Source organism: Ictidomys tridecemlineatus, chromosome 5, assembly GCF_052094955.1.
Source record: "Ictidomys tridecemlineatus isolate mIctTri1 chromosome 5, mIctTri1.hap1, whole genome shotgun sequence".
Classification (NCBI taxonomy): Eukaryota; Metazoa; Chordata; class Mammalia; order Rodentia; family Sciuridae; genus Ictidomys; species Ictidomys tridecemlineatus.
The window spans coordinates 141,457,181-141,601,359 of record NC_135481.1 but is presented as its reverse complement, the minus strand read 5'-3'; the positions used below and the strand labels follow the sequence as shown (position 1 = coordinate 141,601,359).

The following is a 144,179-nucleotide window of genomic DNA, read 5'->3' as shown; positions in this document are numbered from 1 at the left end:
GGTGTACCTCTTTATAGTCTTCCAAGGGTGGATGTGGCTTTCCAAGGCTTGTCATGTGGCCTCTGCTGGCATGGGTGGGTGAGGCCACAGTGCTTTTTGTAACATATGACTGGGAGTGGGTGAGTTATTGTCTAAGTTTCCTGTATTTCTATGATGCTCTTTTCCTGAAGTTTTGGCTAAAGAGAGCAAACTTTTGTTCAGATTTTTTCGGTTTGTGCCTGTTGAGATTATAAATATAAATATATATTTATATATATTATATTATAAATATAAATATTTATATTATAAATATACATATATTATATATTAAAATTTAAATATAAATTTATAAATATATATGTATATATACTTATATAGATTTATTTATTTATTTTAATTAGCAGAATGCATTTTGATTCATTGTGCACAATTGCAGCACAACTTTTCATTTCTCTGATTGTATACGTGTAGTGTCGCACCGTATGTGGCTTCATACATGTACCAAGCATTTTTTGTTTGTTCTTTTTAGATAAACATGACAGTAGAGTGTATATGAATATATATACCTATTGGTTCTTCTTTTTGTTGTACATGAAAGTAGAATACATTTCAATATAATTATATAAGCACAGATCTTAAGTAAGATATATACAAGCATATATCTTACTCTAATTAGGACTCCCTTCGATGGGTGTACATGATGGTGGAATTCACTGTGGTGTATTCATATATGTACATAGGAAAAATATGTCAGATTCATTTCACTGTCTTTCCTTTTCCTACCCCCACCTTCCCTTCATTCCCCTTTGTCTAATCTACTGAATTTCTACCCCTCCCCCCCTTATTGTGGGTTAGCTTCAGAAACATTCAATTTTTGGCTTTTGAGGACTGGCCTATTTTACTTAACAAGATAGACTCCATATCCATCATATATATTTGAGCTGCAGCTGGGGTAGCTGCCTCCTTCAGCCAAAGCTCCAACTCTTTCTAGGTTTTGTTAATCATCTGTTCCATGCCCCTTCATACCTACAGTTGTAACAGTTCTTCACTATTCCTGGCCTTGGTGTGTGCCCAAATCCTTTGTTTATTTCCTCACAATACCCATCTTCAGAACACGGCCCCTTTACTAAATACTCTTCAGTTGTCCAGTTGAAGTGTTCCCTCAGTATCTTGCAGTAAACTGATCAATCATCACATGACCATATTCTGGCCAAGGTGATGTTGCCCAATGTTACAGAATATTCTATGAACTCTCTTCTTAAGTGTGAGTCTATCTTTGCTCCTTTCTTCTTCCCACCTAGAATGTGGTGTTGCCATTGGTTTTGGAGGATGAGGACAGGACCACCTCTTAAGATGGTGATGTTGCGAGCCTGCTGCCTTGAGGATGATGTGAACAGGCGCTGTATCAGTCCAGAACCGAAGCTAGAACTTGCTGGCTGTGAGACATCGGGCAAGTTGCTTAATCTTATATCTGTGAAGTAGCTTACTATGAAAATAAAATGAGATGATTTATGCCCAAGTGCTTAGCAAATGCATGCAAACAAGGGAGGTTCAATAAATACTGGTAAATTTGCCTTTAATGAAAACTCCAAACTTTTACACTCTTGCAGAGAAGATGTATAGCCTACATTTACGTCCACCAAGGGAAAAATAACACCTTAGATTTGCAGTTTGGAAAGCACTTTGACGTTCATTATCCTATTTAATCTGTGCAACGTCTCTGTGAGGAAGGAGGTAGCTCTGTAGGACCATTCCTTTTTGGGGGGTGGATAAAAAAGCCAAGAGTGGAATACAACTGGTTGAAGCATATTTAACTAACTGACTAACAAATGAGTGATAGAATCAGGACTAGAATTCCTCTACCTAACCTCCACAGGAGATAAGCCATCAACTATCTTTATTGGGAAATCTTGTTATCTTTTCTCTTTAAATGATTGAAAAAGATGTCTTGTGGTTAAAATATGATATCTGCCGCAGATAGGAGATCCTATGGGGGACAGGTTGCAAACTGTTCTGCAAAGGAACTTGTTGCACGGTCAGTATCAGGAAGCTGGAGGACTTCTTTGGGAAGGTAAAAACAATGAAGTTCACGGACAATTAGTCTGCCGTGTTTGGCGTGGAGATGTCCATGAGGCTGTAGTCAGTTTTCTTTCTAGTGGGTAACTCAGGAGAAAGGAAGTAGACAAATTAGAGTCTTGTGATTTGTAGCTATGTAGGGAAGTGCAAGTCTCTTGAAGTATGGCCAAGTGATAGCTATTTTTTCAGACCACAGAGAGAAGCTGGCACCTAAAGGAGACAGCCTAGAAGCTCTCTGTGTACCAAATTGACGAGCACACCCAAGGCCAAGACCTCAAAGTTGTCTCTCTTAGAGGGATGTTTACCCATTAATTTTAGATGGAAGATTGCAACTAAATATGATCAATTGGCATTGGGTTTTAGGTAGCACTTAGCTCACTATCCCTAGTAACCTTTCAGTATTCAAGTGCTATGGTGGAAACTTAGTGCTTTGAGGAGGCTAACACATAATCAACCTACCGACTGAATGAAAGAGGGCTTGTTACTAATAATAGGCTGGTGGGATTAGCTGGGGGAAATAGTCTCCAGCCTCCTGCACCCAAGCATGGCTAGAGGCAGTCATACCATGGGACAGATGGAGCCTCCAATATAGGAGCATTCATTTGGCTGGGACTTAGCAAGTTCTGACCACCAGTTATGTTCCTGTGCTCCATTCTGTTATTCCTGTACTCAGTGATGGCACCACACCATCTACACATCCTCAGATTCTGCACTCAGCCCCTCCCCCTACCTTCTCCATGCCCACGGTGCATTTATCCTACTTTCACTCCAAGTATGAACTTGCCTCCTATGTCATAAAGGAAAAACAAGCCATGGAATGGTACCCTTATTCTATGTGTCAAACCTACACACCCATGCTTCCTCCACTCCTGCCTACTGGGAAGGGGTACTGAATCTCCTATCTACGGCAAAAAGAGAACTTCAAGAGAACTCACCCCCACCCTTTTTTTCCTTTTAAGATGTGCACATAATCAATCTTTTTCGCTGTAGAGTGTTTTCTACTTTCTTAAAAAAATCCCTCTTGTCAAATTTCTTCTAAATTATCCTCCTTTTTTCATTTCTTTTTTAAAAAAACTAGTGCATTATAATTGTACATAATAGTAGGATTTGTTATACACATTCGTACATGAGCATAACATAATTTGGTCAGTGCCGTTTCTCACAACCTACCCTTCTGCTCCCCTCCTCCCTCCCTCAGTCCCCTTCTTCTCCCCTACTGATCTCCCTTCTGTTTTTAAGAGAACTTACCCCTGCTTTTCCCTCTTTTTTCTTTCTAGTTTCCACATATGAGAGAAAACATATGATCCTTGACTATCTGAGTCTGGTTTATTTTGCTTAACATGGTGCTCTCTAGTTCCATTCATTTTCCTGAAAATGACACAATTTTGTTCTTTACAGCTGAATAAAACTCCATCATGTGTATATACCACATTTTCTCCAAAATTATTTTGTAATAGTCCTAAAATTTATCTTCTGATATTTAAGTCCTTGATGCATTTTAGGCTAATTTTGCATGTGCTGTGAGGTAGATTCCAATGTCGTATTTTGCTCTATGAAGGCTAATTGTTTTCTAGTTCTCTTTATTGAATGGCCTCTGTGTCATCCATCACTGGTCTGCTGTGCCACCTCTGTCATGTAGCAAAGTTGCTCTTGAGAATGGTAGGATCCTGGGTGGTCTCTTATTTATCCCTGAACCCAATCCATATGATAGTTACTACCATAGCTTTTTAATAAGTCCTTGCTCTCTGTTTTTCTTTAGAATGGCAATTTTTTTCCCCATTTGCCTTTCAATATAATATGATCAATACAAGCTGTTTTCATGAAAAGAAAAATCGGTTGGGATTTTTGATTAAAATAAACCTATAGATAAATTTTGGATCATTTACACCTTTATAATATTGAGTTTTATTATTCATGAACAGTATATTTTTCCATTAATTCAGATCTTTTAAAATATCTCAGTGAATTTGTATAATTTTCCCTGTAGAAGAAACTGTTCAGGAGAATTGTTGATTTTCCCAAGGAAGAGGCATGTAAGTTATCTTTGCTGACTGGGATACTAAAGAAAGCTGAGTACAAATCTATTATAGTAAACAATTTGGCTTCAAGAGGGCACAAGGAGGGTGTGGTATCAGACTAGGCATTACTGAGAAACAGTCCATTGTAATTGCTCGTAGATCTTGGACAAATCTGTGTCCTCACCCACTAGCCCTTTAAACAGTGAAGTGGGTACTGCAGGCCCTAGTACAAAGGAGAGTTAATAATCTTTCTTCTATTGACAGTTTATGGTAATTGGCTTAAGGCCTTCCTTGGCTTCAGTTTCGGTGGTGTATTGAGGATGTTTAGGTGAAGGGTTAGAATAATCCCTTTGAACCCTTGGGGCTCTGTTCCAATTAGTTTATGTTCATAGTTTTGGGCCTTTAGGTATTCTGAGACCATGGATTATTCTTCAGTTGCTTTTTAAAAATGTTTTTCTTACTACATTTAGTTATACATAATAGCGGGTCCATGTTGGCGTATTCATAAGTGCATATAACCTGATCTGCTCCATTTCAATACTTGGTACTTCACCTTTCTCTCACCTCCTCCCTCCCCCTGACCCCCTTCCTCTACTCCCTGGTATTCCTTCTATTTACTTATTTATTTTTAATGGGTATATTATAGTTATACATAAAAGTGGAATTTATTGTGATATATTCATATGTGCATAATTTGGTCAATATCATTCCACAGTTCTATCCTTTCCCATCCCTTCAGTTGTTTCTCAAATTATATATCATGGAGGAATTTAATATACACCAGTATAACTTCTGGGACTTCTAAAAATAATCCGGCAGTACATTTTAGTCAGTAATTCCACTTGCAGATGCATTCTTTCCTGTTAAATATGCAGGAGCTGTCACAGACAAGAAAGGGATTATTTTCCTGCCCGTGGTCTTAAGGTAGATAGAAGTCACAGGCTGAGACATGGAAATGGGCTTAGAATTGTTAGGAGTTGCTTTCATTTGTGTGTTTTTGGTTTTCTGAGGAAATCCTTTTGCTTTAAAAAAAACCAACCCTATTCTTTTTAGTTATATATAACACCAGAATATGCCCTGACATTATCACAAAGGTGTGGAACTCAACCCACTCCATTCCAGTCCCCAGCATTAACCCGCTGCCCCCCACTCCCCTCCATCTACTCCACTGATCTCTCTTCAGTCCATTTACAATTTACTTTTTTTTTTCTAAATTAACATCCTGTGGATACATCCAATGCTGGCACCACTGTGCCACATCCATGCATGCACATAGAAAAGTTCAGTCACATTCATTCCACTGTTCTTCCCTTTTCATGTCCTTCTTCTGCCTCTTCAATCACCTTCATCTACTCTACTGATCTTCCCTCTATTTTGATGATATTCCCTCTCTCTTTTTTCCTTTCTTTTTTTATCCTCCTCCCACTTATTTTGGATTAGCTTCTGCATATCAGAAAAGTTATTTGACTTTTGACCTTTGAGTACTGGCTTATTTCATTTAATATGATAGTCTCCAGTTCCATCCATTTTCTGGCAAATTATTGCTCTTTATGGCTGAATAATACTCAATTTGTGTATATATACCACATTTTCTTTATCCATTCATCTGTTGAAGGGCACCTAGGTTGGTTCCATGGCTTGGCTATTGTAAATTGAGCTGCTATAAACATTGGTGTGGGTGCACCACTGCAGTATGCAGATTTTAAATCTTTTGAATACATGCTGAGAAGTAGAATAGCTGGGTTATATGTGGTTTCATCCCTAGTTTATTGAGGAATCTCCATACTGCCTTCCAGAGAGGTTGCACTAATTTGCAATTCCAGCAACAATGTATGAATGTACCTTTCCCCCCACATCCTTGCCAACATTCTTATTTGTATTCTTGATAATTGCCATTCCGACTGCACTGAGATGAACTCTCAGTATAGTTTTGATTTGCATTTCCCTAATTGTTAGAGATGTCAAACATTTTTTTGTATATTTGTTGCTTATGAATTTCTCCTTTTGAGAAGGGTCTTTTTAATTATTTTGCCTATTTATTGATTGGCTGTTTTTTTTGGTGTTAGTTTTTTTTTTTTTAGTTATTTGTATATCCTATATATTAACATCCTATTTGAGGAGCAGGGGGCAAAGATCTCCCATTCTGTAGGCTCTGTCTGAGGTAACATGATGTTCTATGGTAGTGGAATCTGTGGGAGGTAGAGTGTGGCACCCATACCAGGGAGAAAGCTGAGTTGTTGCCCATATAAATCATTCCCCTTGGGAATGTAGGTGAAGAACAGGAAATGGTTGGGTTTCAATGTTTCTCTTGACTGCACCATCCTTGGACAGGCTTTGGACGGTTGTTTTCTCTTTCTTAATCAACTCGTGACACTGGTTCTTCTCTTAAAGGCAAGGCTTTAATATGTTTTTCCCCAACCAGACTTCAAATGGAACTGACTTCTAAAAGGGAACTCACATCCCCCATGTCGTACCCCATATGTCGAGCTCCCTCACGTTCAGCGCCCCCTTTCAGCTCTGATGCAGCCAGAACGAGCCATCACCCCTTCTCCTTACAGCAAAAAGGAGTTCCTAAAATTAGAGGGCAATGAAGCCAGAAATAGACAGTGTAGATAGGTAAATCGAGGCAGGTTGGGTCTATTGGCCAATTTTGAGTGAGTCTGGGAAGTTGAAGACTGTCCCCTGAGGGTTACTGTTTACTCTACCAAGATGTAGAGCCTGCCCAAATAGACCCCCAATTGAGGGAACCATGATTGGTTCCCAAGTTTCCAGACAAAGGGGGGAATGAAAAGCCAGGCTCTACCTCAGAGCAAAGCCTGTCCAAGGAAGGGGGTGTGATCCTTGTCCTTGGAAAGACCCACAGAGCACTCCTAGGCACATACCCACCCTGCTGAGTTGTTTATCTACAAATAACAGGAGAGATCTGTTGCGCCAGGTGTCCCTGACTCAGTCAGACTAGGTGGGTCCCATAGCAACCCCCTAGCAACCAACAATCAGCATGAGACAGGGAAATACCTGGGATGCCAGATGACCCTCCCAGTAGTTTATGGTGGTTGATAACGTGTTGGGAAACCATGTAGTTCAGCACATAATCCCCTCATGGTTTAAGCCAATCAGTTCAAATGAATCCCCCTCTTGAACTAACCACTCACCCCTACCCAACTTGTTCCTGCCAGTGAATGTGCTAATCATGTTTTAGAGTTGTTTTCTGATTTTCCCGCAGTGTGTAATGATTTGCTAAGAGATGCTATGATGTATTTGAAGTCTCTGCTTTCCCCAAAGAGTGTATAAAACTGCTGCAAACCCTGGGCTCGGGGCTTCTCAGTGTCACCAGTTGCTGTGTGTGCGTGGAGAACCGAGCTAGCTCACAATAAGCACCTCTTTGCTGCTTAAAAAAAAATGGTCATAAATAATGGCCATATGTAGTTAATTTCTTATTTTCTTGTTCTCTCAAGAGCAATATCTGAATTGTGTGGAGTTGAATAATTTAAATTCTCCCCTGGCCTTTCCCATTTTGATGCTTTTAGCCATTTCCCCAACCTGAGGGGCTTACAATCAATGGAACTAGTTACTATGGATCTGGTACAACAAAAAATCCTTCATTTGCAAAATGTGTCTGTTTATCTTGAGGTTTTGGATATTGAAAAGGAGGGAACCCTTCTAAATTCATTCTTAACTTAAATTTGACACTTAAATTTGACACCTAGGGCTGGGGATGTGGCTCAAGCGGTAGCGCGCTCGCCTGGCATGCGTGCGGCCCGGGTTCGATCCTCAGCACCACATACCAACAAAGATGTTGTGTCCGCCAAGAACTAAAACATAAATATTAAAAAATTCTCTCTCTCTCTCTCTCTCTCTCTCTCTCTCTCTCTCTCTTTCTCTCTCTCCTCTCTCACTCTCTCTTGAAAAAAAAATTTGACACCTAGATTAGCCTTTTAGCCATCAATTTTGCGGACATATTGTGAAACATGACATATTTAGGAGAAGGAGCCAAAGGAGTAGCAGAGGTATAATTGGAACTATCCGTGAGAATAATTTGGGATAGACAGAGAAAGAGCTGCAAGGAAGGCAGGACTCAGAAAGATTAAGTGAAGTAGAATTTCTGTTATTGTTTTTTCCTCCCAGAGTGCCCTCTATGCTACCTTAAAGCCACTGTTTTATTGGGGGTCTTATCGAACTCTTGAATGTCTGTCTTCTTTTCTAGAGCTCCTCTTAAATGTATTATTAACTTAACTCTTTGACAGACTTTATCATTTAAAGCAGTTTCAGGTTCAGAGAAAACTTGAGAGGGAGACATCAAGCTGTCTCCTGTACCCCTTGCCCCCATGCAGGCTAGCACACTCTGTTGTCACTCTCTTTACCAGAGCAGGATGCCGGTTAAAGTGAATGAACCCACAATGACACAGCATCGTCTTTGGAAGCCCATACTTGCCGTGGTTTTATACATTTTGTGGTTTTGGAAAGTGCACAATGACATGTATTCACCATTAGAGTATCATGTGGCATAGTTTCACTGCATCCCAAAGTTCTCTGTGCTTCATTTATTCATTCTTTCCCTCCTCAATTTCTAGAAACCATTGATATTTCTAATGTATTATTTTTTTAAAATTTTTAATCAGAACATGGTATTGCTACATATTTATGGGGTGCACTGACATTTTACTACATGTATAGAATGCATACTGATCAGGTCAAGATAATTGGCATTATCTATCCCTCAGACATCTTTTTGCTCTTATTGAGAACACTCAAAATCTTCTCTACTATTTTGAGATATTCATGTAATTATTGTCAACTGTAGTTATTCTTGAAATGCTTTCCATACACTTTATTTTACTATTTGCACTGTTTTTGGCCTTACATTTATTCTGATCCATTTTGAGTGGATTTTTGATTATGGTAAAAGATAAGAGGTCAAGTTTCTTTCTTCCTCTAATAGATAACCAAAATTCCCAGCATCATTTGTTGAAGAGATTTTCTCCAATGTATGTTCTTGTTGGCTTTCTTGAAAATCAAACCAGTGTAAGTACAAGGACTTATTTCTGAGTTTTCTATTCTTTCCCATTGGTCTTTTTATCTAGTTTTATTCCAGTGCCATGCTGTTTTGTTTCTCATAGATTTGTAGTATGTTTTGAAGTCAGGTTTCTAGCGTTGTTCTTTTGTTCAAGGTTAATTTCACTATTCTGGTATTTTTGTGTTTCCACACAATTTATAGCAGTTCCCCCTCCCCCCATTTCTATGGAGAATGTCATAAGCATTTTGATAGGCATTGCATTTAATTTGTATATTGCTTTGGGTAGTATTGGCATTTAATTCTTCTAATTCAAGAACATGAAATGTCTTTACATTTTTTTTAAAGAGAGAGAGAGAGAGAAGAGGGAGAGAGAATTTTTTAATACTTATTTTTTCAGTTTTTGGTGGACACAACATCTTTATTTTTTATTTTTATGTGGTGCCGAGGATCGAACCCAGTGCCCCGTGCATGCCAGGCAAACATGTTACCACTTGAGCCACATCTCCAGCCCATCTTTACATTTTTTTTAATATCCTCTTCATTTTTTTCATCATTGTTTTGTAATTTTCATTGTGGAGAAAACCTACCTCCTTGGTTAAGTTTATTTCTAGGTATATTTTTTTGCTTTTAGTAGTTATTGTAACTAAAATTGTTTCCTTGATTAATTTATCAGCAATTTTGTTATGGTGTATAAGAAAGCTACCATTTTTTTAAAGTTAATTTTGTTACCTACAACTTCATTGAATTCATATATCAGTGTTTTTTTTTTGGTGTGAGTGTGTGTGTGTGTGTGTGTGTGTGTGTATGTGTGTGTTATGTTTGGTTTTCCAACATATAAAATGATGTCTGCAAAGATTTTGACCTCTTCCTATTCTATGTGAATGTCCTTCACTTCTTTCTTCTTACTCTGGCTAAGATTTCAATACTATGTTGGATAACAGTGGTCAAAGTGGACATACTTGTCTTTTTCATGCTCTTAGAGGAAATTATTTCAGTCTCCTCACATTTGGTATGAAGTAAGCTATAAATTTGTCATATATAGTTTTTACTGTGTTGAGGTTCACTCCTTTTAAACCATTTTTTTGGAGAGTTTTTTTTTTTTTTTGTACAAGGGATTGAACTCAGAAGCACTCAGCCACTGAGCCACATCCCTAGCCCTATTTTGTATTTTATTTAGAGACAGGATCTCACTGAGTTGCTTAGTGTCTTGCTTTTTGCTGTGGCTGGCTTTGAACTTGTGATCCTTCTGTCTCAGACTCCCAAGCCGCTGGGATTAGAGGCGTGCACCACCATGCTTGGCTGAAGTGTTTTTAAACAATGAAGTGACGCTGAATTTTATCATTTGCTTTTCTGTATCTATTGAGATAATCATATAGTTTTTATCCTTTACTCTGTTGATGTGGTGTATTACATTTATCAGTTTGTGTATATATCTAACCATTCCAGCGTTGTTGGTGGAGGATATTTTTTATATGTCATAAGATTTTATTTGCTAGTATTTTGTTGAGATCTTGTACATCTATGTTCATCAGGGATATTGGTGTGTAATTTCTTGTTGTTGTGTATTTGTCTGGCTTTATAGAATGAATTTAGAAGGGTTCCCTCCTTTTCAATACTTGGAATAGTTAAGAGAAAAATAGCATTAATCTTTCTTAAATTTTGGTAAAATTAATCAAGGAAGCCAGCTGTTCTGGGCTTTTCTTTGTTTGGAGACTATTGCTGACTCAATCTTGTTACTTGTTAACAAGGTTTTATATATCATCATAGAAATTTTGGTAGGTCAAATATGTTCATGAATCATTTTTTAACATGTGAGAAATTCCCCGTAGTTGAGCTGGGTAGTCGACTTGATACTGTCCTTCCCCTGCTTCTTCTGGAGATAGTGGGAAGCCAGGGAATCTGCATCACAGGAGGGAATAGTGGCGGGTGTGTGGATGTTAGAGGAGGGGAAGGAGCAGGGAGAAGGTTCTAGCTGCCCTGGACAGTGTGTTCACCAAGGATCTGAAGAAATATAAATAGCTTGGTGAGTAAAGTGCAAAAAGGCTTGAGGAAATTTTAGCAGAAATTCAAATACGTGAGAGTTTCAATATGTGAGAGTTTCAATGTCCAATTTTCATCTGGAGATATGTCTTGTCTGGTCAATTCCATCATGTTACGGAACTCTTTAGAGTTGGTGGAAAACTGTCAATTACAAACTGCCTATTATGGGATTTGCTTTGGACTGAGGAAGAAAGCTCAGGAAAGTGCTGTTGGCTTCTTTCCCTTCCTTGCATATTCTCTTCTAGTACATTCACCTGGGACAGAGTTGCCAGGAGTTAGGTGATTCTGAGAGCCAAATTTTGACAAAACAGTGGTATATTAAAGGAATTAATTCACATTCACTAAAACAGGGAGGTAACAAATTTCCACTCTGTCCATCAAGTCTGGCCCTTCATGAAATGAAAGACCATCCCTTCTCTCTTGACCCATTGTGTGGTTAGAAACATTATCTGGGAGATCGAAGGGTGGGGTGGGATTTTTTTTTTCTAGAATAAAATCCTTCTCTACTCCCCAGATGCTTTAAAAAGCTTTCATACAGAAAAATCTGGGGCTCCTTCCGAATCTGAATGTCTCTCTTTGGCACTTGAGAAGCACAGGCAGGTGAGAAGGTTTCCACGAGGAACCTCCCACCTGTGGCTCCTCAGCTTGTCTGCACCGAAGAATCACCTGAGGTGGGCTGCATGTTCCCATGGCCAGCCCCAATCCAGAGCTACCAAACTGGAGTCTCTGGGATGGATTCTGGACATCAGTTTTTCTTGTTCAATTTTTTAAATGATTCTTTTTAGTTATACTTGACAATAGAGTTTTTTGACATAATTGTAAAAGGATGAAGAGTTTTTTTCTAATTGGGACCCCAGTACTTCCACTTCTTCTCCCTTCCTCCCAACCCATGTTCCCTTCCTTCTCTCTACTGATCTTTCTGCTATTATTTTTTTAAAAATTAGTGTCTTGTAGATGTACACGATGGTGAGATTAATTGTGGTATATCCATACACATACATAATAATGTTACGTCAGAGTAGATGAGGAGACTGCTCAGATTTTTTACAATCAAAATAAGGTCTTCAAACTAGCAGCATTGGGATCACTTGCAAGTATACCATGTTGGGCAATCATCACCGTTGTCTATGTCCCAAACTTTTTCATCTCCCCCGGCAAAGAATCTATTAATGATCACTCACCCAACCCCTCTTCACCCAGACTCTAGCAACCTCTACTCTACTTTCTGTCTCTACATATTTGCCAATTCTAGGTATCTCATGTAAGTGGAAAAATATGGTATTTGTCCTTTGTCTGGATTGTTCCACCATGCATATTTCCAAGGTCTATTTCTGTAGTAGGGCAGCATATATCAACATTCCATTCTCTCTTGAGACTGAATAAGAAGCAGCCTGTGTTTTTTTAAAATATTTTTTTTAGTTGTAGATGGACACAATATCTTTATTTTATTTATTTCTTTTTATGTGGTGCTGAGGATCAAGCAAGGCAAATGCTCTACCACTGAGCTATAACTCCAACCCCCTGTGTTTTAAAAAAATATCTATTTTTTAGTTACAGGTGGTTATTATCTTTATTTTATTTTTATAAGCTGCTGAGGATTGAACCCAGGGCCTCACGCAAGCGAGGTGAGTGCGAGTGCTCTACCTCTGAGCCACGACCCCAGCCTGCAGTCTGTTTTAACAAGCACTTCAGGTGATTCTTGACGCCTGCCTAAGTCAAAAGCACTGACTTAAGAGTAATGCTTCTCAAATATTGCTGTACACAGAAACCCCTTGAGGAGCCTGTGAAAGTGCAGGCTCTGTCTGCTTCACCAGGTAACTTATTAGCCAGTTTATTAATGGAGACCAAGATTCTGCATTTCTAACAAGCTCTGTGTGGATAGGGTTGAGAACCCCCATCTGAAGGCACCCCGTTGTGCCCCGCTCACCCTGAAATGACACAAGTGAGGATCAGTCTCACCATGGGGAGGGGAGAGGTGGAGGCTGGGGTTTATTTCTGCCACAGAATGAGAAGACAAGGACCTTGAGTACTCATATTGTCTGATTTGGCCTCCTTGGCCTGGAAGATGGTCATATGCCTCACTGGGCATCGGGGCTGGGAAAGGCTGGAATCTGGGAAGTCCTTAGGGGAGCTCAGTGTTCATTACTACCATATAAACCACATGATAGATTTTAATCACTGCTAAAGGATGGCAGCTTCTGAGATGTGTGGCCGAGAAAGAGCCCTGCAGTGCTGAGAGGAACTGGGGAGAGAAGGTTGGCTGAGCCCTGGGAAGCCAGATGTCAGATTTGGGGATGGGCACCTGTAGGCCTTGGGGACAGCCTGTGACAGGCCTGTGACATCACATTAGGGGTTCCTAAAGAGGGCAGGAGGGCTGGCTCCTCTGTCTTCTTTACTGATGGACTAAATCTGACATGGCGCAGGGGACAGAGAGTTTGGGGGTGTGGCTGTGGAGGAAGATAAAGCTCAAGGACCACCATTTCATTGAAATGAAGCCAGGTTTATGTTTTCAAAGCCATGGTATCATCTCTGAGTGTATCCAACCCAGAATATCCTCAGCCCATGACTGTTGAACCTCAGAATATTCTGCAGAAGAAATCGCCACAGACTGCCACAATTGCTTCTATTCCACCTGGCCCCACAGAGGACGCAAGCTGTTAATTGTGTGTGGTCTCTGAGTTAGAGATAAAATAGAAACAATCCTTTAGAGCCTTATCTATTTTGTGAATAAAACTGTGGTTTTATGGGAAAGAAAAGGAGTGAAGTGAATGATTAAAAAAAATTATGTTTCATTCATGTGGCAAAGTGCTTTGAAGCCATTGAAAAGGTGATTTAAAAATTTTATGCCATTGCAAATATGTTCATGATTAAGAAGGGGGAAAAGCTCATGTAACATATATTTGCGGATAAACACATATAGGTCTGACTGTGCATGTATGTTCTTAAATTATTTTTTAATGTGTATAAAAAGACAGGAAATATGCTAAAATATCGAGGGTAATTATTGGATGGTAGGAGAATATTTGGTTTTAATTTTCTTAACCATATTTGTATTTTGTATATCTTTAAAATAGTCATATTACATTTACCAACAAAAATAATTTAGCATATTGTAGGGAGTAGTATATTATAGGAAAATGACCAAACATAGACACACATTTTCACCTATTTGTTTTAAAGTTGTAGTTGGACACAATACCTTTATTGATTTATCTTTATGTGGTGCTGAGGATCGAACCCAGGGCCTCACACGTGCTAGGCGAGCACTCTACTGCTGAGCCACACTCAACCCCAGCCCCTTGCCTACTTTTAATCCTAGAGAACATTAGTCTCTGATTCAGCATGTGGTATTTTAAATATTCAGCTTCCATTCAAACCCTTCTGTGTTTTTTTCCTCTCAGAGAGAAAAACTATAATTGTTTATTGGTGGAGCCTTTATAGCCCTTCTGATCGGTTCTCCCTTCCTCCTCTTTCCCTTGCCCCAGCCAGACTGGTCTCTGGGGTCTGCATCAAGCACATCAAGTACTCTCCTGTCCCAGGGCATTGGCACCGGTTGTGCCCCTGGCCAGTGGTGGCCCCACCAGAAGTCTGCGAAGCTGGCATCTCTGCTTTCTTCAGACCCTTGTTCTATACTGCTTTCTCAATGAAGTCTTTCCTGAAGACACTACTTAAAATCCACCACCTCCTGGAACGATTCCATGTCTGCCCTCCTTTTGCTTTTCTCATTACCATGCATTGCTATTTAGTGGTCTATAGACTTTATTTCTGTATTTCTTCACTGTCTCTCCTGTTCATTATAGGGTGAGTCTCACTGGGTCAGAGGTTTTGTCTGTTTTCAGTCCTATAGCTTCAGCGCATTCCAGAACAATGCCTGGCACTGACTTTTGAAAATTAGATGTTGACGGAACGAACAACAAAAGAGTCTATTTTAGGCCTTTGAAATCATAAGGGGTGGAAAGCTTGCAAATAATCTCCCAATTCTACTAAGAAATCAAATAGAAACCATTCTCAGCCAAGGCACTAACACCACTTAATGATGGTGTCCCAGAGCTGCTTCTGTTCTTTCGATGGTTTATAGATTTAATTTTCAAGAAATCTGAATGTACACGGTGGAGCCAGGAATATCATATCATTTAGTGATTTTGCTCAAAAGGAAAGGCAGCTAAGGTTTGGAATGGCATTATGGCTTGATGGTAGGGAGTGGATAATGGCTTGCTGGAAACCCGTCCAGAGAAGCTATAAATATCAGTAAAGAATGGATTCACGTTTTAGTCAGCTTTTCATCACTGTGGCCAAAAGACCTGACCAAAAAAAATTTAGAGGAGAAAAAGTTTATTTTGGCTCACAGCTTCAGAGGTTCGGTATGTGGTTGGCTGATTCCATAGCTCTGGGCTCCAGGTGAGGCAAAGCATCATGGCAGAAGGGTGAGGTGGAGGAAAGCAGCTCAGGATATGGCAGCCAGGAAGCAGAAAAAGCTCCTGTCACCAGGCACAAAATGTAAACCCCAAAGCACACCCCTCGTGACTTCCTCCAGTCATACCCTCCTCGTTAATAGTTACCACCCAATTAATCCATATGGGTGGATTAATCCACCAATTAGGTTACACTTCTCATGATCTAACCATTTCATCTCTGAAAATTCATGCACTGGCTCACACATGAGCTTTAAAAGGACACCTCATATGTAAACCATAACAATTCATATGAAATTTATTCATTGAGCATCTATTATGTGATGGGACCTTCTGCACACAGTGAAGTGGACATGACTCCTTTCTTGAGGCAGTTAGTCTAGTGGGGGTGCAGGTTAGTTAATAAGAATAAAGCTGCTGTGGTTTGAATATAAGTGTCTCCCAAAGACCAATGTGTTAAAGGCACGGTCCCCGGCTTGACTCTATAGGGAGATGGTGGAATCTTTAGCAGGTGGGGCCTGGTGGGAGGTCTTCAGGCCACTGGAAGCATGCCCCTTCTTTTGTTTCCTGGACATGAGGGGAGCTATTGTGCTCTGCCACATGTTTCTGCCATGATGTGCTGCCACAGACCTGGCACTCACAGTTAGACCTTTGGTGCCCTTCTGCCCAACATGAACGCATCAGGCAGGGCCACTCTGTGGCCGTGATAGATCAAGATAAAAGCACAGCTACTCTGCAATCATGTCTGGACAGAGACAAACCACCATAGTGAGCAAACAGCCTTCTATCCTGGCTGATGGGAGCTATTTCGACTTCTTTACCAGTTACCACTTTAGCCTCGCTCTCTTCTTCCCACCTTCAAAATAAGATTTATTAAGTGGTCCAACCTCAGAATCACCCCTGCTTCCTGACAGCAGAATCTAGAGCAAACTCAACTTCTTTGAAACTTCTCTGGAATCACCTACGTTAAGCCCAAACCCTGGTATTTCTCACTGCATCCTGTGGAGGTATCCACGGCTTCCCACAGTGTGCAGGTTCTCCCTCCCTGCAATGGGTTGGCAGACTTGGCTTGTTTGACCAGTGGTGTGTTCCTCGTGGTCTTGGGCTGAAGGAGACAACACACACATCAAATCAAGACACATTCTTACTTGAAAGCTCTTGATGATTTCCCATGACTCAGAGTCAAAATCAGACTCCTTTCATTTCATCAACCGACGTCATCTGGCTCTGGCTCGGAGACCTCATTCCTTCATTCCAGGAAACACTACATGGGGGGCGGTCTACTGTGTGCTAGACACCTCTCCTGATGCAGGAACACTGCAGGCTGCTGTGTGAAGAGTGGGTTGGGAAAGAAGCCAGGGCAGGAGGCTGGGGGACTGGTACACGGCTTCTTTAGTCCTCGGAAACAACTCAATTGAATTTGGGGAGGGAGAAGAGTAGAACATCATGCTCAGATTTCTGGTTTGGGCCAGCGGTGAACCTGGTGTCATTTGCTGGGAGAGGGAAGTCAGTGAATACGCTAAAGATTGCAGAAAGTCAGTGACTCTACTGTGCTAGAGAACATCTTATTTGCAAAAGAGGGATCTTTCTAAAACATCTCTGGAAGAGGTCCTTGTCAGAGCCTAGGAGCTACTGCAGGGTATCTCTGCTGCGTCCTGAGGGCTGGGACCTGTTGCTGTAAGAAATCATGTGAAAGATGTACCTATGCCAGGTTCTAGTTTATATGTTGAAGGGAGGCATATTTCAGTGGAGTCAGTAACTTATTTCTTATAGCCTTCTGGGCTTAAATAAAATGATGATTAGAGTAATTTCAGGTCCACGAAGTAGTGCAAAAACAGCTGCCATCTGCCATCGCTCTCATTGGTAACTCATTTACTTTTTATAATGGGCTTCCACATACATGAATTAAGTGAGAATGTGCTGCTCCTGTTCGGAGGATCCGATAAATGACTTGCTTTTGTGTTACAACTCTCAGAAGTAAATTATTCAGTATTCATTGCTTGTAGGGCTTAAAGAGAAACTAAATTTATTTTGATTCCTCCACCCTTCTCTCTAGGACATGCTTTAATGTTCCCATCACAGAGACTTTGTGGAATTGACTAATTGTGTGTTTTGCATATTTATAAACACTTTGTTATTTATTAATGGGCCATCTCAGAGATAAAAATTAGCACTTTATTCACATCACAGCCATTTCTCAAAGGCGCTGTGGCTCACGGCAGTGGATTTGAGATTTGAACACACATAATGGAAGCGCAGGCCGTGGTCTCCTTGGTAAATCCCAGCGAGGGGAAGAGCTGCCCCCATGCCATTTATCAGACTGGTTCTTCAGAGCCGCACCATCCAATATGGTTGGTGAAATTTAAATTAATTAAAGTTGAATACAATTGAAAATTTCAGTTCCTCAATCATAGCAGCTGTGTGTCAAGTGCTCAGTAGCTAGATGCAGTCGGTGGCTTCCATGCAGGAGAGTGCCAAGCTTTGCCATCCTCACAGGACATTTGACAGGACAGGGCTGCTAAGGACTTATGGATACTGGTCTTTTCGTGGCTCCCTGGATTGATAGAACTGGGTCCTTATAAACTGATTGGCTACAGAGGCTGAAGACTAAGGTGTGCCTGATGGGATTTCAAACTCTGGGTATTCCCAGAATTTGCTCACTTCCTACCACCTACTCCTTGGTGCCTCACCATCAACTGTCAACTCTCACTTGGATTTACTATAAGCCTTCTACCTGGTCTCCCAGCCTCTGCCCTTGACTCCCACAATCTCTCTGCACATGGCAGCCCCAATGATCCTGTGCAGGGCCCTCTAGTGGCTCTGTGTCTTTATAGGACCTATAAGTCTCTGCTTTCTCCACCCTCAGAGTCGTCCACTGCAGCCACACGGGCTCTCAGGCAGGGTTCCCCCACCCTGAATGTTTCTGTCTCAAATGCTCTTCTTCCAGATATCTCTGTATGCCTTGTCATCACATCCTTCAGGTCATTGCTTAAAAGCCTTGTCTGAATACCCTATTTCAAACTTTGACCCTCCCTTGGCAACACTACATATTTCCTGTCCCTGCTTGGAAGACACTTGTCACTATCTGGGTACCATGGGATTTTCTTATTTGTGTTGTTTATTTTCTGATTCCTCCACTAGAATATAAGCCCCAGCAGACAGAGGTGTTTGCTTTTTTTTAAATGATTTAGACAAAAGCCAATTCATTCTTTAATTTTGCTACCTATTTCCTTGATTGATCACTTTCCTTCGTTTATAATGCATCCTTCTTTATTCTTGAGACATAAACTTGGGGTCAAGTGCTCCATTCTTACACCTTTTTGTTTCCCTAGCCAATGAATGTTTAAATGCTGAGGAGAGGTGATTCTCATTGGGTACAAGGGTCACTTGTGTTTTTCTAGATGCTATCTTGTGCTAATATTTTACACGGTTACTCTATTCAACAGTGCACATTGCATGTCTTTCCATTAAGTACTCCAGCAAAGCAAGAAGACTCTGAACAGACAGGGTTAATCTCCACCTAAGTAGTAACTACAGTAGCACTAAGACTCTGACTGCTTCAGTGCAGGTCCAGTGGGAGGACTGTCACTTCCAGAGCAGCCTGACTATGCGCACACACTGTTTGGCAGCCCTCATACGCCGAACAGAGTTTTATCTATTTTTCTCCCTACTATGCACTGCCTCCGTGCTTAGATCAGTGTCTGGCACATAGTAGATATTCAGTAAACACTTACCAAATGAATGAACAAATTCTGCAATTCAAGTGCCCATAGTAAAGAAGTGAGGGAATGAAAACAGGGGCAGAGGCTTGGGTTGGAGGGTGTGAGAGGCTCTGTCTCATTCTACCTATTCTACATATGATGTGAAACTTCAGGCAAATCACTTAATTTCTTTGATCTAGTTTCCTCATCTGTAAAATGAGAATCATAACACCTGCCTTGAAGGGTTGTCATTAGGATTAATTAGGGCAGCCCCAGCACACAGTCTGAACATAATAATGGTAATTCAGGAGCTGTGAAATTTGGCCAAGGGCTCTTCATCTACGAATGTCTATGTGAAAATGCTAGGGTATCTCTCACTGTGCATTTTAAAATATTATGCTTTTGTCTTAATAGTAAAAAATTGTATATGCAAAATTTAAACATTCTATTGTGACCTCATAATCAAGTTTGGTTGTGTGATTTCAGAGCTCGTCTGTACAATGGTTTTTGGATGTGGAAGTCAGGAATCAATGCTGATATTGTAGGAATGGAAGTTTCATAGAAGTTTAGAGAAAAGTCGTGGGTGAATAGAACCAGGTTGGGTGACGTGTGGTGGCGTAAACCCGCTGAGCTTGGAAAGCCTGGTGCATAGTGGGGGACCCGTATGACACTTCTGGGGGAATTTAATGTCAGTGCAATAGTGAAGTCTTTAGAGTCTACCATGTTGAGTTAATGTTATTTTGAGAATCATTACTCTTTGTACAAGAGCCCTGTGCCTACACAGTCAATACCTGGTTTTATGTTTCCATATATTGGGGAGTACAGCAGACTTCCATCAGGAAAATGGAAACCACTCTAAATATTTGAAACAAGAACAACACAACACAGGGAAGTGGTTACAAGGTGGTGGAGCTGCTGATGGGGGTGGGCAGTCAGGATTCCTGGCAGCAGCAGGCAGCCAGCCCAGCCCTAGGGTGGAGGGAGAAGCAGGAGGTGATGTTCTAGAGCCCAAGACTGGGGCCACGGGGCAGAAGAGGTCTAGGAGGGCAAAGGCCTTGCCAGTAAAGCAGCTGTTTCTGAGGAAGACACCCAAGCTCCCTGGGACTGGGAGACATACTATACTTCTTCAATAATGCTCCTCACTGGGTGAGGAAAACCAGGAACCAGCTGTCCTGGGAGTTTGGGAACTAGAGCCTGCAGGGATCAGCCCCTCTTCACTGCCTATGCGTGTTTGTACACACACACACACACACACACACACACACACACACACACACACACACCATCAATACAGAGCAGACCAGGATAGGCTGAAGAATGCATCTGAAAGCAAGCTCAACTAAAAAGCAGCAGCAGTGTATCATATGGTCATGGGTTTGGTTTCCCAGCATCCATATTTCTCCCATCTAACTTTGTGTAGCTATTAGGTGGATTGCATGGGCTAGATGTACCTCTAGCTCCAGGGGTGAGCTCTAGTTGGTTTAGATGTCTAAATAGGGTAAGGCCTCTCACCCCTTGTCATAGTGATTGATTGGCTGTGTAAGTGACGACCAAGGACAAACTTCCCCAGACAGCCCCCAGGCTTCAGTGACAGGTTTAGGGGTAGCCAATGGGGTTCTGTCTCTTGAATATGAACAAAAAAGACATAGACCCCCCAACTCCCCAACCCACATTTGTTCCTCAAGGCCACCTATATCAGGGTGAGGACAAGGTGACCTGCAGAAATCACCCAGGGTCCTAGAGTCATTATATCCCAAGGGTCTCACATATTTGAACCCTTGTCTGTTCAGGCCAGTTAGAATCTGTTTTTCAGTTGTAACTAACACAACAATGAAGACAATTCAGATCGACTGTGCTGAGATGCACCCCTAGTTTCCAACCAGGAGCAGGATCTGGTGTGTACTGGGCAAAGGGAAGACTGTTCAGGGAGCTGCAGGTAGACTAGGCAAAAGGCACCCAGAGTCAGGACTGTACCTTCAGCCATGTGGGCCCAACCTGGGGTCAACACAATTGGAAAACGGTTCACTGCCACCATGTGGCCATTCTCTTTTTAGGTGGAAAAATCAATTGCTCCAGACTTTGATAGCCAGAAGGAACTGTTTCCCTTAAACTGGAATGCTGAGATGTTAAATCGATTGGCTCGAATATCTGTCCTGAAATTCATAAAAAGAAAGTCCTATTGAAATGACTCCTTCCTGCCCAAAGGAGACAGGTGCTGACTTCCTGGTGGAAACTGCTGGGTTCTGCTCCAGGGAAAGGGAGTTGTGTGGCTTTGAGTTTTGCTGCATTTTCTTCTCTCTGCTGGATTTTGGTGGCAAAGGATTCTGAGCTCCTCTGAAGATTCTGAAGAGGTTCCTTTGGATTTTTGCAGATTGATCTTCAAATAAGAGAATTGATCAGCCTCAGTCCTTTTTCTCCTCTGCAGTTAACTTGTGACCAGAAGTCAACATGGGGCAGGAGAATTTAGAGTGCACCTCTCTGCTTCCTGCAGTTCCCTAAGGCTTGCCTGCTAGTGAGCACAGAGGATGCATATTTGAATTCTCTGTGACATGCCAGCCTGGCAGAACTATGGCAGAATTGCTGTGTCTATGTCCTTTTATGGAAGTTTGCTGTAGGTCATTTGGATTTTGTTTCTGTTCCTTTTTTTTTTTTGGTAATATTTATTTTTTTTTACTTGTAGTTGGACACAATACATTTATTTTATTTGTTTATTTTTGTGTGGTGCTGAGGATCGAACCCAGGGCCTCACATGTGCTAGGTGAGCGCTCTACCGCTGAGCCACAACCCCAGCCCTGCTTCTGTTCCTTTAAGAGAGTGGGCACAAGTGCTGTCCACTCTCACTGACCTGGGTGGTGGAAGTTTTCTCTGGAGCAACAGAACAGAGAGGCTATGCTGAGGTTTCCAGAGGGAGCAGCAGACATTGTGAGGTGGGGGAGTTCATGGAATACCTTTAACCTTGGCCTTGGAGATTTGGGTTCTCCTGGACTTCCAGGTGGCAGTTTTGCCTTGGCTTTTCCCAGAGCACCCTTTACTGGGGAAGGATTGTATTTGGAGCTGTCTCTCCATCTCCATCACCCTCAGCATTTGATTTTCAAGGGCTAAGGAGCACTTTTCAGACAACCTGGATCTAACCACTGATGGTCCGGCATCATTAGTGGTATCTGCTAATATTAGTTTTCTTTTTTTCTGCAGGTGGCCAGGGACAACCAATGGACAGGAAATGTGACCTGGGCAAAGTTTACAGGACTTTCAACTTACATGTGTCTCAGTCTCTGAGGTAAAAAAAACACATGGTTGGGCTGGAAAGGAGGAAGGCAGGATGAAAGGAAATACAGCCTCTTTGAGGTCCTACCCCTGTATCTTTCCTCCTCTTGGGGAGGCAGCAAGGCCAGAAACAATGATGGCTGCATGGAGTCCATGAAGATGTGCGGCTTCAGGGAGAGGTCCACACTCCACTTGGTCAGGGAAGACCATTGTAGTTCCCCTTCACATGGCCAGGAAGAACAGCAAGTTGCAGGATGTGAGGGAGGGAGGCACCAGCAGGGGGGCATCCCTATAAGCATTCACAGGGACAGATGCCCGAAGACAGGCAGAATGAGGTATGAGTCAGGGAGAACTGACTTAAGACCACAGGGGTCTTCCCTTCTCTCCCCTTCCCACCACTCACAAGAGAATTGTCAGGAGCCCCTTAGAATGGGGACTCTATTCTGGTCAAAGCTCGGGATACCTTCAAGTGGCTTGAAATGTGTACTAGCTCAGCTGCTAACCCATTATCTGTGCTTGTGTGAATTACCTAAAAATGCCTCTTCTGAGTGGTCAAAGGCCAAAGTGGTGAATTTCCCAAGGCTTGATTCAGCCTTAGGCTGGTGTGTAGCTTAGTGCCTAGGGCACAGGCTGAATGGTAGTACTTGTGGAAGCCCTCAGTTATGCAGTGCTTAAACTGCACAGCTGAATATGGAGGCCCTGGTCATACTGAGGTTCATGCCTTCCCTGTGTGGCTTTAGATCACCTATAGCTATGAAGAAATTAGCATTTCTTATCCCCAATAATGAAGCAATTCAGTGATGTTGCAGGAATACCTGGGCTAGAAATCAGAAGATTGATTCCTGGAGATGCTATTTGTTCTCACTGTAATTAGCAGCTATTGGACCTCCGTGTCCTCATCTGTTAAATGGGGAGAAGTGATCCCACTCTGCTTGAGTGGGTCAAATGCAGAGACAACTACAAACCTGCTTTGGAATGGTAAACCAGGACGGAGCCACTGAAGTTCAAGGAGCTACAAAATTAGCTGAGATTAGGGTATGATCCTTTTTGAGCAAGATGTGAAGGTTGGGAAAGGTCAGGAGTCAGGGAAGTTTTCTTTTCTTTGTCTATTTTTGACAAATGGTGAGATTGGAGCTGGCAAGCAAAAGCAGAACAAGAGGTCTGGCGCAGCAGGGTGATCCAGGGACTGGGAGGGAAGGGCATCCTTAGAGTGCTGTGAGCAGGAGGTAGTCTCTGTTGAGGTAGCTGAAGTCTGGGGCCATTACCAATTGGGTATTGAAATAAATGGTGGCCTGGAATTAGTGACTGCAGCATTACAGAGCCTGGTCAGAAGTCCACCTGTATCAGCATGGGTCCAATCACACAGGTTAACCAGAGAAAGTCTAATTTACAGAACAGTTATGACTAAAGAGTAATTGAAAGACACAAGGAAGCTCAACAGGCTTCCCTGGGGCTGAGGGAACCTAACCAAGGAAGGGCAAATCCAGAGGAGGTTAGGACCTCACTGGACAATGGGTGGTTGGGCCAATAGGTAGCAGAAGCTGCTGGACAAGCAATGGCCACCCTCTGGAGCAAAGGTAGGGGAGCATCAACCAATGAGTGGGGGTGCTGGAGGTGGCAGGAGGCCTTCAGATTCACACATAAGTTCTAGTTTCCATTTGAGGCAGGCCAAAGTTGAAAGGTTGGGAGTGTTCAGGGAGGTGACCTGCGCCAGAAAAAACAGAGATCACTTCCTCTTATAGCATACTTCCAGTGCCCTCTGTCGAGAAAGGCAACATCATGGATGCTATAAAAGAGACCGTGAACTTGGTCTCCCTCCTAGGCTAAGGCCCCACAGCCTCTTATTTTTCATTAGTTCACTGCCTGGCCCTTTTCCTTTTTCTGGCAAACTCTGAATGAAAGAATCTTTAAAAAAAATCACAAGCTCTCTCTTTCAGGTTAGATTTATTTTATAAAATTTGGAGAGTAATTTTAGAAAAAAAATCACAAGGTCATATATATGCATGTAAATACACACATAAAAATCAACCAGGAATGGGCTGGGATTGATAGAGCACTTGCCTAGCACATGTGAGGCACTGGGTTCGATTGTCAGTACCACATAAAAATAAATAAAATTATTATGTCCATCTACAGCTAAAAATATTTTTTAAAACATAAACCAACCAGGAAAAGCATCTACAATGTAGGTTAAGGGAGAAAACCAGATCACAGAACATTATGATTCCAGTTTCACTGAAGTAAGTCTGTATAGAAAGATTACACAAAGAAATGTTGGAAAGGGTTTTCTCCAGTAGTATTATGCAGGATAAGTTTTGTTTTTTCTTTTAGCTCGTCTATGTTTCCAAATTTTCTACAATGAATTTGGATTTCTTATGTAAAGGAAGGAAGGAAAAAAAGAAAAAAAGGGAAGAAAAAATGGTGGGAAGAAAGAAGGGCAGGAAGAAAGGGGAAGAGGTTGATTAATAAGGGTGCAAAATTGCAGGAAGGAGGAATAAATTGCGGTGTCCCACTGCACAACAACAGGGCTATAGTTAATGATAACGCACTGTCCATTCCAAAAGAGCAAGAAGTGAAGATTTTGAATGTCATTATCACAAAGAAACAACGAACGTTTAAGGTGATGGCTCTGTTGATTACCCTGGCTTAAACATCACACGGTGCATGCAGCTATCAGAACCTCACACTCTGTCCTATAAATACATACCAGGTATGTGTCAATCAAACTAAAATAAAGCTAAAAAGGAGGAGGAAGGAAGTAGGGGGAGGAAGGAAGAGAGGGAGGGAAGGAAAGAAGAAAGAAAGGGAACGGAAGGAAAGAAGGAGGATGGAAGGGAAATAGTGAAGGGAAGGAGGGGGCCTGAGCCAACCCTGAAAGGGATGACAAAATCCCGTTTTATAAAATTTGGAGAGTGATTTCAGAAAACCACGAGGATGCGGGGAAGTGTGCAGCATATCTGATCATCATGAGACTCATCTGGCCAATCTTTGCTTTGCTCTGGCCTTGCTGGGCACAGCGGAAGCTGCCCCGTTCTCCTGGTTGGGACCCATCACCTGTGCCCTCAGGTGCACGTTTCAGCCATTAGGTTGCTTTCCAGGGAAAGCTGTGGCCTAGGACATTCCTAAGGCTGCGAGCCCAGGGGGTGGTATCCCCAGTTCCCAGCTGAGCAACCGGTGGAGAGGAAGGAGGTCAGAGCTGGGTCTGTTTGTCTTGTTTAAGCAGGTTACACTTTTATTAGACATAAACCTAGAAAAAAGAGCATCAACCTGGGGAACGATTTCTATTTGGAGCTGGGAAACTAGGCCACGTCTAAGATCAGTGACCTACATTTCCTGTTATAGAAATTCAAGATGAAATGGCAGTTGTTGTCACGCATGCAGGCGCTGAGACTCCATCAAAGGGCAGGAGGCGGAGAAGGGAAGGAAGAAAGGGAGGGAGGCAGGGGATTTAGAAGGAGATGCTCTATTTGAAATCTTTAAAATCAAACCAACAATATTTAATAATGGAAGAAAAATGAGTATCCCAACTGCGTATTTGTTTTCCTGGAAGAGCAGTGTCTACTAACTTTAGGAGGTAAAATAAATCCATTTCCATTTGGAGGCCTGTTAGAACAAATGACAGCTCCCCTTGGCCTCTCTACCAGCCGCTCACAAAGACGAATCTCATGTCACACGCTGGCCGCCAGCCGTCTGCTTTTTGTTGGAGACTTCTGAGAAACTGTTTGCTTGATCTCATTGATCTGGGCTCTTTAGACCAGACCCTGTGCAGCGTCTGAGGTTAATAGGCTCTTGGGGCCTAAATTCCCATGAATCTTCGTTTGGAGGCGGGGAGTGTTCATCCAGAAGAAGAAAGAGAAAATGACAGTAATATGCAGTTTTTTCTTAAAATCCATAGCCGCTGCACTGTGGAATCTGGAGCATCAGGCCAACATTTAGTGGTGATAAGTACTTAGAAACTCCCAGGCATAGGGTCATTTTATTCATCTTCAGTTCACACTTTTAAAAGGTGGTAGCAAAAGATTGTCATATCCATGTCTGAGGTAGATATTTCTAATATTTGCCAATATCTAGTTCTTCACTCATTCCAGTTCACTGAGCATGGCAATTTCCCATATCAATGGTTTGACTCACTGTAACGTAGCAGAAGTTAGTTGACATGCACCAGTATTTAAATGCTGAGGCTGGATCCTCTGGGTGCCTCACTTCCCTGCTGCAGCGCATCCTAAAGCATCATATAGGAGGCTGGTATCATAAGAGGGTACCATCCCCGCCACCCTGGGTCCAGAGTGTGGATAACATAGAACAGAACTTTCCCAGCCCCAAATACTCTTGGACAATGGTGTTAATAATAACTAGTCCTTTGTTTTTTTAAGTCACTGAGATTTGAGAGTGATTTGTAGGAAGTGGAGACTCATGCTATATCAACCTATTCTTGGGATAAATTATAGCTTTTTCAGTCAACTAAAAAAAAAAAAAAACAACAACCATCAAAGCAAAAGAAACCTGAATATCTAAAAAGATATGTGCTCATTGTAGGAGATGTAGTGGGAACACAGCCCTGTCTGCTTCTGCGGTCCGAGGGCCATCTCTGTGCATCTCAAATCTCCCTCTGCTTTTCATTTGGAAGAACAACTGTCATTGAATTTAGACCTGCCTGGAAAATCTAAGATGATGTCATCTTGAGATCCTTAATTATTTTATTTGCAAAGAACCTGTTTCAAAATAATATCACATCCACAGTTTCCAGCTAGGGAGACATATCTTTTGGGGACTTCCATGAAACCCATCATATGAGCACTTTCTTAGTGCCAGCACTAGGCCAGGCAGTTTATATCTAAGTTTTACCTGATTTATTCTCCCTGGAAATCTCTGAAGTAGGAATTATAATGTCCATTTTGAAGGCAGTGAAATCAGGTTTCAGGGAAGTGAAATAACTTGTCATAGGTGGGAGTTAGGAGTGATGCCCAGGTCTTGCTCCTAAACCCATGGGATTGCATAGATGCAGATGAGTCATTTTCTTTAAAGGCTTCTGGAACTCCTCTGCTTCTAAACCACTTTGCAAGCCATGATAGAAACGTCTGCCTGCTTGCATTATGATCACAATTTGAATGTATGTGGTTTTAGGCAGTTTTATTTTCACATGATGTAGCTCCCAGATTAAATTCTGCTTCCAATGAACAGGCTGCAGCAGCCAATGAATCATAGCCTATGGCTTCCTCAACTAATTACTCAAGATTAAATTAACCTGGCTAAACTCAGCCATGGACTTTGATGTCCACAAGAGAGGCCTAGATAGAGACAAGACAATGTTTGCACTGTGGAGTCTGGAATGTCAATACCCCAGTACAAGGACATGTCATACTGGTTCAGCCCATGATGTTTAAAGGCATGCAGGTAAGGCCCATTAACCAAATGTACTCGACTGGAGTCTCTGGGTGTATGTGTGCAAAATATGACTTTCCTTTCTGCATTCGATTCAGACGGAGTCATTGTATGCTATTGGTTCCATCCCCAAAAGCTCCTTTTAATTTTTTAAAATTTAGTTTTAACTAGAGGTCATGTGACATCTAAAAATGCATGGTCAGCTTGTATTGGTGGGGAAATGATTGCTGGCCTGGAGGTTCAGAACAGAATAATGAAAAGCAGCTGTGACTTAACCAGCTGTGCTGGAACTCCCTACTTTTTGGACTCACTGCAAGAAAATTAATGCTTTTATTTGAATATTGTGTTATCTACTGCAATAGTATCCTAATAGGAATTTTACAAAGATAAAGTCATATTCATTGAGTACATATTATATGCTAAAAATCTATGCACTTAATTCCCACAACAATGCATGAGTCAGGTATTATTATTATTTCTATTTTACAGATGAGGAAACAGGATACAGAGAAGGAAAGTAATTCACTCAAGGGTGCCTTGTAAGTAAACAGGAGGCAAGGCTTAGGCTCAGAGGCATGTGCTTTATTCCTACACTCGGCTGATGCTCAAATGGTCATCTGGGAATCCCTCTTCTCTCTTTGGTCACTTATCATTTTCCTCCCCTCATCCTATTTCTTAGGTCCTTGCTCTCACCTACTGACATGCCAAGTGGCTAAGGAGATCTTCCTTCCTTATTTTGAATGTTCAACCTGTCAAACAAACCACACTCCTGCCAACATTGCCCACTTTCTATGATAAAGGGGATAGAAAGCTCCATTCTACCACCCTGTTTGCATGTTCTTCCATTGGTTGGGGTGATCTCACACAGTGAAATCATAGATCTTTGAGTCCAGAAGAGATGTTTTCTCATTGGAAGCTGGAGGTCAACTTTTCTATTTGAGAGGAAAAAGCACATAGAGTCCCTTCCTTCTTTTGGTGCACTGCATTGAGAAGGATCTTCGAGCTCTGATTGGCTAGTCTTGCTTGCAGAGGGTTTGGTCATGATAAGAGGTAGTATGTGTGTGTGCTGTGTAGTTGCCATTCCTGCTACAGTGAATAACGAGGCGTTAAACCCAACAGACACAGGGACTCTGTTGCTAGGCTGTGTGGCAGTGGAGGGTTCTACCTTCACACTAACTTTGCCTTGGATGTCACCTCCTCCTGGAATAAAAAGGGGAAAGTATGATATAAATGGCAAGGTAGATACTCCTGTGTGAGGCATCTGTGTGAGTTTTGCTGTGCCTGTTGCCATCCGAAATTAGTGTTCAACTGCTGGAGAAGCTCTGCCACCCTGATGAAGGCTAAGCTTTAACTTAGCCTAAGTGAAAGGGCTGTGGACTTATTTAGTTGATTTTGACTTAACGGGATTTTTCCTCTGCCCATCTCTGGTATTTCCTAATGCAGGCATTCTGCAAATAGAGGCTTAGGAGAACAATTGATCAGTAGCTTAGCCTCGTTGCTGGGTCTCTGTTTTCCCAGTCTGCAGCCAGCGCCTTTCTTAAGACCATGTTTGTTTCACTTGTCATGGTCATTGGGAGTTACTGGATCTTTAGTTCACCAGGAAACTGAGATTCTGGCCATAGTCATTCCTGTGGGAACAGCTTCTTGAGCAACTCAAGAGTCTTCAGGAATGGGGTAGATTTTAGAGCTTTGGAAGTGTTTCCTGATGGAGGTGGGAGGGCTGGATTGCTCTGTGTGTTTGGTGGCTCTTCCAAGCCTCACAAAATCACTCTGCATGATGTAAAGCTGTCTCCATTGCTACAGCAGGTTTAACATATGAATCAAAGACACACACACACACACACACACACACACACACACACACACACACACTCACACTGCTTCCCCAAGCCTGGTCCAGGCTTCTTTATTTAGCTCCAATCTTCTTTATTTTTATTGTTTGCTACCTTTCTGCTACAAGGATCTTGGAAAAATTGTGAAACAAGGGATAACTTTCTTTCCAGCCTGTCTTTGCTATATCCCTTTTTTCTCATGGGAAACTTTCTAAAATATTCTGTGTTGTCTTCCATTTCTGAGCACCTCCTATGCATCAGACTGGTGAGGAGACCCATGTTTGAGTTCAGACTCATTTTAATTCTCAGCGAACCTCTTGCTATTTTAAAGATGCAGGGGAAAAAGAGGCCAGGCTAGTTTCTTCCACGGTGAGAACCTGGATTTGACACAGGTCTAAAGTCTCTTCTGTACAGTGTCCCCTCGACCTGCCCTGTCTTCACCTCCTTCCATTATAAGAACCACCTTCTGCGGGCTATATTTGCCTAGCCATGATCATTATTGTTCTTGTTGATTTCCTATTCTGTGATTTTTCCCGATGGCAGACTGCTGCCTCTTTAAATCACAAATCCAATCACATCTCCCCGTGGTACAAAATTATTTCTGGTTTCCTCTTGCTTTCCTGACAGAACCTCAACCTGACCTCTCGGGCTGGTGCGGGCTTTGCCACCCTCACCCCTCCATTGCAGTCTTCACCCTGCTCCCGGGAATTCCAACTTGCCCTGCGCCCTGCGTGGAATCACTGGCCTTACCCAGCATTCTTTCCATTCATTCTCTTTTACCATCATTTCTTTGCACTTAATATTCTCACCTGCTTAAAGTGAGCATCTTTCTGCCCATCCTTAAATATTTGTCTGAAGAGGAACTCCTCTGTGAAGTCCTGGGTCACACTGCACAGGACCCTTTTATAGCAGGACAACGGGCCTCTGCCCTGGGTTCAGCAAGGGGAGACCCCTTCTCCAGGGGGCTCCTGCCCACCCCAGCATCTGCACCCCCTCGTCCAGACCTCAGCTTGGGTATCAGGACCCAGTAATTTCTTGCCCAGAGGGCCCCAGCCTATTTTCAGGGCTTGAGGGGTTGGGCTGTGCCCCCTGAGGCCAGAAGGACAGCCAACAGGAGGGCATTTTAGGTACAGAAGGGTGGAGTGTGAATAGAGCTAGGACTTACAGACAAGGCTGGACACACACATGGGGGTGGTCTTTTATTATGCCTTATAAAGTCAGGAATGGGATGGGGGATGAGGGAGGACAGAAAGGAGCCATGCTGGGGCCAAGAGCACCCCTTTCCTAGGCCCTATAGATCCACCTGGCCTGTGCTGACCACTGTGCTTCCTTTTATTTTTCTTAAGACAAAAATGCTGAGGCTTGAAGTGGAGCCCCTTATTGCAAGCCACATGGAGGGGTTCTGGAAGTCAGATGAGAGGCGAGAGCTAAGGCCAGGGAGTTCAACTTTGCTCAAGAAAGAGTTAAGTCTGGGGTGGAAGGTCAGTCCTGGGTCAGCTCAAATGCAAGGTCAGAGGACAGTGCCTTCAAATTATTGTTAACACCTTGAAAAGAGGACTGCAAGTTGGGTTTCAGGAGGCCGTGGCAAGGGCCACATCCTTTCCAGGGCCCTGTTGGCGAGTGCTATGCCATGGGAAGTCACATCCTTACCTGCCTTTGCTTGTTCCCTTGCCTGAGCTGTGCATCCCCCCATCAACACACTCCGGCAGGGACAGAGGCAAGCTGGAATTTTTAAGAGCGAAGAAAACAAGGGCCTGAGTATGTGCCAAAGGAGCTGGAGATGTTTCCTTGGAAGAGAGGACTCAAGGGGCAAGGTAATTATCTTCAAATCAATGTTATTTATAATTCATATAGTGTAATACTCTGTAAATAACTGGTCAAAGGCCCTGCCATGTGCTGTGAATTCAAAGAAGCAAGTTGCAGAATAGTGTGCTTAATGTGTTCTTGTGTTTTGTTTAAAAATGTTAACAAAGATATGTGTACGTGTTCATCTAACTGCCTGTCTGTCCATCTATTTGTCTGTCTATCTATCATCTACCTATTCTATATTCATATATTTATGTGAAGATTGGCTATAATGTGTCAGAGGTAGGACAATGTAAAAAACCTCAGTTTTTCAGTTTATGAAAATGAATTTGCATTAATCTCTCTGTCCAAACTCAACTTAGAATAAGAGTTCCCATTTTCTATGAAGAAAATCTGAATCTTAACTGCCACAGGGCATGCACTTATTTCCTTTCTGGCCTGAACTTTGATCCTTGGGGAAATGTTTATTGAAGGCTCGTACTTGACATTTTCTCCTCGGGAGGGGGCAGCTGACTGCAGGGGAAGGGGTAATATCCTGGTGGAGGGGGGGCAGCTTGTCTGATTAAGGAACATCTCTGCTAGTACAGTCCTACTAGATCTCCTCTTGCTGGTCTGGGGAGGGAGGCACCTACCCTCTTGTCCAGATGGGTCTGGTAATGGGGTCTGTTGCTGCACAGTGGTCTCCAATAGGCAGAACTCATGTTTCCCTTGGGTCATGTTGGCTTTTGCTAGTTTCCTGGTGCAGATTCCTCTCAGAGGTTCAGACTTGGCTCCTTTTGGCCTCTGGCAGTATTGAATGAAGTACTACTAACCCTCTCTCATGTCCTGGCTGAGCATGGACCCCATTAGGGTGATGGGAAAGTGCTGGGTCCCTTTCCATGGGCCCTTGAACTTCAGGGAATTAATGATTATGATAACGTAGGGTAGAGCAGCCAGCCCTCTCAGACCTACTGTGGAGGGCCATTTTGGTGAGACTTCTGCCTTCAGGCACAAATTTCCTGTATTCAGAGTCACCCGTAGTTTCAAGGGAGGCAAGGGCGAGAGACACATGGCTCTTACTTCCATTTCAAATCAATGACTCCTTGTCCCTGTCACAATTGTTATTGCTAAATATACAGTGTTGCACTGTATGAATTTATCACAATACACACAGGACATGTAGCTTGTTTCCTTTTCTTTCTTTCTTCACACACACACACACACACACACACACACACACACACACTACAAACAGTGCTTCTTGAACATTCTTGTGTCTCCTGGGGTATATTATGCAAGAGTTTCTCTAGGGTTGTTGTATAATAAAAAGAATTTGTCAGGTTTTTGTTCCCAGTTTCTGGCACAGAATGTCAAAAAATTATTGGAACTTCCCCCTTGAAAGGGTCTTTGTTATGCTATTGAGGTGACTCAAGGTGGCTTAGGATGGGAACTAGCCAACAGAAAGATTAATGTGCTGTGACTTTCAGTAGCTTGAACTTTTGGGAGAAGGGAGGGGGCTGAAAACTGAATGCAATCACCTTGCCAGTGACTTAGTTAATCACAATTATGTAATAGAACCCCAATAAAAAATGAGCACTGGCCAGGTGCGGTTGGCGCGCCTGTAATCCCCACAGCTCTGGAGACTGAGGCAAGGGAATCGCGAGTTCAAAACCAGCCTCAGCAACTTAGTGAGGCCATGAGCAATTTAGTGAGACTCTGGCTCAAAATAAAAAATAAGAAAGGGCTAGGGATGTGGTTCAGTGGTTAAGAAGTGCCCCTGGTTCAATTTCCAGTACCCTCCCCAAAAAAAATGAAAAGAAAGAAAAAACAAAAAGCAAAACCGGACACTGAGCGCAACTGAACTTCCTGGTTGGTGAATACCAAGATTTGCTGGGGGAATGACATGCTCTGACCCACAGGGAGAGGGCATAGGTGCTTTGAACCTGGGACTCTCCTAACCTCTCTCTTTGAATATCATTTGTTAATATCATTTGTTAAGTATAGTACTTGCAGTGTATTCCGTAAGTCATTCTAGCAAATTACCACAACTGGGTATTGAGAATCCCCAAATTTATAGTTTGGAATCATGAATGAAGTTCCATAGTGGACTTTGCCCTTAGCCTACGGGGTCTGCATTAACTCTGGGTGGGTAGCATCAGAACTGTATTGCAATATACTCAGCTGGGAGCAAAACAGTACCAGGGCATACTCTTAGGAGTGGAATTGCTGCCAAGATGTTTTCCAGCTTGTGGGTCCAATTCATATCTTATAAGTGCATTGGGGGGTTTAGTTATTCCTCACTCTTGACAAATGGTGGACTCTCTAATTTGTGGCAATCTGCTGGGTTCCATTGTTCTTGTTTTTCTCCTTCCCTCACTGCATTTTAATTTGAATTTCCATTTTCCCCTAAAGAGCTTAAACGCCTTTTCATGTTTCTAGACTATTTTATTTCTTCTTCTGTAAAATGCTTCTCTATTTGTTTTGCTCATTTTTCCTATTAGATTGTATTTTTCTTATTGATTACATATATATGATATTACTCTCTGTCTTGACTTGTCATTTTTATTTTGAAGAATTTTAATATAGTTATGTTTATTAATCCTTTTCTTTGTGATTTAGGCTTTCTAGGTTTTGCATTAGAAATAAATCATTACCTTCAAGGCATTAAAAACTATTTTTGTTGTGTGTGTTTGTTTTGTTCTTAAAATCTTGCTTAAACTTTTAAACATATTTAAATGTTTCAGCTACCTGCAATTTTTTTTCATATATGATGTGAGGTAAGAGCTCAGTTTCACTTTTTTCTATGTAAATAACCAATCAGCCTAGTATAATTTATTTAATCCTATTTTGCTATAGAAATGCTAGCTCTATTATAAATACATTTTCTAGACATGAGAAGTTTTATTTCCAGCTCTCTCTTCTATTTTACTGGTCTATTTGTCCATTTTGTGCCAATACCATATTGCCTTCATTGTTCTTTTTGATATCTGCTTAGACAAATTACTCTAATTCATTCTAATATCTTGATTATTCTGGGCCCTTTGTTCGTCTGAATATACATATTAGAAGCAGCCATGCAAATTCTATTAAAATACAACCTCTTGGAATTTTGATTAGAATTTTATTACAGCTGAAGGTCAATTTAGGGATAATTGCCATTATAAGACATTAATTGATATTAATATCAATCTATTAATATGGTATGCCTCTCTATCTGCTGATGAATTTTTTATTGCATTCATTCTTAGATACTTTATATTGATCTCCATTGTACATAGTGTATTGTTCTAAATTGTACCATTCTGTCTTCAGTAGATACCCCCAAAGTCTCTTTGCCTCACAAATAGAACAACAGTGTACATCTCTGTGTATGTTTCTTGTAGACTTATATATGAGCATATCTGGAGTCCATATCTGGGACTGTGTGCTCACGGGGAATGCACATTCCCAATTTGATGAAGTCACCCATTGGCACTTCAGAACAGGTGTCTCCAGCAGGATGGAATTTCTGTGTCTCCACTTTTCCTCCAGCACTTGGGGTTAGCCACCTCCCTAATTTTTGCCAGTCTGAGAGGCGTAAAGGAATGTCTTTTGTTACTTCAGTTTGCTTTTAACAGGTCTGAGTATTTTTTCATATACATATTAGTTTCTGTTTTATTTTATTTTCTTTTGTAAAGTGTTTATTAATATTTTTTGTTTATTTTTGTTCTGTTTCTTCTTTCTGAGGTGCAGAAATTCATTATGTATTCTAAATATTATTCCCTTGTCAATTTTAGTCTTTGCAAATATCTTTTTCCAATATTCCAGTTTTATGTTAAGTTTATTCATGTTGTCCTACATTGAACAGACATACTTTATTTTAAGGAAATCAGTTTTATCCTTTTGTTCTTTGGCCATATGATTTATGTTTTTGAGAATTAGTCTTGCAAAAATCTTTCCTTGCCCCATTTAAATCACACAAATATTCACTTGCAGTGGCGGGGGGTTGACATTATATCCATAATATCTTTCATATTCAGGTCTTTGATCCATCAGGAGCCCACTTTTGACAAAAGTAAACAGGATCGTAACTGCCATCATGATAAAGATGTATAGAGCATTTCCACCCCCCTCAAGAAGTTTCTCGTGACTGTTTGCAACCAATTCCCTCTAGCTCCCCCACCGGTCCCTGGCAACCTTTGATCTGTTTTCTGTTTTTATAGTTTTGCCTTTCCAGGATGTCACATAAATAGACTCATATAATGTGTAGCTTTTTGTGTCTGGCTTCTTTTATTTAGCATAATGCTTTTGAGATTCATCCACACGGTTGCATTTATTTGTTACGGTTTTGATATGTGGTATCCCCCGACAAGCTCATTTGCTAGACAATGCAGGGATGTTGGGAATTGTAACCTAATCAGTGGACTAATCCATTTGATGGATTAATAATCTGAATGAATTACTGGTTGGTAAGTGTAGGCAGAGGAGGCATGGCTGGAGGAAGTAGTTCACTGGGATTGTGCCATTAGAGATTAGATGTTTTAATTTGCTTCTCTCTCTCTCTCTTTCCTGGCTACCATGAGCTGAGCAGCTCTCCTCCAACATGTTCTTCCACCATGATGTTTTGCCTTATCTTGAGCCCAGAGCCATGAAGTCAACAGACTGTGGACTCTGGAACCATGAGCCCCAAATAAACTTTGCCTCTTCTAAGCTGTTCTTGTTGGATATTTTGGTCACAGCATCACAAAGCAGATTGACACAGCATTGGTAGTCCATTTCTTTTTATTGCTGAAAAGCAAACCATTTTATGGTTGAGTCAGAATTGTTGATCCCCTTAGCACTTGACTAACATTTGTCTTTTTCTCTAGTTTTTAGTTATTATGACCAAAGCTACTATGAATATTTGCATACATAGTGAATGTATTTTTTTATTTCTTTCAAATAAATATCTAGAAATGGGATTTCTAGGTTTCTGTATACTTACCTGTAACACAGTACCAGAATGTTCTCCACAGTTGTCATACCAAGTTGCACTGGTAATGTATGAGAGCTTAATGGCACTTGAGATTGTCAGTCTTTTTAGATTATCCATTGAAGTAAGCATGTAGTATTTCTTTTTTGGGCACCGGGGATTGAATTCAGGGGCACTTGACCATTGAAGCACATCCCCAGCCCTATTTTATATTTTACTTAGAGACAGGGCCTCACTGTGTTGCTTAGTGCCTCACTTTTGCTGATGACTTTGAACTTCTGCCTCAACCTCCACCCCTGGGGGCATTTTCAATTTCAATTACTGTATTTTTTCATTTCTGGAAGTTCTGTTCATTTTTTTTCAAAGCTACTTAGTCATTTTTAGATATGCATTCTCTTTATTCATTTTTTCCTTTACTTTCCCCCGCTTTGGAGTTTACCTATTTATTTTTAATAGACATCATTTCTTTTTTAAAGCAGCTTTAGATTCACAGCAAAAGTAAGCAGAAGGTATGGAGCTGTCCCATATGCCCTCTGCTTTCACATGCAGAGTCTCATACTATCGGTATTCTGTACCACAGTGGTACATGTGTTACAATCCATCTACCTTGACGTGTCATTATCACTTGAAGTCCATAGTTCATGTTAGGGTTCATCTTGGCATTGTACATTCTATGGGTTTTAATAAATGTATAATGACATGTATGTGCCATTAGAGTGTCATAAAGAATACTATTTATCCTTCCCTTTCCCCCAATCCCTGGAAATCACTAATCTTTTTACTGTCTCCATAGTTTCGTTTTTTTCCCAGAATATCATAGAGTTAGAATCTCACTATATCACCTTTCATATTGGCTTCTTTCACTTAGCAGTCTGTATTTAATCTCCTTCACTTTAAAACACATATAATAAACTTCCCTTATATTTTGTGTCTGAGAACCCAGGAGCTATGGTATTTGCAGATCTCATTCCACTATCTGTTTTTTCAGCTGCTCTGGTTCGAAATTTCTTGTTGATTTTGAGCTCATGTAACTTGGCACTTTATCTGAAGGAATGCTTTGAGGGCTGGGTTGAGGATGACTTCCTTCAGATAGGAAAGGTGTTGTTTGCTGACAGCTGTCCAGAGAATTACCAACCCACGACTATTTGAACTGCATTTCCACCTTGCCGTTTTTCAGATCAACCAGTTAGTTTGAATTGGCTGTGAACTTGAATGAATCTGACTTAAGATTACAAACTCTCAAGGGAGATTTTTTTCCTCTTCTATTCATCACAATTTAGTGAGTAGTTTTTAAGACAATATTTCTTGCAGTCCTGGAGAAGTGGGTTTGCTTCTAGATCAATCTCAGACGACAGGTTTAGTATTCAGAGTTTCAGCTTTCTGTTGTGGGGGGGGTCTCCTGTTATACTCTCCAATTTGACAGGGACCTGAGCTTTGCTTTGCCAACAGGAAAAACAAAGGAAGGAAGAGGAATTGGGCAGGCAACTAACATTCTCTACTCTAAACACTATCTTAAATAAAAATCTCATTGAAGTTATGAATGGAAACACATCCCCAAAGTGAGGAAAAACAAGGGCAAAGAAACAGGTATAAAATCCTTGCAGGTTTACCTGAAGACACAGACTCTAAGGCACACACCTCTTCCTATATTAAGATTCACCCATCATTTTCTGAATACAGGAATGTTCCTTCTGTTTGTGGCAGCAAGCCTGCAGAGGTTAACTAGCATAGCATTTAATTTATACAGATAACAGATATTACTAGTGTATAGTAGAAATATGGCAGAAATGAACACACTCCAACTCAGATGTAAGCAAACATATGGAAGTGTCAATTATTGCCAATGCAGAGACTGAGGGGGCTCTTTCACAGTAACAATGCTCCATAAGCATTCTTGTGTTTATTTCTTTCTTGTCTATTTCAGTTCATTAATATTGTTATAACAAATACCTGAGGATGGGTGCTTTATAAATAAAATAAGTTTATTCATCTCACAGTTGTGGAGGCAGGAAAATTTAAGACCAGTTGGTCTCGTTTGTGATAGCTTAATATTATCTCATGATGATGGCACTATTAGGCAGAATTGGATGAGACAGGGAGAGAGGCGAGAGGAGAGAGAAGGGGCGGGGAGAGAAAGAGGGAGGAAGAGATATTACAGGGCAAGAGAGTGAGCTGAAGAAGCCAAACTTGCTAAGAACCCACTCTTAGGATAATCAATCTAATCCTATGAGACCTAACCCATTCATGCAAGGCAAGAATTAATTTTTTTCCAAGGGTGACCCCTGAAATGACCTAATTAGTTCCTTCTAGGCCTTACTTCTTAAAGGTTCCAGAACCTTTAAGTATCATTACATTGGGTAGCAAGCCTCCAACACATAAACATTTAGGGGACAAACTATATCTAAATCAGAGCACTGTTTGATGAACTCATTAGGATAAATTACTGAAAACAGAATCACAGGGGGAAAATATATTGTGATTTTAAATTTGGGGAGGTCTTGCCTAATTTTTCTTCAGTTGCTTTCTTATCACCAGAGCGTGAGAGTTCTGTTTCTTCCATACCCAAGCCAATACTGGATATAATTAAAAAAATTTTTTTTCAGTCTTTAAGTAATCTTACAAAAGTTCTCCTATATTAGTTTTAACTCTCATCTATAAATTTCCAATCAAATTCAATACTCAAACATCTACCAATTTCTCTTCTTTCAACTATTTTCTCTGTTCTCCCATGGGGAAGATGGTGTTTGGGGATGAGGGAGAACGAGCATGATTTCATGGCAGAGAGAATAGTGACTAGACTATGGATGGAGCCCTTTGCCTCTGGATTGTTGGTGACTCCCCTGCAGAGGCTCTTTGTCCTGCCTGCTCGGTGAGCAGCCTATTTAATTAAACCTGCTACTTTCTATTGTTGAAGTGAGATCCAGTTATACCCCTGCCAGGGGTCCTGGCTAGGTCCCATCCAGGCTTTCTTTGTAGATCTTGAGTCTCAGTCATAGTTTCCATCTGGCTTCTGGCTCAGGCCATCCTCTTGCAACCTCAGCCTCTTGTGGCTCATCTGGACCCTCATAGCTGATCTCTCACTGCAGGCCTGCGGACTCCTAGCATTTTACTACTTCCTGTAGTCCCCACTAGTAAGTGAGTGTGAGGATTCTGGCTGCCTTCTCGTTGGGAAACATCCTGGAAGTGTCCCAAACTGTATACACTTGGGCAAGGTAGATAAACCGCTCATCACAGATATCCATCTCCAGACTTTCTTCTGTGAATACCTGTTCATGTTAGGATTGGGGTAGGGGGAATCTTCTTTCTCCTCTCTTCATGATTCCAAGAAGTGGGACCACCATTACAGTAACACCCCATCCTTTCTCTATACTCACTTAATTCTCTGAGGATGAAAGGGGTCTTGGAGAAAGAGAAGGAGCTGAATCTGTGAAGTTCAGAAGCTCCTCTTTACTGGGATACCAGAGAGTTGCCCTGGTGCTCCCTCCTGTGAACTTTATAGGGACAGAATCTGGTAGTGGTGAGGGAGTCTGTGTTTGTCCAATGATGCCTATGAATCCAGTAGGTGAGGCAGTCCATAGTGGAATTCTGTATCGAAGCCAGTAGTATTCTCTCTCTCTCTCTCTCTCTCTCTCTCTCTCTCTCTCTCTCTCTCTCCTCCATCTACTGTTTAATCCCCTAAGAATGGTCATGAAGATATCTCAATGTTTCAGTGTTAAATCACTCTGCTTTGTAAACCTTCTTGTGTATATATGTCTTTTCTGCTTGTCTTCCAAACTCATTAGGATGAATTACTAGAAGCAGAATTGAAGGGTCAAATGTATGCTGATTTTAAATTTGGAGAAATATTACCTAATTTTTTTTCCAGTTACTCTCATTAGCACAGTGTGGGAGTTCCTTTTTTTCCTTACTCAGATAATTAATTATAATTAATTTTAAAAATCTCGCTCATCTGCTAGCTGAAATATTGTTTTAATTTCCATTCATTTTATTACTAGTGAGGTTGAACATCCTCTTCAGTTTGTTTCTCTTTTTTAATTTCTTTGTGCATGTTCTTTGCAAATTTTTCCATTAGCGTAGTTTCCCCCCCGCCCCAACTCCCCACCATTCCTTTATTTGTGAGAGCTATTTTTGTGTTAGGGAGCTCAATCCTTGGTTGAGATGATGGCAGATTGGTGTCATGATTGAGAGCTTGGGTTTTTTTCCACATGTGAATCTGGACTAAGTTAGTGAAATTCTTCACCTCTAAATTAGTTCATGTTTCACAGGTATGAAATGCCACTGCTTTCCTCTTCTACCCCCACCTCAACTCTACCCCTACAGGCACAGCTAGGAGAGGTAACATAGGTAGCAGCGCAGAGGACTGGATGGCAGTGTTAGTCAGCTTCTCCTTGCTGTGACCAAAATACCTGGCAAAAACAACTTAGAGGGGAAAAAGCTTATTTTGGTTCATGGTTCCAGAGGTTGAGTCCATGGTTGGCCAAGTCTATTGTTCTGGGCCCAAGGTGAGGCAGAACAGCATGGTGGAAGGGCATGGTAGAAGAGCACTGCTCCACTTATGACAGCCAGGAAACAGAGAGAGGGAAGAGGGAAGGGGATACAGGGAAGAGGCACCCTTTCAGGATATGCCACCAGTGATCCACCTACTCCAGCCACACCCCACCTACCACCCAGTCAGTCCATTCAAGGTAGGATGGTTAGGATACAGCTCTTATAATCTAATCATCTAAATATTCTTGTGTTAATGAGGGAGCTTTGGGGGGATACTTCATGACCAAACCATAACAATGACTTCACATAGTATCAACATATCCAAAGAAGGAAGGAATCATAAGGGAAGAAACAGTCAATGTTTTGGAGGACAGATGTATAGCGAGAGGATTAGGAGCCTCTGCTCTACTCTGTGTGTTCAGGGAGATAGATGAACTAAACAAAAATTTCTGTAAGGATTTTTTTTTTTCCTGGCGGTTATATCTTCCCTTTGCTAACGCTGACTTATTTCCCTCATCCTCTTCCAGAGCAATTTCTAAATATGGTTATTTTTCTGAAGCTTGACTCACAGCTGTATTTCTTTCGTGTCTACCTCTGAGTGGCACTGGATTTAAAGAAGACTCAGTTGACCTGGCTGTTTGCTGAGATGGGGCATGTGAAGAAGGTGCACATGGCAAATGGTTTCCCTAATCTATTTTTAGTCTTTTACTGAGTGTATGAAATATTGTCTTACAGAAAAAAATGGCTTTAACTTTAATATTTACTATATTTATATTAGTTAGGATGCATTTATCTGTGGTGAAAACATAACACAGAGGGGCTTGAACTATTAGCAAATGTCTTGGCCGTATCACATAAAGGAAGCCCGAGCAACTGGGGGAGCCTCAGACCAAGGGCTTGGATCTTGCCATGTTTCTAATCAGTGATATTTTAAGTCTGATTTCTCTCATAGTTAGTGAATACCTTCCAGTAGTGGCCAGAACCTCATTTCCTATTGTTCATGTTCAGGGAAGATGGAGAGAAAGTCTTTCTTTTAAAAGGACAAAATTTCCTTCCAAAATTTTTCCATCAAATTATTTTACCATATCCCAGATAGGAAAGGTGTCCCATCTCTGAAGCTGTCTTAGCAAATAGGAGGGATTTTCTGCACTTGGCTTATACTAGGGGTCCTCCAAGTGTGGTCTCTAGACCAACAGCATCAGCCCTTTGAAGAGAAAACTCTCAGGGACCTATCTCAGACTTGAATCGGAAACACTGGGATTTAGTACACCCTCCAGGTGCTTCTGATGAAACCCTCTAATTTGAGACCTACTGGATCAGGGTCCACCACTAGAGCTGGGTCGATTTATGCCCCTAGAGACACACGGGCTGCTGAAGGGAAGGATAGGCCCCTGAATAAAGCTGTTTCTGTTGAGAGGAAGAAAAGTTACCAAGGATGTCCACTATGTGGGCCAAATAATTCAAAGTCCTGATGATCTTTAACCCTTATTCTTTAAGTTGAATAATTAATGCAAAAGTTTCTCATTATAGAAAGGTATAGATAGACATACAATGCTCATGATTCTTTACTTGCTCTTTTCATTTAATATATCAGGAAGATGTTTTATGTCCACACCTATAAATCTCTTTTATTCTTTGGAATAGCTATTTTTCCATTTCATGAATGTTTCATAATTTATTCAATCAGTCTCCTGCTGATGGACATTTAGGCTGTTTCTAATCTTTTGCTAACATAAATAATACTGCAATGACAATTTGTGTCTGTCTGTCTCTGTGTGGGGCCAGATATATAGAAATGGAATTTCCAGCTCAAAGGGAGGTCCATTTTAAATTTTAATCAATATTTGCAGCTTGTCTCCCAATGTAGTGGTACCAGTTTACTGTCCTACCAAGAATGTATGAAAATTCTTGTTTCCTTATGCCGCGCACCTCTCCAACTGGGAGTACTACCATGCTTTTAGACCTTTGCTTATTTGATAAGGCAAAATATAATTATTTTAATATGCATTTATTCACCTGCCATTAAAATTGACATATTCTTTCCTTGAAGGATTCTAGTCTTCAGCATCAAGCAAACCAAAGCACTCTCATCTCTAAGATGTTAAAGCAACATTCTAATACAACAGAAATTACACACAGCATCCCTGGAGAGACAAAGAATGCCAAGGCTATTCCATTTGCAAAAAGGCGGCTTGTTCAGCACTGCGCCTGCACTTCTTGGGCACAGAGTGGCACACACATATTTTCTTCCCATCAGATGCCTGGTTAAAATGGTTGTTAACCCTTCCATGGAACAACTATGAATCGCTTCCACATGTTTGCAGCTCCAGAGGGCCCAGGGCTCTGGGGCAACCATCCACAGGACACTCCCTCCCTCTCTGCTGTCACCTCTCATTCTTCCATAGGTACCTTCCAAATACCAGCTCCTCAGGGTCTTGTTAAGGTACTTTATCAATGGCCGTCTTTCTCAGCAGCATGACCTTTAACTCAGCTTTGCTGTCACTACCTGACTTGGATAACCTCCAAAGGAAGGTTGCCATGGCGATCCTGCATTCAGCTCAACCAAATCTGGCATCTGTATCTTATTAAATGTTCCCTAAAAAGGAAATCACACCGTGACATGGAAGATGAGGGTCACTCGTGTGGAGCAACAATGTTCTCTGGTCCTCTCCCCCTCCAGCCTGTCACCAGTGGAGTCACTGTCCTGCTGGCTGCCCCCTTTCCTAATCTCAGTTGTCTTGGTAAGTGCTTACATTTTAGGAGGTCAGTGGGTGGGGGATGGCCATGACAAATGTCAATTTGCCTTTCAAAAGACGTTTTTGTAGCTCAAATCTAACACTGCTGGCAAATGTCAGGAGTGGGTACATAATGAGGCCAAGTTAGAGACACTAATTGGAAGGTTATTCTTTTCTTCTCCTTTTTCTTTTTATTGTGATATTTCCCCCCTATCCTGGAGACACTGTTTTCACAGCGACTCTCATTAAATCCGAGCAGATAATCTCCTTTAAACTACAAGTTCCTTGCTCTGGGAGAAGAGCTGGAATTCACCATAGCTGCTGGTGACATTCAAGAGGGTGTTTTGTAATAGGGGAGGGGAGGGGAGGGGGGATAGGAAGGGGATAGGAAAGGCAGCAGAATACAGCAGACACTAGTATGGCAGTGTGTATAAACGTGGACGTGTAACCAATGTGATCCTGCGATCTGTACACGTGGTAAAAATGGGAGCTCATAACCCAAATGTATGAAATATGATATGTCAAGAGCATTGTCATGTTTTGAACAACCAATTAAAAAAAAAAAGAGGGTGTTTTGTCTTTGCCCCTGGGTGGAAGAAGAGAGGAGAAAGTGAGAAATATGTGGCACTCACAGAGCCCGCAGGAGGGTGGATCAGGGTTCAAGTCCTCTGGCAATTGTCTAGGGAAAGGGAAGATTGGACACCCGAAGATGAAGATGCTCATGGACAAGACAAGTGCTGCCATTTATCCCATGGGACTGTCAGTGGCCTTGGCCTCCAGAGGCAGAGGCCCCAGATCTGCCCTGAGTGGAGGGAAGACCTGGTCCTCTGGCCAGCTATGGGAAAAGGGGATGTGGGTGGGGCAGGGGAGAGGGCTGAGCTGGGTGGGGAAGGGCGCCTCCCCTTCTTCTGGAAGGTCTTCCCCACTGTATTGGTCGCCTGGGTCTGGGGCTCCCATACACTGGGCTTTAAACAACAGGTATTCATTTCTTCATAGTTCTGGAGGCTGAAGTCTGAGGTCAAGGAGTCAAGAGGCGGAATTTCTCCAGGGCCTCTCTCCTCATCTCACAGATGTCATCTTCTCTCTGCCGCCTCCAGAGGTCTTCCTTGGGCCTGTCTGTGTTCCTTTTCTTATGATAAGGACATGGTCAGATTGGGTTACGGCCCACCCTGAACACCGTATCTTACCTTCATCCCCTTTTTAAAGACTCAGCTTCCAAATATGGTGCCTGTTCTGAGGTTTTGAGAGCTAGGACTTCAACGTATGAGCGTTGGGGAAGCATGGTTCAACCTAGAATGCCTACCTGCTCCTGACCAGCCCTTTCTGCTGGGCCACTCTGGGTCTCTGTGCTGTGCCTGTGGAGGGAACAGCCCAAGTCCTGTTCTAGAAGGATGTCTTAGTGGTATGCAAACCCCAACAGTGTCTGGACCCTTGTTTTTTTTTGAGAAGTTTTTAAATACATTTTATTTTTATTTTTTATTTTTTAAATTTTTTTTATTGTTGGTTGTTCAAAGCATTACATAGTTCTTGACATATCATATTTCACACTTTGATTCAAGTGGGTTATGAACTCCCATTTTTACCCCGTATACAGATTGCAGCATCACATCAGTTACACATCCACTGTTTTACATATTGCCATACTAGTGTCTGTTGTATGGTGCTGCCTTTCCTATCCTCTACTATCCCCCATCTCCTCCCCTCCACTCCCATCTTCTCTCTCTACCCCATCTACTATAATTCATTTCTCCCCCTTGTTTTTTTTCCCTTTCCCCTCACTTCCTCTTGTATGTAATTTTGTATAACCCTGAGGGTCTCCTTCCATTACCATGCAATTTCCTTTCTCTCTCCTTTTTCCTCCCACCTCTCGTCCCTGTTTAATGTTAATCTTCTTCTCATGCTCTTCCTCCCAACTCTGTTCTTAGTTACTCTCCTTATATCAAAGAAAACATTTGGCATTTGTTTTTTAGGGATTGGCTAGTTTCACTTAGCATAATCTGCTCTAATGCCATCCATTTCCCTGTAAATTCTATGATTTTTGTCATTTTTTAATGCAGAGTAATACTCCATTGTGTATAAATGCCACATTTTTTTTTATCCATTCGTCTATTGAAGGGCATCTAGGTTGGTTCCACAGTCTTGCTATTGTGAATTGTGCTGCTATGAACATCGATGTAGCAGTGTCCCTGTAGCATGGACCCTTGTTTTTCCTGGATGTCTATTGCTGCCATGACAAGATGGTGGCAAAATTTGATGTTCAAGTAATACAAGAATCTGCTATTCAGAAATATAATGTTCTAATAAAACAATAAAAGCCTTTGGTTAGTTGGTTCATTATGTTCAATCTTAGCCTCTTGATTTTTTTCTTTTAGTCACTTAGCAGAGCCATAATTAATAATTGTCAATAGAATGATTAGTTTATGGAACATTCCACCAAATAAGCTCCATTGGAGCAAGACGCAGGACTGTTTTCTTTATCCTGCAACCTGACCAACTCACACAAACACATTGTGAATAAATGAATTGATGTGCACTCTTATTTCTTCTTGTTAGAAAAGGAATGACCACTACATCCATTACTCCTGACAGGTCAGTGTCTAGGTTCCACATATACCCGGAATGTCCACCCATAAGCAGTATTTATTTATTTATTTATTTATTTATTTCCTTTTTTTTTTATTGGTTGTTCAAAACATTACAAAGCTCTTGACATATCATGTTTCATACATTAGATTCAAGTTGGTTATGAACTCCCATTTTTACCCCAAATACAGATTGCAGAATCACATCTGTTACATATCCACATTTTTACATAATGCCCTATTAGTAACTGTTGTATTCTGCTCCCTTTCCTATCCTCTACTATCCCCCCTCCCCTCCCCTCCCATCATGTCTCTCTACCCCATCTACTGTATTTCATTTCTCTCCTTGTTTATTTACCCATTCCCCTCGCAACCTCTTATGTGTGATTTAGTATAACAATGAGTGTCTCCCTCCATTACCATGCAATTTCCCTTTTCTCTCCCTTTCCCTCCCACCTAGTGTATCTGTTTAATGTTGATCTTTCCTTCCTGCTCTTCCTCCCTGCTCTGATCCTGGTTATTCTCATTATATCAAAGAAGACATTTGGTATTTGTTTTTTAGGGATTGGCTAGCTTCACTAAGCATAATCTGCTCAAGTGCCATCCATTTCCCTGCAAAATCCATGATTTGGTCATTTTTTAGTGCTGCGTAATATTCCATGGTGTATAAATGCCACATTTTTTTTTTATCCATTCATCTACTGAAGGGCATCTGGGCTGGTTCCACAGTCTAGCAATTGTGAATTGTGCCGCTATGAACATCGATGTGGCAGTATCCCTGTAGTAAGCTCTTTTAAGGTCTTCAGGGAATAGTCCGAGAAGGGCAATAGCTGGGTCAAATGGTGGTTCCATTCCCAGCTTTCCCAGGAATCTCCATACTGCTTTCCAAATTGGCCGCACCAATTTGCAGTACCACCAGCAATGTACAAGTGTACCCTTTTCCCCACATCCTCGTCAGCACTTGTTGTTGTTTGACTTCATAATGGCTGCCAATCTTACTGGAGTGAGATGGTATCTTAGGGTGGTTTTGATTTGCATTTCTCTGACCGTTAGAGAAGGTGAGCATTTTTTCATGTATTTGTTGATTGATTGTATGTCCTCCTCTGAGAAGTATCTTTTTAGGTCCTTGGCCCATTTGTTGATTGGGTTATTTGTTATCTTATTGTCTAATTTTCTGAGTTCTTTATATACTCTGGATATTAGGGCTCTATCTGAAGTGTGAGGAGTAAAAATTTGTTCCCATGATGTAGGCTCCCTATTCACCTCTCTTATTGTTTCTCTTGCTGAGAAAAAACTTTTCAGTTTAAGTAAGTCCCATTTATTGATTCTTGTTATTAACTCTTGTCCATAAGCAGTATTTAGAGCTCCACTACAGAGGGTCGTTCTCACCCAGTGGTCTGCCTTGACCCCAGAGTTAACACCAGTCCTTCCCTTTACTTCCTAAGAGACCGACACAAACATTGATCCATTTTTAAAAAATTACCAAGGCTTGAAGGAATTATATTAAATAAAATAAGACGTTAAAACTGACGATGGGATTATATTTCCTTCAGAGCTCATCAGACCTGTGGTCTAACAGCGCTGCCCCCTCCCATCTCATAGCAGTCTTTTTGCTGAGCCCTAGGCCTGCATCCATGTAACAAAACCCCGCCCTCCACAGACGGTCAGTGTCATCCTCACCCTAACCAACTCCTCCACCCTCAATCCCCACCACCCGTGTCTGGGCCAGGTTGAAGCTAGCAAAAGTTAGCTAACATCAACATCATCTATGGAGAGAGGTTCCCTGACTCCTGACATGATCTCCATTGACACGATTAACTCTGAAGGTCTACACCCCAAACGTAGCGTTTGCATCTGGATTATTCCTCAGGTGCAGCACTCTCCCAGCTTCAGGACACCTGCATGGGGACTTACTTTTGCAACTGTAAAAGAGTCACCAGGGCAGTCTGTCCAGGCACAAGGGAGACAGCCTGGCTCCAAGAAAAACCCCAGTTCCTATCACAAAGAATTTGGAAATAATGTTCCAGGCTTTGGCTTGTAGACCTTGGGTACCTTAGAAATAGTGGGGTTGATGTTTTGTAAATGTACTTTGACTAGACCAAGGTGACACTCTAAGATATAAGGGACAGTGGACCAATTCCCAAAGCCTCAGCTTATACCAGAAGGCAGTACAGTTGTCCAGGGAGATGTGCCTTTGATGTTTACTTGGATGACTGAGAACACATCCCCCACCCTGAATGAAGACCACTAGCAGGCTAAAGTGGAGTAGAAGGGAAAAGAGTGTCCCAACCCCAACTCCAGGTGGTCATTACTTTTCCCATTTCCCTTCCTGGAACTCACAAACCCACCACAAAGTCAAGGCCCTCTGAGTTGGGTAGTAAAGACAAGGATTCCCTGGGGCCTGGGTCATGGGCCCTATGCCTCTGTGCTCAGGGGAGGGAGGGAGTCCTGAGATCCCTTCCTCTGGATGTGCCTGCCCAGGAAGAGGGCTGAGGAAGGCGGGGGCTGGGGTGGGTGGTGCAGTTGTCCTGATGGCACAAGTAGAGGAGTGCTCCGTGTCCTTGGCTCTCCCCCTGTGCCAGGCTCTGCATGGGGGATTTCATATAAATGCTCTCATCCAATTCTTACAGGCTGCCTGTGGGTTTGCACAGATCAGTGGGAGCTTCTGAAAGGCCCAGATCACACTGCTAGGTTGAGTCGCAGCCACCATTTGAACCTAGATGGCCCGACTCCCAAACTTGCCTTCTCCATGACACTGGCCCATTCATCCCCACTCTCTACCCTAGGAGGCAGGGCCCTGGGAGAGAGCGCTTCTGTTTTGAAAAACTCACACCTAAGAAGACTGAAAAATAAGAAATCCCTCACAGTAACAGCAGCCACAACTCTAGTTCAGAGTTGATGGAGGAACCACAGGAGTCTGGGTACACTGTCCTGAGCACAGGGTGGAGGAAGGTACCAGCCTCAGATTTTCCAGGATGTTCAGCCAATTGGCACAGAAATGCCTGGAGCTCTGGGGAAGGCCAGTCCTGCTGCATGAAGCTCAGTCTTTCAAAAAATACCCTTCTGCCCATTCCAGCTCACACCCTGTCTTCTGGGGAGGAACCTGGGTTGTCTCCACCCTGATCTGACCACAGGCTTCCCTGTCTACAGCGCACTCAAGCTTGGATCACCTTTCAAACAGGGTGAAAACTAGTTTGGACTGAGGCTGTGGGGCCACCAGGAGGGTGATGTCCAGTTTTTAGAAGGTGTTGACCATTTCCAATCCTTGATAATCCCTGCCTTCACCTCTCCTAAACCACCACGATTATCCTGCACTCTGCAGCAATAACCAAGGGCATCAGGATAAGAACCAATGAGCAGTGATGACCATCTTGGGGGGTCCCATGGTGACTGCACTTTTGTAAAGAGCAAGAATCACAGACAGCATATTATGAAGACATTAAGAATAGAAACTGGAAGCTGGTACGATTACCCCCAGTCCCACCTCAAAGCTCCAGAGGAGCAGAATCAATAACTATCCAGTGCAGACCAGCAGGGGAGATCCAGGAAGGCCCTGGGGAAATGTTTGAGTTGACAGTTGACATCAAGGACCAGATGGCTTTCTAACCCCCGTGCACTGGCAGCATGTAAGTCCCCAGGATTCAGCACAGCCACAGGGAGTTTTGGGGATTCTGAATTGACCAAGTTAGACTTTCCTTCAGTCCATGATGGATGAGTGATGGCCCCAAACTGAGATAAACTTAGTTACAGAAATAAGAGGCAAGTTTTATTATTTGCACATGGAACGGGGGACTACGATTCGTGTCTGCTACACATGTTAAATGATTTAAAGGCCCTATTTTTCAGGCAGCAGGACTCTGGTTTGTTTGAAGATTGGATGTTGAAAAAAGGGCAGAAATTGGCTTTGGCTTAGGAGTGGAGGGAGAGAGGAATTTATGGGACAGAGTGGGGACCCAGAGGGAACATGTCAGAGGGTGTTGTTTGGCTTTCTTGTCCTAGGAAGGAGGTAAGCAGACAGGGGTCAATGTCTCAGCATAAAATAAATTACCATGGACATTGGTTCCATAGCAAATTTTCTTTTAGAAGCAAGAGATGACTCTGAGCACGGGTAGCTGGGACTAACTCAGCACCATGTCTCCTACTTCACGTTGCTTCTTACTCTACATCGATGCCCCTGAAAGTCACTTCCACTGGCACTTGCTGGGTCAGCTGCTGACAAATTGTTCCACAATGAAGAACTCTGATGTGTGTGTTCTGAGACTGGGAACCTGAAATAAATTGTGCTAAGTCTCATACTGGGTGTTGAAATGAAGAAAGAGAAGGAACACTACACACACACACACACACACACACACACACACACACATTCTTTATGATGTTCCAGCAAAGAAAGTACCTGATCCACCTTTTCAAGGAATCCACATTTAATTCTTTTACTGAGAATAGATACTGGAAAGCTAACCGTCATCTTTTAAGATTTTCTTTGTATTTTTACCCGTCTTAAAAGCAGCAGAAGTCATATAACAAACAGATGCAATGGCTTCCATGACCTTCAAATTCTTCAATAAATGAGGTCCAATTGCCTTGCACAACCATGTGATCTGCTACAAAAGAAAGGCCACTCCTGACCCAAAGTTTCCAATAATACTTTCTCTTGTGAATGATTCAGGCTTGGGCTCCCTTGAACTCCACCTTCTATGATCATCTGAGATGTAGTTTGCTTAATGTTTACACTTATGAAAATGGCCCTTGTTAACAATATGCCTGTCAGCTTCCCACGACAGTTTTGCCTCCTAAGAAGAAGCTGAGGAGCTTGTGGCCTTGACTCAGTCATCCAGGACCCTCATAGGAGGAAGTAAAAAGTGGGTCTAATGCAGCGGATTTCAAATGAGGATCTTTAGAGCTCTTACATTTCTTCGGCTCCTCAGGTTTTGTTCATAGAAGGAGAAAGAAACCATGAACCCCCATTCACTCTTTAAATGGAGGGGATTCTGTTTGCCAGTTTCATCTTTTTAGATGTTGCCAGTACAGTTTTGAAAATCATGTGACCAACTAACCAAGATTAGAACTAACAGTACTAAGAGTACTGAGCCTTCATTCCACAGGGAATATGAGGTGTTTGTGAAGTTTGGTCTTCATCACCCGTGTCTTGGCCTGGCATTTAATAAGGTGTAAAGGAAGCCGACGTGGAGATCATCTTTTTAGGGCCAGTCCCAGTCCAGTTGGCAGCAACCCTACTGAGATTTCATGCAGACTCCTGTCCTCTGCTTTGAATAAGGTTGGGACTGGAGAATAGCTGCTTTTCCTGTCAACTCTAGTTTAGGTTCACTAGTACTTCTAACCACAGGGTGGCCTGTCCCATCGGGAGATGCAGCAGCTCAGATGGGCATTCATCATGGCAATGGAGCTACATTTTCCTCTGTAGTCTCAGCACATGCTTTGGGGCAAGAACACTAGTTTGCATCCTGGTCTGCTGCTTCTTAGCTGTGGCAACTACTCTTTGTACTTCAGCTTCTTCATTGTAAAATGCAGAGGACAGTACCTACCTCCTAAAGAGATCATAAGAATGGAACTGGATGATTCACACTTAATGTGTAGCATGATGCCTGGTGTAGGGCAGGGTTGGGCTGTGTCAAATTACCACCACCATCACCATTATCGTTAACTAGGGAGAGTAGGAGGTAGTTCAGTGATCAAGCACTAGGGGGCGCTGCAATGACCCTCTGTGATATTCCAGGGAAACATGGGACACTGAGGCATAGTGCAATTGTTCAAGGATGAACTCTAAGTTCTCTTTCACTGCACTCAGGAAGGGCCAGGTCTCCTGCCAACACAGCGTTCTTGGAGATTTACTATTTACTGAAAGGGCATGAAATTCTCTCCCACTCATAAGAAGACTGCCTGGAGTCAGTTTTATCCAACCACGTCTTCTTGGGTTCTCTCTCCCATCCTGGACTTGGACTGTTGAAGCAGGACCAGCTGTGGCTAGTGTTGTGAACTTCTTGAAGTCTGGTCCATTACAGAAGCAAAAAATATTTAGTGGAGTTCCTGGAAGGAATGGCTCCAAATAACTTAACAGAGAGTGGCTTGAAAGAAGGAAGAAAGGCATTTTGTTCCTTCAAAGAGACTATCAAATACTCAGTCCAAACACCCCCATAACTAATTCATTACTTTACACCAAGCAGACATCTTTTAAATTAGGCAGAATACAAATGAGTCTTGTTTTGTGCCATTAATTTCAATGGTTTTACACAAAATTGGAATCACTGGCTTTTCTTTTTCTTTGGAGGCAGACCAAATCAGGCTGAATCTACTTGCATTAAAAGCCATTCATGAGACCCAGCCAGCCCCATCTTGCAGATGGAACACCATATGTTTTGACTCACCCCTCATATGGAGCAGTAATATGAAATCCAGGAATAGAAAGCGCCATTTCTTTACCCCCGCCTTCCTGGTCACCTCTAACCCACAAGCACTTTCCATTAGGGATAGAAGTAGACAAGTTCATCAGAAAAAGATCCAGAAATGTGCTGAGAGTCTGAAGGGACGGGCATTGTTTTCTCTGCCCCCTTTCTAGACTCAAAGAACTTAAATGCAATCAGTTTGAAGACTTCAGTGCATCCACAATATGGCACTCAGAAGTATTCCATTTTCACTTTTCCAGGAATATGTTAGGCCTTTCAACTCTAAAGCATGACATTTGACAGGGCTGGGAATGTAGCTCAGTGGAAGAGCACTTGCCTATCATGTGTGAGGCACTGGGTTTGATTCTCAGTACCATATATAAATAAATAAATAAAATAAAGGTCTATCAACAACTAAAAAAAAAAAGGCATAACATTTGACTTTTTATAATGGTTGGGAGTTTCTAGAAGGAGTGAGCTAAGTGGTTTGGTTCATATAAAAATATTTGTACTTTGTTTATTGGGAAGACCTCAAGATGGAAAGCTAGAATTATTGTGGTTTTGGAAAGACTCTGATGAATGTGGAATCTGAGTCACATCAACAACTAGAATAAGGCTTCAGCGTTTGGAGAAACTTCATGAGAGGAATGGACCAAAAGTGATAGGTAAGAGCTCCTTTTTCCCCCTTTATTTAGTGTTTAGGGTGAAAGAACACTGAATGGGGAGTCTGGTCTTTTCTCTGCTGTTGACTAGCTGTGTGAGCTTGAACAACAAAGTTCCCCACCTGTAAAATATGGAAATTAGATGGAACTGGTGACGGCCAGTAGAGCTCATCTCTCGTGCCATCTCACATTGCTGAGTACTGCTGAGGCTGGGCTCGGTGAGCAAGGTGGAGAGATGAAATAGAATGTTTGCCATGAAGTTGGAATCAGAGAACAGGTATGCTTACTATTTATCTGGACTAGACTATCTCCCAGGTACTTTCCAGCAATAACATTCTGTGACAATGATTTAGTGTGTTCATAATGATTTAGTGTGCTTATAAGAAACCTGGGCACTGTTTGGAAACCTCTTGCTGACTGAAGGATACCTTGGCTTCCAAACCATTCCTCAGAAAGCCCCTGTATAAACTCCCATATCCTCCTGCCCATTGCTGTGAAGTTCCCTGACTTGGGAATAGTTCTAGCAACAGACCACTGGGTGTCATGGAAACATGCTAATGTGGATTTCTGATTTTAATGGGATTGTAAACCAGAGGCAAGGGGGCAGATGATAGAATATAATCTTGATTTGCATTGCTGAGACCGGGCTCACCTCTTCTTCCACTTATTTATGTTTTAATCAGCCATAATTATGGCCCTTGAGTTATAAAATGTCTATTTTCTTGGAGATTGAGCTCTAAGGAATCTTGGCCTCTGAGAATTTCTGACCCCTGTAGGAAGGCTTTCAAGCAAACTCCCTGAATTCTTACCTAAAACAGCATATTAAAATGGGACCTTCTGCCTGTTTTAGCTGAAATGCCCAAAGCCAAGAACGAAACAAGGATATCCAAGAATACTCTCATGGAAATCAGACAGGGTTTAAAATGATTAAAATTGGAGACAAAAAGAATTTCGGAGGGACAGTTGTTGGTGTGTGATACGGTCCATCTCCTCCCCCTACCCACACACTATAGGGAAGGCAAGGCAAAAGGGACAGAAGCCATATGCCAGAAAAACTATTATCACCAGAAAAACTAGTCTTCCTTGAAATCAGGGGACACAATGTCCTGGGGCCTGACACATAACTGAGTTAGAGACAGGTTCTCAGGCAGAAGCACTAGATGGGGAGAACTGGGGCTGCTGGGTGGTGATGCTGTGGGTTTCCTATGAATCAAATGGACCTGAGAAAAGATCTGGCCTGGCGATGCCTTGAAAGGGACTTTGCTCAAGAAGCACAACAGGAAAGGTGGTGAGGATCTATCAGAGAGAGTCTCTAGAGGGTGACTTCTGGGTTCCCAGGGACTAACAATAGAAACTGTAAAGGACCAGTCAGAGGAGCCATGGCTAGGAAAGCAGGGGCAAAGAAGACGGAGACAGGAGAGGGCCAAGTTGAGTTTTCCAGTTTCCCCTTTTTTTCTCCACTCCCTCACACACAGGCTTGAAAACAGTCAAGATAATTCTTTTCTTTTTAGCACTGCATAACATTTCATTGCATTGCTATCTCACAATTTGCTTATTCATTCTCCTATAGATCAAGATGTGGATTGTTTCCAGTCTGGGGTTATTAGAGATTAAGCAGCTCAGTCTGAGCACTGGTGACAAGTCATTATGGGAACATATGTCTTCATTTCTCTTGATTAAATATCTAGGAGGAGAACTGAGGCCTCATAAAATAACTGTAGGTTTAATGTATTCATACAAAGACGATGCTGTTTTTTTCCTTCCTGGTTTTGTTCCATTTTAGTACATACACTCATAAAGTAAACTCTGCTTGGGTATTTTTGATTGTATGCTGTTCATTTTCTGGGAAACCTTATTTGTGGGGAATATTTTTTGGACTAGGATGAAACTGTCTTCCTTTGGAGAATATTTACTTTGGCTTTGCTGGGGCTCTTGGGGCACCACCAGCCTAGGATCACTTTTAACTGCATTCATGGCTTGAGGTTGACTTTAGACCATCCATGTGAGGCACATCTGGGTTAAACATCTACATTTTTTACAAGGCCAGCTTGTGGTCATGATTACTCAAAGAGGGCTTTGAGATTTTTATCCCTTATGCTTTGCTGAGTGCCAAAGCACCTCTCCTTGCAGGCCCCTGGGCATGAGGGTAGGTGAAATGAGCTTCCCTCCTCCTGCCTACCCCATTCTGGTGAAGCTCAGTTTTACTTAGTTTGGCAAATAGCTTCAGGGTAAAAGTGACCTCAATTTACCTCCCTCTAGTTCTGCTTTTATTTAGGTTTTTAATTTATCTCCCTGGATTTCTGCTTTCATTTAGTATTTGGATGGAACATTCATTACTTTTTTTTTTTTTTCAGTATCAGGGTTTGAACCTAGGGGCATTTAACTACTGAGCAACATCCCCAGCCCTTTTTACTTTTTATTTTGAAACAGGGTCTCGCTAAGTTGCTTAGGGCCTTGCTAAGTTCCTGAGGCTGGCTTTGAACTTACAATCCTCCTGCCTCAGCCTCCTGAGCCTCTGGGATTATAGGCATGTGCCACCACACCTGGCTTTGTTACTTCTTATTAGTGTTTTTGTGAAGATGTTTTTAAATTTTAATCAGGCATTTTTAGTTGGAAGAGGAAGGTTGACCCAAATCATTTCTGCCATATTTCCAGACAGAGAGGATGTGGGTCTATTTGCAGGGCCATTGGTGAACTTTTATTTATTTTTTTTTAATTTAAAACTTATTTTCTTCTATTCTGGAGAATTTTATTGAATTATCTATTTCATATTCTTTTCTATCTTCAGTTTTCAATGTTGAGTTCGGAGCTACAATTATCTGGATGATGGGCCTATTGAGGCTTGAATTTTCTTATTTTGTGTCCTTTGCCCTGTTTGCTGAATTCTCAATGTTCTTTTCAAATGCTTCTATTGAACTTTTGTTTTTTGCTAACATATTTTTAATTCCAAGAGCTATTTTTCTCCATGGTTCTCTGAATGCAATTTTCTTCCTTCCAGCATTTTTGGTCTGAGTGATACATCTTCTCCCACTTCATTGAGATTGTTAGTAATATTTTTCCTTCTCTGGCTTAATCACTATTCCTCCAAGCTATCATCTTCTATTTGCTGTAGCTTATTTTTCATATTAGAAGTTTCTTCAGATGTCGGGTGACTCTTGAGTGCCCATATTTTAGCATTCTGCACCAAAATGGCAATGAAAAAGTCCATGTTTGTGTGTGTGTGTGTCTTTGTGCTGGTCCACAGAAACCAGATTTATGCTTTGAAATAGTTCTTCAGTGGCTTAACATGATAAAAGTTAATTTCTTAAAAAATTTTTTTTGTAATACATGGCAGAATGTATTTTGACATATCATACATACATGGAATATAACTTCCCATTCTGTGGTTGTACATGATGTGGAGTTACACTGGTGATGTACTAACATATGAACATAAGAAAGTTACATCTGATTCATTCTACTACCTTTCCTATTCCCATCCCTGCCCTTCCCTTTGTCTAACCCAGTGAAATTCTACTCCTATGCGACATATCCAGTGAGGATTGCTTTAGAACTCTGCTCCACACTCTGCGACCCATATTCATGCAGGGGTTCCATCATTTCATAGTTGTTTCCTGGGGATCATGCAGTCTCTTTGGGCACCTTCACTGGGGCGCAGAGTGGCAACAGTTGTGTGCTGGTTCCTGTGTTTGGGTCCAGTACTATGTCACTTCTGCCTGCAGCCAGTTGTCCAGATCTAGTTACAGTTAAGCTCTGCCTAACTGCAAGTGGATTGGAAAACACGGGATAGCAGGTGGAATGCTTATTATGGCTGTGTTGCCTTTGCTGCAAGGTGTTTGACTGTTGACTTCAATATGTATTCATCTGGCAGCCCTGGAGTTAGTATCTTTATGTTGTTTTTTTTTTTTCCTCTTTAACAGGTTCAGATTCCCAAAAGAAGTATCTTCCAATCTCTTACCTAGAGGATGAGTCCTGGCAGCCAATATTCTGGAAGCAAGACTGGAGTTGGGGTTAGTGGTGGGGCTGTCTCAGCAGGCAGTACACATATAGTCCCTCGGTACTGCTATTACTAGTCAGTACCCTGTCCTATACCTGCTCCTGGGGTCCACAATTCTTGTATCCTCTCCAGGGTTAGGTATATGAAGAGTCACCATCCAGTTTCCCAGAGGGAAGAGGCAATCTAAGGGACTAATTATTTCTTTGAAGTCTTTTAACCAACTTTTTTTCCTGTTTTTAATCCCATTTACCGTCCTCACATTCATAGGCACCTGGTGCCACCTTCCCACTGCCAGTTACAGTGCAGCCAAGTCAGTTCCCATCCGTCTACCCACCTTTTTCTTTCAAATATCTCTGCTTCTTCTCTCTTCCATTCTTTATGTGCCAGTGGATTTGTATCCTTTTTCATCTTTTTAGTGTGATCTCTGGAGAAAGAAGAGGTAAATAAAATGCTTTCTATTCCCTTATTTATTCAGAAGACCTTTCCCCACACTTTCAAGAAAACTCTTATTGGATGGTTGTGCCTAGAATCTTACATACATATTATCATTCCAACTTGTTTTCCCTGGAACTTGGGATGGTTCTGTCCTGCTGCCACTAATATAAAGCATATATATATATTTTTTCTTACTCATTCTACATTTCTTCCCTTTGGTAAGGGTGATAAATAGAATTTTTGCAGACGGCAGATTGTAGTTTAAAGAAGCTTGATAGAATAGAACCATTGAGTACATGGAGAGAATTTTCTTTCTTACCATCCAAGAACAAAAATTTATCCACCAAATATGCTCTTAAGGCCTGGCACTTTTGTTCTGTAACTCTGGTATCATAAACCTTCAGAGTGTGGTAGTGATAGAGTCCCTTATTGTGAATTATCATGGACTTTCTCAACTAGAAGAGGCATAGTGTTTCCCAGGAAGAGCTCATAACAATTCCAGAGTGGAAATCACGTTGTTCTCAAACTCCTCAGGATTGGCAAGGACAATGGCAAGGACAATGGCTAAGTTCAAAGCAAGCAGGGCTCTTTTTTGTGACCCAGCTCTTGAAGGTTAGGGCCTTGCATGGTACATGCAATTTATTTTTTTTCCTTTTATTGGTGCATTTTAACATACACAATGGTAGAATTTGTTGTTACAAATTAATACATGCGTGTTGTTTTTAAATGATTTAGGTTCAAAGTCACCATCTGGAGTAGAGAGAAATGCAGAGAAAATCTCTCCCATGGGGGAGAGAATGTGGGACAAGCTCTGTTAGCATCTATGTTTTTGGTGTGAAGTTATATAAGCATTGATATAGCACCAGTATTTAACTAGGTGTCTCTATGTTTTGATTTCTCCTTGCTTCCTCTAACAACTTTTAAAAAAATCAGTCTTAATTATTGTGATCTCAGTGTATTACTTTCTCCCTGTCCTCTATTCCCCCCCCCCATCTCCAGATATAATCCTGGATAGACCCTTCTTAGTCTGTTCTCTAAGAAAGCAAATTGTGAGGCACCCCACTATTTACCATACTGTATTTTTTCACCTGTCATTCATCTCTTACTCTTGTAGGAGAGGTTCTCATGTGTCATGCATTCTTCATGTCCAAGGACAAGGTAAGAATCCTGCCCTTATTCAGAATGGTAAACCAAAATTCTTGAAGATCATAGTAACTTTGGAGGGATACTGTTTTGTGACATCATGAGCTGCTGAGACCCTGCTCCTCATGACAAAGAAAGGTCTTTTTTCTCTCTATGCCAGAAAACAAAAAATGCAGTGCCCTGCTAATCCAGCTTAGTGTCTGCAGACCTCCCAGTGATTTTCTGCTCAGCAACTCTTCTCTGTCCATTTTGATTCCCACTAGACAGTGGCAAAATATTTCCATTGTCACTGACAAAAATCAGGAGAAACCTGCTCTATAACTCAATGACCTATGCAGTTGACATGAATCCTGGGAGAGTCCATAGTGGTTCCTGGAAGACGGGACTGGTGACTAGCGTATCTTTCTCTTAGGTGCAGAGGTACCTGGAAAGTCAGTACGCAGGGCCACTAGGACTCTTCCTCTGTGCTCTTGCTCAAAAATGAACATGTTAATTTGAAAATGGGAAAAAATAGGCTTTTGGAGAACTCCAGATAACTAGAGATAATTGAAGCTGGTGGAAAAGACATTGACAGCCAGCACTAGGACCATCAGGGGAAGAATTACCGATGGGGGGTGGACAGAGGTACATGAACATGCTATAAGGACAACTGAACTGACTACCCTTGGGTTGGGAGAAACGTATTCCTGGAAAGTTTCTGAAGGTGGACTGCAAAAAAGGACATGCTAGGTCATGAAAGTTTATGTCCTAAACATCATATGAACTAGGAGAGTGTTGTGGAAAAAGCATGGACTTGGAAGGAAGTCAGACTAGTGGTCAGCGGTTGCATGCCCTTGGACAAATGACCTAATAAGTCTGAGCTCCCTTTCCTTATGTGAAGAATGTGGATGATATGCATGGTTGCTAACAGTGTTTGGAGAATTGTGGACCCCTGAGTGTTGAACTTAGGAAACTTAACAGTTATCCCAACTCTCATCAAAGCTGACTGCTATATTTGTGGGCTGGAATTGTAAAAGATGCATTTCCTACCATCACTTACCAGCAGGATTCTGATTTAGATTCCACCAATGGGAGGGACTTGGGCACAATTGAGAAGGTAAGAGAAAAACAGAAGCCACTGCTGCTCCTACAACATGGTGGGCAATCACATGGGGCTTCAGGAGGCAGTAGACATGAGGCTTTACCCACGGCTAAGGGTTCTCCTGCTACCTACACTTGTCCTCCTTGGGGCAGTGGGGGACACAAATAAGTGGCAATTTCCTGAGGTCTTCGTACTTTCTAATTTTCTAGAAGTTGATGGTGTCTTACTTTTATTCTCTTAGCTCATTCAACATGCTATATGTCTCTCATTCCCTGTTCTGCCTCTTTTCTTACTGAAATGTTTCTGTTTTCCAGTTTGAAAACTTACTAACATATCTGAGTTTTAAAAATACAAAAAAATCAGAATTAATAGTCTTAAGTCTTCTTAGTAATAATTAACAGGAACATTTGGAAATCTGAAAGATGGACTCTGGGGGCTTCCATAGTAACACCTAGGTCAATTTGAGAATTGGGAGAACTTGACCCAGGGTTAGCCAGGAGAGCTTGAGGAGGAGAGGATGAGAAATGATAGGCATCTGGTGAAGAAATGAGATTTCAAAGTGACCTATCTTTCCCCACCTCTGGGCGAGAGATTCCTGACAACAGAATGATCTTGAGCAGAATAAGTTGAACAAATAAAAATGTAACTCAAATGGAAAAATAATCTTCCTAATACTGATGCGCATTAGACTGTAGGTGGAAAGGAGGTGATTGAAATAAACAGATTCACTCCATAATAACAGAAATGTACACATATAATCTATGGGTAGAGAAAGAAACCTGTAATCTCAGTGAAATGATAGCTTTTTAATATTTTACTGGACATACATCCTGACCCCTTTTAAATAATGTTATGTACACCACATTCAACTAACCTTTTTGGAGTTTGTTACATTGTATGATTTGTCTTCCCTTGATTTTCAGAGAAGCAAAAAGTCCTCCTCCTGTGCAGACCACAAGGCACTTCTCAGAGAAGGTGTTAGGGTGGATCCAGAAAGCCTATATTTTAATATGTTCAGCAGTGAGATTGTCAATAGAGTGTTGCTTGTGCTGTGAGTGTTCCCTTGTCGCCGCCTTTCATGCAGGTTTTAGATAAAGCACAAAATGCAAAACCTTATTTTAAACTCTGAGTCTGTTACCATTCTTCCCATAATCAATCCAAATAAGGGAGCAAGTATAAAGAGAATTTATGGAGCCATAGGGATGTATCTCTTTATTTTCTATGGATGGCTGCTCAGATTGGGGTGAAGAGAAGCAATGTCAGCATAAGGTATGTTGAGATGGTTCCTCCTGCTTGAGTTCTCACCTTCTTTTGAGGTTTACTTGCAATTCCTTCCTGCAGAAACTCCAGCTGGGGTGGAGTGAGTAGATGGTGGTACCTAGGAAGTTCATGTCTTCACCCACCTGGGTTGCCTAAGGAGAGATTCCTTTGGTGACACCTGAGATGAGCCAAGGATCAGTCACTCTGGGGTCCACTCAGTGGACTGAGGCAAGAAGGCTGGGGATGTCGTGGCAGAAAACTTGCCTAGCATGCATGAGGCCCTGAGTTTGATTCCCTACCACTGCCACACCAATAAAGAAAGAAAGAAAGAAAGAAAGAAAGAAGGAAGGAAGGAAGGAAGGAAGGAAGGAAGGAAGGAAGGAGGAGGAGGAGGAGGAAGAGGAGGAGGAGGAGGAGGAGGAGAAGGAGGAGGAGGAGAAGGAGGAGGAGGAGAGAACACATGAATGAAGACGAGCAGAATGAAATGTGTAGTCTGTAGCTGAGAAAGAAGCACACTCAGGGCCCAAAGAAACAGGAGGCCCCCTTGAACATACTCTGGGGACCTATGGTTGGGCCTGGCCTTTGTGTGTCTTTTATTTGTGACTTTGACTTCCCATCTCAGACTGCAGGTGATAACATAAGGTTTCCCTCTAACTCCAATTCTTTTTTACTGTTGGATGGATTTGATGAGAGAATTTGTTATTTTGAAGGCAGCACTCTGTATTTGTTTAGAAACTATTTAAAGGGTTTGTAGAGGTATAATGTTGTCCTTCTATATGTGAGGCCATAATTTTATCTGTTATGTTAGTAGAATTAAGAGTGTTTGCACCTAACAGAGGAAAAGGTAGGCTCAAATCTTCATCATGTCAGATTAGGCCCTGACTTCCTTAACAGGATTCCTATAGCGCAAGAAATAAAATCAAGAATCAATAAATGGGATGGATTCAAACTGAAAAGCTTTTTTTCTCAGCAAAAGAAACAATCAACGAGGTGAAGAGAGAGCTTACATTTTGGGAACAAATTTTTGCCACATGCGCTAATCTCCAGGATATATAAAGAATTCAAAAAACTTAACACCAAAACAACAACAACAAACAAACTACCCAATCAATAAATGGGCTAAGTAGCTGAACAAACACTTCTCAGAAGAAGATATACAATTGAGCAACAAATACATGAAAAATGTTCAACATCTCTAGTAATTATAGAAATGGAAATCAAAACTACTTTAAGATTTTATCTCACACCAGTCAGAATGGCAGTTATCAAGAATACAAATGACAATAGTGTTGGTGAGGATGTGAGGGAAAAGGTACACTCAAACATTGCTGGTGGGACTGAAATTAGTGCAGCCAATATGGAGAGCAGTATGGAGATTCCTTGGAAAACTTGGAATGGAACCACCATTTGACCTAGCTATCCCTCTCCTTGGTCTATACCCAAAGGACTTAAAAACAGTATACTATAATGACACAGCTACATCAATGTTTATATCAGCTCAATTCACGATAACTAAACTGTGAAACCAACCTAGATGCCTTTCAGTAGATGAATGGATAAAAAAACTGTGGTATATATACACAGTGGAATATTATGCAGCATAGAAGAGATTAAAATTATGGCATTTTCAGGTAAATGGATGAAGTTGGAGAATATCATGTTAAGTGAAGTAAACAAATCCCCCAAAACCAAAGGCCAAATGTTCTCTCTGATAAGTGGATGCTGATCCATAAAGTGGGGTGGGGGTGGGGGTGAGGGTGGGCGGAGAATGGGGAAAATGGAGGAAGTGTGATTGGGCAAAGGGTAGGGAGGGGAAAGGAGGGGGTATGGGGGCAGAAAAGGTGATGGAATGACATGGTCATCATTACCCTAGGTACATGTATGACTGCACATATGGTGTGACTCCACGTCGTGTACAAGCAGAGAAATGAAAAGTTGTGCTGCAATTGTGTAACGTGAGTCAAAATGTATTTGGCTGTCATATATACCTAATTAGAATAAATAAATAAGAATTAAGAGTGTTAAAGCTGGATGCAGTGGCACATGCCCCTTCCCGCAACCCCCCCCCACCCAATAAAGTGATGAGATTAGGAGGAGGGAGTCACAGAGCACAGCTACTGGTGAGGGGAGCCGAGAGCACAGGTGGACACTGACCCAGCAGAACAGAGGGTGTAGCTCAGAACACACTGGGCAGCTCCCAACCCATGTTACTCCGTTGCCCTGGTTGGAGAAAGTGCAGGCTTCTGATCAATGGCAGAATGCGATAGGGAAAAGTCAAACCAAGTAACTGGGGGATTCAGAGCAGGATCCACAGAGCAGCCACTGCTTTCACCCAGCTCCCCCTTTCTTTCCAGTCGACTCTCATTAGAGCACTTAGTAACTTGCCCTTCCCTGAGGCAGACCAGGAGAAGGCTGACATGCCCCTTGGTGGCCTACACAGTTGACAACGATCCTGAGAAACTGCAGCAATTCCTCAAAGACAGGTCTGGTGACTGGTATTACAGTGAGGAGAGATGAAAACAAGTCAAGGACACTTAATGTGGAGACCTCAAGTCTTGCCAGCCATACCTTGGAGGGGGGTGCATTGGAAAGAGGGCATGGGGGACCGTCTTGGACTGGAAGAAAACAAGCTGAGAATGGGAACCTCAGTGCACGCTGGGTGGCCACTTGTTTATCTCTCCTTCACCCTGATCCTGTTGGTAGCATGGTTGAGACCATTCTCAAAAAAATAAGGATCTTGTGAATCCAGGTGGCCTCATCTGGGGCAGCATCATGACATAGAGGGGAGATGGTGGCAAGATGGTGGCAAGCCTTGTTCCCTCGGCAGCTTTTATGTAGTGGTGGGAGTTGGCAACAGTGTGGTAACCAGCAGCTTGAACACTTCCCCTGCCCCTTGCTGCCACCAAGGAAGGTGGATCCTTCCCAGGGAGTTTAGGTTTGAGAGTCAATGCCCAACTATCAAAATTCCACTTGTTCTTCAAGGCTGAGCTCATCTGTCACCTCTGTGAATCCTGCTCTGAATCCCCCCAGTTACTTGGGTTGACATTTCCCTATGGCATTCTGCCATTGATTGTCCATAATGTCCCTCCCATTAGACATAAACTTCTCAAGGCTGAGACTATGTCCCACAATGTCCCGAGAAGCCCCCAGTTCCTTGCTGGCTCTCAGAGGTATCCACAAAGTAGGACAAATAAATGGAATCTGATGTTGTTGGATAAACCCATGGAGTCTTCTCCTTGCCCTGGGTGGCTTGCAGGTGGTGCACTTGCGTGTGGAGTACAGCCCAGAGCTCCTGAGCTGGAAGTCGCCAGATCTCAGGGATGGCGGGTGAAGGTCGGAGTGTACCAGCTTTCGCTCTTTCTTTGCGGTCAGTCCCTGTGTCCACATAGGAAAGGAGCGCTGTCTGCACAGGCACATGGATTCAGTCCTAAGGCTTGTTTCAAAGTTCTACTTCCCATCCCAGGAGTAAAGATCATCACAGAGGGAATGGACAGGAGGAAGATTTCGTCCCCCCTCAAGAAACTCTGCTGTGAGTGAGTGGGAGAACTAGCAGCAAGGGAATACTTACTTACTAGAAATTCAAATGCTTCCTCTCCTCTGTGAAGGTTCCCTTGAAGGGTTCTTTCTGGTGTGCCCTCCTACAAGTGTACTTCCTCGTTCCTCTCTCCCTCCCCCCCCACCTGTGTGTGTGTGTGTGTGTGTGTGTGTGTGTGTCTTTGCTAATTTCTCTACAACAGCCCAATAGTGCTGTACCATGTGTCTGCCCTCTCTCCTATTCTCATGGGCAATAAGCCATGTGGAGGAAGGACAGGGTGTCTACATGTTATGACATCTAGTGGACACTCTTTGATAGTGAGTGGTTGAAGAGGTTCCATGGATGGAGAGTTTCTGTCCTCTTAAAATTTATATGTTGAAATCCTAACCCCCAACATAGTTATATGAGGAGGTGGGGCCTATGGAAGATAATTAGGTCATGAGGGTGGAGTCTTCACCATGGGATTAATGCCTTTATAAGAAGAGACCCAAGAGCTTGCCTCTCTCTCTGCTCTCTGCCATATAAGGGCACATGGCAAACCATCTGCAAACCAAGAAGTGGGTCCAGACCAGACACTGGGTCTTCTGGCACTTTGATTTTGGACTTCTTGTCTCTAAAACTATAGGAATTGAATGGTTGTTGCTTCAACCAAGTCTATGGTGTATATACATGTGTCTATATGTACACACACACACACACACACACATTTGGAGGTGGAATACTGAGGACTGAATTCAGGGGCACTCAGCCACTAAGCCACCATCCCCAGCTCTGTTTTGTATATTATTTGGAGACAGGGTATCACGGAGTTGCTTAATGCCTCACTTTTCCTGTAGCTGGATTTGAACTCACAATCCTCCTGCCTTAGCCTCCTGAGCTGCTGGGATTACAGGCATGTGCTACCACACTTGGCTATAGTATATTTTTAATAGCAACCTGAACTAAGACCAAGGTGAATGAATGAATGGGTGAATGAATTTCAATTGCTGTGTAGATTAGGGAGACAATAAATTCATAGAAGGAATTTTTGTCCTGAGTTTGACCCTTGCTCTGCTACTTATTAGCCATGTGACAAACCATGGGCCTTGTCCCTCATCCATACAATGGGAATAAATAATACCAACCTCAGAAGCTGGGTGAAGGAAGGAAACAATCTAGTAAGTGGCCACTGCAGTGGCTGGCACATAACAGCCAATAAATAGGAGGTACTGTGGCTACTTAGGGTGTTGTAAGACACAAAGCCATTTGGGAAAAAGTACCTCTTCTGATAGGCAATGGGGGTGGATTTGGGGGTGCTGACATTAAATTAGGAATGCCTCTGTAGATTTCTATGATCCAACTACAGCTCTCAGAGAGAGGCAGAGAAACATCTATTTTGTTCAGGCATGGAAACCAAGGCCTGGCAAATCCCTAGTTGAGTAGATGGAGAGAAATGACTTCAGAAAACTGGGAAGCATTCATTCATTTCATTCATTATGAGGCACCTATTGCATGCCAAGCCCTGCCTAATTGCTTCCATGATAGTGAAGAAGGGCACAGGCTGACCCAGGTGGATACTTAACAAAACTCACTTCCTTAATCTGAGAGAGACCCAGAGGAGACATGAGTGAGTTGCTGTCATCTAATGCCTTCAGTTGATGCAATGATTTAAATGTGTCTCCAGAGTTCCTGTATTGGAATTCCCAGAGCAACAGTGTTGGGAGGAGAAAACTACTAAATAGCAATTAGGTTATGAGGATGCTGCCCTTATGAGTGGATTAATGTTAATATTGTGTGATGGATTAGTTATTCCAAGAGTGTATTTGTGAAAAAAGCAAGTCCTCCTGCCTTGCTCTCATCCACTCTTGACCTTCTACCTTCTGCCATGGGATGATGCAGCCACAGAGGCCCTTGCTTGATGGGAGGGCCCCTTGATCTTGAACTTCCCAGATTCCATAACTGTAAGAAAGACATTTATAAATTACCTGGTCTCAGACATTCTATTACAGCAGCACCAAATGGACTAAGACAGTGGGTAAAGAAATAAGATACTATATCTGCTTTAAGCCCTGGGGTGTCTGAGCTAGACAGGCTTTCTTATTCCCAGTTTACCAATGAAGAAAGAGATAGGAGGTGAGTGGTTAGATCCATTCTGCTCAGACAGCAAGGGAAGGGCTTAGGGCTTTTGAGTTCCCCCACTTTCCCTGATGTGTCAAAAGAGGCTGGAGATCACTTCCTTGCTGTGACCCATTCTGGTACAAATACCTAAATTTGAGATAGGCTCTTGGAACAAGGGCCCTGAGTAGGACAGCTGCCTGCTCTTCATTCATTTGTTCTGTCCTCTGTTTCATTGATTCTACTTCTTGTTTCCAGTATGGCTTTCCCAGGGAGCCATTCCACATTTTCCAGCAGCCTACTGTTTGGCTTCCTCCCCCATCTTATCCCCAGACAATGGGCCAAGTGATCCCATGTGTGTGGAGGAGGATGTTCAGCTTCTGTTTGGGGTCAAGGATGTGCCCATGGAAAACAAGAAAGAAAAAACCAGTCATTTCTTTAGACATGGCTACCACAAAACACCCATGATATGAGGTTTTGGTGTTCTGCCTTGTGGTCCAAACACCAAGACAGCCCTTGGTCTCTCTTGCTTTACGCCTAGAGGGCCTGGGAGCAGTAGCTGTAGCCAGAAAGCCTGAGACTGTGCAGCCCAAACCTACCACGGGTGCTGCTCTAATGAGCATTTCTTGTGGACCTGGGGGGACAGTGGGAGGTGGGAGGGCTAGAAGCTGAGACTGGTGTGGGAACAGCAATGTGGGAACCAGTTGCATCACTCACTGGCCAAGGCTAATGCAGCCCCTGGCGGTGTGCTGGTCAAGGCTTAGGGGATCCTTATACCACCCTGGGACCCCAAGGGCTTGGGTTTAAATCCCAGCTCAATCTCTTCCTGTTTTTTTGTTTTTTTTTTTGGAATTGGGCAAGTTAATTAACCTCACTGTCTCAGTTTCCTCATCTATGGAGTGGGAATAATAACAGCATCTAAATCCTGAGGGTGGCTCAAGAGTAAGTGAGTGAGTTCCTGAGAGGCATTTAATCAGTGCTCAGTAAACAGGACCTGCTCCCTTCTGGTCCTCTAGCATCTCTTTGGCTCCTGGTCACCCTCCGGCCCTTCAGTGTGTGCTTCAACTATGATCCAAGGCCAACATTTACCTGTTGTCTGTCTTGACACACTGTCAGAAGATGCCTTTCCTTTTCATGCCTCCCACATTTTCACAATTGAATTTGCAATCTGAACTCTCATGAGCTACTCAGAACATCTGTTTTGAGTCAAGGATGTGTCCATGGAAAACAAGAAAGAAAAACCAGTCATTTCTTCAGACATGGCTACCACAAAACACCCATGACATGAGGTTTTGGTGTTCTGCCTTGTGGTCCAAACACCATGACAGCCCTTGGTCTCCCTTGCTTTATGCCTAGAGGGCCTGGGAGCAGGGGTTAAGCCTTGAAAAGAATTTAACAACCCAGAGGGGTCCTGGTCATCAGAATGGACTGTGACTATAGGGCTGGAACAAGGGCCCTCAGGGGGCTCAGAGATGTAGCTCTTGACAAACTGACAAGGGAACATCTTATCCATGGACATTGTTCCTCAGGTATGTTCTGGGTCTACATCGGTTCTGCCAATGGGAAGAGCCAAAGCAGAGCTTAGCCTGTGAGAAGTCTGGCCAGTAGGCAGGTGAGTCTCGTCCTCTTTCCTCCCCTGTGTGGGCTCACACAATGACCAGATGGCTGAGGGTTGATAAGTGGCCTTTAGAGGCTTGCAGGGTTAATAGTGTTAGTTTTGGCGTTAAACCATCCACTCATGAGCTTTGGCATCTTGAACAAGTTTTTAATATCTGAGAACCTTTATCTAATTTGTGTAAAGGGGGCAAGACAACATGCAGGGCTGTGGTGAAGGATAAGCGTTATTTAGAGCGTCTCATGCAGGGTCCAGAACACGTGGCTTAGCTGAGAAAATGGGAGCAATTCCTGGTCCTCTTGACGAGGTCCTGGTGTTCTTCCCACAAGGTGGGCTCCTCCCCACTCTGCAGGTCCATGGGGTGCAAGTCTTCCTTCAAGGTACTCATACGTCCATAGAGTTCACCCTCATCCCTTTGTTCACGCCACAGGAGTCCATTAATTGCCCACCGTGTGCCAGGTACAGTTCTAGTGGCTGAAGAAGTTTTAGTGGACATGCTCCTCATGGCCCCTCACAAAGTTTGGAAGGAGAAGTAGCCAAGCTTTGGACAGGTCTTTCCTGCTTAGCCAGCACACAGCCGTCCAGAAGAGCAGCAGCAACAAAACCCATCAGATAAAACAGGCCAAGTTTCAAATCAAGGAAGGAAAACTTCAGAAGCCAGAAACAAAAGACCTCACACCAGAGGCCCTGGAGGGGCTGCCTGTGGAAGACCTTGCTGGGTTTCAGGAAGTGGGTGTGGGTCGTGTTTTCCAGCAAGGGCTGCCCCTGAGTGCCTTGTGGGAACTGCGGGAGGTGCCCACGCTGCACAGCAGACCAATCATATCTGAATTCCTAGGCCCAGGTTTCAGTGGGTTTTAAAATTCTCGTGAGGCTTCCTGTTATGGTTTGGATGTGAGTTGTGCCCCTAAAGTTCACATACGAAACAGTGGGAGAAGGTATAGAGGAGAAATGATTGGATTGTAAGAGTTTTAACCAATCGGTGAATTAATCCTCTGATATGGATTGAATGAGTAGTAACTGAAGTGGAGGGGTGTGGCTGGAGGAGGTGGGGATTAGGCATGGCTTTGGTATACATATTTGTATCTGGAGAATGGACTCTCTCTCTGCTTCCTGGTCACCATGATGTGAGCTGCCTCCCTTCGCCACCCTCTCCCGCCATGAAGCTCAGCCTCACCTCAAGCTCTGAGGAATGGAGCCGGCTTTCTATGGACTACACCTCTGAAACTGTGAGCCCTCAAATAAACTGTTCCTCCTCTATAATTTTGCTGGTTGGGTCCTTTAGTTACAGTAGCAAAAAAGCTGACTAAAACACTTCCAATGTACAATGATCTGGTAAAGGTCTTTGTGGTGGGGTAGGTGGGGTTCTAATGTCTGCTCAGGTGGGAATGGAAAGGCAAGAGCCATCAACTTCTTTGAAGGGGGAAACTGGGAACTGGAAAAACTCTACCCATCAGCTTGGCTCCAAGGGCTGAAAGCACCATCCATCTACCTGGGGCTTCAGAGGAAAATATGTCACCTGTGAGAAGTTTAGTGCCACCGGAGAGTGCCAGGAAGTGGTCATGTTGCCAGCACCCAGGTAGAGACATCAGCAGTTATGCTGCAGGCTGGCAACTTCCACCACCCAGGGCACAGAGACCCTTCCAGAAAACAACCTCCTCTGGAGCATTCTAGAAGGGCAGAGGAAAATAAACAAGGAAACAATTAAAGTCTATTTTTGCAATTGTTCTATTTTATTTTTAATTGTTGTTAATCTCCTACTACACTTCATTTACACATTGAATTTTATCATAGGTATGTAGGTATAAGAAAAAATAGTGTATATGAGGCCGGTACTATTTGTGAATTCAGACATTCATTGAGGGTCTTGGTGTGTGTTCTTATACACAAGCTATGTGTGTGTGTGTGTGTGTGTGTGTGTGTGTGAGTTGGGGGATACAGTAGTTTATGAAGACCACTTACCAGGATAAGGTGACATGCATTAGAAAGTGACTAGCTGAGGGAGACCAGAAGACTCTCCAGGAGGTGACATTCAATTTGAGGCTTCTAAGAAGGAGGAAGCAGCATGCAAGCAACAGAGGGGAAAACAAGTTCAAGGGCGCTGACACCAGAATAATTCTGGAAAGTTCTTAATAAAACAGAAAGGTCTATGTGCTTGGAATACAGTGAGTCAGAGGTGAGGAGAGCCCAAGACCTTTTAAGCAACATTACGGTACTTGCAATTTTCTTCCTAGGGTGAAGGAAAGCTATTAACAGGTTTAACCAGGGCAATGACATGATCGATGTTGGATAAGCACAAGTCTGAAAACTCATAGCTGCACACATTTCATTTGTTCCATAGCCCTGAGCCTCTCCACACCTCCCCACCCCAATTCTCCAACCCATTCTTGATTTGCATTTTCACTCGATCCCTGAAGGAGGTAGGTGGGTGTCTTCCCCATTTTACAGATGAGAAAATACTAGAATCAAGGGGCCTTATCCATGTCCCCTGGGCGCTAGAATGACGGGTTCTGGGTTATCTGGTACTTATCCCGGAGCTCTTGTGCAGAATGTGGTGCTTATGAACACAATAGTCAGCCAAGCAACCCATCCTGTTACAGCAAGTTGTTCCTGCAGACCTTGGCCACTGGAACAAGAAAGCACAATCCTGTCTTTCCTAGAGCCAATGAGCTTGCCTCAGAGCAGCCGCCCTGCAATATCCAACCTCCATCAATAAGGGTTAATGATTCAGATGGTCCCTTCACGAACTCTGTCCAAAGGCCCTATCTTTACCATCTCGTTTTAGTGAATGGAGGCACATTAAACTTCACTGAAGGGTGTTCCTGCATCTGTCCCAACTTGACTCACCTGAATATGATGCAAACGAGTCTGCACCCTTCCTCATGGTAGGGGGCCCAATGTGCTAAGGTTCGTGGCACAATTTTGTCACTTCTGGGCTGTCAAATTTTCTTTTAATTCCCCAAGGATTGGCTGTTCCTATGTGGTTCTAGGACAGTTTTGAAGAACCTTCTTCAAATTTCATACTTGAAAATGTTCTCCTGGCTGGGGCAGTGGGGTCTTTCATGACACAGTTCTTGGAACCTCTATGGAGCCCTATTTCCCATGCCAGTTTCTAGGGGAAGTTGGGGTGGCTGAGAAAGTGGTAAGGAAGACGTAGAAAGGCCACCAGAGCCCTTTAGTGTCCTGGTTGGGTGACTCTATTGGGCTTTGGCTAATGACAACTGGGGTGATTCTAGGCAAACTCTGATTGAGGACTGGATGGCTCAATGCACGACACATGGAAACTGCCCCACCACCTGGACTGCTAAGAATGGAAATTAAACTACCCTCATCACAAAGCCCAAAAGGCAACTATAACATTGCTTCTAGACAGTAACCATGGAAACCTCCCATTGTTGTGGATAGGCCACCACCAGAACAGAAGCCCGTTTGTTTTTTGCTTCCCTGAGGGATGGCATCAAGTGCCCGCTTTCCCCAACCCCCTCTTGTTTCCTTGTTGGCATTTCACAGCATTGTTCCAGGTCAGGGCTCAGGTGGCAGGAAGAAAGCCTGCAACTTGGCTGTCTGGGTTCCCCCTGCCAAGGAGAGCGCTTTGGGGAAGGGAGGGGACAGAATGGGAGTGAAGGTGGGAAGAGATGACATCAGCATTGCCGGGAGAGACAGCGGGCGGTGCAGGCTGCTGGTGTCATTGGGAATGCTATTAAGGGCATTCATGAAGCAGCAGGCACGTCTGGAGTCCCATCTGACCGGCATCAATAAACTACCCTGTTCCATTCATTCTGGAAGGGGCGCCTTAATTAGGCATGGAGAGATTTATCAAACAGCAGCCCCTCGGAGCTCTTGGTCTCGCTGCCATCTGGACAAATGGTTTCCTACTCTGTGACCGTGGCAGGAGGAATGATTGATGAGGTCCTACAGCTTCACCCCCCAGGCCTGAGAAAACCCAAATAACTTTCGTCCTTCTCAGAAAGGAGTAGATTCTGTTGTACTGATGGGCACAGGGGTTGGGGTTCACGCTGAGGTTTGCCCTCAACCTGAGAAGGAGACACCTATGGGCAGCCTGGCCTATATTGAAGGTCAGTTTTCAGTTTGCAATGACTCAACCACAAGGTTTAACAGAAAAATCCCTGGAGTGAGGGTAAGGAAACCTGGATGAGAATTCTGCCGGTGAGGCAGGAGTCCTTAGCAGGTTTTTACTTTAATTTGATGATCTACATAATTGGGATAATTATCTCTGCTTTGGTCTGAATTGTATCATTCTTTTGGAGTTCTTATGGCAGTAAAATAACTTCATTAATTATAAAGGCCTCTACAGACATTCAGGATTTAATCCAACAAACATTTATTGAGCAACTGCTGTGTGCTAGGCACCACACCTGGTGCTGTGATGGAGTACTGATGAATAAAACAGTCCCTGCCCTTGGCGAGCTTACAGTCTAAGAACAGTCATAGGACAAGTGCACAAATAACTATAATACAAGGCAGAATATGGTAAGTGCCATGAGAAAGGTACAAATAAAGTGCTACGGTGGTTCAGCGGAGGGAGAGATCCCAGCGGTTGGTGGATCAGGGGCTTCATGAAAGATGTGGTCTCTGCGTGGGCCTCGGTAGGAACTCAAGAGCGGTCCAGGGGATGAGAGCTGCAAGACCAAAGGCACAGAGACAGGAAAGGCAGGTGTCCCTTCGAGGAACAACATCTTTTCTGGATTGGCTGATGCAGGGTGTAAAGGAAGAATGGAACCTTATCGAGTGGTCGGTAATATCAGGACAAAGACTTGCACGTTTGATTGTGGGCCAGGAGAACTTAGGTTTCTTGAAGAGCTGTGGAGGTGCAGATCACTGGGCATGCTCAGGAGGGACTGGAGAACATGGAAGCATGCACAGGGAAATGTGGGAGAGGAGGGGCTGGAAGATCCAAAGGACAGTTAAAGAGGTGAAGTTGATGCTAGTGAGAAGGAGTAAGAAGGGTATACGTGGAGGAGGAGTCAAAGATGATTTAGGGTCTCAGGCTGCATGGTTGAAGGAGACGTGGGTCTTCCAACAGAAAAAGGAGGGATCATGGAGGAAGGGGAGACAGGGATGACTCCCTTACTTCAGAACATGCTGAGTCAATCGCGCTGCTTCCAGAGCAGACAGGAGGTGTCAACAAGCTTCGCATATGGTAAGCCTGGAGCTGGGAGAGGGGCTGGGCTGTGGAGGGGAGTGGAGGGCAAGGCGCCTGGAGAGGGGTGATGGCTGGATCTAAAGGAAGGTGTGAGGCTGCTGATGGAGGGTTTAGGGGACCTGAGGGGAGGCTATCAGTACAAGGAATGTCTACACTGTGGCGCAAGGAGAAGAATGGTCAGATCCTCCTTGATTGCTTTTTTTTTTAGATCAACGTAGGAGTATCAATAAATAACTCATAAATATATAAATAAATACATAAATAAATGGTCAGGAGGGGTTGGGAAGTGAGGGGAAAAGCTACCAGAACATGGCATCTGCATCCTCGTCATTTTGATGCCAGGCACTATCCTGGAGGGGTCACTCTAGATTTTTTTTTTTTTTTTTTTGGTGAAAAGTGACCTTGCAAGTTGGCAACATGGAGGGTGCTGAGACATTGGCCTCAGAGTGGGCTAGATGTGGAAGGTGAGGCACACTGTCAGGAGGAAGGGCAGCAGTGGGTGCTGGAGGCCCTGCCCAGGTCAGGTGGTGGAGGGAGGTGAGTGAACAGGCTACAGGAGCCAGGATGTGTGCAATGATCCCATGCTGGTACATACAGGGGACAGAGATGGCAGAGAGGGCCGGAGCGGGTGAGAGAAAACACATCTGGCCAGAGGAGGAACCTTCCTCAGAAATGGGAGGAAGAAGGTGAAGGATGAGGGAAGAGCCCAAGAGATTTTGAGGACAGATCTCATTTCAGAGGGCTCCATCTCTCCAGTAAAGGAGGAGGTTGAGTGTGGGGCTTGAGGCCAATGGAAAAGGTTTGAAGGGCCTCAGGTGGGTGATGGTGGGCGACTAGAGGTGTGACTGAGCCAGCTGAGGATGATGGAAAGCCTGGCTGTAGCGACGAGGCAGCAGATCATGGTAAGGGGTACAGACTGTGACTCCCTGGGTCCACACAAGGTGAGCCAGTCTATGCCAGAGACTGCAGAGGAACCTTGGCTCCAAGTGAGCTTTAAATAGGCAGGAAGGACAGCCAGCCTCCTGGCTGTGCTTGCCCAGGTGGAAAAAGATGAGGAGAGAGGGAAAGCGATATCCCCTGGAGTTCCTGCCACCACACAGCCAAAGCATTTTGGCAGCACAAGACTAGCTCTATTAGGGAGCGGTACATGTGTGGATGGTCCTGGGGCCTCTAGTCTTTTTTTGGAAAGAACCTGTCTATGAGGTTCTCCAAACTGCTCTGGCCCTCTAACTCTCCCGCAGACAGAGGGCACTGGCCTGGTGGACAGATCTCATGGCCAACTCTAGGACTTGACATCTGGGATCACCTTGAGACTTACCATGGAACATTCTGGAATCTAAGGCCTTGGCTAACCCAAGGCCTTGGCTGGTTATTCTACCTGCTCCCCGGGGCACTGTAAACTTTAGAAATTAAGTGTTCTTCTAGGGCATTTGAGAACCTCAAGACGAAAGGCTCTGGAGACGTGTAAATTATGATACTAATTATTTCCACTGCTCATGAGGAGGTTGAACCACTCAGTTCCCACCGAGGCCATTAGAGAGCTTGCCTTCTTAAATATTCATTTTATAATGCAAATCCCAAACTTCAGGCTTCAAGCAACAACAAGAACAAAGGGGACAAAAGCAGAGATGTATGGGGGCTGTCCTGGTTTCGGGCTGGAGTGTCTGTGTGTGGGTTAATGGTTTGGGTATCCTCCCCCACTTCCATGTGTTTCCCATCAGCCATTCTTTGCCATTGATTAATTATGTCCAGTCTCATATGCTTGGGAGCAGATCTTGATTACTTTCCTTAACTCTCTTCACCTTCAAGATAATGGTTTTTTACTTATCTTTCAAATATGTTTTAAAACACTGTTATTTATCAGGCGAGGGAATACATCTAACAAATCAAGCTGACTAATGCTTCTCTACGTGTGACCTGTGATTCCAGCCCCTCAATTATTGGCATGGAGCCCAGATTTCTCCAGGAGATTATGTCCAGCATTTGACTTTGGGTTTTCATAAAAGCAAAAGTCTTAAATGAGAATCTTAGCAAGAGGAAAAAAAAGAAAAGGATTTTGCAAAATTCCACCATCACTGCCTCTGTGGGGAGAGGAAGGTGGTGGGTGTGGGGTGGACATTGGAACCCTTCCCTGCAGAGTTGAAAACTTCCTCCAAAAACCTCATGAGGAGCTCCGTGAGGGTGAGTATGACCATCAGGATTCGATAGTGGCAAGAAAGTGACATTGATACAGCCAGTCTGGCTGCAGGGGCCCTGCAGAGCGCAGGATGCAGACAGTAAATAAAGAGAGTGGCTGCAGAGACACGGGGCTGGAGGCTTCACATTCTTTCAGGTCTTACATTCTGAGGCTCTGTGAGGCCCCCAGAAAGGCAATTATATATATTTTAAAAAGGATGACATTTATCTTGACAGTGCCCTTTCAAATTTTTTGTTGTGTCTCCCCTGGTGGCACAAGGGACATACAGTCTCTCGTGTGACATTCTAAGAGGGTGAGATGGAGGCTAACCTAGAAGGTAAAAATCCCATGATGTCCTTCTTGGCAGACCTCAGTTGCTTCAAAAAACACCCAACACAATGACCACATTTTGGACACTCTTCCTCCTTTTTCTGAGGTGGAGCACGCCCTTGGAAGAAGTTCTCAATTTTTCAAAACATGATTTAGAGCACTCTACCTCTTTAGGGTCATCTGCCTGCTCCACCCAAGGTTCTTGGTGGTTCTTGCTTAGCCAGAATATGGACTGTCCATCGTGTCTCCTTTAGCCTTCTCTCCATAGCTGTGGAGGCCTGTCGGGGACATGTATGTCACCCACGGCTTGTCCCATGGGCAATCAAACTCTAAGTTCATGAAGTAAGGCCCTCAGCTCTGCTGTGGCCTCTGCTTGGCTTCTTTGTGCTCCTTTGCCCAGCTAAATTCTCTAACCGCTCCTCCGTGAACAGCACGGCTTTAGACTGGGTCACACTGTCCTCTCTGGGTCTCGGCTACCCAGAATCCACATATCCCAGAGGTCCAGGCAGCTGACAATAGGTGGCTCTCCATTCATCCACGAGCCCAAAGATCCTCCCAACTGAGGAGGCAGGTTGTCATTCAAAGTCATGGGACCGGCTTCTTTGCATGTCAAGTCTTTCCGCCCCCAAAGATGGACTGAGTTTCAATCTGGTTCAGGTGGGTTCTCCACACCTTCTTCCTGTGGCTTATCTGCCTAATGCTAGATGAACACCACACAGTTATAAATACTCAGGTCAATATATATATGCAGGTACAGATATATATATTCTGGTCACTGTTTTACACTTTAACAAAGGAAACCACTAGCCTGCTTGTTCTATTGTTTGTGCCACCCGACTCCCATCTGCCTGTGGTGTAGCTGGCAGGAAATGTGAGCCACTGAGTCTCACGGGGTGCCCACCTTACGTGGCCCCGTCACACCGGCCGACAGTCAGTTTCAATGCCCCCTGCTCGTGCAGGTTCTTGAGGGCCTTGAATTCCAAGGGCATGGTGTGGGGGCTGGCCTGGGAAGTGTAGCCATATTTGAGGCTATCATAGTAGTGGTACTTGACGGGGTTCTGGTTCTGATCCAGTGGAAAGGGCCAGAAGCCGTAGAGGTAGATCTGATTGCAGAAACGTGTGGCCAGGGTATACATCAAGAGGCCAGTGGTGGGTCTTTTGATGTGGACTTTGTTGGTCAGCCAGTATCTGAGAAAAACAAAAGTAAAAAAAAAAAAAAAAGTGAAAAAAAAAAGGAGTGTTAAAGAAATGTGAGTTTGCCCAAAGGTCAAATATTTTCTCTGATGTGTGGAAGCTACCCACAATAAAGAGAGGGGGAGAAAAGAAATTCAGTGGAGTCAACAAAGGAGAAGGAAGGGAAGGGAGGGGTGGGGTGGGAAAAGGAAAGACAGTGGAATGAATCCGACAGAACTTTCCTGTGTATATATATGAATACACCACAGTGAACCTCACCATCATGTACATCCACAAGAAATTAATTAAAAAAATAGGTAGATTGCAGAACCATCAATAGAGGGAAAGGAGTGGTGGTGGGGAATAGAGGGGTACTAGGGTCATTATACAAGATATAGTCCGTGCTTGTATAATTATGTCAAAATAGATTCTATTGTCGCATATCTAAAAAGAACCAATTTAACAAAAAAAGAAAGAAAGAAATGTGAGCTTGTGAATCATCTATTCCAGGAAGAGGGAAAATTTTATCCTGCCCAGAAGCCTGCCTCCTGTCACTCCAGGGACCAATCAAGTGATGGATCCCCAGTGGCCTTCTCAGGGGGCTGACACTCACCATTGATCAAGCAACTGAACTGGGTGCTTCACACCTATGATTTTATGGTATCGTAAAACAACTGTGTCCTTAGTGCAGATGCAAAAAATGGGTCTCAGAGATTAAAGGTGGCTTGCCCAAGGTCACACAGGTAAGCCACCCACTTTGGCTTGAACTCAGGCCTGCCCACAGCTGAAAAGAAGATTGGCAACCTTTTTCTATAAAGGATCAGATGATAAATACCCAACAGGCTGGGAGGAGGGAGGTCCGAAACTCGACAGTTCTGTCACCCACTGTCTGGGTGCCTCTGGGCCAGTCATTTCTCCTTACTGGTCCTCGTGTTTCCCACTGATGTAATGACATGGTGCAGTCCCCATAACTCCAAGGCAACCTCTAGGTTCCAACATTCCAGGACAATCTAGAAGTTTTTCAAGAAGTGGGAAAACACCCATTCTGTCCGTCACCATCCTCTGTTTCTCGTTAAAGCTTCCATCCACCCTGGGCTGAATCTCTGCAAAAGCCATGCTCACACCCTGGCAGGAAGACTTTTTTTGACCACAGATTCCTGAACACCGTGTCCCTGGACCAGATGTGGTCCACGTTTTTCTGTCCTCAAACAACCTCCATGGGACTCCATCCCACAGTCTCCCATCTGCCTCTGTAAGGAACATCTGTTCCTCAACCAAAGCAAAGGCCAATGCAGCTTCTGATGACAGTGCAGCCCAGAGATGTGCGCAGTTTATAATCAAATGCTCCCATGAAATTCTTGCCGGAAGTGAAGGTGTGCTTTTCAAGAAACACTTACGTATTCTAAAAGATGAAACCATTTTGTATTATTCAGAGTATTTTTAGTTAAAGTGTTGGGGTGAATGGGGCGGGACACTTTTCTCAGAAGTCCAAATTACCCCCCATCCTTTTTTTTCAAAATGTTTTTTTCTCTGCAGTTCAGAAAAGGGAGATCCCAAAACATTCCACTGTTAATCTTAAATCCTTTTTTTTTTTTTTTGCTTAATTTTTTAGAGGAAGCTAGCCATCTTTGAATCAGATGAGGTTTAGGATTCCTAATAATCCACATAATACTAGGTTAAATAAAATGCACTTTGAGGATCCCCACATTCACACTCACCCCTTCAACTCAACAGTGGGAGCCTCCTAGGTGACTACTTAGACAACTACGGTTGTTACACAATCTTGTCACTTGGAGACCACTTTCTTGTACTTCCTTTTATTTTCTCTTAAGCCAAGAACTCCCTAGAGTCTGAATTTTCCAACAGGGAATCAGATGGAAGGAGTCTTTGACTTGTTCTCTGCCTTTGTCCTTCCATCTAATTCCCTGCTGGAATCTAGTAACTGTAAACACAATGCAATTGAAAAAGAACAGGAATGAGTGGTTGTGGGCCGATTGCAGACCTCGTCATTTCTTCCTTGCACCAATGAGAAGTTACTATGGAGGCAGCCCACCACTGCCATGTACCCTCTGCTAGTAGTCCTCTGAGTATTTCTCTCTGAAACTTCTACCTGATCCAGGAGTAATGCAAGTATCATAGCATAAACACAATCTCTGTAATAACTAGCCCCCCTTCTACTCCAGTGTCACCTTGCCCCACACTGTACCCACCTTCCCAGCACGCATGGCACAGCTCCCCAAGACACTATGCTATAGCAACTCCTCCTCTCAAGAATCACATTGAGACTCCTTTGTTCTTTTTCCCTGGTTTCTGGGCTGTACTAAGTGTGTCCCTCTGGGCACCTGCTGTCACCTGTGTACTAGTCTCTTCCTGGGGCAGTGGTCTCAAGGGGCTGCAGTATTGTATGTGTGCTTTTGTGCTTTTCTTGTTGTGCTATGAGCTCCTGGCAGGTTCACTGACTTACTGTCTCTGTGTTAAGGGGCCCATAGTGGCTGAAGAAGTGAACGGTCATTTGGAGATTTCTCCTGGGCCTCCCCTGTCCAGGAGGATGGACAAGCCAAGCTCCCAGGTCATGCTTGGTGTTGGGTTGATGGGGATCTGGTATCATCTGGCCCAATGTCAGATAAGAGAACTTTCCCAGGACCCTGAAGTTGGGGAACTTCTGGCCAGGTGGAGAATGGTGCATTCCCAAAAATTTCCCATAATGGTAGAAGAACTGATTGTAGAAGGTGGATGTTTTCAGATGTCTGCATTGTGAGCAGATTTTTATATAACTGCCCCACAGAGCAACTCAAGCTCTGAGCTCTACAGAAGTTTTTAAATTCCTGGTTTGAAAGGTCCACTTCATGCCCACTTCTCCCTCTCCAAACCTTCTTAACTGTACTTCATGGTGACTCCCCTCCTTCCCTGCCACTCTCCTGAGGTCTGCTCCTACTTCAGTGCCATCTCTCAGCATCTTACCCAGCACTTCACAGGGTGTGTACACCACAGACAGAGGCTCCAGGTGGTACATAAGAATTGATTCCCAATTCATATTCCTTCTCCTTTGTGATTCAGTCCCCACAGATATATGGGTAGCCAGGAACATAGCTGGTCTAATGTGATGGTGCTGGGAGAGCCCCATGTGGTCATCTGCTTAGTCACCAGCTAACAATCAGGAGCTGCCATGCTAGCTCCGGGATGCTGGATGCTGAGGCTGGGGCATACTGAATAAGGAGCCTTTCCTTAAGCCACCTCAGCACTCTATGCTCAGTGGGCTAAGTTGAGCTTGGGAGAACCCTGGGGAACAAAGGCGGGGGAATATAATGAAGAGAATTCCAGAAGAGCAGCAGCTGACTTTTGGATCCTCCCATACATCCTGGCAAAGAGCTCTTCCACCTTGCCTTACACACATCCAGTGATGGGGAGCTCACCCCTCCTAAGCTAGTCTGTTGGATTTTCAGATCAAATGCCAAGGATCTCAACTTGGGCTGCACTGGATCACCTGAAGCTTTGTTGGATGCCTGGATCCCACTCCCAGGTGCAGTCTGGACACTGGGATTTTTGCAATCTTCCATAGAAATTCGAACGTGCAGCGGTAGCTAAGAATCCCTGCTCTGATTGGCTTCTTTCAGTTCACATAGGAAAAGGCAGGCATTCCGGGTGAGTCAGCCAGATAAGATATAGGCTTCCTAACCTCTGCTTCTTGGGTATTTTTCTTGTCATGTCATATCCCCATGGAATAGGGGGAGTGGTCAGGGTTGGGGTGAGGTGGCTGCAGATGCAACTCATGCCATCCAGTGACAGGTGAGCCACCCGTGGTGTCCCCACATGAACACTCACAGAGGTTTGCTCTCTGAGCACATTTGAAAGCTAACACCAGACAAATGCCATACACTAGGGATTTGTGGTTTGTTTACTTTCTGATAGTGGGGTCTTAGCAGGGAAAGGCTTTCAGAAATGAATTTCTTTTTTGGGTCATCAACACTATATTCAGGAAGGGGAAGAGAAAAATTTAATCAGTGATGAAACATCCAAGTGGCTCACAGGTGAATTTGAGGTGAGACAGATGTGTGCTGGCTCTCCCCTGGATTCCTTCCCTGACATGTCCCTTTGGTGAACTCTCTCCTATCCCCCCTCCAAACTAAGCACATGCCTCCCATCTTCCTGGAAATATCCCCTTTGTTCCACCCTCTCTTCCTTGGCTCATACTGTTTGTTAATTACCCCCACCTGATTACCAGGACCTTTATTTCTGCTTCTCTTACTGTGCTTAATAACCTGGGCTGATAGTTTATTACCACATGGGTTGTGGTCTCCTATATGAAAATACTGTGATCTTCCCCAGAGTAGGGACCATAGGATTCAAATACATCCCACCCAGTGCATGCTCCTTCCAAAACCCTGTGGCAGAGACAGAAGCGCCTGACAAATCCTGCCTCATCTCCTCTCTGCGTGGTCTCTCAGCTGAGCTGGGAGCATGGTCAATACAGCAATAACTGAGCTGGGGTCACGCGGTCTGTTCTGGCTTGAGGCTGTGACAAGAGCAGGTTCTCCCACTTTGTCTTCCCCTGACCTGGAGAACTTTAAAGCCTTCTGCTAAGATGAGATGGCTTAAGAAGGATGAATCCTAGATCCTTGAATCGCTGATCAAAACAGAGCCCCTGACAATTCACATCACACTTGGCCAGGGTGAGAGATAGACGGCTGTTGGGCTGAAACACTGGGGTTTCAGGGTTTGCTATTGTAGCCTAGCCTAGAATTGATTATCCTGAGTTCTGCTGGACTCAGCAAACATTTGAATCAAATGGAATTGGAAAGACACAGAAAAGAAAAAGGAAGCTAGTAGTGCATGCAGTTTTCAACTGTGACCAGCGGGGAGAGGAATAGAATGTCCAACCCCTCAGATCTGGTTCCACCCAGAATCACTAACTGGGAAAGGTTTTTAGAGCAAATGAGGTTCCAGAATGAATCAAGAGCTCAGTGGCTGTCAGGAGAGGGACCCACTTATTTCTTATTCTGCCTCCACGGGTAAATAAGAACTCCTGAGCGATGTCTGACAGGGACACAGGGGTGCCATTTAATGAGCAACTTGTAATAGAAGCTGACTGAGTTATACAGGAACAAATCACTCTCGATTTCTTTTCTCTCTCCTCAGTCACTCTGGCCAATTTAGAGACTGTTTGTGTGGCTGACTTGTAGACTATTTCTTTCCTTAGGATAACAGCTGGGTGTTAAAACACAAACTAATTAATTTTGCCTTCCCAAATGAGGTTAGCTGGGTGCATCCGGAATGCTGTATTGACAATGCACCTTTAATATCCCAGTCTTGAGATTTTAATTAGAAGGCAAAGTAATCTCAAAGAAGGCAGTAATTATTTTTCAAATTGGCCACCCCAATTGCTGTGACGATTAAGCGTTGTATTTTATGAGCATGGACAGCAATCAATGAGGATTGCCAAAACTATCTCCAGAGCACATTCATCCATCTCCCTGGATTCCTGGGCTCAGTATGTGGTGAGAACAGAGGCTACCATTGTTGGAGAAAGGGACCAAGAGGACTTTCTCCAAAAAGTTGAGAACACTGTGAGACAGAGCTTAGATATCCTTAAGGAACAGGAATGTCTCACAGGAGGTCACTCAGAGATGCTTTGTGTACAGGAAGTCACTCAGAGATACTTTGTGTCAGCTCAGCAGCTTTCTCTCCTGTCTTCTGCCTCAGCAGCCTCAGGTTAGGGGCTCCATAATCTATTGCAATCCTATTCTTGGGAGCATTATTGAGGGCTCTGATGTGCTGTGGGATATCTCAGGGTGAATCTACCCAATTTTATAGTGATGGAGAGCTGCAGCTTTATGTCTTAGAATTTGGGGTCCTTGTGGAGAGGTAGTGAAGCCATGGGGAGAATGGAGATTGATTTCTGGTCCCCAGGTGTCCAGGCTCACCTATGCCAATGCTCTCGCTCAAGTACACCAGTTAATCTCAGATATGACCATGCCACCCAAAGCTCCACGATGACTCCAGGAGTTTACAAGATAAAATTCAATGACATAAGCCAGGCTGGGGATGCCCTCAAGATCTGGGTCTGCCCTCAAGATCTGGGTCTGCAAATCTCTCCCACCACCTGGTATGCACTGTCCCCAGTGCCCACAGAACTCGTTGGGTTATTCCAGGATACTTCCTCTGTGCTCTGGCTAGCAGTTCTTTACATGGTCACAGTGGTGGGAAGCTAGAACCTATAGGAAGCTCTGGGACATCCCCGAAGGGTTTTTGTCCTGTATTCCCCATTCAAAGCATTCATCATACTACACTCTAATTCATTGCTTGCCTGTCTTTCCTTTCCTACACTTTAAAATTCTGTAAGAAGGTGAACTGACGACCTGTTTTTGTATAACCTTAGATCGTGCATAGGGCATGCATGAAGTGGGTGCTTTGCAGATCTTTAATGAAGCAATGAATGAAAACTGGCAAGCAGAGGCTGGAGGTTCACTCTGGAGGCAGAGCTAGAAATGGTGAGCAGGCCCAGCTTCATTCTCAACCCTTCTAGGCAGCCACCGGAGCTGCACATGTGAAGGACAGGCAGACACCATCCAGACAGCAAGTTTGCTAAAAAAGAGGAAGAATACATGGTGCTGGTTATTCTAGGGGTTTCCTGCTGCTACTGGGTGGGTGCCTCAGTTGCTCATGCCCATGTATCACCGCTGGTCCTTGAGGCCCAGCAGATGACCTCGGGACCATTTGTTGGGAGCTTAAATTTCTTGGCTGAATTCTGGAGTTTAAATTGATGCCACTACAAACATACAAATTATAGTTGGCCTTATTCATAATCTAAGGGATCCAATTTCAACGACCATCAGAGTCTGTTCACTAGATTGGCAACGTTAACAAATGCTGATATTGCATTTTGGAGAGGTGACAGAAAAACAGGTATTTTCAATGATCGTAGATGAAAGTGCAAATTGGTACCTATCTCTATAGAGGGCAATTTGGCAATGTCTATAATAATCAACAATTCCTGTATCCATCTCTACTTTTAAAAAAGGCACTTCTGAAGAGTGAGCCTAGAGAGGTATGTATGTCTGAGGTACCATCAAAAGAGTGAGTGATGTAACCTTGATTACAAGAGCAAAAGACTGGAGGCATCTTTAGCATCTTCCATGGCTTCTACTTATGCAAACCTCAATCCAGACACACGCTGGACTGCTAGGCTGTCAGGAAGCACAGTGAGGTGGTGTATGTTGACATGGAGTAATTTGCAGAATTTAGCAAAGTCCAGTGTAAAACATATTCCCTTATGTGCAAAACGGAATATTTCTGGAAGGGTACACACAGAGAAAACTGGCTTTACAGTTTGCATCTGTGAAGGGAGACCACCTAACCAGACTATTAGGAGTTGAATCGTATCTCTGCCACTGGTAGAAATCCTAACTCTGAGAGGTATGGGGGGAAACTGGCTTTTTGACTTTAAATCCTTTTAAACAATTTGGGTTTTTCTGTGCATTGCTATTCAAATACACAATACACATTCATTAAAAATAAACAAATGCCAGTAGTTATCTGTGCCTTTACACTCTTGACATTGAGCCAGTTCTTCTCCATGGAACATGTTTCCAGAAAGGCGAAACTGGTTCCCCTTACTCCCTGTCCAACAAAGCAGACTGGGTCCAGCAAGAAGGCACCAGCTTTAGGATACCCTCTCTGCACAGTGAGGGGCATTCCTGGAGGGAGCCCTGCCAGCCCATGATGGTCTCTTCCTTTACTCTTTGCCCCTTGCTTATTCTCTCCCTGGGCCTGCTCTCTGGCCCTCAGGTTTCTGCTTCCACTGACAGGCAGCAGGGCCTGCTCTACAGCTCTGTCCTCTCCAGGCCTAGCAGGAGGCAAGCTGAAATTGTGCCATCCTAAGGCAGAGGCTCAGCACTCCTGGTGCTCAATTAGGCACCAATTCACAGGCCTTGTGTGCCCCAGGCCAGCAGGCTGCTGTCCTGCCAGAGGGGCGGCCCTTTCTGTGGGTTGCATCCTCCCTCCTTGTTGTAATTGAATTACAGCCATTCACTACCAGCTGCTGACCGGTTTTCCACTTCCTGTGCCATTCTCAATTACCTTGCTGTCCTTCCCCTCTGTTGCTCTCCTGCCTTGCCAACAGCCAGCCAGAGCACTGGGCCACTCTGCAGGCCAGGGGCCCCCTGGGAGAGCTGCTCAGGGTAGGGCCCACCAAGGCACCGAGGCTGAGCACGGCCAGCTGCCAGGCTTTGCTCCATGATCTCCATCTTGTAAGTGTCCTGGGAGGCAGAGACCTTCCTGGCACAGATGTGTTGAATCAAAGCAGCCTGGAATAAGAAGGGAGACCACCTAACCAGACTGTTAAGGGTTGAATCATATCTCTGCCACTGGTAGAAATCCTAACTCCCAGCATCTCAGAATGTGAGCTTAGACATGGCGTCTTCTCAGAGGTAGTCAAGTTAAAATTAGATGGACCTGAGGGTGTGCCTTAACCCAAACTGACTGATACCTCTATTAATGGGGAAGTTTGGTGATAGTTGGGTACATAGGGAGAATGCCATGCGAACAGGAAGATGGCCATCTACAGGCTATGGGACAAATCTGGGACAGATCCTTCCCTTAGGGCACTTTAAAGGGACGAACGCTGTGGATCCCTTAATTTTGAGTTTCCAGTTTGCAGAACTGTGAGACAAAATATGCCTGCACTTTAAGCACCCCGTCTGGTACTTTGCTAGGCAGCCCTAGCTCTCTCCATATGACTTGTGTTTCCCTCTCCACAGCCCGGTAAGGAGGATTCACTCCTGCCTGAGCATCTCTAAGGATGCTAAATTCATCACCTCTAAGAGCGACCAAGCTTGTCTCAGAAGATCTTATGTGTTGGAATATTCTCTTCAATGTGCAGGCAGAATCTGGCTTCCTCTCCCAAGTCTATTTCTACACCTGGAGATTCACAAGCCAAATCTATGAATCCTTCAAGAACAGAAATTGTGGGTTTTTTTTTTTTTTGATTTTTGTATTTCCCCAGCACAGAACACCTTGGAGTCCTTAGATACCTAAGGAGTGTTTGCTAAATGAAGGAAAATGGCTCTGGTGTTCCTTAGAGACTTCATCTCTCCCCAAATCTTTCAACTTTTCAATTTCTCTCTTACTGTGGTTCCTTTCCAGCCTGATACCCAAAAGTAAATGTGATTCTCCAAGTGGGATCTGACCAGGCAGAATAACACACAAGAGCTCCTAATCTCCCTGACTCTCAAAGATGTTACAGGTCCACTGTTGCAACCTAAGGTCACATTTTCCTTCAGAGCCACCACTCATCCACTGATGGTTGGTACTTTACATCCCTCTGTATTTGTATCATTGCTTTGAACCTAAGTAAAGAATTTTTAATTTGTCCATATTAAATTTCCTCCTCTTATGTTGATAAGGACTTAGCTCTGAGACCCTGGATATTGAGAATTCCCCCAAAGTGTTGCCATTGGTGAATTTGCTAAGCAGATCATTGATACTCTCACTTAAGTCAATCAACATTAGCCTAATAATTAGCATACTTTGGGCACCAGTGGTCAATAGGTAGTGGTCAATCTACCTGTCTAGTACACAAGAAGGAGGCATTGGTGGGAAGAATAGAGACCTCTGAAGCATATAGATGTGGGCTTGAATACCAGCTCCTTCCTCCTTATCATCTGCATGAACCTGGGCAAGGAACTTGACATTCCCAAGTCTTAGTTTCCTTATGAGTGCAAAGGGGATGCAGCAGGAATATGTCTTATAAGGCTATTTTGAGAAGAAATCCATTCCCTGAATTGTCAATCAGGTCACAGTTCTCAAATTGCCCAAGAAATGCTTTACCAAAGTAATTGACTTTTATCCAGATGTAACAAGGCCACCCATGCTGTGTGTATCTGTCTGCTACCCTCCTCACAGAGAGCACATCCTGCTTGTGAGATTACTTCTCTGTCTTTGTGTTCATGAGCTACTGAATTGATAACCTTTTAAAACATCAAGCTCACTGGTGTCCACGTTACCCCATGTTTAGAAAATTGGAGCAAAGATTGCCCTTTTCCAGTGCTATATGATCCAGGAGAAGATCGTGACCAGTGGTTCAGTGGTCTGACTGAAGTTTTCTCTGGCATGTTAATTGGTCTTGATTTTACTGATAGCAGTTATGCTGTAACTTATGCTAGGCATCAGAAATCATTTGGAAAGTCTGTTAAAACACAGATTGCTGTGCTCCAGCCCAGAGTTTCTGGCTCAGCAGGTCTGTGGTGGGCCTGAGAATCTGTATTTCTACCCAGGTCATGCTGATTCTGTTGGTCTGGGGATCATATTGAGAACCACTTGTTTAGAGCAGCAAATTGAGACTGTAGGTGAAGATATCAAAGACCTCATTTCCCTTTCCAGGTAAAGGACCCACGCTTTATGATGAGATAGCAAATACGGAAAGGAATTGAGGCATTTACGTCTGTTCTTTGTAACCTCACCACTATTTGCACCTACGCTTTTGGTTCTTCTTACTTGAAACATGCATCCTTTTGTTTTTTTCTTAATATTTTCATAAGTTCAAACCTACTCTGGCTTTGGCTTCCCTGACACTGTTCTTCCAGTGGGGAGGGATGGAGGAAAAAGAGAGAAAGGGGCTGGGGGAATGCCTCACTGACCTGTTTCCTCCATAAGTTCCACTGCCTCATTTGCACCACCCCCCAGCAGTTCACTCAGCTACAATGGACTAATCCACTGATGAGGTCAGAGACCTCATGATTCAATCACTTTTCAAAAGTTTTGCCTCTGGACATGCTGCCCCAGGGATCAAGCCTTTAACACATGAGACTTTTAAGTACACTTCTGATTCTGATATTATGTCTTCCTGCAGGCTGGGGACATACCCTCAGTGACCTTACACTCAGCTGCCAGGCTCATATCCTGAGCCAATGACTTAAATGAGGGTATATGCATACAGGCAAACGGGTGGTGATCAGGAGCAAGAGAAGAGCCTGGGTCTGTCCCTTTCCAGATCTGGGAACTTGTATAAGTTACTCCCTGAGGCTCAGTTTTTCTATCTTTAAAATGGGGATAAATGGTAGTAGTTCTTTCATTCCATGAGAAAACAGTTAGACAGGGTTTGGCTCATTAGTATTTGCTATGGTAGCATGTGTCCCCTTATATCTTTCCCTGTGTGTCCTATTTCAAACCCTCCATGGTGGCATCAGAATGTGTAATTGCATGTCTGTTTTTTTTTTTTTTTCTTAAAAGATATCTTGGATGCAAAGAAAACCAAGCAATCTGAGAGCAAAGCCAAAGGCCTGCTTGGTCAAGGGGCAAATGAGTTTTAACAAAATAGAGTAAAAACCCCAGTACTGGTGTCTGGTGAGACCTTTCAGTTCGCCCTGCTGGGTGGCAAAGCTGTCCCATGTTCTGAACAACTGCCGAGTCTCCGTAGACCATTAATGTGCTACTAACAAGTGTGGCAACTCCCCGTCCACTAAGCTTCTCCACTCCCCACCATTCCAGAATGGTTATGTACAAATTTGTGCTGCACCTGGTACTTTGAATGAGAGTCAACACCACTCCATTCCTGGTCATTCTACTTACTGGTTGACTGACATCATATAAAACATCTAACTTGTCTAAGCACTAAGTTCTTCAATTGCAAGATGGAGATTCTAGGGTGCCTGAGAAGTCAATTTCATATGAGATTCCCATCAGCAAAACCAAGGGTTTAAGTTTCTCCATATTCTCACTAATATTTTTCATTGTCATCTTTCTCCTCCTCCTCCTCCTCCTCCTCCTTCTCCTCCTTTTCCTTCTCCTCCTTCTCCTCCTCCATATTAGCCATGCTAGTGGGCTTGAAGTGGCAGTATCCCATTGTGGTTTTACTTGTGTTTCCCTAAGGAGCAGTGATGCTGAGCATCTTGTCATATGCTCGTTAGCCACTTGTATATTTACTCTGGTAGAATCCTTTGCCATTTTTGAATCGGGTTATTTTTTCACTGTTGAACTATTTGGAAATTCTTTACATATCCTGGATGTTAATCCTTTACCAAATATGTTATTTGTAAATATTTTTTCCCACTCTATAGATTTTCTTTTTACACTCTTGCTAAATTGTCTTTTATGCAAATGTTAGCAAATGCTTTACATTTTGATTTTGAATAATTTATCTATATTTTTATTATTGCCTGTGCTTTTGGTGTCAAACTTAGACTACTGCCAAACCCAAGGTGATGAAGATTTTCCTCTATTTTCTTCTAAGAGTGAATTTTATCTAAGTGAAATGTACCCTTAAAATTATTAATAGTAAATTTTATGTTTGGCATATTTTGTCATGATAAAAATATTTATCTTCCCACAGATACCCAATAAACAAAGGGTTTGATGGGCAGTAGATTTTATTTATTTATTTATTTCCTTTATTAAATTATTTATTTATTCTAATTTGTTATACATGATGGCAGAATGAAATTCATTTGGGCAGTAGATTTTAAATTAAAAAAAGAAGATTATTCTGCAAACTAGAGCTCATTCATGAAACTTCAGGCTGAAGAACTTGTGACTGACAAGTTTGACTTAGTGGATTGCTCAGACTCCTTTAAGGTATGGTATCAATGTAGGCCTAACTGCACTTTGCTCCTTGTGGCTCCACTGCCTGCCTAGTTCTGTCTTGTGAATCCCCAGGACAAATCCAATCCTTTTTCTAAGTGGTAGCTCTCCAAGTGGTTGGTGGCAGCTGCCATGATCACAGAAGTCATGCTGTTTGATCACATGCTTCCCTGTGTAGAATGGGACATGCATTTTGAGGAAGGGGAGTTTCCCAGCAAAGAGACAAAGAAAGCAGGGCTTGGGGCTGGGAAGACAGGTGATACAACCAAGCAACAAATGGAGCTGGGATTTGAACCCTTTGGAGGTGTTCCTAGAGCAAAGGCTGTATTTTAGATGCCAGGCAATGCTGCCTCTTGGCCAGGTCCCAGGTTCCCCCTTAGCCTTCTTCTCCACAATCCCTTGGACTTTTCTTATATGGTTTCCTTCTACATCCCTCTCCAGTCTATTCCCTCATTTGCAGTGACTATCAGGCCAGGCCCCACTAAGGCAGAGCCAAGCCCTTTTTTTTATTACACATATGCCCACTTTTCATGGATGCCCTATTGGACTCAGCATTCTACAAGGTCCAGTGGCCCCACAGAGGGGGAGGATCATTAGAGGAAATCCATTCCAAGGCCCTAGCAGACTCCTTTTCCCTACCCCCATCATTTGCTAAAAGCAGGGGCTGGCCCCACCTGTCTCTCTTGTAGTATCCTCCCAGGAGTTCCCGCAGAGGAAGATATTGCAATCTCAGGATTAACAGCCTGTTTGTTTAAAAGGCTTATTACTGGTTCTTAATGCTATTTTGACAGATGAAAGTGAGTCAATTAGAGCTGGAAATAGCTCTGGCTGCTTAGGTTTCTTCCAGGTGGCTGCCCATTCCCCATCCATGGAACTTTTTCTCTCTTCACCAAAGAGAGGTTCTTTTGCTTCTGTTATCCCTTTGACCCCCTCAAACCACTCAAGAGTTTCCTTCTTCTGCAAAGAAATGCTGTTGAAATCATGGATGAGGGTTGCTGTGACAGTCCCTCTCTGTGACAGGGACAAAGTGAAAAAATGCTGATGGGAGCCCTGACAGGTCAACCTCCAGGATAAGGAATATGAATGGCTTCAGTGAGCCCTGTGTTTTTATAGGTATCACTCTGGTTCCATCAGCCACAAATGCAGTTGCCCTGTATTGAATATCTCTTTAGGGTCTTTGGAACAATGGGTTCCCTGTGTCAACTCCCACCAAAATGCGTCCAATGTTGGTCACAGGCTTGGGTACCTCAGAGTCAGTCATCTTTATGAGGGCAAGAGTCTTTTGTGGGTGGCTCACAGGGTTTCCCAGAGTTATGCTAAGGCCCCAGTGAAGGGCATTCCAATGCCTCCTGGTTGGTAAGGAGTCTGTACAATAGACTTTGCCATGTCCCTGGAGCAAAGGTGTGCTCTCCCATGTGGTTTGTTGGACAATTGGGTACAGGATAAGTGGTCAGGGTATTTGTAAGAGGCACCTCAAATTTATGCCCAAGAAAGAACTCTTCCTTAATGCTCCCAAACATACATTGACTTCTCTGGGTTCTCTTATGGAATATAATGTCACTATCCAACTGTTTGCTCACACTCAAATCCTAAATCATCCTGGATTCTTCTCTTTAGTTCATGCATAAAGGTCCTTAAATAGAAGGCATCAGCAGATCCTGTTTTCCGTCCCTCCACATTACAGAGCAAATTGGACCAAACTGATATACAGCCCATGCTACCATTCTCGTCTAAGGCATACTTATTTTCTGTCTGAGCTATCACAACAGCTCTCCAACACCTATTCCAGTTTTCATTGTTGCAAGAAAGATCTTCTAAAGACATAAGTCAGATCTCCTCTACAACTTCCATGGCTGCTCCTAAACATTTAGAGTCAAGACCAAACTCCTTACTTGGCCCACAATGCTAAATGTCTTCTAGTCTGTCTCTCTTGCCAATATCATTTCCTATCTTTTTCTCCTTGCTCACTCTGCTTCAACCACGTGTATTTTTGCTGATCCTTGAATATGTATTCCCTGGGTCCTTTGCACTTGAGAATCTTTCTTCTATCTGGAATGTTCTTTCCCAGAACTGTATGTGGCTACTGTCATCTCATTCCTCAAATCTTAGCACAAACCAACTTTATTCCAGAGAAAACCTTTCTGATAGCACTCTCTATAAGTATCCTATTTATTTGCTTACCTATCATTTATCTTTCTCCATCAAAAATTTTGGGTGCTAATGAGATTAAGAATTTTATTTTTCACTATTGAATTACCCTATCTAGACTAGGATATTGCACATAACAATCACTCAACAAATGGTGCTTATATTTTAAAATATGCTCATGAATTGTTTGGTACTCTCCTATTGAGAGGTGGAGTCTGTGCCCATTCCACTTGACTCCGGACCTCCTTAGTGACTGGTTGTCTAGTAGAGTATGATAGAAGTAACACTATGTGGTCTTACAAGGACAATCAGTATCTGCCTTGGTCTCTGGACCATTTGTACTAAAGCCTGGGTCTCCATATAAGTAGTCCTACTGCTCTGAGGCCGCCATGCTGTGAGGAAGCTCAATCTAGCCCATGTAAAAAGGCCACATTGAGAATCCCTAAGATTATATAAAGAGAGAGATGCAATCAATCCCAGCTGTTCCAGTTCCCACTGTTCTACTGCCATCCACTATCTGACTGTTAACTGTAGAGACCTTGACAAGAACCATCAGCTAAGCAAGCCATTCCTGAATTTCTGATAATAGAAATTGTGAAAAATACCAAAAATAATGTCATTTTTCAAGTCATTAAGTTTTGAGGTGATTTATTTCACTGTAATAGAAGACTAGAACAGAGAGAATGGATTCTTAACATCCAACTATTCTCTGGTGGCTGCTATAATGTGTACTATTCCTAACCAATTTACTGGTCCAAGTGCCTAGGCAGTCTATGCCAGGTCTCATGGATGAGAGAAAAGAAACGGGAAGTTGAGAATTACTACTTGTTAGGCTGAACTTTGAAGAGTCTCATCTGTGTGACCATTAAACTATTCCCTTAACAGGAATAGTTTAGAACCTTCCCAACATTCTCTGGCTTCCTTAATTCTTCAAGTCCTTTTCTAGAATTAGACACCTAGTCCTAACCCAGAGAACCGCTACTTGATTATTATTATTTTTAATTTTTTTAGTCATAGCTGGACATAATACCTTTATTTTTAATTTATTTTTATGTGGTGCTGAGGATTGAACCCAGTGCCTCGCAGGTGCTAGGCGAGTGCTCTACCACTGAGCCACAAACCCAGGCCCACTACTTGGTTATTTATATCAATCCTGATCAAAACTCTTATACCTCTTCCTATTTCTTTCTGATTTCCTAGGTGAAGTTTGTCTCCTGTTTCAGAGAGAGGAGCTGGTGGACCAAATTATATCCCATCAGACCCTCTTTTGATCTTTTAGCTTAATAAGCAGGAAATGTTCTGCACAGTCAGAGAATATTACACAGGGAAGTAGAGGTGATGACCATGGACAATGATAATGGAGACAGCACCGTTTCTTCGCTCATGGTACTAAGCGTTTCCCAAGTATTTTCTCATTTAATCTCCACATCCCTCCAATGTAACCATCCCATCCCTATTTTACTAATGAAGAAACTAGAGACATTTAGGTGACATATTTGAAGCCAATTCCTTTTGATCCTGATTTACAGAGAAATCACCTACCTGGGATACATTTGATACACAAATGGCAAATATTTGATACACTAGCCACTTTCTCCCTTCCCAGGTTCCTGGCTTCTGTTCCCACAGAACCTCTAGATCATTCTTACCATAGCTCTCCAAGTAGGTACGACCAATTGGTCAAAACTGACATGCCGGATAAGACCCTTTTGCTACCTCCCCAATTTCTCAAGGAATAGGGACCCAGAAAGATCAAGTGACTTTCTGAGGTCATCCAGCTAATGGGTGGTAGTGCTGGGATGGAAATGCACTTGAAAAAGGAATATCGCCTACAAGGTATGTCCCATATTTAGTGACAGCCCCCTGCACAGGGAGGTCGCTCACCCGCGGACAGCGTGCAGCAGGCGCAGCGAGGGGTACGCAGTACGCACGTTGACGTGGTGCTTCAGGATGAGCTCGTTGACCCACTCCACACGCTCCTTGCCACCCCTGGCCATGAAGGCAGGGATCCACAGGATGCTGCCATTGAGGCTGTGCAGTCGCTGCAGCAGCTTCTCCCGCCACGTGGCATTGACCAAGTCCTCGAAGGCCCGCTGGATGACCGAGGGGTTCATGGTAACCAGGTCGGTCTTGAGTCCTACATCCCGGGCATACTCCTGCACGGGAGCCAGGTTGCACCTTAGGAGGAAAAAGGCAATAGGGTCCTTTTAGAAAAGCTGAACCCTATTCTTATATGTAACCTTTTTAATTGTTTCCCTCTCCTTGCTTCAAACTCATCACCAAAATAAACCCAGGGCATTGCCCTGAATGACGGACTTCTTTTGTTATCCTTACTCCTCCTCCTGCCACAAATGTTTATTAAGCCTCTACCACATAGTTAGTAATTTACTAGGCCCTGGGGACACAAAGTACCTCCATTCTGGAGTTCAGGATCTAGGAGAGGAAGAAAGGGGCAAGAGAGGCAGCCCTCAGCTGCAAGATGAAGATGCTGTTGGCAGGCTGACTTGCTTGCAGGTGGCAGAGGGTGGGCTCTGAAGACAGACTCCCAGGTTTAAGACTCAGCTCTGACGTTCTCTACCTGTGATTCTGGGCAATGTACTCATCTCTCTGTACTTCCCGAGGGCTATGCAGGAGATCACAACAGCAGCACCACGGGGATTACTTCAGTTACACATACCCAGTGCCTAGACCATAGCTGGGCCACACTAAGAGGCCCATGACTTCATCATTCTTACAGGGAGGAGAAGAAGTAGTAGGGGCTGATGACTGAGGGAATCTAGAAGGAGGAGCAGAAATCCAGTGGTAGACATGGCACAGGAAGAGAGTCTTTCTCCAATTTGCTAAAACAGAAGAATCACCTTGGGTACTGGTTAAAAGTACAGATTCCTCAGGTCCCTTAGTTGGAGAGCCATTCAGCTGGTTCCAGAGCTTAAGAATTCTCTCTCTCTCTCTCTCTCTCTCTCTCTCTCTCTCTCTCACACACACACACACACACACACACACACAAACACACTTTTTGCAGAGGGTGTGAAACAGCCTGAGTGTTCAGGGGGAGGCAAATGATTTGGTCTAACTGGGGCAAGTCATGTGAAGGAGATGGGGCTAGAGAGACATGCTAGACATGTGAGATATCCAAAGGCTTGTGTCAAAGACTTTGTTCAGAAAAAAACAGAGACTACTAAAGGTTCTCGAACAGGAGAGTGATATGGGCACATTTGTATTAGGCAACAAACAAAAAAAAAACAAAGTTGTAGGATTCACTGGAGGGAAGGAGTTGGGTATCAGAGGATGAAATAAGAGGTCACTGAAATTGCTCATGAATCGATCAGGCTGCCAGGATGGACAGCCTCTTATTTAACTAGGGATTATCTTGGGGGCCTCTCCCATCCTCAAGGGTTCTGGTTTATATGAGCATACTTGGGCTTCCTGCCTGTACCAAGGACCTATGGAAGGCAGCAGGGGGCGCTGCTGGGGAGGCTTCCATGCTGCCTGGGACTTGATGGTAGAAATAAACTTGAGAAATCAGAATAAGTATGTATAGAACAGAGGTTGTGAAGATGTGAAGCCTGGGGGCTATATGCCATCGCCAGATGATGAAATCCAGAAAGACACCATTTACTCCTGGCTTTAAGCAAGGACTTTTCTTCTGCAACTGGGTAGAAAAAGTAGAACAATTAGAAAGAAAATGAACATTATAGAGCCCCTGGTGTGTGCCAGCCACTTGGCTAGTCATCAGCAGAGATCAGTTCATTGTATTGTGACTCATTTTTAGTCACCCTCTTTTTACAGATGAGCAAACTGAGGCACAGAGTGTTCCAATTAAGTTGCCCAAAGTCCCAGGGTTAGTAAGGGAACCACCAGGATTCGAACTCAGTTGTATCCGATTCCAAAGCCTATATAACTATTTCCAACTGAGCCCCACCCCCTTCATTCCTGCCCTCAGACCTTGCTATCTCTGATTGTAGCTAAATATTGCAAGGAAATAGAATTGCTGGAGGACACCTTCAGGAGCCCCTGCCACAGGCTGCAGAGCTTGGGGTGTTATTGCCAGCACATTATCCAGTCTGGGGCCACCTTGGTCTTAGTTACCTATTGCCCTTAAGCTGTGCTGAGCCAGGATTCCCAAACCTTTCCTGATGGCTAGGGCCTCCTCCAGACCAATCTCCAGTTCGTAAGAGCAGGGCCAGGTGGACTCAGTGAGGTTGAGACTTACTGAAGTCAACTGCAGGCCAGGAGGAGCTGCGGGGAGGCAAAGAAGGAAGCAGACAGCAGTGTAGGATGCCATCCTCTGGAAGGTGCTATGAAACCCCGAGGCACACGGGCTCCTGCTCACAGTGGAGGCTGGGAGGTTCAGGCTATTCCAGTGACCAAGTCTCAGTGAGGATGCCTGGGGGCTTGGGGGCAGGGGACAGCTGTGCCCTAAATGGATGCTTTAGGTGTACTTCTTCCCCACCAGGTGTAAACTGCTTCATTTATGGAGAAAGGACAGAGTCAGGAAAGGCTTACACCTGGTTTAGGCTCTCTTCTGTCCAAAAAATTCTGGGTGGGCTGTGAGAGGGCTTGATTCTGGGCAGAAAAGGAGTAAACCTTTTCCAGAAACAACCATATTCTTAGGTCTACACTGAGCCATCTGCAGAGTGGGGGAGGCAGGTGTATGGGCTCTGAAGCCAGACTGCCTGGTCCATGCCCTGGCCCTGGCCCTCACTAGCTATGTGCCTCTGGGCTTTCTGTGCCTCAGTTTCTTCTCTACAAATTGGGGATAAAATAAAATATGCCTGTTCTGCAAGAACTAAATAAGTTAATACTGGTGAGTGTGTAGAACAGCACATGGTACATGCTAAGTGCTCAGTGAGTGTTCAGGGGTGATCTGAAAGGTTATTTATCTGTGAAAGGTCATTTGCTGGTAGGATTCTCCCTGTGGAGGGGCTGTGCTTGTGTGTGCACATGTGAGCACACAATGAACTCTTGATCCCTAAACTTCCGGGAACTCCCCCCGCACATGGCCCTGAGTCAGCCATGGCCTCCTCACCCTGGCACTGCAGGCTCCTGTCATTCTCCTAGGACCAGCCCTCCTGCCCAGCCCGTCTCAGCAGCACCTTGTGCAGCCTGTGCTTGCTCAAGCCGTTGCCTCTCTGATCCCTGAACCTGTCTTTCTGCCTCTGTGATTTTCTTCATGCTCTTCCTTTCTCCTCCCCACTTTCGTTGGTCCAAGTCAGCCACACTCAAATGCCACGTCTTCCAGAAGCCCAGGAGGTGCCATGTTTTGCAAGCTCATTGTGTTTATGTGCTCTGTGTCTCACCAGAACCCCCGGCTCATGTTTCCCATTCAGTTTTCTTAGAGGGAGTAAGGTCCTATGTGTCTTTGAGACTCTCACACAAAGGAGGGACCCAGGGTAGACTGATTTAATTGAAGACTCAGATTAACACGGACAGAGACATCTCCATCAGGACTGTCATGGTGCCTGTCACCTTGGCAGAACCACGGGGAGCTTACTGGAATAGCGGTCTCATCCATGTCAACCACATGCAGGCCCTCCTCTGTGCTGCACACAGCTTTGGCCTGGAGGTAAAGATGGACATAGCCAGCTGGGTGCAGTGGTGCACACCTTCAATCCCAAGAGGATCACGAGTTCAAAACCAGCCTCAGCAAAAGTGAGGCGCTAAGCAACTCAGTAAAACCCTGTCTCTAAATAAAATGCAAAATAGGACTGGGGATGTGGCTCAGTGGCTGAGTACCCCTGAATTCAATCCCCAGTACCCCTTCAAAAAATAAGATGGCATAGCCACTCTGCTTTGGAGGAGCTCACAGTCTAGGTGCATGCGTGTGGTGGAGACATAGGGTGGACAAAGAATTAACAGTAAATGTGCCTCACCCTGTGGGACATGTTATCTGAGGAATTTCCAAATGTCATTCCTTTAATGCTTACAACCTCATACTCTCTTGACTGTGTGTGTGTGGCAATAGAGCATGCTATGGCCCTAAGTGCAGGCTGCATACCAGCAGCAGTGACATCCGCTGGGAAGCTTGTTAAAAATGAAGAGCCTTAGTCCCCGCTTCAGACCTGATGATTCAGACTTTTAATAAGCCAGGTGATGCACACATGTTCCCATTTGAAAAGTACTGGGCTACAGCCTGGACAGGATTCATAATGGAAGAACTCAAAACAAGCCCAGGTGACCCATTTTACAGACAGTTAAACTGAAGCCCCAAAAGACAATTCAAGTGCTGTGCTCTGAGCCATGTGACAAATGGGCATCAGAGCCAGAAACCACACTATTTACCAGATGTGCCAAAGAGGATGCTGTGAGCCAAAATGAGCCATTGCCTCCTGAAATTCCTGAGGCAGGGTTTGGTGGAACACAGAAAGCTTGCTGTTGAAAGTCATTTTCGTGGCAAAGAAAAGAGGCATGGCCTATATGTGTTCCATGAGACCAGCAAGGCCTCCTTCCAGCCTGCTCGGCACCTGGGAAGGAATCTGGCCTTACCAATAACACCCACCACACCTTTGCTCCTCTGGCCTTCAGTCAGAAAGATCCACCATGCTTCCTTCCTCTCCCCCCAACCAGTCTTTAGCCTAAAGGACTTTGAAAACTAAGGGCTAAGCCTTTGGTTATACCAGAGGCAAAGAGACCTGCCAAAGATGAACAAAATGGAAGCCACTTTGGCTACCAGACTGTGATAGCTCTCCAGTCCTAGGGGATACTAAGGTAATTAGACCTGTTCCTTCCCATGTCCTTAGGTTCAAGGAATTCTATGATCAGATCATTTCCCAAAGTCCAGGAACAAGACTCTCTTTGCATCAGGACAGTCCCAACAGAAACATGAGACACAGTGTGAGGTTCTTCCTGGGCCAGGAGCTATTTGGAATGAAATCTGAGGCTCCAAGTGTCCTACTTTTGACCAGGGGACAGCAAAGCCTTGTTTTCAAGTCTGAATGGGCTGGGGCCAGGTGTTCTTGGCCATGGGTCCAAACTGAGTCCAAACATCCCCAGAGACTGAAAAATGAGAACTGATATTTTAGAGAAAATGATGGTCAAGTACAAAATCCAAGTTTCTCTGTCACTCCCTCACTTCAGACTTTGACTACAGCATGATGAAGTTACTAGCAGAGTGCCACCCTCCAGGATGCTATAAAGAGCTTTGCCAATTTGGGACCAACAATCCAAGTCAGCCAGGAGATTTTCTTACTAACCTTTTGTGCCAGGCTCTGTTTAGAGGTTAACAAACTTTTTCTGAAAAGGTGTTAGATAATAAATATTTTCAGCTTTGCAGGGTATACACTCTCTGTGTTGCTTTAGCAACAATGCTTCAGCTCTGCCCAACTACTGAACTCTGCATCATGAAAAGAAAGCAGCCATTGACAATGTGAAAATGAGTCAGAGTGGCTGTGTTCCAATAAAACTTTATTTATAAAAATGGGGGTGGGGACGGCTGGATGTGGTGGTAAATGATTATCATCCCAGCAACTTGGGAGGCTGAGGCAGGAGGATCACAAGTTCAAAGCCAGCCTCAGCAATTTAGCAAGGCCCTAAATCACTCAGTGAGACCTTATCTCTAAATAAAATACAAAAAAGGCTGGGGATGTGGCTCAGTGGTTTTGCATCCCTGGATTCAATCCCCAGTACCCCACCCCCCAAAAAATATTTTTAAAAAACAACAGGCAGTTTGCTTCCCACTGCTCTGGGTTAGTGATTCTCAGCCTTGGCTGTGCACCAGAATCCCTGGAGCTCCCTTGGCCATACCTGCCCTGACTCCCTTATCCCCCAGATGATTTAATTGGTTGGAGGTAAAGTCTGGACACTGGAGACAAAGATCCTCAAGTAGCTCCCATGTGCATTCAAGGTTGAGAATAGGGACTAAGCCCACCAATGTGTCTTGTTTAATCTTTTGGGACAACTGCAATGCTCAGCGTCAGTATACCTGCTGCTCTGGGCACCAGTGCAGGTGGTTACCTGATGACGAAGCTGTGCATGTCAATCTCCTGCCCACAACCACTGTTCAGCAAGACCCCCGAGTTGCCCACAATGGCACAGGTCCGGAAGTGCTTGTTCTTCAGGGGCGAGGTTCTGGGGAGCAGCTCATACAGGTTCTGGGACACGTTCATTGTACTGTCACGGTCAAAGATGTAATGAATAATGTCTCCAGGCTTCAGGGTCCCCTTGAGGACGGAAATATCCTTCTCAGCATCCAAGAACTTTAATATTTGCTTCCTATGGAAACCAAACATGCATGAGGAAAGTCTCTATGTTGCCAGACCCACTTTGCCAAACCAGATTTTCCTGTCCTATGTCACTGTGTGGGGCTGCTGTACCCCAGCAAGCAGGTAGAGAATAACAAGAGTTCAGATACCCTCTAGGATGGGTTCCAGGACGGACAGAAGGCCCCAGGATAGAAGGAGGTCCACCATCCAGGCTTACGTATGGCACTGAATGTTCCTTGTCCCAGAAATGTTTTAGTTTGGGGTAAACTCAGACATTTGACCCCCCTGCATCACACTCCTCTCAGAAGGATTCAGTGCCACCATGTGAGAGGGAGTCCTGAACTAGGGACATTAAGCCAGGACGACACAGGCCTTCAATCCTCATTGGCTTATTTTCTTTCATGGAAGCCTTCCTGGGCAGAGAGGCCAAGTAGGGGTGAATGGGAACTTGGTACTGGGAGGGGTACCACCCCTTCCTCTCTGAGACACTGAGAAGGTGGCCTGCCACTTTGCTGGCTCGTCCATTGTATAGGGTGTGTCTCTGGCTCCCCCCACCTGGAATAGGATTTGTGAATCTCACCATCTCCCTGGTCCACAAAGGAGAAAGGCTCCTTTGTGGTGTTTCAGAACAAAGGTGATCAAAGGGCAGCTGTCTAGTCCTGGGTACCTTTGACTTAGAAGGCAAGTTCTAGAATCATCTAGAAAAGCCCAAGAGAAGGGATGGGCTTGGATTAGGGAAAGAAAGGGTGCCCTCATGGAATCCCCAGGGGAGTTTTACTTAAAACACACAGCCTTCTTCCAGGAACCTGAGCATCCCAGGCAGCTGCCTAAATTACCTAATGAATCTTCAGAGATAATTCAAGCCATAAAGAGAAAGGAATTGGCTACTCAATAAATAAAATAAATTTCATCTCCTGTGGTGAGCCCCTATCTAGACAGACCCAGGGATGCTGGCCTCCCTTCCCACAGAGCTTTGGAGGCACAGAATGCTCATGCTGTCTTCAAACGTGAGGATCTGCAGGATGGTTGCCCCATTGTACAAAGGGTGACGCTGAAGCCCAAGAGGCTGCTGGATTTGAGATGTGCACAGCCTGTGAATATCACAGGAGGCTGTACGATCAGTCACTTGAGAACTATGGAAACTTCAGAAGCTCCAGCTGACACCTAAGGCATCCTGATTCTGAGGGGGGCTGTGATTTGCCCAGGTGTGGGGGGCTCTCATATGGCCAAGGAGTACCTAAAACCCTTGGCCGGGTATGACATTCTCCATTCACTTGTCTTTCCACATTTGTGGCCCTGATCTCTTGCTATTATACAGGGGAAATCACCCTTGCTGAATAATTTGTTCCTTTTGATGGAAAACAGGTGCTATTTTTTTTTTAAAAAAAAACTAGGTTTACCAAGGATTACATAACTCGGCATATTCATATAGTTTGGAAATTACTAAAACCCTTGCAACTACTTACCCCAAAGTATTTAAAAGCAAAGAGAATCCCTAGAAAGCCCATAAATAAATACCTCTGTGAGGGAATTAATTTCTAACTAATTATGAGAAATGACTATCAATTATTAAGCATCATTGCAAATCACTTGCAGAATCTTTTATCATGAACAATTTTGGTGATTAACTGACTGAAATAGAGGGAGATTCCTTTTCCTTCTGGGTGAAAACACATTGTTCCTCTGAAGATAGCCGGGTGTTTCCAGGATCCCCATGGAGGCCACAGTCTGGTCTTGGAAAGCAAAGTGCGGGAGCGTGTGTGGGCAAGTGGGTGTGAGAGTGTGCACGTGTGTTTCTCTGCCCAGTGGCAAAAGGAAGGGCCAGAGAGAACTGCAGCTGGGGTTGTGCTGCCAGGGGAATTTCACTAATAGGTACAGCGGTGCTGTACATGGTGACCATTAGAAATAAATGTTCACCTCCTGACCCCAGGAACATGTGAACGTGACCTACCTACATTTGGAAATATGATCTTTGCAGATGTAATTAAATTAAGGATCTGGAGATGAGATCACCCTAGATTACCCAGGTGGGCCCTAAACCCAATGACAGTATCCTATGTGAGACAGGAGATGAGACTAAGCAGACCCTGTAAGAATGACCTCAGAGACTGGCATCTGCACCCCTGTTCTGTGACAACCCTCCAGTTTGCCCACGGTGAGCTGGAGCCCCCAGAAGCTGGAAGAGGCAAGAGGAGGGAGGGGTCCCTCACCTATAGCTCTTGGTGGGAATGTTCAGGATTTTGGCCTCCAGACCATGAGAGACTAATTTCTGTAGTTTCCAACCATCAATTAATGGTAATTTGTTGTGGCTGTCAAAGGGAACTATGTGGTGGTCTTGCTGACTCCAGGTGCCCTGGTCACAGGGGGCAGACTGACAAGGCTGGAGGACCTCCCCACACAGCCTCTGAGGAGACACTGAAGGAGTGCGAGGCTGGCGGATGGTGGAGTCCAAGGACATCTCTTTCAGATGGATTCCCAGCTACCTGACCCATAGATCTCATTCCTCTCTATTACCGTACCCCTCATGTCCTCAAACAAACCTCAAGAGCTAGGGAGTGGGGCACTTCCTACCTGAAGGAGCAACTCCCTGATGTGTGGCAACATTGCGGGTGCATATTCTCCACTCCTTCCCCATGCTGATGGCCTGGATGGCCATCAGAGCTCTCCTTAGCTGGTCCTGGTTGTCCTTCACCTTCATCTCCATCTCTCTATTCCTCACTCCTTGTTGGTGCTCCTGCGGCACCCAACACACACATCAGACTTCAATCTCTGTGCATGTGGGATGTGGCTTGGCACATCTGGAAAACTCCAAGTTGTCCTTCAAAGCCCGGTGCTCTAGACCAGCCTTTCCCGGCAGTCCTCTAAGACCCCTTGCAAAATGAAAGCGGGCTCCTCATTCCACCTCCTTGTTTCCACCTGTTGCTAAGATGCAATACCACCGAACGAGTATGTCCTCCTCTTCTGCCCTGTCTTTGCTTCTTTTTGTGTTTCTCTGCCTAACACTTCTGATTCATGTCAGCACCTTGGGATGGCAACACAATGCTTGGAAACAAATAGATTATACCGACTAATATTTGCTAGGTCAATCATGGCTACATCTAAACTAAGTGTCCAGAGATGTTGCAATTATAATTCTTCTCCACATTTCCTCAATCCTACTCTCTGGAGAAACAGACTTCTGTTTTCAGGATCAGGTGTCATGTCAGTTCCTGGGTCTCTCAGCTAAGGGTTTTTATTTTCATGTTGTGGGAGAGGGGCAGGCTTTCAAGCCACAAGAACTATGGGAGGGAACAGTTCACCATGGGCAAGAGGAGGACAAACAGGGGTGCAGATGACAGGCAGGCTGAAAGAGAAAGAGAGGCCACCTGTGGCCTCCATTTCCCAGGTGCTCTATGGCCCTAGCCTCAGCCAGGTATCTCAGCAGGGAGTTCCTGCCACCTCCTCTGCCCAATTTGCTATGTACACATGCCAGGTTGCTGGGCTCACTCTGGGTTTTATTTCCAATTGATCATTTACAGATGAAGCTTGTCTCTGCAGGAGGTAAACATTTTATTTCTATTCTACTTCTTTAGATGATGGAGAGGGACAATTTGCAGGCTTGCACTGGAGAAGGCCAAGCCTGCCTCTTGTCCTATAGGTAATTACCAGTACCTGATCCTCAGAGAGAGCGTCTGGTTGTGTCTCCATTTGGACGAAGCTGGCTGGATGTTGTGTTTAATGCTTTCATTACTTCTGTCAACGACAGCTGGAGATGAGGAGCCATTTATTACAACTTCGGCTCTGGAAAGAGGGAAAAAAATAAGTAAAGACGAAGGTAGACATGATCTGTTAGCATGCCAATGACAAGTCTAATAGTTTTGTTTTTGCACGAGCTTGAATGTAAACTTCAGAAGAGCAAAATTGCAGTTATTACCTGAGAAGCGAAGGAAGTCTATTTATCTTCTAGAATGCACAAACTCTCTCCCTCGGGTATAACCTACATACATTCTTAGAGACAGGAAGGGGGGTGATAATACTATTTTTCTACCCCTCCACCCTCAATGTTTCCTCCCAGTGAAACCTGGCAGTCACACCAGAATAGTAATGTTTCCTATTTAAGCTATTGATAAGAAACTCCACAAGTAACAGTTCTATTAGCTGCAAAGCATCATACAATGGCTTGCAAACTCAATAAAGAGAAGACAAAAGCTTATGCCAGGACAAGGTCTCTGTAGACTGCAGCTTCTCTCTCCTCCCCCACATTCCCATCACTCTTTTGTTGACACAAGAAACATCTGCCGGTGACAGAGTTATTTATGCGGTGTCTCTCTGTCCTACTAGAATGCAAGCCGGGAATCTCTCGTACACATTCCTACATTCCCTCATGGTCTAACATAGCAGGTGCTCAATAAATAAGTGTTGAATTTGACTTTGAAATTGATCCTGGGGGAGCTTGGAGTGGATGAAGGAGCTGACTGGCTTTGTGTGCCTGGGATGGATCACAATTCTGGGTATAAACCATCTTTCCACCTGACTCAGTAACACCGGGCATTAGAGGACTCACTTGAATTCACAGACGTGAAATCTATGCTAGTAGGTTTCTAAGAAACTAGGCTACAATTATATCTTTAAAGGCAGCACGAAAGCCAGGCTGCCTTCTGCTGTATGCACGCAGATGCATTTGGGTCACATCCGAAGTTCCTTTTGTCTGGGCTGACAGCAGGTCCTCCCAGTTAGAATGATAAGTGGATTTGTGATGCTGAATCCTGGGACTTTAAAGAGTCTAAACCAAACATCTCTGTCCTTTCCAAGTTAAAAGAGATGAAATCCTGTTAGTGAGCTCTAAACCCAATGTTTCCTTTTCCTTTTTTTTGCAGGTAGAGGAGAAATCCATGTGGGGGTGTATATATTGTCTCTCTCATTCCTCCCACTCACCCACCTCCATTCCTCAATACTCCTGTCTCCTCTGGATGCTACTACTCATCTCAGATCCAAATATATGTAACTTTGCAGAGGACAGACAATAAAAGGCAGGTGGACTTCTATCATGCAGTCTTAAAGGATTCTATAAGAGGAAACCGAAAAGCTGACCCTTTAGAATTCTTACTGTTTTCATGAAAGAAAGCAGAGAGTAGAGTGGAAGGATTTCATAAGCTGTGTGAATATGGATAAATCGCTTTACCGCTTGAAGCCATAGTTTCCCTATTTATGGAAGGAGAGTGAAGAAGAGGAAACTATCCAGCCCTGAGGTTTTAGAGTTCTAAAAGGACCACTGGTATTCCCTGCATGTACCACTGGCTGCTCTCTTATGAGGCTTCAGGAGGAACTGGTATGGCTGCATCCTTTTGATACTGCCTACTTCTGTGACCACAGGCAGGGGCAATGACCTTGGGATTATGGGTTCAGCAGTTATATCCCAATACCCTAAGCTTTACCACAATTTACAGTAGTATAAATGACAGAGATGCTGTAATGTTAGTGGTAAGGACTTGTTAGGACAAGCCTAAAGGGCTTGCTGATGCTCTCATAAGTGACCAGGGCCCAGCATCTCATGGCTTTAAGTGGATTCAGTCCTTGTGATGCTCCCCAGAAACTAGGGCATATTGCAGGGGCCCAGTGTTGCTCAGGAAAGAGGCACCTGCAGAGGTAAGCTATTGCAGAGGTTTGAAGAGGGGATCTGCTCAGAGACTTCCAGAAGGGCTTTTCAGACGTATTTGAGACACAAGGTGGTGAAAGCAGGAAAGGGGAAGAGATAAATGCTGCCCTGGAGAGCAGCCAAATCCCATTTCTGTCCCTACTTTCTACTGTAACCTTGGATGGAACCTTGCATTGCTGAAAAATCTTACTGGACTTACTGGACCCTGGCTCTGTCGCTACCTGGCTGTAGGATGTGGGAAAGTCACTTTGGGTTTCTGGCCTCTTCTTTGTTATATGTCTCACACATATCTCTCTTGTTATATGTCTCAGATATCCCCAGGGACTGCCTCTGTGAGGAGTTCTTGTGTGTTCTGTGTCATACAAACACAGCTGGACTGCAGAGCTGAAATATCCCACTTTAGTGAATGTGCCCTTCTGTTTTCAGTGCTCTCCCTGATCCCCTATGTGGCACCTGGGGTATGTTTCAGCCTTAAGCTGTGTCACTTCCCAACTCCCAAAACACACCCTGAGTCACCATTTTCTCATACCACAAACACACCCACAGTGATAATAACAAGTATCATTGGAGTATCTTCATAAACCCTTACATTCAATAATGTATTGCATTATTATTCTATTTGCATAGCAAGCTGAGGTGCAGAAAGTGACACTACTTACCTGGGGCCCTAGCTAGCAAACTCAGGAGCTGAATCCAGGGCTACCTGGCTTCCCAAGACAGTTTCCACCTCTCCCACTCAATAAGCCCAAACCTCTGCAAGTTACCATGGGGGCTCGGCCTTGAGGGGAAGGATCTTGTTTCTCCCAAAGGGGGCATCTTTCCACAGTGGAACAGAGAGGAATTTAGGCACACCTGGCCTTGCCCTTTATTTCTGTAATATTTGCATGGTAGCTTCAAGTGGTCAAGAGGTCACTCGAGATCTAGAAGCAACGATGTCAAGGACAAAAGGGGCAGTTTCTGAAGTCAGTCACACAGGGTCAGGGACAGATGTACTTGATAGGTCTCTTAAGGTCAAAAGAGCCAAGAAAAAATATGGAAAGGCAAATAACAAACTTGTCTTCTGAATAATATGACCTCTCATTCCCAGCATGAATAAAATAAGACATTTAGAAGCAAGACAAAAACTTCAGTTCGAGCAGTGGCCTTTGTTTATGTCAAGTATCTTGGCACTTCCTCCATTGCTCCTTCAGCTTGGGCTTCTGAGACTGAAGGTCAGAGGTATGGGGCACTTGTCATTGGTGGAGAAGGGGACTTAGAAGCACAGTGCAATCACAGCCAGTGGCAATCCTGGGTCTGTTGGCTTGCAAATTATCTGCATGCTCCCCTGCATCAGTCTGTGCCTTAGTCAAGCTCTGTCCCAAGGCTTCCAATGTAGCATCATCACATCACATAAGACAATAAAGCTCTTTCAGAATTCAGAGTGCACCTTCAATGATCAGGGTTAACATTACTGAGTTGACTCCCTACATATTTTAAGGGGTCTCAGCAAAGATCTTGAATGTGTTATTTCCATCTTAACCTCCTGAACAAGCCATCTACCACAATAAAACTGGGTTAAAGTCCTGGTTTCCTTCAGGGTCTCCACCGCTCAGCAAAAATGCAAGTTTCAAGTAAGTTCATTGGTGGCCCAAGCTCTACAAAGTAGGTAGGCTCTTCTCCAGAAAGTAACTCTTAGCCATCTCCACAGCCTCTGGACCTTAGACCATTTCATGTGATCTTTCATCGACAGCTTCCCCCCAAAAGTGATTAGGGAAATGCAAAACCAAAGTGAAATGAAACAGATCTATTTGCTAAGTAAGAAGGGCACCATCCAGCAAAGAGGAGAAGCAGATTAATAGCTGCCTTACAGCAAAAACAAATGAACACAAAATCTAATTTACAAACCTATTAGATTTGCTATGTAAGCTGTTCACAGCTGATCTGATTGTACCTCTGCCTCCAGAATTCCTGCAAGACAAAGGAAATGCATTATTTATAAACCCAGTTCTTCCTTGCAAAGCCCTCTTCAATCACCAGGAGACCCCATAGCTCACCTGGAGGCCTACAGAGGGAGAACGAGATCTCACTCTGGATTCTCCAGAATGGGCAACATCCTGGTCCCAGCCATAGCCCAGGGGGGTGGGCCTCCCAGTTCCTCCCCTGCTTCCCATTTGAACCCTTAGAATTTGCACCAAAGTTCTCATTTGAGATTCCCATTTGAGCCTGGAAATAAACCCCATTGGAGTTGGTCTCCCTCGGTTAATCACACAGGACAGCAGGATTCAGCATGACTCAGAGTCTGTTTTAACATGACTTAGCCTTTGCTCTTGCACGGTGCAGCCTCTATTCTAGCACTACTAAGCACTCTTCAACACCTGCTTTAACATGACTCTGCATCTGTTTTAGCATGACTCAGCTCCTTCCCACTGTTGCTTTCATTCATACGTGGTAAGATGTCTACCACAAATGCCATAACTTTATTCTCTTTTATTGCTGAGTAATATTCCATTGTGTATATATGCCATATTTTTTTTTATCCATTCCTCTACTGAAGGGCATCTAGGTTGGTTCCACAGTTTAGCTAATGTGAATTGTGCTGCTATAAACATTGATGTGGCTGTGTCCCTGTAGTATGCTATTTTTAAGTCCTTTGGGTATAGACCAAGGGGTGGGATAGCTGGGTCAAACGGTGGTACCATTTCCAGTTTTCCAAGGAATCTTCATACTGCTTTCCACATTGGCTGCACCAATTTGCAGTCCCACCAGCAATGTTTGATTATACCTTTTTTTCCCCACATCCTCACCAACACTTATTGTTGTTTGTCTTCATAATAGCTGCCATCCTGACTGGAATGAGATGACATCTTAGAGTAGTTTTGATTTGCATTTCTCTAATTGCTAGAGATGATGAACATTTTTTCATATATTTGTTGATTGATTGAATATCCTCTTCTGAGACGTGTCTGTTCAGGTCCTTGGCCCATTTATTGATTGGGTTATTTGTTTTTTTGGTGCTTAGCTTTTTGAGTTCTTTATATAACCTAGAGATTAGTGATCTATCTGATGTGTGAGGAGTAAAAATTTGTTCCCAAGATGTAGGCTTGGTGACTGTCTCATAGTGGGGTAGGGAGGGGAAGCATGGGAGGAATAGATGAACTCTAGATAGGGCAGAGGGGTGGGAGGGGAAGAGAGGAGGCAAGGGATTAGCAATGATGGTGCAATGTGATGGACATCATTATCCAAAATACATGTATGAAGACATGAGTTGGTGTGAACATACTTTATATACAAACAGGGATATGAAAAATTGTGCTCTATATGTGTAATAAAATTATAATGCATTCTGCTGTTATGTATTTAGAAATAAAATCAATTAAAAAAAGAAATAAGATTTCTAGAAAGGCTTTCTGATATGCAAGAAGGAATGGTGAGTGAAATATTGAGAAGTGTGTGAGTAAATAAAAATAGTGTTGACTAATGAAAAAAAAAAAAAAAGATGTCTACCACATTCTCTCCCAACCTGAGACACCAGAACTTCAACAGAGGCAGCAAGATTAACTCAGCAGTTAAAGATTAACTCAATAACCAACTGTGACAACAATTTGCTTTGTGGTAGCTGGATAAATAATGTTAATGGTGTCACCTTGCAAGGGGTTGGGGCAGGAGGAAGGTGGGGAGGGAATCCTTTATTCTTTCCTTTGGTGGAGAAGGTTTTGGAGGAAAAGTGTTCTAAGGCCCTTTCCAGTCCCACCTTCTACTTAACTCTGTCAAATTCCATTGCCTGACACACAGTTTCATCACCACACTTTGCTATCATGCAGGTTCAGGGCAGATGAATGTACGTGTCCCTGGGACCCCACTTTGTGTCCCGCGTATGTTTTAGAAAAGTTGTACGTAAGACTAATTATTTTTAATAATTAAAAAAAACATTTCCCACCAATTTACAGAGTGTGTGGTTTAGGGAAATACTTTGTAGTTTACTCATTTTTTAAAGGTCTATTTAGCCTTTCAGTCAAGGTATTGATGTGGCCCAAAGAAACAATTACAATCCCTCAGAAGCCATGCATTTGTAGGAACTCTATGATTAAATGAGAATTCTTTGGGGCAAAGTTAAGGTCTAGTTACACTGATTTTTGAGTCTGGATTTTTCTAGCTGTTTTCCTTAGAATTAGGGTACTTATGTATATGTATGTGTGTGTGTGTGTGTGTGTGTGTGTGTGTGTGTGTGTGTTTACATACGCGTGTATTTTCTGGATATATTGAAATGTCTTTTCAACATTATTTGGCAACAGGCAATATCCTCCCATTTCACAGTCAGATGTCTGGACAACAGGACAGGACTCACCAGTGTCTTATCCTGGTGTCCCTTTAGATTTTAAATTTCATCCCCCCAAATCTAGTTCTCAAAGACACAGTACCATTTTAATTTAACAGCCGCTACTCAGTTGATCTCTCTCCTTTTCCCGTTGGGAGGCAGAGCTCTTGTACTGTCCAGTTGGAGTCTGGGAATGCTCAGCCAGTTCTGGCCCTTGTAACCAGAGTCCACTCAGCTTTGCTGGGTGTGCTGCCCCACAGGTCATCATCCTTTCACACCCAGCCCTGCAACCCCAGCCCTCAAAATCAGCCCTCCTTGTGGAGATAACCTGCTAGGTCAGATATCAAGCTGAGTATAATAATTAAAAGCACAGTAATAGCCCAAGTCTAATGAAAGGTTAACGAGGCAAAAGAGATCACCCAGAAAAGCTGCATTGAAGAATTGATGTGTGATTAAAAAATCATTGTCAAAGAGAATTCTAATTACTGGTTTGGAGTAGCTGGTTAACAATCTGAGGTGAGATGGGAGGAAATCAGTTTGGCCCCCTTCTCTAGACAGCAGAACAAGCTTTAAAGGGATTTAGCCAGTGTTTCCCAAACTTCAGTGATTCCCACTTCCCTGTGGACAGCTTTCCCTATTTATCACCCACACACTGTCAATGACTTAACTTTTAAAAAAGGCTCATCTTTTCTCTCCTTGTTTATTTTCCCGTTCCCCTCACAAGGGGTAGAGAGAGAAGATGGGAGGGGAGGGGAGGGGGGGATAGTAGAGGATAGGAAAGGTAGCAGAATACAACAGTTACTAATAGGGCATTATGTAAAAATGTGGATGTGTAACAGATGTGATTCTGCAATCTGTATTTGGGGTAAAAATGGGAGTTCATAACCAACTTGAATCTAATGTATGAAACATGATATGTCAAGAGTTTTGTAATGTTTTGAACAACCAATAAAAAAATAAATAAATAAATTGATTAAATAAAAGTTTTAAAAAAAAGGCTCATCTTTAAAAATTTGCCCTTATCCTAAACAATTCCATCTGGGAAACACGGGTTTGACATCATGATTACATACTCATTTAAAAAACTCTCAAAAACCATAAATTCAAAAATATTTACCACGGAATTCCTAAAATCATCTACATTATCACAAGGAGTACCAGGAGTACCTGCACACCCTTGGGGGAAGGACTGGATTGAATAGTTAAGTATTTAAAGGAGGCAAACCATAAGAAATTAATAGAAAAAGAAGGGTAATACTTATTGAGTCTCTGATGAAGATTGATGAATGTATGTGAAAGACTTTTCTTTTTTTAATTCAGAAGGATACAAAGAAATAATAGAGAATGGAGACAGATCTGATTTCATAAAAACCTAAAACTGCTTATTCAAAAAGCAAACCTCAATAAGCCCAGCTCAGTGATTCTTCCCAAATCTAGGAGTGCTCCAGGTGAGGCCAACACTGCACCCAACTGAATTTTTTAAAATCATTCATTTTATAAAAGTTTCTTGATGAATACCCATTTGGGATTCTAGCAAAGCTGGACATATACAGGTTTTGCTCTCATGCAGTACAGCTTTAAGAGATGATACAAAGATCCATTCTTCTTGTTTTTGAGTCAGTTCCCCATTTGGCCTCACTAAGGTATAATCGACAAATAGAAATTAAATATACAGTCAACCCTCCAAATCCATGGCTTCAACCAACTTCACATCAAAAAAAAATTTTTTTTTTAAAATTGCTTCTGTACTGAACACGTACAGACTTTTTTCTTGTCATTATTCCCTAAACAATACAACATAACAACTACTAACATAACATTTCCATTAGATTAGGTATTCAAAGTGGAGATGACCTCAAGTATTTCAAAGAATGTGTGTAGGTTATATGCAAATCCTGCACCATTTTATGCAAGGGACTTGAGCATCCCTGGATTTTTGTATCTGCAGGGGGTCCTGCAATCAATCACCCACAGATACTAAGGACTCTGTGCATTTATGATTTACAATGTGATGTTTTGATATATGTATACACGTTGTGAAATGATTAAATTAAACTAATTAACATATCCATCATCTGACTTGTCATTCTTTGATTTTTTTTTTTTTTTTTGGTGTTGGTGAGAACACCGAAGATCCACCTGATTGCATTTCTCAAGTATACAATACAGTGTTATTCGCTATGGTCGCCACATTGTACACGAGATCTCCAGAACTTATTCGTCCTGAAACTGAAATTTTGTACTCTTGGACCAACATTTCTCCTCCCCTGCCTCAAGCCCCTGACACCCAAGTTGAGAGGGAACCAAATGTCCTGCTAACACCTGGCTCCTCTTTCTCTTTTGGAAAGCTGAAGCCTGCTGACTTGGGCATCGCAAATCCCTATATTTTTTATATCCTGTATTTTCACCAGTGCAGGGGTTTCCAACTTTACCTCTCTCAATATTTGGGTTAGGGTATTTCTTTTTTGGTGGGGTTGGGACTGAGGGTGCTATCTGTGTGCTGTAGGATACTCGGAAGCATCCCGCCTCATCCACTGGGTACCACGGGCAGCCCACAGTGTGACGATGAAAATCACCTCCACACATCACCAGTGTCCCCTGGGGCCGTGGGGAAATGGCCTTCAATTGAGGACCTTTCCTCTGACTTTTGGTTTTCATCTGGTGCCTCTCAGAAGCCAGATCCCCCATTCCACCCTGTTGGCCAGCTTATCCATAACACCATTCCGTGCTGACCCCCAAACCCAGCCCCTGCACCTCCCTAACAACCACCCTGAGTTTCAGTTTTCAGCTACTTTTCCCTTCTACTCCCAGAGCACTCCACTCCGTTACAGCATTTGTCACCTTGTTTTCATAGTTAACTATTTCACAACCCACAGATTTAAAGAAATCCTGCCCTTTACACAGTCTAAATGCCTCCTCTTACGGTTGAGAGAGTACCGATCGAGGCCTGGGTTTGTATGCCAGAGTCAGCTGCCTGGGCTGCTCCACCCACAGGGTAACTGCTGACAATAGGATTCACTATGTCTTTTATTTTTTGTGTTCTGATGCATTGACATCTGGGGCCTTGATGACCCTGGAGGGATTACTAGGGTTAGCCAAGTCCTGGAAACAGTAAAGGACTGGCCTGGGAGTATGTCTTTCCAATACAAATCTGCCAAGCCACAGCCCATAACCCCACCAACTCATTTATTGGGCTGTCTCTCAGGGCCACTATTCTCCTTCTTTAATCACTGCAAGGCAAGATTCCAGGCAACTAGGGACAGCCCCCAAACCCCAGAACCCATTAGAATTATTCCAACTAGCCAAACCTAAGTCTGCTTACCCTCCCTTGCCCGTTTCTTCCTATGGAAACCTCAAAACCTCAGTAAAGGCTCCCGTCAGTTTTCCCCCCTCCCTCTGCCTCCTGGTCTACCCTGGTCTTCCCTGTGTGCCCCGGCCATGACTTGGTATGCTGTCCCCCTCCTCCGGGGGTCCAGGAGTATAACAAACCATTTTTTTCAATGGCAGTCATCTCTTGATTTATTGGCCTTCCCACACCTAAATAATAATGAAACCTATATTAAAACGGGGCAGGACCCTGTCTTGTTCACTTTTGTAGCTTTGCACAATGCACATGACCTGGCCCAACTGGGGCTCTGTGGATCCAGTTGAACTTCAACCTTAAATGAAGGCTTTCTGGAGTCTTCCCTGAAGTTAGCATCCCTGTTCCTGTAGGTTCATGAAGTCTGTGCCGTGATGATAGGATGGGGAAGACCATCTTTCAAAGAAAGACTGCAGAAGTTTGGCTTTAGAATGAATCACATGACTTGACAAGGGATTTTTTTTTTTTTTTTTACTAATTAGATTTTGTCTCAAATGTTATTAAAATAAGCTGCTACCTGCTTGGTTGAGTGACAGAAGATGATCAGGTGAGAAAAATTTGCTAAAGATAATTCGCAAAGTGCTGAAATCATACAAACACAGATGCTCAGATCATCCAAATGAGAAAATATATGGGAAGGCATTTTGCACACTATAAAGAACTCCATAAAACAAGGTCTAATATTAGTAATAACAACTGTCCATTTGACCCTTCTACAATATTTCCAGCCATAGTGATGACAGAGGTTGAGCACTTTAAAGGTCTCCATTTTATAAAGTCAATTTCTTTCCTATCACAGACATGATAGTCCTTCCTAGTAGAGTGTATACTGTAAACTAAGGCAATAAATAAGAACAGTTTGATAGCAAAACATAACACCCTGCACAGTTGGATCTGTTTTTTGTGAAAAGCAATTAGCAAACCTGAAAACTGGTTAGCTCTTCATCCGAGCCCAACTGGTTTTTTAAATTCTTATTTTGTCTGTTACTATTTTAATTGACAAATTCTAAGTGTATGCATTTGTGGGGTACAATGTGTTTTTCTCATCCAGTCCACCACGCACAATTGTGTGCAGGCAAGGTAAAACGCACCGTCTCGCTGTGTTAAGAGTTCCCCACGTTTGCAGTCTTTCACTGGAGAGTTGGGCTCAGAAAATGCACTTTCAGGAGCTGACAGCTTTAATTAAGAGTCTGGACCCAACTTAAACACTTGATTAGTCTTGAGAGTAGGAGATTAAACTAAAGCACAATTCATGGATTTGCAGATGGTTCTTCCTTCACATTTTTTGGAAGATACTGAATGCTTTTTTTTCTAATTTGTGCATAAAAACCACTGCCTGCAGAGACACCAGAAACACTATAAGTGTATGGCCCCATGGACATGTGGTAGGGAGAAAAGTGGTGAAAAGGATGATTTGGGGTGAATTTCATGAACTGAGCTAGGGTTAGGAGTTTTATTTTGTTTCAAAGGATTTGTCCCCCAATTTTTTATTGTCGTAAAATACACACAAAATTTACCATTGTAGCTTTTTTTTTTTTCAGTAATTACTGGGGATTGAACCCAGGGATGCTTTACCACTGAGCTATATCCCCAGCCCTTTTAAACTTTGAGACAAGGGTCTCACTAAGTTGCTGAGGTTTTTGCTAAATTGCCAAGGCTGACCTTGAACTTGTGATCCTTCGGCTTCACCAGCCTGAGCTGCTGCAGTTACAGGCATGCACCCCCATGGCTGGCTCTATTCTAACCATTTTTAAGTGTGCAGTTCAGTGGTATAGCTATATTCATATTGTGCAGCAATTACCATGATCCCTCTCCAGAACTTTTTCATCATCCAAACAGAAACTCTGAACTCATCAAGCAACTCCCTGCCCCGTTACCTCAATTCCATTCTCTCTTTACCTTTATGAATTTGCTTATTCAAGACATTTTTTTTTGGGGGGGGGTACCAGGGATCGAACCCAGGGGCATTCAAGCACTGAGCCACATCCCCAGCCCAATTTTTGTATTTTATTAGAGACAAGGTCTCACTGAGTTACTTAATACCTTGCCGTTGCTGAGGCTGGTTTTGAACTTGCTTTGAACTTTGATCCTCCTGTCTCAGCCTTCGGAGCTGCAGGGATTACAGGTGTGCACCACCACACCTGCCCTTATTCTAGATATTTTACATGGGTAGAATCACACAGTATTTTTTCCTTTGTATCTGGCTTCTTTCATTTAATGTCACGTTTTTCAAGTTCATTCACATAGCTTGGATCCAAAGGCTGGCGTTTTATGAGACAGGTGTAAGAGGCAGAACATCATGTTCTCTGGAGGGAAAAGCACTCCCTACTCCCTGCAGTGTCCAGAGCTAAGGACCTGTGATTTGAAGGCAGAAGAGGGCCCAATATTTGACTAGTATGTGGTGGCTCAGGGGATCCTTGCCCAGAGCTCATCTGGCTAGAAGCTTTCTGAATTTGTTGCCAGCAAATTGAGCTCTGCTGCCCATCTCCTCCTCCCTTTGAGGAGTTGCCTGTACTTGCTCCGAGCACGAGGCCTCAGCCTTGAGTAACCCAGGGTGGGTCCTCACTAGGAGATTGGCAATGATAACTTCATCACCTACTGTGAGTGGGAGGCAGTTGGCATGAGTCCTCCCCTGTAATCTTTGCAGTTCCTTCTGGGTTGGTCCCAGTGAGACGATTACTGACCTCATGGTATGATCAGCACTAATGGAGACTTTCTTCTAAACCTCCCAGTCATCCTGGCTCAAGGAATTTTCAGTGGTTACTGCTGGGTAGTCCTCGATGGAAGCCTTATAGTTTTCTACCAGGTGGGCTATGGTGATGTGATTGCTGGGGTGATTCGGAGACCTGAAGTTCAAGGTCATATTTTCCAAAGACCTGAAGAAACTCTAAGATCTGGAGGATTGTGCCCATGCTGTTTCCACCTTAAGTGTAGCTGTCCTTGCCAATAACTCCATGGCACCTCTAAGACTCTGCATCCTCTAGGGGAGGAGTTGGCTAACTTTTCTTCTAAAGAGCCAAACAGTAAGTATTTTAGGCTTCTATAAGCCAAGAGGAAAAACTGAAGATACTATGCATGTCCTTAAGTAATAAGAGAGAAACATTTCCACAAATGTTTTATTGATGATGTTAAAAATATAATAATAATTCTCTAATTTTTTTCATACATAAAACATTTCCCGGGGTTTATAATGAGAAGAATGCAATTTCTTTTTTGTGGGGTAAGATTTTGATAATTGGGGTTCTGAGTTGGTGTTCCTGTCATGATGATGGACATGTGGGCTCAATCTTCTGCTAAGCCTTCCTTTGATTCAGAGACACTGTTATCCTCTCTCCTGTCAACTCTCTGGAACGTGTTATCCAAATCTTTTTTGGAACTTATGTTCTACCTTTATGGTGTTGAGAACCTTTCATATGGGAAAATAGGTTAATAGAGCAAGCTCTGAGATAAGATGCTCTGAGTCTGAATTCTTCCCCAAATAATTACTAGTTGATAATCTTAGCTTATTACTTATCCTATCTGGATAAGCTTACATTTGTTTATTCCTCTATAGAATGAGTAATAGTATCTACTTCCCAGGGTTGTTGGAATGATTATATGAACGAATAAATGCAAAAATTTAGAACAGTTGGTTGTACCACATGTTGCAAATCACTAGATATTAAAAGTCATTCTTTTTTTTTTCATTTTTTGCCTTGAGGACCACATGATAACAGGCAGGTGGCTGGGTGTGACCTTTGAGCTACAGAATGTTGCTTACCCCTTACTAGAATGTGAGGAGAAAGATGCTCCTCTGTGCTCCATAAAGAAGTCATGTTAGCCATATTTTCCTTATGGTTAAGCATGGCTTTCCTAAAGTCTCAGCTCCAACAGGGAGGACCATGAGCTCCTGCCCTACCAGATCATCACCAGTATGAGAACCATCATGGAGAATATTGAAGGTTGGAACTCGATGGTCACTTCTGTATCGCCAGAGGACCCAACATGACAGCACAGGAGCCCCCCTTGCAATAGCCTCAGTTTTACAAGGAACAAGTGACACTTCTAGTACGTTGTTTGCACAAATGTAGGCTTATTATCTGTGCTACCCAAGCCAACGCTTTCCTCCTGTTCCAAACATTCAACTTCTTGCCCATCAGGTTAGACCTATCAGATTTCCTGCCATGCACAAAATAATTTAGGACACTTGTTCATATATTGCAAGTCATATCCTGTGCTATTGCGCTAGAACCTCATCAATACTGAGGTACTGCTGGCCTTGGTGGCTCTGGAGATGAGTGTAGTTTTCAGCCTTGACAGTGGTGTCTCCATGACAGTTGAAATCTCTGGCACTGGGAGGGTGCTGCAGAGGCCAACAGGGAGTGTTAAGTCAGCAAGCTCATGCTGTCTTTCATATCCCGGGCTCTCCTTATCAACTGCTCAGCACTTTTCTTGCTATCTCTTCTTTTTCACTTAAATACTAGCTTCATTTGATTTGTCCATTTGCTTTGATTTTACCAAACTTTTGCTTGTTAATCAGCTTTCGTTGGTGTACAAAAAGGTGCCAGTTCACTCTTGGCTCTCTCCTTTGCTCAACTTCAGAAAACATCCCCTAGAACCTAGAGCTTTGATTATGTTCCAGTCAATTTTCCTAGTCTTTACATAAAAGTACTTACAGGCATCTGCACATCAAAATGCAAGTAAACAAGTCACTCAGATGCCAAGAATTTCCCACCATCCTTATTCCTGATCTTTCCTCTTTCTCATCATGAAACTGTGGGTCACTTATAACCAGAGGGTCCACAATATAATTTTTTTTTATCCAAATGAGAACACTTTCAGAGTAAATGGAGGTACTGACCAGGGAAGATACATTAGCTAGCACTATTAATTCACATAAGGCTTGTCCTCTGATTTACATTCCTGTCTCTTTTGAAAGAGACAGACTTTACATACAGACATTGAAGATTATGCTGCATTCTAAAATCCCTACCATTCAAAAACTCACTAACTGAAGCAGTTAAAACTCCAAGGTGATCCATATGTATGCTGTTGATCGAGCTGGAGCTGGTGAAAAGCTGGAAGAGAAGACGACTTCTAAAGATGTTTGTGGCCATGGAGACTTTTCTTAGTCCTCCTGCTCTACGGGTGAGCTGGGCCTATTGTGTGCGTCCTGGTGTCCTGGTCCTCACCTGCAACAGGTGGTTCTTACCCTCAGCTACTACTGTCCCGTGCATTCAGCTTCACCACGAATCACAGAGACTGCAACCAAGCATAGTCTGGGGTCCTGCTCGTCCCAGTATTGCCACAAAGGCATATTTCCTGCACAGTCCATGTGCTCTAGAGAGAGTTACAAAATGAAGACATGCATCAAAAAAGTTGAAGGTGTCCCTCTTCTGTAGAAAGAGGACTCCACTCCCTGCCTTAGAGGGGACTGAGGGAAAGCCTGCTGCTCTACCTGCAGCTCACCCACTCACACCCAGGCAACCTCCAGATTCAGGACCTTTGTACTAGCTGTTCCCTATCTGTGGAATGTCTGTTCCACAGGTAACCCCATGGAGTGCTTTTCTTCCTACAAATCTCTGTGCAAATGTTACCTTTTGGCAGGCAGGGGAGGGCAATTTTCAGAACCTCCATTTAAAATAGCCTCGATGTAGCCTGACCACTGTGGCTCTCCCCCTACCAGACTCCCGGCTTTAATCTTCTCATAACTATATTCATTTATTAAAGGCATTGTCAGACTCTGCCACTGGAATGTAAGCTTTATGATGAACTCAGGGACCTGTCTTGTGGCTGCCATCCCCAGTGTTGGGCACAGTATCTCTAGGGGTCAATAAATATTTGTTAATGGGACTCAGCCTCCCGCCTTTCTCTTGTTACAATGAAGACACCAGCTGTCCTCTTATCCAACGCAAGTGACTGCTTGTGTTCTGAATTATGTCCCATCTTGCCTTTTGAGACTCTTATTATTGGCCACATTTTCTCTCTTCCATGTCTTCAACAGCTTTCTTTAGCTATGTAATAATTCTGATATCTACCCTGGGACTAATGTAACTTGGGCTACATTAGTAGGCTCCACACATTTCATATGAGTTCATTTGTACCTTGCCGTTGTCCTGAGGGGCAGGAATGATTATCCATTTCTACATATGAAGGAACTGAAGTTCAGGGCAGGTGAAAAATTTGCCTGGGCCCACAGAGCTACTGAGAAGGTCCACCAGGACTTGCGCCTGGTAGTCTGACTGAAGAGCTCAGATCTTAATTATTATGCTGTGCTGCCGGCTCACATTCAGAGCATTTAAATATATGTTTGTTCAATATTATCTCAATTTTATGCAACAATAAGAAATAATAATAATAAATACTATTCATAATAATAATATTATTAATTACTATTAATATTCCCCTCAGTTATTTCTCTCTCTCACCAGCACATTTGAAACATGTCTACACTGATCATCTGTTTCTTCACTCCATCCTCTACTTGTTCCTCTCCAATCTGGTTTGTGTCCCCATCACTCCATCCAAGGAGCTCTGGTATGACACTCTGCAATGGCATTTCTCAGCTGCTATCTTATTTGAACCCCATCAGTGTTCAGCAATGGTGGCCACTTCCTTTGTCCTGGATCTGGGTCTGGTGTGTACCTTCTCCCTGGATCACCACATGGTCCTGGGCAGAGCTTCTCCACTTTAAGACTAGAGAGGCAAATCCCTGGTGAGAAGTCTGTGGAGGAAACCTGCTCTTGTGAAGAGACATAATGATAATCCCAAATGAAAGGATGGGTTGAGTTTACAGGGAATCAAGATTCCTTCTGGCTCAGAAATCCATTATGTTAAATCATCTCTTCGCAACATTTTAAGGGTCCACTTACAATGACATAAAATACCTCCTTGATTCTTTTGGTTGCCCTCGTGGAAGTTTCCACAATTAAAATCTTTATACTCACATCCATAAGATTTTGTTCAGTATTACCTCCTATAGTTTTTTTCTTTTAAAGTGATAGTTTAATAAAATTTCCAAGTAGAAAACATTGTCATAATTTTTTATATATTTCCAAACTAAATGTCTCCTTCCTGCCAACAAGGTTTACTTCCTGAGAGTGATACCTAAATTATCCCAGGTGACAAGCCTTAGTCCAGACAAGCATGTGAAGGAGAGGCAGATTCCAACAGACCAATTAAAATATCAATGACTACTTCATTTGCTTGAGCCCTACCATGTGTCAGGCACTGTGCCAGAGGGCTGATATATTAGTGTTCTTATTTCTTATTCTGTTTTATACACAAGACACTCAAGGCTCATAAAGCTTATGGAATTTTCCAGGGTCACCCCACAAGTAAACCCACAGAACAGGGATTCAGATGGTGATCCAAAGGTGGCCAAACCTCGTGTGCCTGTAGAAGGCTGTCCCTGCACCTGCCTTTAACCTATGGCAGTTAAGAATTTAATGGACAGTAAAGGGCATACCAAACAATCAAGAGGAAGGCAAAGGTTACTCAACAAATAAGTTATGAGACAGTTGGTTAGCTAATTAAGAAAATATTCAAGTTAGACTCTCTATGTACATCATACCAATAAGGTTAAAACATGGCCCAGACATTAAAAGCTATACTTTGGAACAGTTTCATATGAAAATTCACCGAATCGTCCATTGCCCAGTTATTTAGTCTCCATTAATGACAGTCACTGGGCCTCTTGCTGCATATACAGCATTAACCTCAACTGTCATTTCCCCCTTTTTTATTGTAGAAGAAGTATACTGCCACAAAACCTTAACTGAAAGGTTGGCAACCCCGAGAACTTCTCATTTCATTCATGTCGTCTAGTATGGATAAATCCATGCTCTTTCAAGAGATACAGAATGCCTGTCCAACATGCCATGCTCTGCTCTTGAACCTGCCTGGCGGGGACTTGAAAGGCCTCTGCATTCAACCTTGCTTTCTTCCTTCCTTTTTGTTCCCTTCTTGATGGGCCTGCATTCAGGCACAGCATCCCTATTAACGTCAGCTGCAGTCTTTCATGAGAAAATTCCTGGAGGGTACCTGGGCTGGAGAAAACTTTGAAGTTGCTTTTCTCTGGGTGTTTGATGTATCTCCTTCATGACCATGGCTGGTCATAGGGAAATGGCCACATGTTCTGCTCTGGTGGCCTTTATGGTCACTACTCAGGAAGACTCAGTGTCAGAAAAAAAGGAGGATGGGGAGGACCATCAGTTAGGAGACTGGATTTCTGGTTCCCGATGGACTCTGGTTTTGCTGCTCTCAACCTCTCTCAGTCCTGATGTCTTTGTCAATGGTAGGACTAAACTGAGATGCCCTAAAAAGATGCCCTTATGGTTTGGCTATGAGGTATCCCTTCCAAAACTCCTGTGTTGATGCAGGAATGTCCAGAGACATGACTGGATTGTGAAAGCTGCAATCTAATCGGTTCGTCCCAGTTTGAGAAAACCGACTGGGTGGTACCTGCAGGCAAATGGGGCATGGCTGGAGAAGGTGGGTCACTTGGGCATGCCTTGGAAGGATGCATCTTGCCTGAGGGTCCCTTCCCCCTCCTCTCCCTCCTTTCTGGTCAGCCATGAACAGAGAAACGCTCCTCCTGCACCATGCCTTTCCTCCATGATATTCTTTCTCTCTCGGGGCCAATGGACCCCGCCAACCATGGACTGAACCTTTGAACCATGAGCACAATAAACTTTCCCTCCTCTAAGTTGTGCATGTCACAGATGCGCATGTCATTTGCAGTGTTGTTGAAGGTGACGTTACTGCCCAGACAAACCAGTTCCTGCCTGTGGAGCCTGACCAGTCCTCTTGGAACAGCTGTCCCTAGGGCAGTTGCTTTTCAACAGTGCTGACCTTTAGGGAGACATCAGAAGTGATGGAGGAGAGAAAATGGTGAGGGTTAACCTTGGTAAAACCATGCTTCCTGTTGCTCTGCTGTTTTTCTCAGATGATGTTCTGGGGACCCTGCCTAGAAGGGAGTCTGCCAGAGAATAACTTGAGCATTTTATTTTCTTCACAGGAGAGGCACATCTGAAAGTCACATGGCAGATAGGCCAGGCGTGCCCACAGTCCACAAGGTTGTGCAGAACAGAACCCCAATGGGACCCTTGTGTAGAGACCTCTTGCAGTGGGGTCTGGTCCCTTCCTGAGCAGGTCCTACCACAGGCTGGCTTCAGGTCAAGTCTTTGCTCTGTCAATGAACTGAGTGAGACCCCTAAACTATCCTTTAGGCCATAGACTTCTTCCTCCTTCATCCTATAGTGACACTTTCTCCAGGTTTTCTTTGAACTTCTCTCTCCACTTGTTCCCATCCTTTTCCCTGGATGTTGGGGTTGCTCCAAATGCTGCCTTATATGGTTGGGATGCTATACCCCAACTTCCATTGTCCATCTATATGCTGGTGACTCTCTGATTCACCCCTGCATACCTCATTCCTAACACCCTGGCTCACTCCATATACCTCACACCATCTCTCTTTCCTGATCTCTCCTGGTGTTCTTGCAGAGGGTGGCACCCCAACTAGATCTTTCAGAAACAGGGCTCTGTCTATGCTCCCCTCTGCCCCTCAGCATGCTTCCCCTATGAGGGTCCCCCACCTTCAGATTTGAGCTCAGACACCTGAGGAAAGCAATTGCTGGTGTCCCCACTCCTCACCCTGGGTTGCTGCTGTGGCCTGCATCTTCTGCCCCTGAGCAGGGGCTGCTTGTCTGCCAGCCCCTCCCATGTAGGTCCCTGCTTTCTGCAATGCAGAGTGAACATGACTCTCTCTCCTTTAAACTCTTCAATCTTCCCTCGTGGGTCCCCCTAGCTTTCAAAATCTAGTTCAGATTCCTCCTCAGAGCACAGAAGACCCTTTCTAAGCTGCCTGTCTGTCCTAATCATCTTCTTCTCCACCTGCTAACTCTGCAAAGCAACAAGCAGTTTCTGGAACATGAGTCAGTTTACAAGGTTGTGCCTTTGAATATCAAGTCCTCTCTCAGGAATTCCTTACTCTATTTTTTCATTTACTGAAGTAAGAATTTATACACAGCCAGCCTCAGGTCTTATCTGACCTAAAAATGTATTTGGGGGCTTACCTTGTTTTAACCTTTTAAAAATCAGAGGTCAACTTAAAATACCTTAATTTCTGACTTCTTTTGAACAGTCAGAAAATCTAGCAACACTGAACCATAGTAATTGCTGGAGTAGAGAAGTGGCTGTGTCCTCTGGTTGACAGGTATATGCTCCATTTCCTACAGTCCACCCCACTCCTATTGCCTTATACTGAAATACTTATGTAAGTGGGTTTGCCTGGATCCTGAAGGTATCTGAGTTTGAGATTGCTGGACTCATTCTTATCAAGCAGCAAAACTCAGCTCATGTCACCTACTGCATAAACATATCTGGCTCAGGAACCTCTCCCCTGTGAGGTTCAGGCAGGACTGAAGATGCAACAAGGATGCTAGTTTCTTGTTCCTTCTCAGTGATGAGAGGCTTACTGATAAAATCAAGCACATGTAGAAGGCAGTACACCCAGGGACACAGTCAATTTTCCTGTAATGTCAGAAAATAAAAGTGCTGGAAAAGAAAATTCAGGAGTTTTGTGCTTCCTAAGAGACCATGTGAGGTTCCTCTCTTTCGTTGGACTTTCCAATTAACCAACTGATACTATAGGAAAAGGAAGGCAGCCGGACTCAGGAAGGATGCTTCTTTGCAGGTGTCAGTCATCCACCTCACCTCTCCCATTCCATGTTCTGTAAAATTCTGAGGCTCTAGGAGGAACTGGGGTTGGAAAGGGCTTCTGATCTTAGGGTCCTTACTGTGAGCTGCTTCCTGTTTGCCTTGGGGGGAATCCAGAGAGGGAACTCAGCGTAGAAATAAATGAACTCCAGTCATGTCCATTAAGGGCATGAAAAATGACTTCACCTAACAAACGTCACTATAGCTTGCAGCAGCAGGTAGGATGGGGAGGGGACTGGCACAGAGAGAATGGGGGCTCCTAAGCCTGTGGGCAGGTTGATGCTAGAATCACAAGTCTGAGTGAGGACTTAAGAAAGACTTTGCTTGGTTGTACAAAGCCAAGAAAGGAACGGTCACAGGGTTCCCACCACCTGAGCCCTTACCTGGGGCAGTCGTCATGGGTTTCCTCCGCCCCCCTTCACAGCATTCTTATTCCTCCTATTCCAGTGAGACAGGTTAAATATACCCAAGGATTTATAGCAAGGAGGACTCTGGAGGCAGAATTGGAACTTGGCTGTCTGACAGACTGTCTCCAAATGGTGAACTAGGTCAAAGGTGGTGGTGGGGGGTCATCAGAACCAGAACTGGGTCAAAACTGAGACAGTGTGAGAAGCAGACTGAGAAGTCAGAGGGCAGAGCCAGCCTATGTCACTTCACCTGACTCCATACAGATGCCAGAAGCCAAAGTTAAGCCACGTCAAGGCAAGGTGCGTGTGTAAGAACCAGGGGTTGTCCTCTCTGACTTGATTCCCGTGCCCTCCTTCTTGGGGGTTCTGGACTATGCTTTGAATATTTCCAGCAGATTCTGACAGGATGTTCAAACTGTGCAGAGGCTGGGAGGCTGGCTCCTGTTCTAAATATCCACAGGTAAGAGGTACAAAGGTGGAATGAACAGGCAGTCCCTGTTTCCTCTGGTTTTCCTGTTGCCCTGAGTATCAGCACAGATCCCCCAGGTGGGCTGGGCCTGAAGGGGATATCTAAGTCAGAGGCCTTATTTCAGTCAGCTTTTTAGCCACTGTGACCAAAAGACCTGAAAAGAACAATTTTAGAGGAGAAAAGGTTTATCTGGGGCTCATGGTTTCAGAGGTCTCAGTCCAAAGACGACCAATTCCGTTGCTCTGTGCCTTAGGTGAGGGAGAACATCATGGCAGAAGAGTGTAGTAGAGGAAAGTGCTCAGGACATGGCCACCAGGAAGCTCAGCTCCCAAAATACATACTCCAAAGCCACGCCCCCAATGAGCTACCTCCTCCAGCCACATCCTACCTGCCTACAGCAACCGCCTATTAGGGAATTAATGCTCTGATTATATGAAGGCTCTCGTAACCCAATAATTTCACCTCTAATTTCCTTGCATTGCCAAACACACGAGCTTTTGGGGGGCACCTCACATCTAACCCATAAAAGGCCTCTTCGCTTCCAGGGTCTGGGCTGGACTCTAGATGGTGCCCTAGGCCTAATGGCTCAAGGTATCATGGAAGGTTTCATATCCAGAGCGGCTTCAGAGCTTCACCCTCTTCTCAGATCTCCTTCCATCCACCAGTTCTCTGTAGAAAATTTCAGGAAAGAAGGCTGGAGTGAAGCCAGAGAGGTGAGGGGCTGCCATTCTTTGGAGTTTAAAATTATCCAGAAGCAAGGAGAATTCTTATCCTGCTGACTTCTCCACCTGAACATAGCAGACTGCAAAAAGGATGAGAGATTTAACCCTGCTTTGCCGGACAGATAATATGTTCCTCTAAAAACTCTGGCGTGGGGTGGACTTTACAACAGGCACATTTGAAGCAGGTGGTGCTTTGGGAAAACGTGGGGCAAAGATGGAAGGAAACCACCCACCACTTGGTGGGGGGGGGGAGAATGAAATCCTCTTTCCCCACTCTGTTTTCTTGACAGAAATGCCTCTTTGATACAATACTGTTAAAAAAAAAAAATGAGGTAGCAAAAAAGAACAAGCGCTTTGGTGTGATCCCTAGTGCCACCTCAACAAACAGTATGCAAAGAGGAATTTCCTTCCTCCTTAAAATGAGTAAACTGTGAAAAGTGAGAGGTAATGAATACAGCTTAGCAGGTGCTATTCTGATCTTAAGTGTATTTTTAATTATTGTTCTTATTAAAACTCTCAGTTATAGCTGAGTTTCTCTTTCTTCCCTTATTTTTGATCCAATTAATGTGCACTTACTGAGTACCTACTGTGTGATAGGCGCAGGGGTCACAGTGGGGATGCAGACAGTGTCTTGTTTAAAGAGGATAAAAATTGGAATTTGGAAACAGAACACGCACCCTCGTGTGTACACACACATGTGTACTTGCACACACAAGGACAAAAAACTCTAGCAAGGAACAGAACTATAAATACCTTCCCACTTACCCATTCCTTGGGTGGTGCTAAGAAGAAAACACATGGGCAGCAGTGAGAGGAGACAGATAACACACCAAGGGCAGGCTCAGGAATGAAGCCGAAGGGCTCTTTTAGGAGGTGGCATTTGTCAGAACTCTAAAGGATGATGGGGAGCCAGCCTTGCAAAGCACCATAGGCAGAGCCTCAGGCAGAGGGCTTTGCAGGGCCACTACCCTGAAGGCAAGTGGGAGCCAGATGGATTGGTGGATCCGGATCCTTCTTTCTTTAAAATTCATGGTTATTTCTGGCCTCTCCATACCCCAGACTATTCTCATTGTCTGTTTTAGTGAGCTTTTTATCAACAGACCTGGCAAAAACAAAGTAGAGGAGGAAAGGTTGACTTTGGCTCACAGTTTTGGAGGTCTCAGTCTATAGATGGTCAACGCCTTAGCTCTGGGCCCAATGCGAGGCAGAACATCATGGCAGAAGGGCATGGCATAGGGGCAGGGTGGAGAAAAGCTGCTGGAGACATGGCAACAAAGAAGCAGAGAGAAGCTCACCAGGTCAAAATATAAACCCCAAAGGCATGCCCCCAGTACCTACCTCCACCAGCCATACCCTACCCACCGACAGTTACTGCCCAGTGAATCCACATCAGTGGATCAATCCATGGATTAGGTCACAACTCCCATGATCTAATCATTTTACCTCTAAATGTTCTTGGGTTTTCTCACACCGGGAGCTTTCTGGGGATACTACATATTTGAACCTTAACAGTATCTGAACCTTTATTCCTCCTCATCCCCGTCCCACCCCTGTTCATTGGTCCTATTTTGCTTTCAAGATTGTGGCTTTGCCAGAGAACCTCTCCCCCTCCCCTGCTATCCCTTGTGGTTTTCTTTACCTTAGTTTTATAAATAAATTCTTGTATTAGCAGAATATTCTCTGGCCTGCCTCCACCCCTGACTTGCATCTCCTTCCTTTCAGACTATTCTCATTGTCCTCCTTGATCCGGGGACCTATCTTTAGAATTTCATCTCACCTTAACATTCTAAAGAAAGAGGTCTCCCAAATGTCACCAGGAACCAGCCGAGTATCGAGCTCAATGATCCTTGAGCATCCTCCTCGAGGGCCTGCCTGCCAGGAGCACTCGCCTTTCTTGCTCCCAGCTCTGGCCTCTCATTTCTTTAACTATCCTTCTCCATAGTTTCTGCTTCCAACTCTTTGAAGGACAGCAAAGACCAAGGCGTAACATTGAAGCTTTTGCTATTATAGGGACTTTGTCTACATTAACTGCTTCAACAACTATCTCTCCAAAAAGTGGCTTCAAGAATTCAGGCATTATTGATAGTCCCAAGAGTGTTGGAGCATTGTCATTCTTTTGTGTAACCACAAAACCCTAACTCTCTCTGCCTTTCCATTGATAGATACCACACTGGCCCAGACTCTGGGTGATGTGGGTGGTCTTCCTCGTTTCTGCCCTTACCAGTAACTTGAGCCTTTTCTGCTCATGGCTTATTCAAATCATTTCTAGGGTTCAAATTGTCCATAGCAGCTTGTCTTAAGCACACAATCCTTCCCTTAAGAATCTTTTCAAATTTATGAATCTTCTAATGCATAAATTTGAAGAAAAATGCCTATAGTTTCCAAGAGTTCATGGATCACCTGAAACTTCATTAGAGACCATTTAGAAGTCTTCACACCCAAAGTTAAACCAAAAACATCTCCCCAAATCCAAGTTTTTTAGCACCTGACATCCTGGCTTGGAGTCCTCTTCCTGTCTTCTTTTCCTCCACCTCAAGATCTTTTCAAACCTCTCTTGACACAAACACAAGAGCAGCTCCCAGTCCACAGGTAATTCCTTGGTTCTGGCCATTCTTCCTACCTGGATCACCAGCTTCATTCTTTTCCCAGATAAGTCCTTGGACCCTTTCTTCAACTCCCAGCCTGATTTCACCTATTCTAGAAGTATCCCTGTAGTTCAAAGTCCCCAGTGGGGGCTCTTGCTTGGAGAGCCTGTAGTACAAATGATCAGAACTCTGAGCACAAACTTGTCATTTTTTGTTTTCATTAAATGGCAATTTCACACAGAGGCCGGGGACCACTACTAGGCTGACACACCAGACACACAAGATATTTGCTGGTGATGATGCACTTTCCTGATAGCTAAATGAACAAGGCTTCCCCAGACACCAAGCTTAGTTATGTTTGATAATAGCGTTGCTACATCTAGTTACACACACTCATGTGCTTTTCTAAAACATGGTATATTGAGCATAATTTATCCAGAACACCAATCTTGCTGTAATATAATGATTCTCCAAGCAGTTCTCAGTGGTGGGGGAATAACAATGCTAGTGACCCCCTCTTGCAAATTTATCAAGTGGTTTCACAGAGATGTGAGAATATGAGATGTGAGAATATCCTGACCTGAAGCAGATGTTTGGCATGTTTGTCTTTCCTCTTCACTTTTAGTACTCAGGAAGAGCAGGTGGTAGGTGAAAATAGACTAGTACCTATTTATTGCCCTGGTCTAAAATGATAGGGCAAGGAATTTAGAGGCATTGCAAGAGGATGAGTTATTTCTAATGAATTTAGACCCCACTCCACAGGGAGACTCACTGGGATGGTGACCCAGTGAAGAGGCATCAGAGCTGAAGACCCTGCGGGAATGTCTAAGCTGTGTTTTGCAGATGGGGAGACTGAGGCCCAGAGAGGTAAGGGGCTGCTGACCCTTTTGGTTGTGACAAGTCCACAACCAAAGCCCAGAGCTATGGTCTCTCACCTCCAGACACATACCTCACCATCACACAAAGACTCTGTCCCCCATCACACAAAGACTCTGCATTTTCCTCGAGCACCCTACCTGTGCAGTATCTGTCTTTGAGTGTCCCCAATCTCTAGCACAGGGCTTATGGGCACCTGTGGGTAGGGAAGCAGATGCTTATCACTCACACAACTTTGTCATGATGGCATGAAGCTCAGGACAATTGTCACAGAAACCAGGACTGGGAGCTCTCCTGACGCTTTCCTCCCGGGGCACCATGAGTGCCCTCTAAGACTGCTGTTTCCACACCTAATCAGGAACAAATTGGTTTTTCCAGCAGACTGGATCATGCCCCATTGTCTGTGCTGGTTTTGCTGAAATGCTGGTTTGGGAAATAGTTACTGAGCATTTACAGAAGCCAAGCACTGGATCTACAAAGATGAACAGGACAGAAATGGATCCTTCCCTTGAATAAAAACCATCTAATGGAAGATGGAGAGAGAGAGAGAGAGAGAGAGAGAGAGAGAGAGAGAGAGAGAGAGAGAGAGAGAATATGAAAACAAAAACAGCACCACTCATCCAGACAGAACGAGGCTAATCGCTAATCTCCACCTATTTCCAAGACAGAAAAATAAAAACAACACTGCACAATGCAACTCTGATGAAGACTAAAAATCTAAAAGTCAACACATCTTACTTTATTTTATCTCAATTGATCTCAACTCCCAAATGTCTGAGCTTCAAAAGGTAAGATTAGGTACCATTAAGCCAGCCGGGCTAGCATTGATTTAAAAACCCTCTTCCATGCTACAGGACTGAGGAGGTTGCAGACCCTTATTAATCTCCCTGTTATCAGCTAGATCGCAGCCTGCCAGGAGCCAGCAAGCCTGATTCCCAATTCTGGCCACATCCCTCCAGTCCTCTGGTTTCTGTGTATGAAGCCTGTATGTGATCATGAATCAGCCTGCCAGGAATACTTACTTAAACAGTGGGCTGGTCTTTCTTCAGGGAATCGGGGAAGGGAAAGTGGGCTTCATGTATAAATAAGACCGAATTCCATGGATCTCAAATCAGACCATTGCTGGGAGCCAGACAATGCCCCATAACAATTTCCTCTCTTTGGCCATGAAGAGAAATATGTAAATGATCCCCCAATATAAGAGGACTTTCTTAGTCTTCCTAAGGAACTAACTCTCCTTCTTTCCCAGCTCTTCCTCCTTTCTTTCCTTGGTTTTCTAAATGAGCATCTGCCTGTAAGGAACTGGAAGCCCAACATGGCACACATCTGAAATGGTACTAGCTCTCGGTGAGCTACAATCTGGTGGGCAGAAAGACCCCATGCAACAAATCAGCAGTGCCCAAGAGAAAGGTGGCACTCCAGAAGAATGTAAGATAGGGGTCTGACCTGGTGGTGTGGCAGGGTGTGGAGGTCCTTTTGGACCTAAATCATCCTTTCCTTTTGGCAGGATGATTTAGGCCCACTTGCCTCCTGGAGGGGTGGTGGCACACTCCATCTCACCCACAAGATTGTTTCATTGGAGGATTCTTTTGTTGTATATTGAAAAATTTTCCAAAGAACGGTGATCAGCCGATTCTGTAACTAGGTACCTTTTTGGAGGATTAACTCCATCAATAATTCCACTCTCCACAGAAGTTTTGCAAGGAGTGTTATGGCATTGCTACCATCAGAGTGGACAGGGTCCTGGGAAAGAAAACAGCCTGGCCCATTTGTGCATGAACTTCATGCATTTTCCCACTCTACCTTCCTGGGTTTTGCTAGCTCAACTTTATTGACTTAATACTTGTCTTTAAATTGACTCACTTAAAAACTTAAATTAATCTATCACAAAGGCATCTTTATATCACGACCATAAATAGAATACCAATATCCCTTGCCCTAAATAGAAGGTAATAGCAAGAATAAATACAATTAAATTCTTGGCTGCCAGCCTACACAGAGGCTCCCTTTTATCTGGAAGAGCAGATGGGTTTTAAAAGGCTCCCCATACTCCTTCCATCTCCCCCAAAGTTCTCCCCACTCAACTCCGTAGCTCTGTAGAACTGATGGCGGAGTCTGGGCAGGCCACCAGACCCACTCAGGAGCCCCCAGAAGTCTGGGGATCTGTTGTCGTGTGTGCCAACTGTGAAGTGAGGCCGTTTTCTGTGTGAATGATCACAGCCCAGCGGGCTCACGAGGATGTTTAATGACACAGCTGAGGAGTACTTTGCTGCCCAGATTCTCTAGAAATTTCCATCAGGTGCTGCAAACCTGGGTCAAGGCTGTTTCCGGACACACTTCAGCCTCCTTAGACTCATTTAGTAAAAAAAAGTTCAACTCTTGGTTAAAATTTCTCCTTGTCTTATAAACTCCGTGGCTCTAGTCTCATTTTGGAGGATAAAGTTAGGGAGCAGGTTAGTCCACATGGCTAAACCCCAGCATTTAGGAACACAGGCAGCTAGACCTCAAAAACATTCAGGAACTTTCTCTGTGTTTATGAAGCAGTTTCTTTCCCTAAGTCTTAGTTTGCCTGTCCATAAAAGGGGTTTCATACATTAATAATAAATGTGTGAAAAAAAACAGGTGTGTAATCCCAGCAATGTAGGAGGCTAAGGAAAGAGGATTATTAAGTTCAAGGTCAGCCTCAGAAACTTGGCAAGACACTGTCTCAAAATAAAAAATAGAAAGGACTGAGGATGTGGCTCAGTGGTGAAGTGCCCCTGGGTTCAATCCCTAATACCTAAATAAATAAATCTGTGAAATAATATCTAAAGAGCTCCTGAGACACACATGGGAACCCCACAGGCTGTAATAAAAGTGATTATTCTTTTTTCTGACATCCATTTGAGGGTCACTAGAGGACAACTCTGTGGTGGGCAATGGAGATACAAGGACAAGTTTCCCCTGGTGAAAAGGGCCAGGGTCACTGACCGGGGCAGGGGTGCTGCTGAAGGCAGAGAAAGCAATTACCGTCATGTGTCATCTGATAATGGGGATATGTCCTGAGAAAGGCATCACTGGGAGACTTTGTCATCATGTGAACATCAGCGCATACTCACAAACCTTGATGGTGTAGCCCGCAGATGCTATATGTTCTAGTCTCTGGCTCCTAGGTTACAAACCTGTACAGCATGCTACTGTCCTGAATACTATAAGCAGCTGTAACATAACGGTATATATCTAAACATAGAAACGGTACGCAAAAGATCTAGGTGATAAGAATTTTTCAGTTTCTACAGTAATCTTATGGGAACACCATGGGGTATACAGTATGGGGTTCAGGGAAACATCGTATGTGGTGCATGACTGCATTCCTGCCAGCAGGATGTGCCTACCTATTGCCTGGGATCTTGTTACAATGCAGCTTCTGACTCTGCAGGCCTTGGTCTGGGATAAGGCATGAGATCCAGCATGTCTACAAAACCACAGGACACCCATGCTGCTGGTCTGAGGACCACACTTTGAGTGAGAAACCTCTGTCCTAGTGGTCATCAAGGTGTGGCCCTCAAAAGGCCCAGCCATATTAGCATCACCTGGAACTTGTTCCAGATGCAACTTCTGGGGGCAATTCTGGTGCTCTTTCTAGCTTGAGTGCCATCTTAGGGACTTCATGCCTTTTGGAGTCCACATCCCCTTCTCACTCCTGCCCTCTTGCAGGAACTGTGCAGCTTCAACCTCAAAGGATCCCAGCTTTTTCCCAGAATTAGTATCCTGAGATTCTCTTTTCAGGTTCAATCTTGAGCTCCAAATGGTTTTGAGGCTACCCTCTGTGGGTGACATGGAAAGGGAGAGTAAGAAGATAGACCTAGGGGTGGAGGGTCTGGGCATCACTGGCCTAGGCCTCCCTGCCTCCTCCCCCCTCATTCTGTGCTTTTAGGCTTTTATGAGAACTCGTGCTCCCTCAGCCCCACCAAATTTAAGCAGGCAGACCAGCAATTACTTACAGAGGGACCACAAAAAAGTACATGTTTGCACTTTCCACAATCCTAAATCCCAGGTGATGGGTATTTGGGCCCTCTCCAGTAAGTACATACAAACAACACAAAGTAATCGTGTGTTTTCTAATTCTGTGTCTCTGTCACTCCCTCTTTGCCTCCCTCCATTCCCTCTCTACTATATTATTTTAAAAATTAAATAATACTCACATTGATGTTGCTTTGTTAAACCACAACTGTGCTCTCAAAATAAATCCACACATCTCGAGTGCCTGGCGGGCATTCTTCTGGCTGCTTTTCATTTGTGTGTGTTTTTAAAAACTGTGGCAAAATACACATAACTTAAAATCTGCTATCTTGCACATTATGAAGTGTGCGGTCCTGTGGAGTTAAGTACATGCATGTTGTTGTGTGGCCATGGCTACTATTCATCTCCAGAACTCTCTTCGTGTTGCAAAACTGAAGCTTTATACCCATTTAACACTAGCTCCCCAGCCCCTCTTCCCACCAGCCCTGGCAACCATCATTCCGTTTTCTGTCTCTGTGAATTTGACTCCTCTAGGTACCTCATGTAAGTGGAATGATATCTTATTTGTCCTTTGTGCCTGGCTTATTTCACTTAGCATAATGTCCTCAAGGCTGATCCCCGCTACAGCATGTGTCAGAATCTCCTTCGTTTTTAAGGCTGAATAATAATCCATTGTATCTATAGACCACATTTCACTTACCCATTCATCTGTTAAAGGACGCTTGGGTTGCTCCCACCTTTTGGTTATCGTGAGTGATGCTGCTGTTGGAATCTCTGTTTTCAATTATTTTTGGATATAGACCCAGAGAGGTAGGATTGCTGGGTTAAATGGTATATCAATTCTAACACAGTTTTTTTAAGGAACTATTTTCCAGAGTAGGACCATTTTATATTCCCATTATTTGTGTTTTATTGAATCCTCAGAGCACTGAGTTGGATACTATTCATCCATCACGCAGATGAGGAAACTGAGGTTCAGAAAGGTGAGACACACAAAGAGATTAGAGCTGTGATCTTCCAATAGGAGCTCCCAGCTGCTCCAGAGGTGAGGTCCAATGTCCTGAATCATGAGCAGTGAGTAGGTTTCCAGGGAGAACTTAGTCCTCAGAGATGGAAGTCAGGCCTCAGGATGGCAGTGGGAAAGGCGTATGTGAGACCTGACTCATTCTGACACTGCTGGGGGTCAGAGCTGGGGTGGGCAGCACTGGCAGTCTGAGAGAGGGGCTGTGGGGACTGAGCTGGCTCCACCATCAAGGCTGGTCACCATGGATCCTTCTTTGGAAAGCTGTCTGCACACCCAGGCCTGGACAGAGCATGGAGGTTGCTTCTCTCTTGCCCTTCTCTTTGCCTCTCTTGGGAACTAAACGTTTTGATTAGAGCACAGTTTGAGCATCATCCAGAATCCACTTAAAGTCAAGTCACTAAATTTGGGGAACCTCAGAGGTGCAGTAGGAGCAGTTCCTTTTCTGCTTATAGGAATTAGCAAACAGAAGTCACTGCCCTATCCTCTTACCAGCTCATTTTCTCTAGACATCTTTCGCCTCCCACCTTCATTTACCAAGAAAGAAGGTGTGAATTATGCTGGGTATCACTCTTCTGAGTGCAGCCAATGTTCTCATTCTAGAAATCAGAGATGAGGAAACCTAATAGCGAGCACTTGTGCTTCACCGGCAGAGTCCAGGTGCGTCTGCCCTTTCCTCCCCATTGTGGCTGCCATTGGGTTGGGAGGCCATCTCTCCTCTGTGAGGCTTCTCTCTAGTTTCTAACGTTCCTAGCATCTTTTTACAAGCTCTGTGTGGTACAGAGAATGAAATAGAATATAGGGAGTCCAGAGGGGCATCCAAAACCCTTCAGTACAAAAAGTGGTTAAGAGCAGTATGCCCTGGGCTGGCAAATCTGGTTGGAATCCCAACTCCTCCTTTACTAGCTGTGTGACCTTAGCAAGTCCTGGACCTCTCTGAGCTTCCATTTCCTAGTCTGCAAGTGGGCAAACAGTGTGGGCGGCAGGATTAAGTGAGATGACTGGCGTCAGCTCTCAGCAGAATGTTGTCAGACTGTAGGAAATGGGACCCCCTGGATGAAGCCCATCCCCCACCTCCAGGACTTCCTTCCTTTCTTCTTTCCTCACCAGGCTCCGCTGGCCTGGAGAAGCTGACAGCACCAGCCCTCTGTTTTTCCCCAGAAAAATATTCCTCCAGGCCTTAATCATGTGTGTTGTTTTTCTCTTCTCTCAATGTGTGTCTTTCTCTCTGGTAATAAGATGGTCAAACAAATGCCACGCTCCAGAGCCACTCTGATGAGACTTGCTGGAGGCAAGGAAGTGGCTGGAGGAGAGGCAGGGGCAGAGTGGTGTCGCCCCCCGCCCCCCACCATTCCACATTAAGGTGTTTCAGAGCTGGCATCTCCAAATTGTATTGATCTTTCCAGCTGCCATATCCCATTACAGCCTGGCATACTGTCCCTGAACTTCTCCTTCAGCTCTGCTGCATCCAGATTCCTCTCTCCCAAGGACCACTGCATTTCCAAGGTTTATCTTTTGGAAATATGAGCACTTATATTTTCCCTAGTGCATGTCACTTAATATATCATTTTTGGATAGTTCTCCTTGTTCTCCGGAGCCTTGGTTCAAATCCTAGTCCTGACCTTATTAGCTACTGTAATGTTGGCCAAGTTATTTAACTGCTCTGTGCCTCAGTTTCCTCATCTGCATAATAGAGATAATAACCTCACTGGATTATTGGGAGGATTACAGGTACAAATATGGCTGAAGTGCTTAGAATATCATTAGGCACGTAGCAGAAACAAAAATAACTTGTAATTCTCGCCTGGCATCAGCCTCCCTAGCAGAGAACTGTGAAGTGTGTGGCTGTGTCTCCCAAAGTGACCCCCTCAGTGGATCCTGTATACCCAGATCTCAGACTATTAGACTTCAACAACTAGTAGCATTTCCAAAATTTTGGGACTGGGAGACATGGGGTATCAACCTCTTCTGCTAAAGAAAAATATGATAGTTTAAAAGAAAGGTCATGGTAGTATCCAAAAGGAAACAAAGAACAATGTCTCAGAATGTAACCGTTCTTCTCTGCAATGACAGCAAGCAACTATGGTCTTGACTACATTGTGCCTTTTCTTCTTTCTTTCTCTTTTCCTTCTGGATCACCACCTGTCTGCACATCAGCATTTGGGAGCCACTGTCCTGGGGATCGTTTCAGCCACCAACTGAGAGGCTTCAGAAGGTGGAATTGCAGCCCTGATCCTTAAGAAAGGACCAGGAAACAGAGCTGAGTCCTTCTGGGTTCCTCCAATCACAAGAAAGTGCTGGGGAAACCCCTTGACAGAGAGGAGTGTCACTGTTGCCGAGCAGTTCTGGAATAGCAGTGCACACCCACTCAGCAAGGCGGGATCCTGGAATTCCCAGGGGAAGGAATCAGGCCCCGAGTGCTCTCAACTTTGTCGGGAGGAGCCACACCTGCCAATGTGTCCACTCCTGTGGTGTCAGGGCTGCTGTTTTCTCTGGTTGGAGTCCTTCTCCCAGCACCACCGTGAAGTCAGTGACTGCTGAAGCTGAGAAAACGCAGGGACAAACAGGTCCTGTCAGGACACCCGGCCGGCCGCTTCCTAGCTGGGTGAGGAATTGCAGGCGACTGGGGAGAATTTAAAACCAGCCCAGCTGCCACCCAGGAGAGTGACTAATCTCAGCACTTAAGGACAAGCCTCAGCACCAGAGAGACAGCAAGCAAGCCCCAGACTGGCAGTCATCAGCCACAGGGGACTGTGCCTCACCCTGGTATGTGTCTCTGGAGGGACCTGTCCCCACTCCCTGGCAGGAGACAGCCACCTGACTCACCCGGCTGGTGGCGTTCATGTCCGGTGCATCCTGCCATCTGTCTGCCTAACTCATTTTTGTTTGAGGCAGCTGAGAGATCTGATCCTGCCGGGCTTATCTAGGATCCACACGGCTGCCCCAAGCCTTGACCCCCTCATTACGATTCTCTGATTTGACCAGTGTTTTAAAATAAAAACCCTGCTTGAAGTGTTTAATACAGAGCATCTCGTCTCGGAGATGACACATGTCCACTGCACCGCACTCTTTACCATGTCTCCATTTCCAGCCTCCTTCCTGGGGGCCCAGCCCAGAAACAGCTGGCCCCGAGTTCTGGTTTGCTCCAATGTTGGTATGGAAGTCCCTAAGATAATAAAGACAGAGCTGTCACTTGCTCTCCTGGCAGAAGGAGAGGCCAGCCACGGTGGCACGCCAGAAAGTGGCAGGGCCTGAAAGTGTTCTCTGGACAGCAAACAGCTGAGCAGAAGCTTGGAATCCGGGTTCCACATCTTTGCCTTTTCATCTGAACTGGCAGTGGGCAGACATACCACCGGATGCTCCCCTTTCTCAAAGTAAAAAAGGGCTTTCCTGTCCATTGGCCTGCCCCCCCCCCTGCATTCCAAGACAGTGAACATTGCTGCAGCGAGATGGGTCTCATCTTGGACCCATGGGGAAAGCAGTGGCTTTCTGACCAAGTGGGGGCTGTTGGACTGTTAGTTGAATAATACAAACCTTTAGGGGCTGAGAGGCTCACTGGATGTGTTTTCTATACCCTAAGCCCTAGTTTGTTCATTCAAAAAATATGTTCTGTACTTCATTGTCTAAACCATACTTATCACCAGCGGATGGGGATTAGGGATAAATAACTGTGAATTCCATATCCATAGGATGCTGGCATGATGTTGATGCTAAGGGTGCGCATAGGAGGGGTAATCAACTGTCCGAGGAAAGGATGGACTGGGAATGCTCTGCAGAGGAGGTGGTGCTAGACTTAGTCTTGAAGGAGGAGTCAGTGTGGGCAGTGTGGGTTGGGGCGGGAATGGCAGAAAAAATAGTGTGCAAGGAAGGTATTTCAGAAAGGAGAATGAGCATATGCAAAGGCACAGAGGTATGCAGTCATGGTATTCCCTGGAGAAAGGCACCTACTACTGAATGTGTAGAGCCCAAGGAGGCTAAAAGGAGAGCAGAGTGCTAGGTTATGGCTTTGTTATGCCTGCTAACAGCAACGAGAGCCTTTCTAGAATTCTACTCTCTCTGAAAAGTATTCATAACTTGCAATTTACAACATTTTCAATTTGTAAAACCTAAACAAGTTTAAAACCTAGCAACCCTGCTTTACAGGGGAAAGAGGCCCTGAGTGCTGAATTGGTTTCTAAGATGGATATCTATTTACAATTTAAATTTGATGCTAGGAACAGTTGGCAACAAAGACTTGGAGCAAGTGAGTTAAAACCAGACCTTCTTTCTCTCCTATTTTATCCTCCAATCATGTTTGTATTGGAATGAAGTATACCAAAATGTGGGAGAAAAAAAAATGGGCTTCAAAAAAATTGAATTACCTTGAGCAGACATGTCTTCTCCTTGCAGAGGGCCCCACTGCAACTGCTCAAGGTTATACTCTTTCTTATCCACTGGGACTCACCCACGAAGTGGTGCACCTCAACTCACTCTCAGCTGATGGCAGCAGTTGCCACTTGCTCATAAATGTAGTCACAGCTGATGATCAGAGCTAGTCCCTCTGATCTACTGCAGGGCTTGACATGCACTAGGAACCCTGGCTGCTAGATGGCATCAAATTTGACTGGTCAGATTCCTTTGTAACAGATGGGTGCCAGAGAGGAATCAGTTGTTAAAGGTCTTCACTACCACCCATGCTCCAGGTGTCCAATCACATGGCATGTAGGGGTGTGAAGGCCTGTTCAACTGAAATCAGAATCAGGTTTGAAATGGAATGGGAGATTTCCCTCCTCCACAAGATTCTGCCTCCAGAATCCTGAACTGCCTGCAGAACTCCAAGGTTCTGCCTGTGAGTCTGAGATACACAGGCCCACGACAGGTGGCCTTGAATGGCAGGATGGGTTAAATGTCATTCTGTCCTCTAACAAGGTGCTGAGTTTGCTTGAACCAGATGGACATCTTGGGATGACCAGCCCTGAGTTCTTGTTCAAGTCTCCTTTTTCATCCTCCCTCTTCCTAAGTTACTTACGGGGAATTATTAATGCCAGCTCTGCCTTTTAGGAAAACTCTGGGCCTTTGCAAGAATCCCGGGGAGGGAGTTAAGAAGCCCAGGGGAAAAAATGATTCAGAGGACCCAGCAGTCTAGTATGATGGTCAAGGGGATGGGCTTTGATCTCTATTGAGCTAGGAGCAAGCATTTGATTTATCATAAGATAAAGAGAGGTGAAACAATCTCTCTGAGTCTCTGTTTCCTTATTGATAAACTGGGGATAGAAACAGTACTTAGTTTAAAGGGGTTTGGAGAGGATTCAGTTAATTAGCATTTCAAAGTAATTAGCACAGTGCCAGGCACATTGAGTTCAACAAATGGTAGTTTTTGGTGTCACTTGTTACTGGCCATTGCCTAAAGGATAAAACATGTTAGTGTCTATGAAGCACTTGGAATAGCTCTTGGCTCACAGCAAGCACTCAATTTGTGCTAACCATCATCATCACCTTCATCATTGTCATGATTGCTATTAGTATTATTATTAGCTACTCATTTCTTCTTTAACCAGAGTATTAAAACTCTTTTATGAATTACACTATGAAAACTAGTGTATTGGGTTACAAAAGAAGAGACCTGTACAGACCTGCTTTGCAATCAGGGTGGGATCTTGGATAAGTGATGTTACAGCTCAGGGTCAAGTTAACCCTAACTGATAATAAGAGGGGAGGTTTCCTTAAGAGGAATCCTTCCTAGCCTAGGGATCTTTGAGTCTCAGCCTCGCTTCTGGAGGCTGTGTGTACCCAACACAGCACCAGATTCCGGGAAGATATTTATCCAACATTGAATGCCTTCTGTGTGCCAGTTCTGGGGATACCACAGTAACACAATGACACCTGCTCATGAAGGTTAAACTCAAGACAAAAGCCCAGGGGACTACCAGAAGGACAGTTCAGCTTACAACTTGATCCAACTGATTCTAAAACTTGGGAGCCTACATGTGTTGATCAGGGGCTGTTTCACCAAAGCCCCACCCAGTTTCTGAATAAGAACTTGAATTTGCTTCCTGGCACCCTAGCAGAACTCTCTGGGTGCTTTGCAGAGAACCTGTCTTTCTACACTTCCCTTTCCCATTCATCTCAGCTGCATAACAGTAAGAAAATCAGAAGAGGAACTTTCAAAATAATCACTTAGGAAAAGAGATGTATCTCTCAGAAAAAGCTGCTCAAAGAAAGCCTTGCCCCTTGCCACACTGCATATGATTCCTTGGGCAGAACAGGACCTCTAGGGGCACCACATCAAAAGCCTCATTTTATAAGACAGGGAATCAAAAGCTTCAAAAAAAAAAAAAAAGTGGATCTCAGTTTTATTCCTCCAGACAATACATACATAATTTGCTTTCTTCTTTCACTTTTCATTCCTTAGTCTTTGGAAAATTTACCCCAAATCTGGTTCCTTCTGTATTCCCTTCCTGCCTAATGGATCACAAGATTCTACTGTCCATTGTCTTCCTGAACTAACCATTTATTTATTTACTTACTTACTTATACTGGGAATTGAACCAATAGGTGCTCTACCTCAGAGCTACATCCCCAGCCATCTTTTATGGAACCATAGTTGCCTTCTAGGGACTGACACTGGCAGATAATTTGTAATGCTTCTAGCACAGATAAAGAGCAAGTTGGGGAAAGGTGGGCAGGGTTGATGCAACCACATTACAGACTTGAGTAGGATCCAAGGTCTCCTGGAAAGGCATATGGTGAAGAAGATAAAGCCCTGTGACACCCCTCAGTGGCCTCTGAGCCAGAGCACTTACTGGCACTGAGCCCCATCATTCAAAGTTAGGGTGATTCCAAGGATTAATTAAGTGGCTGTGTGCTAAACTGTATTGTAAGCAGAGAGAAGATGCTGGTGGATTATCTCTCATCCACTGTCTCAAATCTTTCCTCTCCCAACCATGGAGACTCCCAGATAGGTCTTTTTCCCTCTGAATTAAACATAGGTATGACCATCTGTGGGTGGGACTTGTGTGTTGGTTCCAATTACATGACCTGTAGAGTACTGGCCCAAGGCATTAGACTAGGAGAGGGTGGTGTCTCAGCCCTGGGTGATGACTGGCCAAGCCAAGAGTCAGCCTGTAGACTAGAGGCACCAGAGGGAAGGAAGACGCCAAAATTGACCTCCTTGGCAATTTTTTCCTAGGATCATACCAGACAGGGGTAAGATAAAAAGAAGTAGGGACCATCACATGAAACAAGTCCCAGGGGACATATTCATAGCAGAAGATCCCTGGGTTTTAAAATATATACTTTATATGCAAATGCCTTTCTTAGCCCAGGCCTTGGGGTTCGTTCTTCCATACCCTACTAGAACAACTTGATGTGGAAATGGAGGCTTCACAATACATTTGGCAGGAAAGTGCAACTTAGGTGCAAAGTGATCTCCTGATGCATTTAAAAAATTAAAAGTCCTGGCATGTAGAAAGTATTGTGTAAAAGTTCAGTGAATGGATAAGCAAGGGGTGCCTGCATAAAAGTGGTACTTTCTATGTTTTCATAACAGAACAATGGGCAGCTGCTGGTCTTTTCGTCTCACATGCTCAAATGTCAGGAGGAGATCTGTGCCAGGTAGAGCCCACATCTCAGGCAGAGGCCAGGGAGCCAAGAGGAAGGACCTCCTTACTGCATCTTCTATGAGCTGGATCTTGACCAATTTCCTTTTGGGACCATGTTTTTGAGGTGAAAAGCATGGGAAAAGTAACTTGTTTCTGTCTTCTTGTGGGAGCTGGTGGCATGTATAGTATTAACTGAACAACATTTGTGAAAGTTTTCAAAGCTCTTGGGGAAACCCAGGATGGAGAGGAGAAAGAACCAGACAGAAGGGTTCCTGAGGCACAATGGAATCCACAGAAGGAATTGTGAGGTTGCAGGGATAGATAGGCAGAGGCAGGGAGAAAAGAGAGAGGCAAGTGGCGCCAGCCCCCAGGTTAGGGTCTTTGGGGACCTTCGCATCTTGGCGTCAAGATGGCATATCCTTTTTGAGGTGCCTGACAGCGTGGCAGGCCCTCAATTCGTGTTGATAATGAATGAGATATCAAATGGGACAAAGGAGGGGAGCACGCGGTGCGGGATGCGATACTGCGCCTATCTCGGCACTAATCCCACAGAGGAAGGGACAGACCACCTTCCCAGAGATTACACTTTCTCCCTGTCATGTTGCCTCAGAACCTGGCTGGTTCCTCCCCTGTCCACCTCCCTTTGGAGGATCGAGAGGCTGCGGGGTGGGGCGCGACTCTCAGCCTTTGGGACACACGGGGTGCGGGTGCGTCCCGCGCCGCTAGTGCGCACTCCAGGAAGTCTCTAGCCAAGAGAAGCTGGGGGTCCCCACCTCTGAAGACAACGGGAGAGCCCAGAACAAGCCTGCGCTCCTGGGGGCCCTGAAGCCCACCGGGCGGCAGTACAGACTTTGCTGAAACGTCTGTCTCTGCGCTGCGAGCGCACGGCAACCCCAGGTCGCTGGGGGCTTCTTTGGGGTTGGCAGGCTGAGCTTCTAAAACCAGGCCTGGGTGGGGGTCTCATTCCAGCCCAACACACCCCATCTCTAGCAATGCCAGCCCCGACGCTCGGATCCAGGGGGGCGGGAGGTGCGTGCGTGTGTGTGTGTGTGTGTGTGTGTGTGTGCGCGTGTCCGTGTGTTCAGGGAACATACCCCTTCCCGGGAGTGGGTGCAGGGCCCCCGCCCTCTGCTCTGGCCCGGGGATCCCCTCCCCTCCGCTCAGACATCCCCGCGCGCCCCCTGCCCACTTTGCCAAGGCGAGAAAACGGCCGAGCCGGAGACAAAGAAACTCCTGCCTCCCTCTACTCTCGGCCCCTCCACCCGCCTGAGACACTCCCCGGCGCCCTCCCTCGACCCCGGCGACACTGCACGCGGACACGCCGGGAAGGGGGCAGGGTGGGCGAGTCTGCTTCCCCAGGCGGGGAAGCTGGGGGCTGCCCGTGCATCCCGCCTGGGGACACCCCATGGCAGCCGCGCCCGCACCATCCGCTCCCCAAACCGTCCCGGGTCCCTGACAACACCAGCTCAGCCAAAACCGACCCCCGCCTCTCCAACTGAGGGACAGGGGGGCGCGGCGCACACAAAGCGGGATGTGGTGGGGGGCGAAAAGCACAGGGGGAATAGAGATCCCGCCAGGGCTCGTGGCACGGGCCCGGGCGAAGCTATTTACCCGATTTCTTCTTCGATCTCGGAGATGTCTGCGAAGATGAGGAAGACCACGAGCAGGGTGAGCGCGGCCAGCATCCAGCTCCGGAACTGCAGCTGCATGGTGGGTTTACGCCCGCCGGGACCCACGCGGGCCGGCGCGATTCGCAGAGGCTGGAGGGCTCAGCGGCGGGCGCCAGAGCCTCCGCGCGCAACGCGCAGCGGGGCAGACACCCTGCGCTCCGGGCGAGTCCGGGCCGGCGGCGGTGGCGGTGGCAGCGGCAGCGACAGACAGGGGTTGCTCAGGCGAGGCGAGCCCGCTCGCTCTCTCTCTCGGCTGCTGCCTGCCCCTCCCCTCCCCACCCCTCCCCTCCCTTTCCCCGCCCCGCGCCCGGCTCCGCGCGCAGTTTGACAGCTTTGCTCAGCGCTCCTGCTCGCCTCCTCCCACCAACTCCAACGTCCAGCCGCCTGCCTTTGCTTCTCCCGCCTGGCTTCTTTCAGCTCGCGAGGGCGCGAGGATACGGCCAGAGCCTGCCACTCCTGGCCTAGGAAGGCTGGGTTGGGGGCACCAAGTGTGATCGGGTACCGAGCGGAGCTCTGGGAAGAGCGCGCACCTCCTGGCGCACACTGCCGGCTGGCAAACGCCCTCCCTCGCCCGCTCTTTGTCCAACACCCTCGCTTCCTCTCAAAGTTTTC

The 144,179-nt window shown here is 44.1% G+C and overlaps 1 protein-coding gene and 1 non-coding gene across 2 annotated transcripts; both read right to left on the bottom strand.

The window, feature by feature from the left end:
• Positions 1-72,807: 72,807 nt before the first annotated feature.
• On the bottom strand, positions 72,808-143,815 carry St8sia2 (ST8 alpha-N-acetyl-neuraminide alpha-2,8-sialyltransferase 2). The gene is made up of 6 exons (XM_078051218.1): positions 143,509-143,815; positions 107,767-107,829; positions 103,899-104,027; positions 100,000-100,257; positions 93,931-94,224; positions 72,808-77,340 (listed from the first exon to the last, which is right to left on the bottom strand). Exons 1-6 carry the CDS (start codon positions 143,604-143,606, stop codon positions 77,055-77,057), a joined length of 1,128 nt encoding a protein of 375 aa, XP_077907344.1. The 5' UTR covers positions 143,607-143,815; the 3' UTR covers positions 72,808-77,054.
• LOC120887099 (small nucleolar RNA U109) lies at positions 121,259-121,397 on the bottom strand. Its single transcript, XR_005730261.2, has one exon. It is a non-coding gene; the product is annotated as a small nucleolar RNA U109 (small nucleolar RNA).
• Positions 143,816-144,179: the final 364 nt, after the last annotated feature.

What these genes read in the sequence shown, in the direction of transcription:
- St8sia2 (XM_078051218.1), bottom strand. Translation starts at nt 143,606, where the DNA reads ATGCAGCTGCAGTTCCGGAGCTGGATGCTGGCCGCGCTCACCCTGCTC. An exon ending in GAGATCGAAGAAGAAATCGG is followed by an intron (nt 107,830 to 143,508) that starts GTAAATAGCTTC and finishes TTTGTCTTGCAG; the next exon opens with GAATTCTGGAGGCAGAGGTA. An exon ending in ATGCACAGCTTCGTCATCAG is followed by an intron (nt 94,225 to 99,999) that starts GTAACCACCTGC and finishes TTTCCTCCTAAG; the next exon opens with GTGCAACCTGGCTCCCGTGC.